This window comes from Salvelinus namaycush, chromosome 13, assembly GCF_016432855.1.
Source record: "Salvelinus namaycush isolate Seneca chromosome 13, SaNama_1.0, whole genome shotgun sequence".
NCBI lineage: Eukaryota > Metazoa > Chordata > Actinopteri > Salmoniformes > Salmonidae > Salvelinus > Salvelinus namaycush.
Window position 1 is genome coordinate 17817545 of NC_052319.1, and position 144179 is coordinate 17961723.

The window sequence follows — 144179 nt, forward strand, 5'->3', positions numbered from 1 at the left end:
CAAATTTTGAAGTTGCTCCAAACGTCAAATTTCAAAGTGTTTTTCTTGCTCCTGCTGATCTATATTGTTCCAATTCTCCAAACGTCAAATTTTTAAGTCAAGGGTTAAGTTGAGGCACTCATTATGCATGGTTAAGGTTTGGGATAGGACTAAAGCTTCTTCAGGATTGGTGGGTCCCCTGCGGGACGGTTGAGCTAATGTAGGCTAATGCGATTAGCATGAGGTTGTAAGTAACAAGAACATTTCCCAGGACATAGACATATCTGATATTGGCAGAAAGCTTAAATTCTTGTTAATCTAATGCTGCTCATGCAATTGAATCTGCTCCTCAAGGACATCATGGCACTGAAAACAATGGATACACTCTACAAGAAAGCCATGGAAATGGTTAGGTATGTGAAGGGTCATCAAGCTATTGCAGCAATCTACCTCACCAAGGAAAGTGAGAAGAATAAGAGCACCACATTGAAGCTGCGCAGCAATACCCGTTGGGGTGGGGAAGGAGTCTCTCCAGGAAATGGCCATATCACAGTCTGCCGATATGGACAGCCCTATCAAGAGGATCCTCCAGGATTATGTATTTTCCAGCAGCCTGAAACCTATAGCAGTAGCCGTTGCACGGATTGAGGGAGACAATGCCATGCTGTCTGATGTTCAAACTCTGCTTGCAGATGTAAGAAAATAAATCCATACTGCCCTCCCAACTTCACTGTTGCTCCAAGCAGAGGAAACTAAAGTTCTGAAATACATCAAAAAGCGTGAAGACTTCTGCCTGAAGCCCATACACACCGCAGCGTACATGTTGGTCCCCAAGTATGCTGGCAAGAGCATGCTGTCTGGTGCAGAGATCAACAAGGTCTATGGTGTCATCACTACCGTGTCTTGCCACCTTGACCTGGATGAGGGCAAGGCTCTTGGCAGTCTGGCGAAGTACAAGGGCTTTGGGACGGAGATGCAATATGGCAGTCGTGCCAACATATCTCATCAGCCACATGGAAGGGACTTTGTGGATCTGAGGCTCTTTCCCCTGTTGCCTCCATCATCCTCCAAATCCCACCAACATCAGCCGCCTCAGAACGCAACTGGTCCTTGTTTGGGAACAAACACACCAAAGCATGCAACAGGCTGACCAATACAAGGATTGAAAAATTGGTGGCCATCTTGGAAAATTTGAGGCTTTTTGAGCCTGACAACGAGCCATCCTCAACAAGGTTGGAAAGTGACAGTGAAGATGAGGCCTCAGAGTCTGATGTTCAAGAAATGGACATTGAGGAGGTCCAGGGAGAAGACATGGAAGCCTGAGAGGAAGACAGTCTAGAAACTAAAGCTTTGGTTATCATTTTACAGATGTATGTTGAAAATGTTTTTGGGAGATGCGATGGATCATTGGGGATCATTCCATATTCCCTTTCTTTTGTTGTTCAGTGAAATCCTCCCATATGAAGAGTCAGCTCATTTAATTAAAGTTAAATTCGTAACTAAATTGTTTAAAAAATATATATATATTGGAAGGATTTAATCATTTGCAATTATGTCTACTTATGAAAAGGTAAAACGTTTATGTTTCTGTCTCCATATGATATGGTAAATATATCCAATGCAAAAAACATCTACATTTAAATGGTATGATATGAATTTACATATATTTCCGTTAATTACCCCGGGATGTTTCCACCTCTGAATATACCCCAAAATGTTCAACCCTATAGGAGAAAATTGTGGTGGTTAATTTCTTTACATACAATAGAGAGAGAGACAAACTTATCACACAAGTCAGAGTTATACTTAAACTAAATATTTAATAATAAGAGCTTTGCAATAGCAATGACTTTCAATAATTCTCAATTTCTAATGAACCGTTGAGAGTGACAACACAATGGCTACTGAGATCTTTTATAGCAAAGATCCACCCCCTAGTCGACATAACAAACCACAGATATTAGGGACAGTTCACAAAGGAAGACTTTATAAATGAGAAAGGAGTATCCCGTAGCCAGATAGCATTCGCTATAAATTACCGTTCAGTTTGGTCCCTAAAACGAGGTTCTAATCCCGTTCCTGGTACTTCATAGCACAAAAACACCAACTCATCCAATGGCATAACTCAATTGTCAACTCTAGATACCCCCATCTCAAGTATACCCCTTCTTGACCCCACTCCTGGACAAGCTCACTGAGGGGAGTGAGCATCTAGGTCATACACTATCCCAGGATAAGTGCAACAGAGAGGACATACAATGGTTCCAGACACTGCCATACACCTCCCCCCACATACCAAAGGAGGGAGTGACTTACGCACAGACATTGTGGAGACAAGTAATTGGTTCTCCATTAATCACGCCATCCCTTCACATGGTTTAAGAATAGGTAAAAGACACATTCACATATGAATATAATGTTCCATCCTGTCCTCTTCCCTTTCTGATATTCTGCATATCACCAGGGGCATGTGAAAGACAAGCCTGACCTCTCCCCTCTCTGGGCCCCAAGTAACTGAGCCCCAGCTGAGGAAATAAGTGCAACTGCCAACACTAGAGTCCAAAGAGATACATTCTAATAACAAGTATATCACATAAGCATATTATGCAGATAAGACATCTTAATTATCTATGTTACCCAACTAATTCTGATTCATCCGCCAAAAAATAAAAACAACTGAGCCAATAGGTACAATAATACACACACTCATGTAAACTCAAACTTTCAAGACTTAAAATAATTACAGTTGAAATCAGAAGTTTACATACACTTATGTTAGAGTCATTAAAACTCGTTTTTCAACCACTCCACAAATGTCTTGTTAACAAACTATAGTTTTGGCATGTCGGTTAGGACATCTACTTTGTGCATGACAAGTAATTTTTCCAACAATTGTTTACAGACAGATTATTTCACTGTATCACAATTCCAGTGGGACAGATTATTTCACTGTATCACAATTCCAGTGGGTCAGAAGTTTACATACACTAAGTTGACTGTGCCTTTAAACAACTTGGAAAATTCCAGAAAATGATGTCATGGCTTTAGAAGCTTCTGATAGGCTAATTGACATCATTTGAGTCAATTGGAGGTGTACCTGTGGATGTATTTCAAGGCCTACCTTCAAACTCAGTGTGTCTTTGCTTGACATCATGAGAAAATCAAAAGAAATCAGCCAAGACCTCAGAAAAAAAATTGTAGACCTCCACAAGTCTGGTTCATCCTTGGGAGCAATGTCCAAACGCCTGAAGGTACCATGGTCATCTTTACAAACAATAGTACGCGGGTATAAAAATCATGGGACCACGTAGCCGTCATACCGCTCAGGAAGGAGACGTGTTCTGTCTCCTAGAGATGAACGCACTTTGGTGCGAAAAGTGCAAATCAATCCCAGAACAACAACAAAGGACCTTGTGAAGATGCTAGAGGAAACGGGTACAAAAGTATCTATATCCACAGTAAAACGAGTCCTATATCGACATAACCTGAAAGGCCAGTCAACAAGGAAGAAGCCACTGCTCCATAACCGCCATAAAAAAAGCAAGACTACGGTATGCAACTGCACATGGGGACAAAGATTGTACTTTTTGGAGAAATGTCCTCTGGTCTTATGAAACAAAAATAGAACTGTTCGGCCATAATGACCATCGTTACGTTTGGAGGAAAAAGGGGGAGGCTTGCAAGTCGAAGAACACCATCCCAACCGTGAAGCACAGGGCTAGCAGCATCATGTTGTGGGGGTGCTTTGCTGCAGGAGGAACTGGTGCATCTCACAAAATAGATGGCATCATGAGGAATTAAAATTATGTGGATATATTGAAGCAACATCTCACGACATCAGTCAGGAAGTTAAAGCTTGGTCGCAAATGGGTCTTCCAAATGGACAATGACCCCAAGCATACTTTCTAAGTTGTGACAAAATGGCTTAAGAACAACATATCAAGGTATTGGAGTGGCCATCACATAGCCCTGACCTCAATCCTATTGAACATTTGTGGGCAGAACTGAAAAAGCGTGGCGAGCAAGGAAGCCTACAAACCTGACTAAGTTACACCAGCTGGAGGAATGGACCAAAATTCACCCAACTTATTGTGGGAAACTTGTGGAAGGCTACCCGAAACATTTGACCCAAGTGAAACAATTTAAAGGCAATGCTACCAAATACTAATTTAGTGTATGTAAACTTCTGACCCATTGGGAATGTGATGAAAGAAATAAAAGCTGAAATAAATCACTCTCTACTATTATTCTGACATTTCACATTCTTAAAATATAGTCGTGATCCCAACTGACCTAAAACAGGGAATTTTTACTAGGATTAAATGTCAGGAATTGTGAAAACTGAGATTAAATGTACTTGACTAAGGTGTATGCAAACTTCCGACTTCAACTGTATTTGCATGTAGGCCTACTGCAGCTCTGATTGGTTATGTCGCACAGGTCTGTGTAGAGTATGGGCTGAGTCATGCGCAATATAATCCTACCACTCAGTGCTGTCCAGACACACAAACCTGAAACCCTCCTCCCTGAGTTGGACCTCCAGCAGCGTGAGGAAGCGTGTGAACAGAGACAACCAGACTGTGAGCAGGCTAGACATTAGAGCCTCCAACTTGGAGCTGCTCATCCAGTTTTCTGAGAGGTTGATCTCCTCTTCTTCCTGAGGAAACTCCACCAGCTCCCTGGCCTTGATCTGGCCTCTGCACAGAGAGCACCGCACCTGCTCGGTACATATGACCTCTGCGATGCAGAGTCTGCAGTAGACGTGTGCACAGTGTGTGATGACGAGCAGACGTACAGTCCAGACATATAGCACACTCACATCAGAGCCACTGCACCAGCACCAGCCTCTATCAGACGTTCTCTCAACTCTCCTGGAGTCACAGCAACCCCACCTGTGTGTGTAGTGGTCTTGCACAGTAGGTCAAGGTGGCAGCAGAACTGTCTCAGCCTGAAAATGATAGCCAGAACATCCACGTAGTTCCTGAGGACGGTCCCCTCTGCAGCATACCTGCTGATGGTAGTGCGCCCCTCTGAGCGTGCCAGCTCGTATTCCTCCCTTTCTGTGTCAGCGCCACTTCTTCTATATGGACGCTCCTCTCCGGCAGAGACCAGAGGCCGCCCACACACATGGCTGGTCTTCGTACAAAACACAGCGTGATACACTTCACCTGCAGGTTCTGAAGGCCAGTCCTGTCCCCTAATCTGAATCCTAAAGAAACCCACCCCTCTTTACAGACCTCTTTTTCTACACTTGACATTTCTGACAATACAATGTACACATTTTGCTTGGCATGGCAACATCGGCACTAGGATAAAACCATACGGCCATCAGCAGCTTTAAAAACTGTGATATGCTGTCAAACACAAACATAAATGACAAGTAGTTTAGTAAGCTAGCTAGCTAACATTAGTTAGATGAGTTGATAACGTTAGCTAACAGTTACTCACAGTAAACAGGACTCTCAGTGTTGATAGCCAGCTAACTGTTTTGTTAGACTTCAGTGCGGCTTTTGACATTATCGATCATAGTCTGTTGCTGGAAAAACTTGCGTTATGGCTTTACAACCCCTGCTATATTGTGGATAAAGAGTTAGCTGTCTAACAGAACACAGAGGGTGTTCTTTAATGGAAGCCTCTCCCAACAAAATCCAGGTAGAATCAGAAATTCCCCATGGCAGCTGTCTAGGCCCCTTACGTTTTTCAATCTTTACTAACGACATGCCACTGGCTTTGAGTAAAGTCAGTGTGTCTATGTTTGCGGATGACTCAACACTATACAATGTCAGCTATCACAGCACCTGAAATGACTGCAACACTCAACAAAGAGCTGCAGTTAGTTGCAGAATGGCTGGCAAGGAATAAGTTAGTCCTAAATATTAAAAAAAAACTAAAAGCATTGTATTTGGGACAAATCATTCACTAAAGCCTGAACCTCAACTAAATCTTGTAATGAATAATGTGGTAATTGAGCAAGTTGAGGAGACTAAACTGCTTTGATTAACCCTGGATTGTAAACTGTCATGGTCAAAACATATTGACTGAACAGTAGCTAGGATGGGGAGAAGTCTGTCCATAATAAAGCGCTGCTCTGCATTCTTAACAGCGCTATCAACAAGGCAGGTCCTACAGGCACTCGTTTTGCCGCACCTGGACTACTGTTCAGTCGTGTGGTCAGGTGCCACAAAGAGGGACTTAGGAAAATTGCAATTGGCTCAGAACAGTGCAGCACGTCTGACCCTTGGATGTACACAGAAAGCAAACATTAATAATTTACATGTCAATCTTTCCTGGCTCAAAGTGGAGGAGAGATTGACTTCATCACTACTTGTATTTGTGAGAGGTATTGATGTTGAATGCACCGAGCTGTCTGTTTGAATTACTGCCACACAGCTCAGACACCCATGCATACCCCACAAGACATAAAACCGGCCCTTGAACTAAACGATCATCACCCAGTAGCACTCACTTCTGTCATCATGAAGTGCTTTGAGAGACTTGTCAAGGATCATATCACCTCCACATTATCTGTCACCCTAGACCCACCTCAATTTGCTTACCGCCCCAATAGGTCCACAACGATGCAGTCGCCATCACACTGCCCTAGCCCATCTGGACAAGAGGAATACCTATGTAAGAATGCTGTTCATTGACTATAGCTCAGCATTCAAAACAATAGTACCCTCCAAGCTCATCATTAAGCTTGATGCCCTGGGTCTGAACCCCGCCCTGTGCAACTGGGTCCTGGACTTCCTGACGTTGCCACCCCCAGGTGCTGAAGGTAGGAAACAACATCTCCACATCGCTGATCCTCAACACTGGGCCCCACAAGGGTGCGTGATCAGCCGCCTCCTGTACTCCCTGTTCACCCATGACTGCGTGGCCATGCACGCCTCCAACTCAATCATCAAATCAAATGTATTTATAAAGCCCTTCTTACATCAGCTGCTATCTCAAAGTGCTGTACAGAAACCCAGCCTAAAACCCCAAACAGCAAGCAATACAGGTGTAGAAGCACAGTGGCTAGGAAAAACTTCCTAGAAAGGCCAGAACCTAGGAAGAAACCTAGAGAGGAACCAGGCTATGAGGGGTGGCCAGTCCTCTTCTGGCTGTGCCGGGTGGAGATTATAACAGAACCTGGCCAAGATGTTCAAATGTTCATAGATGACCAGCAGGGTCAAATAATAATAATCACAGTGGTTGTCGAGGGTGCAACAGGTCAGCACCTCAGGAGTTAATGTCAGTTGGCCTTTTATAGCCGATCATTCAGAGTATCTCTACCGCTCCTGCTGTCTCTAGAGAGTTGAAAACAGCAGGTCTGGGACAGGTAGAACGTCCGGTGAACAGGTCAGGGTTCCATAGCCACAGGCAGAACAGTTGAAACTGGAGCAGCAGCACGGCCAGGTGGACTGGGGACAGCAAGGAGTCATCAGGCCAGGTAGTCCTGAGGCATGGTCCTAGGGCTGAGGTCCTCCGAGAGAAAGAAAGAGAGAATTAGAGAGAGCATACTTAATAAATCCTCTTGCCGCTCAGATCCCTTTAGCGGGATCCTTTTCGTCTACATCCGGTGAATTGCAGAGCGCCAAATTCAAATTAAATTACTAAAAATATTAAATTTTTATGAAATCACAAGTGCAATACACCAAAACACAGCTTAACTTGTTGTTAATCCAGCCGGCGTGTCAGATTTCATAAAGGCTTTACAGTGAAAGCAAACCATGTGATTATGTGAGGACAGCTCTCAGCAGACAAAACATTACAAACAGCTAGCAGCAAAGTAGATTGGTCACGAAAGTCAGAAAAGCAATAAAATGAATCACTTACCTTTGATGATCTTCGTATGTTTGCACTCACGAGACTCCCAGTTACACAATAAATGTTTGTTTTGTTCGATAAAGATTCTCTTTATATCCAAAAACCTCCATTTGGTTGGCGCGTTTTGTTCAGTAATCCACAGGCTCGTGCGGTCACGACGGGCAGACGAAAATTCCAAATAGTATCCGTAAAGTTCGTAGAAACATGTCAAATGTTTTTTATAATCAATCCTCAGGTTGTTTTTACAATAAATAATCGGTAATATTTCAACCAGACGGTAGCCTTTTCAATAGAAGAGAGAAAGAAAAGGTCTCGCTCCCGGTGCGCACGCATGCACAAATCTGAGGACATCTGGCTATCCACTGACGCGATGTGATCGTTCTCGCTCATTTTTCAGAATAAAAGCCTGAAACTATGTCTAAAGACTGTTCACATCTTGTGGAAGCCATAGGGAAAGGAATCTGGTTGATATCCCTGTAAATGGAGGATAGGCTTGCAATGGAAAAGAGTAGTTTCAGAAAAACAGCACTTCCTGGATAATCCATAATCAGTTCTGTTATACACACAGACAATATTTTGACAGTTTTGGAAACTTTAGAGTGTTTTCTATCCTAATCTGCCAATTATATGCATATTCTAGCCTCTGGGCCTGAGAAATAGGCAGTTTACTTTGGGCATGTTTTTCATCCAAACATCAAAATACTGCCCCCTAGCCTAAAGAGGTTCACACAGGACACCGGATAAGACAGGAGAAATACTCCAGATATAACAGACTGACCCTAGCCCCCCGACACAAACTACTGCAGCATAAATACTGGAGGCTGAGACAGGAGGGGTCGGAAGACACTGTGGCCCCATCCGACGATACCTCCAGACAGGGCCAAACAGGCAGGATATAACCCCACCCACTTTGCCAAAGCACAGCCCCCACACCACTAGAGGGATATCTTCAACCACCAACTTACCATCCTGAGACAAGGCCGAGTATAGCCCACAAAGATCTCCGCCACGGCACAACCCAAGGGGGGGCGCCAACCCAGACAGGAAGATCACGTCAGTGACTCAACCCACTCAAGTGACGCACCCCTCCTAGGGATGGCATGGAAGAGCACCAATAAGCCAGTGACTCAGCCCCTGTAATAGGGTTAGAGGCAGAGAATCCCAGTGGAGAGCGGGGAACCGGCCAGGCAGAGACAGCAAGGGCGGTTCGTTGCTCCAGTGCCTTTCCGTTCACCTTCACACTCCTGGGCCAGACTATACTCAATCATAGGACCTACTGAAGAGATGAGTCTTCAATAAAGACTTAAAGGTTGAGGTCTGCATCTCTCACATGGGTAGGCAGACCATTCCATAAAAATTGAGCTCTATAGGAGAAAGCCCAGCCTCCAGCTGTTTGCTTAGAAATTCTAGGGACAATTAGGAGGCCTGTGTCTTGTGACCGTAGCGTACGTGTAGGTATGTACGGCAGGACCAAATCGGAAAGATAGGTAGGAGCAAGCCCATGTAATGCTTTGTAGGTTAGCAGTAAAACCTTGAAATCAGCCCTTGCCTAAACAGGAAGCCAGTATAGAGGCTAGCACTGGAGTAATATGATCAAATTTTTTGGTTCTAGTCAAGATTCTAGCAGCCGTGTTTAGCACTAACTGAAATTTATTTAGTGCTTTATCCAGGTAGCCGGAAAGTAGAGCATTGCAGTAGTTTAACCTAGAAGTGACAAAAGCATGGATACATTTTTCTGCATCATTTTTGGACAGAAAGTTTCAGATTTTTGCAATGTTACGTAGATGGGAAAAAGTTGTCCTTGAAACAGTCTTGATATGCTCATCAAAAGAGAGATCAGGGTCCAGAGTAACGCCGAGGTCCTTCACAGTTTTATTTGAGAAAGACTGTACAACCATCCAAAGTAATCGTCAGATTCAACAGAAGATCTCTTTGTTTCTTGGGACCTCTCAACCCCGGATCCGGGATCACCCCCCACCCCCCCCACACTGATTAGCATCGCTAGCATAGCGTCACAATTAAATAGTAGCATCTAAATATCATTAAATCACAAGTCCAAGACACCAAATGAAAGATACAGATCTTGTGAATAAAGCCACCATTTCAGATTTTTTAAATGTTTTACAGGGAAGACAAAATATGTAAATCTATTAGCTAACCACGTTAGCAAAAGACACCACTTTTCTAACTCCATCAGTTTCTTACTCCATCAGGTGCTATCACCAATTCGGCCAAATAAAGATATTGATAGCCACTAACCAAGAAAAAACCTCATCAGATGACAGTCTGATAACATATTTATTGTATAGGATAGGTTTTGTTAGAAAAATGTGCATATTTCAGGTAGAAATCATAGTTTACAATTGCACCCACCATCACAACTCGACTAGAATAAATACAGAGAGCAACGTGTATTACCTAATTACTAATCATAAAACATTTCTTAAAAATACACAGCTCACAGCAATGGAAAGACACAGATCTTGTGAATTCAGACAATATTTCAGATGTTCTAAGTGTTTTACAGCGAAAACACAATAAATCGTTATATTAGCATACCACATGTGCAAACGTTACCCGAGCATTGATTCAAGCCAAAGAGAGCGATAACGTAATCATCGCCAAAATATATTAATTTTTTCACTAACCTTCTCAGAATTCTTCCGATGACACTCCTGTAACATCATATTACAACATACATATAGAGTTTGTTCGAAAATGTGCATATTTAGCCACAAAAAACCGTGGTTATACAATGACAATACTAGCAAAACTAGCCTGAAAATGTCGGGCGCCATTTTGGACAGTGATCTGGCGTAATGAATAACTAATCGTAAACTTTACTAAAAAATATAGGGTGGACAGCAATCGAAAGACAAATTAGTTCTTAATGCAATCGCTGAATTACATTTCTAAAATTATCCTTACTGTGCAATACAGGGTTCGCCAAGCGAAGCTATACCAAAAAAAATGGCGGAATATGCGTTTAAAATTTTTCGACAGAACAACGATTTATCATCTTAAATATTTCTTACTATGAGGTGATCTTCCATCAGAATCTTGGGCAATGTATCCTTTCTTGGGTCTAATCTTCTTTTGGTCGAAAGATGTCCTCTTGTCCGTCGAAATGCCCACTAACGTTCGACCGGTACTGGAAACGTGCCCGGCGCTTCAAAGTGCATCACAAAGAAATGCCTCAAAATCGCACTAAACGGATATAAATTGCTATAAAACGGTTTAAATTAACTACCTTATGATGTTTTTAACACCTATAACGAGTAAAAACATGACCGGCGATATATAAGTGGCTAAACCAAAGCTTGGAAAGAGAGCCAGTCCGACGTCCTTCGTGCGTCAGGCGCAGCAGGAAAAGAAAGCCACTTCCGCCTTGTGCTCTTTTATACAGGCCCTGATTGCGCAATCGACTCCATTCAAATTGTCACCTCTTACTGACATCTAGAGGAAGGCGTGGGCAGTGTTTGTATCCTCATAGGATTCACAGGGACTTTAAAACTGACCTGGGACCAGTGGCCAAGATTTCTGAAATCTCACTCCATATCAGGAAAAGTGCTGTAGAATGAGTTCTGTTCCACTCAGAGACATAATTCAAACGGCTATAGAAACTAGAGAGTGTTTTCTATCCAATAATAACAATAATATGCATATTGTACGAGCAAGAATTGAGTACTAGGCAGTTTAATCTGTAGAGCAAATTATGCTAATGCGAAACAGCACCCCCTATAGTGGCAAGAAGTTAAAAGTAGAACATTTGCAGCCATCCACTTCCTTCTATCTGGGGGAGGAGTTGCAATGTACTGCAGAGATAGCTTCCAAAGTTTTGTCATACTTTCCAGGTCTATGCCCAAACAGTTCGAGTTTCTAATTAAAAAAATGAATCTCTCCAGAAATAAGTCTCTCACTGTTGCCGCCTGTTATAGACCCCACTCTGCTCCCAGCTGTGCCCTGGACACCATATGTGAATTGATTGCCCCCCATCTATCTTTAGAGTTCATTCTGTTAGGTGACCTAAACTGCTTAACACCCCAGCAGTCCTACAATCTAAGCTAGATGCCCTCAATCTCACACAAATTATCAAGGAAACCACCAGGTACAACCCTAAATCCGTAAACATGGGCACCCTCATAGATATTATCCTGACCAACTTGCCCTCCAAATACACCTCTGCTGTTTTCAATCAGGATCTCAGCGATCACTGCCTCATTGCCTGCATCCGCTATGGGTCCGCGGTCAAACGACCACCCCTGCGAGCAGGCCTTTCTAATCGACCTGGCCCAGGTATCCTGGAAGGATATTGACCTCATCCCGTCAGTCGAGGATGCCTGGTCGTTCTTTTAAAGTAATTTCCTCACCATCTTAAATAAGCATGCCCCTTTCAAAAAATGTAGAACTAAGAACAGATATAGCCCTTGGTTCACTCCAGACCTGACTGCCCTTGACCAGCACAAAAACATCCTGTGGCGGAATGCAATAGCATCGAATAGTCCCTGTGATATGCAACTGTTCAGGGAAGTCAGGAACCAATACACAGTCAGTCAGGAAAGCAAAGGCTAGCTTTTTCAAACAGAAATTTGCATCCTGTAGCTCTAACTCCAAAAAGTTTTGGGACACTGTAAAGTCCATGGAGAACAAGAGCACCTCCTCCCAGCTGCCCACTGCACTGAGGCTAGGCGACACGGTCACCACCGATAAATCCATGATAATCGAAAATTTCAATAAGCATTTCTCTGGCTGGCCATGCTTTCCTCCTGGCTACCCCAACCCCGGCCAACAGCTCCACACCCCTCACAGCTACTTGCCCGAGCCTCCCCAGCTTCTCCTTCGCCCAAATCCAGATCACAGATGGTCTGAAAGAGCTGCAAAACCTGGACCCGTACAAATCAGCTGGGCTAGACAATCTGGACCCTCTCTTTCTAAAATTATCCGCCGCCATTGTTGCAACCCCTATTACCAGTCTGTTCAACCTCTCATTTCGTCCGAGATCCCTAAAGATTGGAAAGCTGCCGCGGTCATCCCCCTCTTCAAAGGGGGTGACACTCTAGACCCAAACTGTTACAGACTTATATCCATCCTGCCCAGCCTTTCTAAATTCTTTGAAAGCCAAGTTAATAAACAGATCACTGACCATTTCAAATCCCACCATACCTTCTCCGCTGTGCAATCCGGTTTCCGAGCTGGTCACGGGTGCACCTCAGCCACGCTCAAGGTACTAAACGATATCATAACCGCCATCGATAAAAGACAGTTCTTTGCAGCCGTCTTCATCGACCTGGCCAAGGCTTTCGACTCTGTCAATCACCGTATTCTTATTGGCAGACTCAACAGCCTTGGTTTCTCAAATAACTGCCTCGCCTGGTTCACCAACTACTTCGCAGATAGAGTTCAGTGTGTAAAATCGGAGGGCCTGTTGTCCGGACCTCTGGCAGTCTCTATGGGGGTATCACAGGGTTCAATTCTCGGGCAGTCCCCTTTTCTCTGTATATATCAACGATGTCGCTCTTGCTGCGGGTGATTCCCTGATCCACCTCTACGCAGACGACACCATTCTGTATAGATCTGGCCCTTCTTTGGACACTGTGTTAACTAACCTCCAAACGAGCTTCAATGCCATACAACACTCCTTCCGTGGCCTCCAACTGCTCTTGAACGCTAGCAAAACCAAATGCATGCTTTTCAACCGTTCGCTGCCCGCACCCGCCCGCCCGACTAGCATCACTACTCTGGACGGTTCTAACCTAGAATACGTGGACAACTATAAATACCTAGGGGTCTGGCTAGACTGTAAACTCTCCTTCCAGACTCATATCAAACATCTCCAATCCAATCCAAAATCAAATCTAGAATCGGCTTTCTATTTCGCAACAAAGCCTCCTTCACTCACGCCGCCAAACTTACCCTCGTAAAACTGACTATCCTACCGATCCTCGACTTCGGCGATGTCATCTACAAAATAGCTTCCAATACTCTACTCAGCAAATTGGATGCAGTCTATCACAGTGCCATCCGTTTTCTTACCAAAGCACCTTATACCACCCACCACTGCGACCCGTATGCTCTAGTCGGCTGGCCCTCGCTACATATTCATCGCCAGACCCACTGGCTCCAGGTCATCTACAAATCTAATCTAGGTAAAGCTCCGCCTTATCTCAGCTCACTGGTCACGATAACAACACCCACCCGTAGCACGCGCTCCAGCAGGTATATCTCACTGGTCATCCCCAAAGCCAACACCTCCTTTGGCCGCCTTTCCTTCCAGTTCTCTGCTGCCAGTGACTGGAACGAATTGCAAACATCGCTGAAGCTGGAGACTTACATTTCCCTCACTAACTTTAAACATCAGCTGTCTGAGCAGCTAACCGATCGCTGCAGCTGTACATAGTCCATCTGTAAATAGCCTACCCAATCTACCTACCTCATCCCCATATTGTTTTTATTTACTTTGCTGCTCTTTTGCACACCAGTATCACTACTTACACACCATCATCTGCTCATCTATCACTCCAGTGTTAATCTGCTAAATTGTAATTACTTTGCTACTATGGCCTATTTATTGCCATACCTCCTCATGTCATTTGCACACACTTTATATAGACTTTCTTTTTTTCTATTGTTGACTGTATGCGTGTTTATTCCATGTAACTCTGTGTTGTTTCTGTCGCACTGCTTTGCTTTATCTTGGCCAGGTCGCAGTTGTAAATGAGAACTTGTTCTCAACTAGCTTACCTGGTTAAATAAAGGTGAAATAAAAAATAAACAAATAAATGTCTGAAACACAGGCTTCCAGCAAGGGCAAGTTTGGGGCGTCACAATGTTTCATCGAAATGTACAGCTGTGTGTCATCTGCATAGCAGTGAAAGTTAACATTATGTTTCCGAATGACATCACCAAGAGATAAAATATATAGTGAAAACAATAAATGCTCCTAAAATGGAACCTTGAGGAACACCGAAATTGACAGTTGATTTGTCAGAGGACAAACCATCCACAGAGACAAACTGATATCTTTCTAACAGATAAGATCTAAACCAGGCCAGAACTTGTTCGTGTAGACCAATTTGGGTTTCCAATCTCTCCAAAAGAATGTGGTGATCGATGGTATCAAAAGCAGCACTAAGGTCTAGGAGCACGAGGACAGATGCAGAGCCTCGGTCTAACGCCATTAAAAGGTCATTTACCACCTTCACAAGTGCAGTGATGGGGTCTAAAACCAGACTGAAGCGTTTCGTATACATTGTTTGTCTTCAGGAAGGCAGTGAGTTGCTGCTTAACAGCAGGAATGGGAGATTCGATATAGGCCTATATATTTTTTTTTTTCTGGGTCAAGGTTTGGCTTTTTCAAGAGAGGGCCAAGTACAGGGAGCAGCTCTTTCAGTAGTTTAGTTGGAATAGGGTCCAGTATGCAGCTTGAAGGTTTAGAGGCCAGGATTAGTTTCATCAATGTGTCACGCTGCGTGGTGCAGCGTTGTAAGCGCTTAAAAATAAACAATCGTGAAGCTTAACAGGGCTATAGTGCCACTAACAAAGATAACTACCCACAAATGCGAAAGGAAAAAAGGCTGCCTAAGTATGATTCCCAATCAGAGACAATGATAGACAGCTGCCTCTGATTGAGAACCACACCCGGCCAAACACAAAGAAATAGAAAACATAGAAATAAAGAAACTAGAATGCCCACCTTAGTCACAGATATAGTTGCGCTTGGTGACCTCTGACTGTTTCATCCTAACATCGTTGGTGCCGACGTGGATAACAATATCCCTATACTCTCTACACTCGCCAGTTTTAGCTTTAGCCAGCACCATCTTCAGATTAGCCTTAACGTTGGTAGCCCTGCCCCCTGGTAAACAGTGTATGATCGCTGGATGATTAGTTTTAAGTCTAATACTGAGGGTAATGGAGTTGCCAATGACTAGGGTTTTCAATTTGTCAGAGCTAATGGTGGGAGGCTTCGGCGTCTCAGGCCCCGTAACGGGAGGAGTAGAGACCAGAGAAGGCTCGGCCTCTGACTCCCGACTCGCTGCTTAATGGGGAGAACCGGTTGAAAGTTTGTCGGCTGAATGAGCGACACCGGTTGAGCATTCCTACAGCATTTCCCTCCAGAAGCCATGAGAAAGTTGTCTGGCTGCGGGGACTGTGCGAGTTGATTTATACTATTATCTGTACTTACTGGTGGCACAGACGCTGTTTCATCCTTTCCTACACTGAAATTACCCTTGCCTAACAATTGCGTCTGAAGCTGGGCTTGCAACACAGCTATCCCCGCCGTAAGGCGATCGGTCTCCTGTATATTATGCGTACAGCGACTGCAATTAGAAGGCATCATGTTAAATGTTACTACTTAGCTTTGGCTGGTGGAGGTCCTGATGAACCACGTCCAGATAAAGCGTCCGGAGTGAAAAAGTTGAATGAAAAAAAAATTTGAGCGAGGGAAAAACGCACAGCAGCACGTAAACAAGTCTGCAAGTTGTGACCGGAATATGCTGTTTAACCCCAAATGGAAAAAACAGTGGTGATGCGATAGTAGCCAACTAGTATAGCACAACTGAATGAAAACATCAAGTTTGCAGACGACACAACAGTAGTAGGCTTGATTACCAACAACAACGAGACCGCCTACAGGGAGGAGGTGAGGGCTCTCGGAGTGTGGCGCCAGGAAAATAACCTCTCACTCAACGTCAACAAAACAAAGGAGATGATCGTGGACTTCAGGAAACAGCAGAGGAAGCACCCCCCCATCCACATCGACGGGACAGCAGTGGAGAAGGTGGAAAGTTAAGTTCGGCGTACATATCACTGACAAACTGAAATGGTCTACCCACAGAGACAGTGTGGTGAACAGCACCTCTTCAACCTCAGGAGGCTGAAGAAATTTGGCTTGTCACCTAAAACCATCAAACTTTTACAGATGCACAATTGAGAGCATCCTGTTGGGCTGTATCACCGCCTGGTACGGCAACTGCACCGCCCACAACCGCAGGGCTCTCCAGAGGGTGGTGCGGTCTTCTCAAGCATCACCGGGGGCAAACTACCTGCGCTCCAGGACACATACAGCACCCGATGTCACAGGAAGGCCAAAAAGAACATCAAGGACAACCACCACCCGAGCTACTGCCTGTTCACCCCGCTACCATCCAGAAGGCGAGGTCAGTACAGCTGCATCAAAGCTGGGACCGAGAGACTGAAAAACAGCTTATATCTCAAGGCCATCAGACTGTTCAACAGCCATCACTAGCACAGTGAGGCTGCTGCCTACATACAGACTTGTAAGCACGGGCCACTTTAATAAATGGAACACTAGTCACTTTAAAAATGTTTACATATCTTGCATTACTCATATCATATGTATATACTGTATTCTATACTATCTATTGCATCTTAGCCTATGCCGCTCTGATATTGCTCTGACATTGCTCATCCATATATTTATATATTCTTATTCCATTCCTTACTTAGATTTGTGTGTATTAGGTATTTGTTAGATATTACTTGTTAGATATTGCTCCACTGTCAGAACTAGAAGCACAAGCATTTCGCTACACTCACAATAACATCTGCTTACCATGTGTATGTGACCAATAACATTTTATTTGATGCCACCAGAGGTCTCTACACAGCCCCCAAGTCCAGAACAGACTATGGGAGGCGCACAGTACTACATAGACAAAGCCATGACTAAATGGAATCAAGTAACTCATCCAAGCAGTACAATTAGATTAAAAAAACAGAAAAAAAGACACCTTATGGAACAGCGGGGACTTTGAAGAAACATAGGCACAGACACATGCATACAAATGTAACAGATGTTTATCTACTCTACTTGCATTGTGTTTTGTCCAAATAAATCACCCATGTCTGTGGTCCCAGTTGAGCATTATTTATTATCTGCTGTTGTTAAATAGGAAACAGCACGTTAGTTGTGCATGGCTTGATGATGTTGATGGCTGTTGATGGTAAAATGCCTTGCATCACATTTTCATACTGGGGCTAAACAAAATACAATACAAAATATAACATGTGTAAATACCTGTTATTAAATAGGAAACAGCACGTTAGTTGTGCAGGGCTTGATGATGTTGATGGCTGTCGATGGTAAAATCTGTAGCATGAAAACAACTGTGTTAGCAGTGGGCTTATGTGACCAGCATACTAGCTAACACACTTATATACAGCAATCATATACCAAAGCACATCCCAGAAAGCCCCTAAATCCCTAACAGGTACCATATACCCACACATGTATAAAATCAGCAATGTACAGCAAACTTGTACACACTGTAAAATAGAAAACAGTATTCAGAACGTGACCTACCCCTTGCCTCACATTTTCATACTGGGGAGACCTGACGTTCGCGATCTCCCCCTATCTGCAAGCGGGGCCAATCACAACACGCCTTATTGTCATCAGAATTGAACAAACCAATAAGAATGCTTGAACATTAAATACACCTTTCTTTAGAGGCAAGTGGAAACATAACCAACCCTGTTACACAAACACACAATAACATACACTATACACACGTACACATAGATTTTGTGTTGTAGATATGTGGTAGTAGAGTAGGTTCCTGAGGGCTACACACTTAATATGTTGTGAAATCTGTTGTGAATGTATTGTCATGTTTTAAACAATTTTTATAACTGCCTTCATTTTGCTGGACCCCAGGAAGAGTAGCCAAGGCAGCAGCTAATGGGATCCATAATAAATACAAATACAAACGTTACTTTAACAGGCTAGGTTAGCTAACGTTAGCTTGGTAGATTATAGCCACGTTAATGTTAGACAACAATACAAACCTAGTACACATACACCAAAGACACAGCTCACAGTGAATGGCAAAATGTTTTGCCTAACTGAAATTCCTTATCATCTCTGCTAACCAAGACCATGAGGAAGACTCACTGAAAGTTTGAAACACAGCATAACAAATCTGCTCAATTAGCTTATTCGCTTGAAATATGCCCACTTCGGTTGATCAGCCCACTTCTGTTTACACATCCACACATGACTCTGAAAATGCGGCAAGTCAATAAAGTTATGCCACAGACTAAGTTACGTGCCAAATTTCGTGTTTACTGGATGTACACTACAATGTATACTACAATAAATTAATGTACACTACAATACCAAAAGTATGTGGACACCTGCTCATCGAACATTTCATTCCAAAATCATGGGAATTAATATGGAAATGGTCCGTTGTTGCTATAACTGCCTCCACTCTTCTGGGAAGGCTTTCCACTAGATGCTGGAACATTGCTGCAGGGACTTGCTTCCATTCAACCACAAGAGCATTAGTGAGGTTGGGCACTAATGTTGGGCGATTAGGCCTGGCTCGCAGTTGGCATTCCAATTAATCCCAAAGGTGTTTGTTGGGGTTGAGGTCAGGCCAGCCTGTGCAGGCCAGTCAAGTTCTTCCACAACGATCTCGACAAACCATTTCTGTATGGACCTCACTTTATGCACGGGGGGGGGGGGGGGGGGGCATTGTCATGCTGAAACAGGAAAGGGGCTTCCCCAAACTGTTGCCAGAATTGTATAAAATGTCATGCTGTAGCATTAAGATTTCACTTCACTGGAACTAAGGGAACTAAGGGGCCTAGCCCGAACCATGAAAAACAGCCCCAGACCATTATTCTTCCACCATTAAACTTTACAGTTGGCACTATGCATCTCCTGGCATCCGCCAAACCCAGATTTGTCCATCGGACTGCCAGATGGTGAAGCGTGATTCATCACTCCAGAGAATGCGTTTCCACTGCTCCAGAGTCCAATGGCGGCGAGCTTTACACCACTCCAGCCGACGCTTGGCATTGTGCATGGTGATTTTAGGCTTGTGTGCGGCTGCTCGGCTATGGAATCCCATTTCATGAAGCTCCCGATGAACAGTTATTGTGCTGAAGTTGCTGTCAGAGGCAGTTTGGGACTATGTTGTGAGTGTTGCAACTGAGGATAGACGATTTTTACGCGCTATGCACTTTAGCACTCTGCAGTCCAGTTCTGTGATCTTCATTGCTTAGCCATTGCTGCTCTTAGTTGTTTCCACTTCAAAATAACAGCACTTACAGTTGACCGGGGCAGCTCTAGCGGGGGAGTAATTTGACGAACTGACTGACTTGTTGGAAAGGTGGCATCATAAGACAATGCCACATTGAAAGTCACTGAGCTCTTCAGTAAGGCCATTCTACTGCCAATGTTTGTCTATGGAGATTGCCTAGTGTGGCTGAAATAGTTGAATCCACTCATTTGAAGGGGTGTCCACATACTACTGTATATATTGTGTACGTTGCAAAACTGAAAACTATGTTTTGGTTGGTAATGTGAACCATAGATTAAGCTATAATACACACATATTTTATGTTTATAACTGTTTATTATAATTCAACAACAGGTGCATCCGGCGTTCTGTTTTCTGCTATGTGCAGTTTGCGCCACCTTGTGGACTCATGCTTTCAAGTTGCTGAAAAACCCCACTATTGATTGAGTTGCATTCACTCATACCATTCAATCCATTACTGAAGTTTAATCTATTACTTGTAAAACCAGATCAACTGTAGGCAACATTGAAAAGTAACCTATTATAATAATTAATATCAAACTAGAAAATATATTTACAAACCAATAGCTTAAGTAATTATTGTCAATCAAGTCGGCCCAGGTAGCCTATCGATATCACACTAAAGGCTATTATTTTCCATCAAGAAATTAGAGAAATAGTGTATGGAATCCAAACCCAGTGATACTGTATATTGACAGTAGTTTTTTTGAGCGGGGTTCTTGCATTTTGCGCATGGTTGCGTGCAAGGATTTAGAGGGAGGGGTGAAAAAGTTGCTGTGTCTCAAATCGACAATTGAGCATCACATGGCAGTCTTATGTCTAGCAAATGCATGTGCTGACAATCAGATCTCTCCTACACAAGTGAAACAAAATAACCTTAATTTAGGATTCTGCACACGTCAGAGTTGAGAGGGAGGGGTTTGGGGTCTGTTGCTGCTGATGCTGTGGTGTGGATATTGCGTTTATCTTTCTTCTAGTCATCGCCGCCTTCACTTCGTACCTGTTAACACCGGCGGCATTCGCGCCCTAGATGGCTGCACTTGGCAGTCCTTTGTGAGATTATTTTCCCGAGGATTTTTGACCTATAAGTAAACCATGACTGACCCAACGACACAAGATTCCTTTCCCGTCCCGGATCCCACAATCGTGGATCCTTCAGCTGTAAGAAACGGCGGATGCGCTCCGGAGGCGAACCTATCCAAAAGACCGAGTCAGGGCGATCCTTTCAGTATGGACCGGGACCAAGAGATGAAAATCACGGACAGTGTTGAGGGACAAGGTAGTAAGTAATGCAGGGATTACAAACTTTATTGTTGTAAAAGTAAATCCCCACTTCGATGTGATTGATTGGCACTTCTGGACTTTACTTATAGGCCTACCATCTAGAAAGTGTTTTTTTAAATATATACATTTGCTCAATTGTTAATGTGTTCTTCTAATAATTTACAACGTGCATAATAGCCTATCAAATACATGGCAATATGTCACACATTTCTTTGAGAGACAAATAATAGTCAAGCATTTTTCTTGTCATTATATTTATCAAGGTGTTAATTGAGTGTGACATCTATTTTTTCTGGATGAATCACAAAAACCCTTATGTGAATGTGTATAGGTTATCAAACAATACAAAAATGAATGTACATTCTGAGCCCTAACTCAGTCTGTAACATATATATATTTTAAGAGAGATAATAAGATACAGTTTACAAAACAGTCCTGCAAGAGAGTAGAGAGTCTTTGGTGATGCAGTGGTTATGAAAATTCACTCAATATTCAGAAGTTTTGTCACTCTCTCTCTCTTTCACACTCCCTCGCTTACTCACTCACTCACTCACTCGCTCACACACACACACACACACACACACACACACACACACACACACACACACACACACACACACACACACACACACACACACACACACACACACACACACACACACACACACACACACACACACACACAGGTTAGCACATAATCTTGTTTTAAGTCCCTGTTTGAAAGAATTGTGTTCACAACCACAAAATGTGCTATTGTCCTCAGAAAGGTGGTGAGGACATCATTAATCTTTACTTTATGGTCATGCAACATAATCATACATGATTACTATAGCTTATTTGAACTCAATACCTGACATAAATTCTATACATAACCTATGTTATATACACTTATAAAACTGGTTGTTTGGATCCTGGATGCTGATTGGACAAGCAGCGTTCCAAGCCGTGCTGTATTGGCAGTCACAGACACACACATATGCCTGCTAAAAGTTCCATCTGAAAATGATCACTACGCCCCCCTAAGAATATCATGTTCATTGTTGCTGTCCGAATCATCCAGTGGTGTAGTGGTATACCCACTTATTTTCCCGTGGGCGTTCCGTATACTCACTTCTTAATCCCCACTGATACGTACCAAAGTAGTGTAGTGGAGGTAAACGCCGTTTTAATTAAGAAGGCTGATGGAACAGATCAGCATGTTTAGCTTAAAATGTTGATAAACTATTATTCCTTCACTTTTTAGTCGCGACAATGTACAGACAGACGGCTGTAGGCCTTCGCTTAAATGTTCCAAAATGCAATTTGCTGGAAAACAACGTTCTATAACGTGCACCGCACATGCGAGCGGTTTCATGGACAGAGATAGACATATCTATTAGAAATTTAGAGAGAGGGGGGATTTAAACATGCAACAACTATCGTGGGTTGCTAATATGACTAGGATAATGCCTTTGGCTGCTAGACAATGAAAGACAGTTGTAAGAAAATCAATAGAACATTAGAAAGCATATGAGTAAGTCATACAAATAATTGCCTCCACGTTTCTATCGTGGGATTTTGGCTATGGGCTAAGTAAGGTAGGCCTAAAACATGCCTCATAATATGAAGTAAAACGTCCAAGTTTCAAACAAATAAGGAATAGCGTATATGTTTTCTAGCGATGCTAATGGTAGGCCTAACCATCTTCTGGTAGATGGAAAAGCTTTCCCAAAACCTTGTCTATTAAATGTTAACTACAGTAGCTACAAAGTAGCTTTGTCTGTCAGAATGATATCATGATTATTTGCATCAATCCAATAGCCATTTATTTTGCAAACTCCAACTCATGTGGTACAGAAACACCGCTAATCAAACAACAGTGCTAGGTGCTTCTACACTTTAATTAAGGGTAACTACACTTAAAAATATAAATTTCTTACATTTTCCCAAGACCTCAAAAGTGGTCTCCTGATGTAGTTTGAGCATGGTTATGGACTTAGAACTGTGTTTCCCAACCCTGGCCCTCGTGTACCCCCAGCAGCACACATTATTGTTGTAGCCCTGGACAACCACACCTCATACAGCTCATTGAGGGCTTGATGATTAGTTGACAAGTTGAATCAGGTGTGCTTGTCCAGGGTCACAATACAAAAAAGTGTACTGTTGGAGGTACCCCAGGACCAGATTTGGGAAACACTGACTTAGAACATTCAATTTTTTGTTTGTTTCTGTTTAAAAAAAAGTGTGACTTTGAGAGTGAATACCTGAAAAAAATTGGAAAAATCTGAAACCTGTGATTTTGATTTTTTACAAGTATCTGTTTCAATGGTAGGATTACTAGTAGCCTACTTGCACAGTACAGCTTGGGTTGGCCTGACTGTGAAAGACCAATATGGGATTGATCATTTTAGGGAATTCAGAGTGCATGTCACTGTTTCTCATAGAATTTTTCACACAGGGCGCCTTTCCTTCACGGTGTTTGAATTTAAAAAATATATAATAATTCAGTATACCCACTTCTCCAGACACCACTATACCACTGGAATCATCTCTTGTAATTATCTTGTATTTATCCTAACTCACACATTATTTCCCCATGCTTCCAGCCTAGTATTTAGTTTGGTACAGCGGTGGTTAATATAACCCTGTCCAACCTCGGAAACAATGTTTCACTTTTGAATTTCTATTTCTGTAGTACCATACATAGAGTGAACGAGACAACCACGTTGCGTCGTGCATAAGAACAACCATTAGCTGTGTTATATTGGCCATATACCACACCACCTCGGGCCTTATTGTTTAATTCTTACATGTTCTATATTTGAGCCTCGTTCATTATTTTCCATAGAACGCATAGCCCCTCGTTGATTATCCTTTACATGATCTCGTTCACAAGTTTGATCATAATCCCTTTGTTATCCACATGGAGGCTTGAAAATTATAAAAAATATTACTGGATTGTCACGGATGCCTCTGGAACTTTCATTGCGCACACCTGGCCCCTATTCCCACTGATTGTATTTGTATATATGTGTCCTTTGTTCACCATGGTGGGGTTGATTATTGTTACTAGGTCCGTTGGTGCGTGTGAGTACCTGTGCTGTGTGTTTGGGGCTTTCGTGCCCTTGTGGATTGCACAGATGATTACGGGTCTCGTCCCAAGTGTTAATCATTGTGTTCGTGTGTGATTTATTCGAGGTACTCCTCGCTCTTTTGTTTGGGTTTCAACTCTGTGTTTTTGTATAGTGTTTGTTTGGTCTTCGTCCCCGTGCCTTTACACGGCACGCCGTAATTTGGGTGCAATAAATACCCCTATTACGCATTCTTGCGTCTGTCTCCCGAATCTCTTTATACCAACGTGACATGGATATGACCAAGGATATGACCAAGGCCCCAATTGTGCTTATCATAACTCCGACCCCCACTTGGCATTCATCTTTGTAATAGTGTGAGATTACACATGGTGGCCCCTTCCATGCCAAATTATTAACACATTTTCTTTTTTGCTTTATGCTGTAATATTTATATTTACGCTTAATGGAAATCCATTACCAATTGGGTCATATGATGACCAGAGCCGTTGTAATGAGATGGTAATAAGGTAATATAACATATAATTGCCCTAAAAATTATAGTATTTATAATCTCAATCTCAATCAATCTCGGTAGAAATTTTACAAATAGAGAGGTTCAAGACCCTCAAAAGACATCACAGTAAAATAGAAGGATGTATTGCAAAAATAAACAATACAATGGTAGTGAACTGGGAAAGATGGGTTAGTCTGTGGACATCTGAGGGTTGGAATTAAGATTGGAGTGATTGGTTGATTGGCAGATGTGCTTGGATTCCAGTGCAATTAGGAAATAAACTTATATATAATTTTTATGTTTTCCATTAAGTCCTCCAACCAGGGGAGAAGGGGGTATCGGCATAATAAATAAAACAATACAGTATATATAAAAAAAGGGGATTAGAAATTATGCAAGTAATGTTACTTGATAGACTTCAATTCTATCTGCTTATTTCATAGCTGATTTATCCCCCCGCCAAGGACCGCCTACTCTAGTTCTGTAAGTACCTATCAAAAGCGTCTGTTGAAGACAGACAGGTAAAGTGGTGAATGAGGTGAAATCCTAACTTCCTTAAAAGGAGCCACTCACCTGCCCTCTGGTTATTCTCAAGCATGCTTCTCTTCCTCACACTCTTGCAAGCAGGGGAATGCGATGATTGATGTCACTCATATTATTAGTTCTCTTTCAAATACTTGACAATTTTAAAAATATTTTTTATATATATAGTCACATAAACCAGATAGGTGTAGTAAAATGTGTTAATTTACAGGGTCAGCCATAGTAGTACGCCACCCCTGGAGAAAATTAATGTTAAATTCCTTGCTCAAGTGCACATCGATAGATTTTTCACCTTGTTTGCGCATGTATTCAAACCAACGATCTTTGTGTTTCTTGCCCAATGCTCTAACCGCTAGGCTACCTGCCACCCTAATTTCACTGCATCACTATGGGGATATGGCCAACATCTGTATCGCAAAACATACTCTCCGAAGCCAGGGAAGTCCCAAAATCAGCAACCCTCAGAGGTCCCGAAACTAAGGGAGTACTGCCCCAAAAAGATGCAGAGACAACCCATTAAGGGAAAAACCTCATAACAAAGTGAGGGGAAGCCCAATACAAGGCGCATACAGTGCCAATAAGAAAATAGCTTCAAGTGTTTTGTCCAAATACTCATGGATTCTAGTAATAAAAGAATGGACGACCTGACCAGAGAGGTCCAGGACCTGAAGAACAGTTTGCAGTTTTCTCAGGGTCAGCTCGATGAGTTGAAACAGGAGAACGGCAAGAAGACAGCAATCTGTAAGTCATTGATAGAGGACATCAGTTCTGTGTATGAATCCATGATAGAAATGATTGTCTCGAGGGACAATCAAGGCAGAACAACATGGTTGTGGATGGAATTGCAGAATCTCCACATGAGACCTGGATGGAATCTGAGGACAAAGTGAGGGAAATGATCTCTGAGAAATTGAAGATGGACCACAGGAAGATTGAGGTGGAAAACCCACCCCCGGCCCAGGTGATAGGCCCAGGCCAATAGTGGTCAAGTTCCTGAGGTTCAAGGACAAGGTAGCTGTTCTGGAAAGAGCAAAGAACTTGAGAGGAACGTATATCTTCCGAGGACTATCCTGAAGCTGTGCGCCAGAAGAGGAAAGAACTGATCCCAGCCATGAAAGCTGCCAGAGTGCATGGGGACATTGCTTGCATCTGTTATGACAGGCTCATTGTCCACCCTCCCTCCCAGAAGCCTGGAAGGGATGAGAGAGCCAAGCCTATGGTTTCGTAGCTTCAACCCCGCAGCACACACACACACACACACACACACACACACACACACACACACACACACACACACACACACACACACACACACACACACACACACACACACACACACACACACACACACACACACACACACACACACACACACACACACACCAATTGATTAATGGACTGCTGAAGGTATATGTTTTTCTCTTGCTTTGTTTGCTCTTTTCAGTTTTATGTCTATCTCTGATAAGGTTCATGAAATCAATAACTTGCTAACATCAGATAACATTCATATATTAGCCATTTATGAGACTCACTTAGATAATTAATTTGATGATACATCAGTAGCAATACAAGGATATAACATCTATAGAAGAGACATAAATTATTTTGGGGGAGGTGTTGCTGTATATATTCAGAGCCATATCCCTGTAATGCTTAGAGAAGATCTTATGTCAAGTGTTATTGAAGTGTTGTGGTTGCAGGTTCACTTGGCACATCTAAAGCCTTTTCTTTTGGGGTATTGCTATGGGCCACCAAGTGCTAACAGTCAGTATCTAAATAATATGTGTGAAATGCTTGATAGTGTATGTGATGTAAACAGAGAGTTCTACTTTCTTGGGGACCTGAATATTGACTGGTTTTCATCAAGCTGTCTGCCCAAGAGGAAGCTTCTTACTGTAACCAGTGCCTGTAATCTGGTTCAGGTTATTAATCAACCTACCAGGGTGTTTACAAACACTACAGGAACAAGATCATCTACATGTATCGATCACATTTTTACTAATGCTGTAGAACTTTGTTCTAAAGCTGTATCCGTACCCATTGGATGCAATGATCACAATATAGTGGCTATATCCAGGAAAGCCAAAGTTCCAACAGCTGGGCCTAAAATAGTGTATAAGAGATCATACAAAAGATTTTGCTGTGACTCTTAGGTGGATGATGTTAAAAATATGTGTTGCTCTGATGTGATTAATGAGGAGCATCCAGATGCTGCACTTTACACAATTTATGCAATTGCTTCTTCCAATTATTGATAAACATGCACCTGTCAAGAAACTGACTGTTAGAACTGTTAAGGCACCATGGATTGATGAATAATTGAAAAACTGTATGGTTGGAAGAGATGGGGCAAAAGGAGCAGCTAATAAGCCTGGCTGCACATCTGACTGGCTTACTTCTTGCAAATTGAGAAATTATGTGACTAAACTCAACAAAAAGAAGAATAAACTTTATTATGAAGCCAAGATCAATGATATAAAGAATGATTTTTTTTGAGTACTTTAAATGAAATTATGGGCAGAAAGACAAATTCAACTCCATCTTTCATCGAATCAGATGGCTTATTCATCACAAAACCATTTGATGTTGCCAATTATTTTAATTATTATTTCATTGGCAAAGTGGGCAAATTTAGGCAGGAAATGCCAACAATGAACAGCAATTGTATTCATGCATAAAAAAAAAACAAATAATGAAAGAAAAGCATTGCAAGTTTGAATTTTGTAAAGTTAGTGTGGGAGAGGTGTAAAAATGATTGTTATCGATCAATAATGACAAACCTGGCATTGACAACTTAGATGGAAAGCTACTGAGGATGGTAGCTGACTATATAGCCACTCCTATCTGTCATATCTTTAATCTGTAAACTGTCTAGGTCAAAACATATAGATTCAATGGTTGTAAATATGGGGAGAGGTCTAGCCGTAATAAAGAGATACTCTACTTTTTTGACACCACACTTCAAAAAGTATGTTCTGCAGGCTCTAGTTTTGTCTAATCTTGATTATTGTCCAGTCGTGTGGTCCAGTGCTGCAAGGAAAGACCTAGTTAAGCTGGCCGAGAACAGAGCGGTACGTTTAGCTCTTAATTGTAATCAGAGAGCTGATATAAATACTATGGATGTCTATGGAGTCTTTCTTGGCTAAGAGTTGAGGAGAGACTGACTGAATCACTTCTTCTTTTTATAAGAAACATTAATGTGTTGAAAATCCCAAATTGTTTGCATTGTCAACTTACACACAGCTCTGACACACACACTTACCCCACCAGACATGCCACCAGGGGTCTTTTCACAGTCCCCACATCCAGAACAAATTCAATAAAGCGTACAGTATTATATAGAGCCCTTATTGCATGGAACTTCTCGTATTGCTCAAATAAACAGCAAACCTGGTTTGAAAGAAACAGATAAAGCAAAACCTCGCGACACAACGCCTCTCCCCTATTTGACCTAGATAGTGTGTGTGTATGTACTGATATGTAGGCTACGTGTGCCTTTAAAAAAAAATGTATGTCGTTCTGTCCTTGTCTATTGATATTCTGTATTATGTCATTCTGTATTATGTTTCATGTTTTGTGTGGACCCCAGGAAGAGTAGCTGCTGCTTTTGCAACAGCTAATGGGGTTCCTAATAAAATACCAAATACCAACTGAGATATGTTCCAAAAACAGTTCCCAATAGGTAAACTCATCAGAATATTGTCCCAATGAGAGAAGAGCATGACACCCTTGCCCAAGCTCTCTTACAATCCAAGTTGATGCGAACCGCACGAACTGGACAACGACAGGGACACCTTTCTAGGGAAGGCGACAGGTGAAAAGCCATAGTCTCCTAAGGTGCAACAATGCGAAAAGAAAAAAAATTGACCCGAGCCAAAGATGGGGTTCGGTACATTAACCTGAAAAACCTCTGGGCAGACTACAGGCGCGAACAGTGGCTGGTAGAGCACAGTCCAGACATACGCTTAGGGCAGTAGTAAAGCATAAGTTGGAGAAATATTATATCTCCAAGCTTTAAGCACAATAGACATGTCCCAGGACGAGCTAAAAGCTTAGCGACTGGGCATAAGCAACATGCCCCCCTTAGAGACGACACAACAGTTATGGATAAACTGTATAACTGTCGGGGCCTTGGCAGGCAGAGAAAGATGAACCTTCTCTCCATCCAAAAGATCCCGCAGGGAGTATAGGACCATGGAAAACAGAGTGTAGGAAGGAACAATCTGTATAGTCACACCACTTCTCCACAAAAAATGTAACAACTGTAAAACAGAGAGCGTGCATAAGAGGCTGGCACTCTTTTCCTACTCTCTTCCCCCCCCCCCCCTTTTTCTCTCATCGGCTATCCCCGAAGGCTAAAGTGTCCTAGCCTGACGACTTATACTAAATTCTTCCACTGCTCTATTGCTTGCTAAATACTTTAGTCTGAGACTGCCACTATTGAAGTCGTTTGTGGTGACGAGGGGCATGGGTGGTGTTGTACAAAACAAAGTCATCAGCGATTGGATTGTCTCTAACAAATCAGAATATCAAAGCCAATGACACATTTTCTAACTGCCTACCACCGCTCAGTCAGACTGCTCTATCAAATCATAGACTTAATTATAATATAATAACACACAGAAATACGAGCCTTAGGTCATTAATATGGTCAAATCCGGAAACTATCATTTCGAAAACAAAACGTTTATTCTTTCAGTGAAATACAGAACCGTTCTGTATTTTATCTAAGGGGTGGCATCCCTAAGTCTAAATATTGCTGTTACATTGCACAACCTTCAATGTTATGTCATAATTATGTACAATTCTGGCAAATTAATTACTGTCTTTGTTAGGAAGAAATGGTCTTCACACAGTTCGCAACAAGCCAGGCGGCCCAAACTGCTGCATATACCCTGACTCTGACTGCACAGAACACAAGAGAAGTGACACCATTTCCCTAGTTAAAATGAAATTCATGTTAGCAGGCAATATTAACTAAATATGCAGGTTTAAAAATATATACTTGGGTATTGACTTTAAGAAAGGATTTGATGTTTATGGTTAGGTACACATTGGTGCAACGACAGTGCTTTTTTCGTGAATGCGCTTGTTAAATCACCCGTTTGGCAAAGTAGGCTGTGATTCAATGATAAATTAACAGGCACCGCATCGATTATATGCAACGCAGGACAAGCTAGATAAACTAGTAATATCATCAACCATGTGTAGTTAACTAGTGATTATGTTAAGATTGATTGTTTTTCATAAGGTAAGTTTAATGCTAGCTAGCACCTTACCTTGGCTCCTTGCTGCACTTGCATAACAGGTAGTCAGCCTGTCACGCAGTCTCTTCGTGGAGTGCAATGTAATCGGCCATAATCGGTGTCCAAAAATGCTGATTACCGATTGTTATGAAAACTTGAAATCGGCCCTCCCGATTAATCGGTCGACCTCTAGCATAAAGCAATCACAGGTGTTGATCAGGAGAGCTAAGACAACACCGGGTAAATGGCGATGAATGGGCAGAGCGGGTCAGTTAGGTACATATAGGACCTGAGTTGAAGGTTTGGGCCGACTGGTAAACAAAATGAAGTACCGTGTTATTGAAACAGTCCAGGGGGCATCAGCTGTGTAGCCGAGTGATCATAGGGTCAAAAGAGCAGCAATAGGCGAGTCAGGGTGCCGTTCGGTAGTCACTACTACGCTAGGCGAGCAGGGGACACAGCGTTCAGAAAAGCTAGCAGGCTTGGGCTAGTAAATGGTTCTTCGGCGACATCGTAACAGAATAGCCTGTTGAGACCACATCGGGCGATCACGTCGGCAGTCCAGTCGTGATGGATCGGCGGGGCTCCGTGTCGACAATAAAGGGTCCAGGCCAATTGGCAAAGGAGGTATTGTAGCCCTAGAATTAGCTGGTATATGGGCCTAGCTCGAGGCTAGCTCAAGGCTAGCTGGTGCTTACTTCAGGACAGAGGCGTTAGCTAACAGTAGCCACTCGTTTGCAGCTAGCTAGCTGCGATGATCCGGTGTAATGATCCAGAGCGGCAGGAATCCGGTGATATGGTAGAGAGAAGCAGTCTGATATGCTCTCAGATCCGTACCACATTGGGTGAGGCGGGTTGTGTAACGGATTTCCTCCTCCTCTTCATCCGAAGAGGAGGAGCAAGGATTCGACCAAAATGCAGCGTTGGAATAGGACATAATGATTTATTTACAGACGAAAACGAAAACACGAAAAACACTTGAATAAACTACAAAACAAATAACGACGTAGACTGACCTAAAACATGAGAACTTACATATAACATGAAGAACGCACGAACAGGTACAGACTACAACTAACGAACGAACAAACCGAAACAGTCCCGTGTGGTGCGCAGACACAGACACGGAAGACAACCACCCACAACAATCAATGTGAAAACACCTACCTTAATATGGCTCTCAATCAGAGGAAATGAAAACCACCTGCCTCTAATTGAGAACCATATCAGGTCACCCTTTAACAAACATAGAAACACATAACATAGACTACCCACCCAAACTCACGCCCTGACCGTCAAACACATACAAAATAACAGAAAACCGGTCAGGAACGTGACAGGTTGCAGGAAAGTATATTTAGTTTGTAGATAGAAAGTGAGATTAAGATATATACGAAAAAGACTGGCTATTTACACGGGATAAGACACGGGATAAGACAACAACAAATACACATGTTCTACTGCTACGCCATCTTGGGCATTTGTATCTTAGCTCTTCCATCCCAAACGGCATGGTCACCATGTTTTGGGATGGGGTCTCCCTGGGCCCTCATAGGGTTGTCTTGTCTACCAGGCTGCAGCAAGTCAGTCTGGATAGATGCAGCAAGCGGGCTCTTTCGGGACAGAGCAGCCAGCGCCATGACATAAGACGTCAAGCAATAAAGCCTAAGGAAGAAGCAAACAACTGTGGCGCAGTATTCGTAATCCTGGGCAGCAGAACAGCTTCGTAACTCTTGGCCCTGCTCCATGAAGAAGGGTTTTCAAGAGCAAAGGCAGAGCAGGCAGTGACCCGGCTGCGTGAACCAATCGCAGTAAAAAGCGGTAAGATGAAAAGCTGAAGCTTTGTGGACTCCCAAGACCGCAGAGCCATGAGGCTAGCCAGTCGGTCTAGTTAACACAAGCAAATAAACATGGGTTAAACTTGATGAGAGAATGGAGAATGGCCCCGGTGATGTACTGGGCTGTACGCACTACCCTCTGTAGTGCCTTGCAGTTGCCATACCAGGCAGTGATGAAACATGTTGGTATTACAGACTCAGACAGGGAGAGGTTGAAAATGTCAGTTGGTCAGCGCATGCTCGGAGTACACGTCCTGGTAATCCGTCTGGCCCTGCGGCTTTGTGAATGTTGACCTGTTTAAAGGTCTTACTCACATCGGCTGCTTAGAGCATGATCACACAGTCGTCTGGAACAGCTGATGCTCTCATGCATTTTTCAGTGTTACTTGCCTCGAAGCGAGCATAGAAGTTATTCAGCTTGTCTGGTAGGCTCGTGTCACTGGGCAGCTCTCGTCTGTGCTTCCCTTTGTAGTCTGTAATGGTTTGCAAGCCCTGCCACATCCGACGAGCATCGGAGCCAGTGTAGTACGATACGATCTTAGTCCTGTATTGACGCTTAGACTGTTTGATGGTTCGTCGGAGGTCATAGCGGGATTTCTTATAAGCTTCCGGGTTAGAGTCCTGCTCCTTGAAAGCGGCAGTGCGAATGTTGCCTGTAATCCATGGCTTCTGGTTGGGGTATGTACGTACAGTCACTGTGGGGACGAGGTCCTCAATGCACTTATTGATAAAGCAAGTGACTGATGTGGTGTACTCTTCAATGCCATCGGAGGAATCCCGGAACATATTCCAGTCTGTATTCCAATCTACTATCCCCCAAAGTTGATGTATTCTATTGGTGAACTTGTCCTTCTGTGAAATAAATATATATTTAACACTCTTTGTTTCTGTCCATTTTGAGCCTGTAATCGAACCCACAAATGTTGATGCTACAGATACTCAACTAGTCTAAAGAAGGCCAGTTGTATTCCTTCTTTAATCAGTACAACAGTTTTCAGCTGTACTAACATAATTGCAAAAGGGTTTTCTAATGATCAGTTAGCCTTTTAAAATTATTAACTTGGATTAGCTAACAACATGCCATTGGAACAAAGGAGTGATGGTTGCTGATAATGGGCCTCTGTATGCCTATGTAGATATTCCATAAAAAATTTGCTGTTTCCAGCTACAATAGTCATTTACAACATTAACAGTGTTTACACTGTATTTCTGATCAATTTGATGTTAAGTGACCCAAACTTTTGAATGGTAGTGTACATGTTAGATATAACATATCTGTGTCTGTGTGTCTACAACTGTGCCTTTCTGCTCCTCATAGATTTAAGCTGAGGTTTCAGAGTCTTCAGACCCCCATCATGTGTTACTTGGAATCACCCCAACCAATCAATTCAGTGTGTTGACTCATTTAGGAGTGTTTTTAATTGACAGCTGGCAATATGGGAGACTGTGGGGAGGAGTGGAATGTCAGAGTGAATTGACATTCTGTTGGATCTACCTTTTGAAAGGGAGGGTGCCATGGGTTTTATTCATATAATTTATTAACATTCTAAGAGAGATTATACTCATAGCCTAGAGTGTCATGGGAATCTAATTACCTATCCAGTAGAGGGAGAAAATTGGAATTACTGCCAATATGAGTATGTTGAACATTCTGAATCTATTCAATTCACAAAATCAACATGGATGGAAAATCTATGTATTTCTCTGGGATGAATTAAACACTAGCCACTACGTATACAGTGATCTTTACCCTCCGTAGTTCTGGGAAAGGGAAAGTGTGAATCATCCAATGTATGCTGTTTATCATCATGACGGCAAATGTAGTGTGTGTGTGTGTGTGTGCATGTGTCTACAGAGGGGTTTGTTGGGCACATGCTTCCACTGCTGATCCTAGATGTGGATCATGTGAGTTGAACGAGGCTGCATCCTTCCCTGCTGCTCTCTCACTCACTAAGCACACACACACACACACACACACACACACACACACACACACACACACACACACACACACACACACACACACACACACACACACACACACACACACACACACACACACACACAGCTGATTGCAGGTCAGTGCTCAACAAGTGATAAGATCTGTTGGGTCCTGATGACATTCAAATCAAGTCAAATCAAATTGTATTTTTCACATGCGCCGAATACAACAGGTGTAGACCTTACAGTGAAATGCTTACTTACAAGCCCTTAACTAAAAATGCAGTTTGAAGAAAAATGAGTGTTAACTAAAAAATTGATACAAATTAAATAAATAAAAGTAATAAATATTTAAAGAGTAGCAGTAAAATAACAATAGCGAGGCTATATACAGGGGGTACCGGTACAGACTCAATGCAAATAGTCTGGATAGCCATTTGATTAGCTGTTCAGGAGTCTTATGGCTTGAGGGTAGAAGCTTGTTAAGAAGCCTTTTGGACCTAGACTTGGCGCTCCAGTACCGCTTGCCGTGCGGTAGCAGCGAGAACAGTCTATGACTAGGGTGGCTGGAGTCTTTGACAATTTTTAGGGCCTTTCTCTGACACCGCCTGGTATAGAGGTCCTGGATGGCAGGAAGCTTGGCCCCAGTGATGTACTGGGCCGTACGCACTACCCTCTGTAGTGCCTTGCGGTTGGAGGCCGAGCAGGCAGTGATGCAACCAGTCAGGATGCTCTTGATGGTGCAGCAGTATAACTTTTTGAGGATCTGAGGACCCATGCCAAATCTTTTCAGTCTGAGGCTTTGTCGTGCCCTCTTCACAACTGTCTTTGTGTGTTTGGACCATGATAGTTTGTTGGTGATGTAGACACCAAGGAACTTGAAGCACTCAACCTGCTCCACCACAGCCCTGTCGATGAGAATGGGGGCGTGCTCGGTCCTCCTTTTCCTGTAGTACACAATCATCTCCTTTGTCTTGATCACATTGAGGGAGAGAAGTTGTCCTGGCACCACACTGCCAGGTCACTGACCTCTTCCATATAGGCTGTCTCATTGTTGTCAGGGATCAGGCCTACCACTGTTGTGTCATCGGCAAACTTAATGATGGCGTTGGGAGTCGTGCCTGGCCATGTAGTCATGAGTGAACATGGGGTACAGGAGGGGACTGATCACACACCCATGAGGGGCCCCCGTGTTGAGGATCAGCATGGCGGATGTGTTGTTACCTACCCTTACCATCTGTTGGGGCAGTATGCAAATTGGAGTGGGACTAGGGTTTCTGGGATGGTGTTGCTGTGAGCCATGACCAGCCTTTCAAAGCACTTTATGGCTACAGACGTGAGTGCTACGGGTCGGTAGTCATTTAGGCAGGTTACCTTAGTGTTCTTGGGCACAGGGACTATGGTGGTCTGCTTGAAACATGTTGGTATTACAGACTCGGTCAGGGACAGGTTGAAAATGTCAGTGAAGACACTTGCCAGTTGGTCAGCGCAAGTACATCCTGGTAATCTGGCCTTGTGAATGTTGACCTGTTTAAAGGTCTTACTCACATCGGCTACGGAGAGTGTGATCACACAGTCATCCGGAACAGCTGAGGCTCTCATGTATGTTTCAGTGTTACTTGCCTCGAGGCGAGCATAGAAGTAATTTAGCTCGTCTGGTAGACTTGTGTCACTGGGCAGCTAGCGGCTGTGTTTACCTTTGTAGTCTGTAATAGTGTGCAAGCCCTGTCACATCCGACAAGCATCGGAGCCGGTGTAGTACGATTCAATATTAGTCCTGTATTGACGCTTTGCCTGTTTGTGTCACGCCCTGACCAGAGAAAGCCCTCGGGGTTCTCTATGGTGTTTTAGGTCAGGGCGTGACTAGGGGGTGTTCTAGTCTTTAATTTCTATGTTGGTGTGAGTATGGTTCCCAATTGGAGGCAGCTAATGATTGTTGCCTCTAATTGGGGATCATACTTAGTGTGGTCCTTTTCCCACCTGCGTTGTGGGATATTGTTTTTGTTTAGTGCATTGTGCGCCACGAACTGCACGTTCGTTTATTTATATGTTGTTTGAGATTTCACTAAATAAATATGTGGAACCCTACTCACGCTGCGCTTTGGTCCACTCATTATAACGAACGTGACAGTTTGATGGTTCGTCAGAGGGCATAGCGGGATTTCTTATAAGCTTCCGGTTTAGATTCCCGCTCTGTCACGAACGTCGTCAGGGAAATGACTGGACCAAGGTGCCAACAAAACAAGAAACAACAAAAACGAACGTGAAGCTGTCTAGGGCTATACAGGCCACTAACACAGTCAAATACCCACAACTAAGGTGGAAAAACAGGCTGCCTAAGTATGATTCCCAATCAGAGACAACGATAGACAGCTGTCCCTGATTGAGAACCATACCCGGCCAAAACATAGAAACAGAAAACATAGAAATAAAGAAACTAGAATGCCCACCCTAGTGACACGCTCCTTGAAAGTGTCAGCTCTACCCTTTAGCACAGTGCGGATGTTGCCTGTAATCCATGGCTTCTGGTTGGGGTATGTACGTACAGTCACTGTGGGGACGACGTCATTGATGCACTTGTTGAAAAAGCCAGTGACTGATGTGGTGTACTCCTCAATGCCATCGGAAGAATCCCAGAACTTATTCCAGGCTGTGCTAGAAAAATTGTCCTATAGCTTAGCATCTAACCACTTTTTTATTGACCGAGTCACTGGTGCTTCCTGTTTTCGTTTTTGCTTGTAAGCAGGCATCAGGAGGATAGAATTATGGTCAGATTTGCCAAATGGAGGGCGAGGGAGAGCTTTGTACGCGTCTCTGTGTGTGGAGTAAAGGTGGTCTTGAGTTTTTTTCCCTCTGGTTGCACATTTAACATGCTGGTAGAAATGAGGTAGAACTGATTTAAGTTTCCCTGCATTAATGTCCCTGGCCACTAGGAGTGCCACCTCTGGATGAGCGTTTTCCTGTTTTCTTATGGCAGTATACAGCTCATTTAGTGTGGTCCTAGTGCCAGCATCAGTTTGTGGTGGTAAATAGACAGCTAGGAAGAATATAGATTGGTAAATAGTGTGGTCTACAGCTTATCATGAGATGCTCTACCTCAGGCGAGCAAAACCTCGAGACTCCCTTGGATTTCGTGCACCAGCTGTTTACAAATATATACAGACCGCCACCCCTTGTCTTACCAGAGGCAGCTGTTCTATCCTGCCGAAAAAGTGTAAAACCCGCCAGCTGTATGTTATTCATGTCGTCGTTCAGCCATGACTCGGTGAAACATAAGATATTACAGTTTTGAAATATCCCGTTGGTAGGATATACGTGCTCGTAGTTCATCTGTTTTATTATCCAATCATTGTACGTTGGCTAATAGGACCGATGGTAAAGGCAGATTACCCACTCGCCGTCGGTTCCTTACAAGGCACCCAGACCTACGTCCCCGATATCTCTGTCGCTTTCTCCTGCGAATGACGGGGATGAGGGCCTTGTCGGGTGTCTGAAGTAAATCCTTTACGTCCAACTGGTTAAAGAAAAATATCTTATTCCAGTACGGGGTGAGTAATCTCTGTCCTGATATCTAGAAGCGCTTTTCGGTCATAAGAGATGGTGGCAGAAACATTATGTACAACATAAGTTACAAATAACGCGAAAAAACACACACAATAAATCTGTAAAATGGCAGCCATCTCCTCCGGCACCATTATTCCTGCCTCCCACTGAATACAAATCAATGAATGAAGGGACTGGGAGAAGAGCTGTGAATATTCTGTGAAAATTCTATCACTATTGTCCTCCCAGGCAATTTCTCAGAGAGAGTGCCCTTGTCCCCTAGCATGGGACTGTTAGGATCAGAATAAAATGAGAGGAGGAGTTCCCATGTTGTTTTCCACCCTTATGATATCACTACAAGACTTTGCAATCTCCTGTCAGTCAGTGTGTATAAAATGTTAAGTCTTACTGCTCATTCACACGAAGCCACATGACAATGGAGAAGGAAGCCACGCCAGATTCACAATCCCAATATCTAGTAATTCTCTCTCTGTGCCTTTTCTTCTCAGGAGTCTGTCTTCATGGGTCCATGATCACACCGCCACTTGTCAGCACACTGTATTTAACTTCGCAACAGCAAACTTAATTCATCCTTTATCAAAAAGAGCAGCAAATTAGTGAGCCCTGCCGTGTCCTGAGAAACAATTTAGTCAAGCTAATTAAATGTAGCTGTGTTGTACCTTGCTCTCAGTGAGTCATGCACCCTTTACCTCCCTACAACACCTAGCAAATTACATATTCACTGACCCAGTGCTTTCTTTGCTAGCTGGGACAGGAGGAGAGGGAGAACTACTCCATTGTGGTTTGAAGCAGTGTTAATTAGCTCTTGTTGTGGTGTATTCTTCTCCTGCCTTTGGTTTGACGTGCATGGGGGCTGCCATTAACCACCAGTTTCTCACCTCTCTACAGGCCTGCTGGAAAGCAGCATGCGACTAAAGCCCCACGAGGCTCAAAACTACAGGAAGAAGGCATTGTGGGTGTCTTGGATCTCCATCGTGGTGACACTCATCCTGGCAGTGGCAGCGTTCAGTGAGTACATACCATTAAATGGTGTCCTTCAATGGTTTATATTGTTAAGTGAATGTCCCTGAGTGACTGTGGTTCCAGATGTTTCTTGATGAGCATTGCTATTAGGTTTTTAACTTGGTGCTCATGGTGAAGTGTGACAGAATATTTTTATTGCAAAAAAGGCTATACTGTAATATTTTGTTGTCAGTATGTTTGTTACACTCAATTATAACTCAGTCCAACAATAAAAAGACCAGAAGAAAGAATGAGAGGGGGAAAAAACGTGGATAGTCTTTTGAAGCATTTGTAAGCTAAACCAACCTGCCACTAAATCTCTGGCCCATTGGCACTACTGTACAAAACAACAGAAAGATAACTTTGCAATCAGACAGAACAGAAGACCAAATCTAACTCTTGTTCATAAATATTGTAGAATATAATTATTTTGAAGCCTTCACAATGCACTGTGAAAAAAGAAAGCAGGCCTATGAACTACAATTCGGGAAAATACTCTTGCAGTGCTGCCATTCATTGCTAGTCGCGTCATGTCAAAAAGTTCACTTCATGAGGACTCATTCTGTTTGGTGTATTTTGGTGTTTAGATTCAAGAGATAAAGAAGAGAGAGATTGTCTCTTCAGGTTCAAAGCACACTAGGGCATTCCATTCCAACTTCCTGTTACAAGTCACTCTAGGGCCCTTGAACTTTCCTGTGACCTTCGACACCATGAAAAGGGGCCAGGGTTGTCTTTATGGTGTGGTGCATTCACTTGGCAGGTTTGACTTTTAAATATCTCTGTGAAAGGCTGCGGTGTCATCATGTAACCTTTTCAAGCTTTCATCCGAGGAGGATGTCTTTTGTACTCTTTCAGGTGTAACTGTCTCTCACCTCAGTGTTTTATATTACAGTTGTATTGCCATAAACGGCCTTGCGTGACTCAAAGTACAGCTTACTGTTGCTAGCTGCGAACAGCTGTGGCTCAGGATCAACATTTTGTTTCCTTTCATAAACCAGCTTTTGATTGTACGAAGTAGTTGCACAAAGTGGAGCATCTTTAAACTGGCTCAGTCATAAGTGTCTGCAAACTCAACAGAAAAATAGAATATAAAACGTTGGAGGTTTGGAGTAGACAAAATCAAATCAAATCAAATTGTATTGGTCACATACACATATTTAGCAGATGTTGCAGGTGCTGTGAAATGCTTGTGTACCTAGCTTCAACAGTGCAGTAGTATCTAAAAATTCCCAACAATACACGCAAATCTAAAAGTAAAAGTTTGGTATTAAGTAATATATAAATATTAGGACGATCAATGTCGGAGTGGCATGGACTAAAATACTTCAGAATAGAATACAGTATATACATATGAAATGAGTAAAGCAGTATGTAAACATTATTAAAGCGACCAGTGTGCCATTATTAAAGTGACCAGGGATTCCATGTCTATGTATATAGGTCAGCAGCCTCTAAGGTGCAGGGTTGAGTAACCGGGTGGTAGCCGGCTAGTGATGGCTATTTAACAGGCTGATGGCCTTGAAATAGAAGCTGTTTTTCAGTCTCTCTGTGGATCTATTGGGGCGGTAAGCAAATTGAAGTGGGTCTAGGATGTCAGGTAAGGTAGAGGTGATAGGATCCTTAACTAGCCTCTCAAAGCACTTAATGATGACAGAAGTGAGTGCTACAGAGCGATATTCATTTAGTTCAGTTACCTTTGCTTTCTTGTGTACAGGAACAATGGTGGACGTCTTGAAGTAAGTGGGGACAGCAGACGATGTGCCCTTGAGCAAGGCCTTTCACTCTAATAGGAAATTCAGATCTATCCAAATAGCTTGATTGTCCACATGGTAATGAGTATCTACAGTGGAATAAACCTAATGTATATTCTAATGTTGCACCTTCCAGAATAGTGGTGTTTGTTTATTTTTTATTAAATTTTTATTTCACCTTTATTTCATTTAACCAGGTAGGCCAGTTGAGAAAAAGTTCTCATTTACAACTGTGACCTGGCCAAGATAAAGCAAATCAGTGCGACAAAAACAACAACACAGAGTTACACATGGGATAAACAAACGTACAGACAATAACACAATAGAAAAATCTGTATACAGTGTGTGCAAATGAAGTAAGGAGGTAAGGCAATAAATAGGCCATAGTGGCGAAGTAATTACAATTTAGCAATTAACACTGGAATGATAGATGTGCAGATGAGGATGTGCAAGTAGAAATACTGGTGTGCAAAAGAGCAGAAAAACAAAAACAAATATGGGATGAGGTAGGTAGTTGGGTGGGCTATTTACAGATGAGCTGTGTACAGCTGCAGCGATCGGTAAGCTGCTCTGACAGCTGATGCCTAAAGTTAGTGAGGGAGATATGTCTCCAACTTCAGTGATTTTTGCAATTCGTTCCAGTCATTGGCAGCAGAGAACTGGAAGGAAAGGCGGCCAAAGGGGGTGTTGGCTTTGGGGATGACCAGTGAAATATACCTGCTGGAGCGCGTGCTATGGGTGGGTGTTGCTATGGTGACCAGTGAGCTGAGATAAGGCGGAGCTTTACCTAGCAAAGACTTATAGATGACCTGGAGCCAGTGGGTTTGGCGACGAATATGTAGCGAGGACCAGCCAACGAGAGCATACAGGGCGCAGTGGTGGGTTGTAAATGGGGCTTTGGTGACAAAACTGATGGCACTGTGATAGACTGCATCCAATTTGCTGAGTAGAGTGTTGGAGGCTATTTTGTAAATGATATCGCCGAAGTCAAGGATCGGTAGGACAGTCAGTTTTACGAGGGTATGTTTGACAGCAAACGTGAAGCAGACTTTGTTGCGAAATAGGAAGACGATTCTAGATTTGATTTTGGATTGAAGATGCTTAATATGAGTCTGGAAGGAGAGTTTACAGTCTACCCAGACACCTAGGTATTTATAGTTGTCCACATATTCTAAGTCAGAACCGTCCAGAGTAGTGATGCTAGTCGGGCGGGCGGGTGCGGGCAGTGAAGAGCATGCATTTAGTTTTAGTAGAATTTAAGAGCAGTTGGAGGCCATGGAAGGAGTGTTATATGGCATTGAAGCTCGTTTGGTGGTTTGTTAACACAGTGACACTTGACAATTACATGTAAATGAGGCAATGTCTCATCTGTTAGACAAACGGTAGGCAATTTGTGGTTGTTAGTAGTAGTGGTCCTCTGTAGCTCAGTTGGTAGAGCACGGCACTTGCAACGCCAGGATAGTGGCTTTCAGTTCCAGGGACCACCTGTATATGAACTGTATGCACGCATAACTGTAAGTTGCTTTGGATAAAAGTGTCTGCTAAATGGCTTGTGTTATACTGAACAAAAATATAAATGCAACAATTTCAAAGATTTTACTCTGTTACAGTTCATATAAGGAAATCAGTAAAAAAAAATTTTTTTGGCCCTAATCTATGGATTTCACATGACTGGGAATACAGATATGCATCTGTTAGTCACAGATATCTTTAAAAAAAAGATAGGGGTGTGGATCACAAAACCAGTCAGTATCTGGTGTGACCATTTGCCTCATGCAGCACGACACATCTTCTTCACATAAAGATTATGGGAATGTTGTTCCACTCCTCTTCAATGGCTTTGCCAGGTTGTTGGATATTAGCAGGAACTGGAACACGCTGTCGTACACATCGATCCAGAGCATCCCAAACATGCTCAATGGCTAACATGTCTGCTGAGTATGCATGCCATGGAAGAACTGGGACATTTTCAGCTTCCAGGAATTGTATACAGATCCTTGTGACATGGGGCTGTGCATTATCATGCTGAAACATGAGGTGATGGCGGCGGATGAATGGCACGACAAAGGGCCCCAGGATCTCGTCAGGGTATCTCTGTGCATTCAAATTGCCATTGAAAAAATGCAATTGTGTTCTTTGTCCGTAGCTTATTCCTGCCCATACCATAACCCCACCGCCACCATGGGGCACTCTGTTCACAACATTGACATCAGCAAACCGCTTTCCCAGAACAAGGTGCATCTGTTTAATGCTCATGCTGTTTAATCAGCTTCTTGATATGCCACACTTAGATGGATTATCTTGGCAAAGGAGAAATGCTCACTAACTGGGATGTAAACAAATTTGTGCACAACATTTTGGAGAACTAAGGAATCTTTTATTTCAGCTCATGAAACATGGGACCAACACTTTACATGTTGCATTTATATTTTTGTTCAGTGTATATAATCATATCTCTGTGGGATTGTGTGATGCCTGATGATGATTGAAAGTGTTTTAATTATTGTGCCTGCTCTATCTACAGTAGTCTATGCCTTCGAAGGTTAAATACGGTGTATTACTGTTCTGTGTGCCTGCTGAGAGAGCACTGTATAATAGCAAAGCTGCTTCATATTCAAAGACGCGTTTCTTCACAACAAGCTGATTTAAGAAAGCCTACAGCCCTGTTAGGGATTGTCTGAGGATTCTGGATGGTGACAAATGGTGTGCTGCTCGATTAATCTGTCCCTCTGTCCGGTTCCATTTGATGCTATGTGAGGAGGGAGGGAGAGAGAGAGGGAGAGAGGGAGAGAGAGAGAGAGGTAGGGGCAGAGGGAGGGAAGGAGAGAGAGATGGGAGAAGCAGGAAGGAGTAGATGAGAAGGAGAGAGATTGGGATAGAGAGTGAGATAGAAAGAGGGATAGAGATAGGGATATAGAGAGGGAGAGACAGAGAGAGGGTGAGACAGATAGAGAGAGAAAGCGGGAGAGATGGGGAGAGAGGGAGCGAGAGAGAGGAGGATGAATAAAACACATCAGTGCAATCTCTGTTATGGGTGGTCCAAATTATTCCCATCTGAATGAGGAGAGAGCTAGTTTGGCTGAGAAAACAGTCGCTCCTTCCTCTTATCCATCTCTCACAGCAGTAATTGGCTTGGTTTTAACCCAGTTATAGTCTGAACACAAGTTAAAAATAAACACTCAATGATTCTGGCTATTGAATCGGGCCAGCAACATACCACCCTGCATCCCACTGCTGACTTTTCTCTGAAGCTAAGCAAGGATGGTCCTGGTTGGCGCCTGGATGGGATACCAGATGCCAGATTGGGAATCACACACGAAGTGGTGTTGGAGAGTGTTGGAGAGCCAGTAGGAAGCACACTTACCTCTGGTCTAAAAAAATATCCCAATGCCCCTGGGCAGTGATTGGGGACAGTGCCCTGTGTAGGGTGTCCCACGTTAGACGGTTGTTCTGACTCTCTGTGGTCACTAAAGATCCCATGACAATTGTCATAAGAGTAGGGGTGTTAACTCCGGTGTCCTGGCTAAATTCCCAATCTGGCCCTCATATCATCATGGCCACCTAATCATCCCCAGCATCCAATTGGCTCATTCATCCCCCCTCCTCTCCCCTGGAACTATTCCCCAGGTCGTTGCTGTAAATATGAATGTTTTCTCAGTCAACTTACCTGGTAAAATAAGGGTTCAATTAAATTGGCTATCCAGTTCACATTAAACGGATTCTCTGGTACTTTTGTATACTTTTTAGCCAGTAGTTCTGAAAGTAGCGCCCACAAGCCAAAAGTGGTCTCCTAAAATTGCGTACTACATCACATATGTGCAGATAATGTGCACCAAGTCATTGCTCTCTCTCTCTCCCTCTGTCGTGTGTGATTCTTGGCTGGAACTTGAATTGCTAGGGGGCTGGCCCATGTAGGGGGAAATGTAGGGAAAATGGTGCAGCACCGCTTCCAGAAAACAGTTGCTTTCAAACTAGGGATGTCTTGGCTAATTGAGGTAAGACAGTGATTATGCATGTATGAACTACACATTGATACATCCACCCAAAAGTGGTTTAAAAAAGACTTAGTAGTCCCCAAATACCGGAGTCTTTAAGATAACTTTGTGCACATAAGGGACATTCTCTTGCAGGTACTAAAACAGTTAAATGTGGTAGCTAGTGCAGGCAAATGTTCACAGGAATCTATATATTGTGTATTGGACATCAGATCTGAAGAATTAATTATCTTATTTGAGACCACTTATGTCGCCCTTTAACTAGAATCATTGGCCTTCAACTTGGTGCTGTGTTTTCCTATGTTGCTCCTAGACCTCCAGCTTTCCCCTTGGTTTTAAATAAAACATTAGCTGGCTTTCACAAACCGCTGTGCCGCCAGGCTTAGTGCACTTCGCCTCCTCCTTCTCCTTTCCCTCTGTTTTCTAATCAACTTCAAATCTAATAATTTCAGCCAAAGTGCAGCATCAAAATTGCTTTTAGAGCACAGGAGTATAAGGGAATGAATACCTTCACATCTTTAGAAGATACTGTTCATATTCCATTCGTATAAAAGGATATTGTCATATAATATTCTGTTCTTTGAAGTGGATGAGGCATACAGTGCCTTCAGAAAGTATTCACACCCCTCGACTTTTTCCACATTTTGTTGTGTTACAAAGTCGAATTAAAATGGATTTAATTGTCATTTTTTTGTGAACAATCTACACAAAATACTCTGTAATGTCAAAGTGGAAGAAAACATCTAACATTTGTATTCAACCCCCTGAGTCAATAAATGTTAGAATCACTTTGAGTCTTTCTGGGTAAGTCTTTAAGAGCTTTCCGCACCTTGATTATTCAACATTTGCCCATTATTCTTTTCAAAATTCTTCAAGCTCTGTCAAATTGGTTGTTGATCATTGCGAGACAACCATTTTCAAGTCTTGCCAAGGACTTTCAAGCAGAAGTTTAGGTCAAAACTGTAACTCGGCCACTCAGGAACATTCAATGTCTTCTTGGTAAGCAACTCCAGTGTAGATTTGGCCTTGTGTTTTAGGTTATTGTCGTGCGGAAAGGGGAATTCATCTCCCAGTGTCTGGTGGAAAGCAGACTGAACCAGGTTTTCCTCTAGGGTTTTTGCATGTGCTTAGCTTCATTCTGTTTCTTTTTTATCCTTGCTGATTACAATAACATGATGCAGCAACCACTATGCTTGAAAATATGGAGAGTGGTACTCAGTAATGTGTTGTATTGGTTTTGCCCCAAACATAACACTTTGTATTCAGGAGAAAAGGTTAATTACTTTGCCATATTTTTTGCAGTATTACTTTAGTGCCTTGTTGCAAACAGGATACATGTTTTGGAATATTTTTATTCTGTACAGGTGTCCTTCTTTTCACTCTGTTATTTAGGTTAGTATTGTGGAGTAACTACAATGTTGTTGATCCATCATCAGGTTTCTCCTATCACAGCCATTAAACTCTGTAACTGTTTTAAGGTCACCGTTGGCCTCATGGTGAAATCCCTGAGTGGTGTCCTTCCTCTCTGGAAACTGAGTTAGGGAGGACGCCTGTATTTTTGTAGTGACTGGGTGTATTGATACACCACCCAAAGTGTAATTAATAACTTTACCATGCTCAAATGGATATTTAATGTCTGCATTAATTGTTTTACCCATCTACCAATAGGTTCCCTTCTTTGCGAGGCATTGGAAAACCTCCCTGGTCTTTGTGATTGAATCTGTGTTTGAAATTCACTGTTTGACTGAGGGACCTTACATATAATTCTATGTGTGGAGTACAGAGATGAGGTAGTCGTTCAAAAATCATGTTAAATTATTATTGCACACAGAGCGAGTCCATGTAACTTATTATGTGACTTGTTCTCAACATTTACTCCTGAACTTGTTTGCTGAAGGGGTTGAATACTTATTGACTCAAGACACTTCAGCTTTTCATTTTTTATTAATATGTAAAAATTTGACATTATGGGGTATTGTGTGTAGGCCAGTGACACAAAAGTTAAATTTAATCCATTTGAAATTCAGGCTGTGACTCAACAAAATGTGAAAAAAGTCAAGGGGTGTGAATGCTTTCTGAAGGTACTGTATATTTTAATCTAATGCTATTTAGGTTTGTTTCCAACAAATAAAGCTTTACATTCCATGGTGAAATTACAATGTGGTGTTGTGAAAAGATTAAACCTTGTTCGAACATAAATGTACCTGAGGTCATTACTCACACAGTATTCAGGGATTTGACTATGACTGGTCCCAGATTCCATGCCAAATACCATAGAGTTGGTAAAACAGCACAACGAGATCTGGGACAAGGCTTTGGAATGTGAGTGACACTTGGAAGGAAAGCTTCACTATAGTTGCTGGGCAGCTGAACATGACAGATGGGTGGAAAAGCCACATTACAACGGAGGGCAGTCCACCCCCATTCCGTCTGAAAGCTCTGCTAAACTGTTGGTGATTATCTGTGTCCTAAATGGTACCCTTTTCCTATATGGCTCTGGTCAAAAATAGTGCACTATATATGTACATGTAGGGAATAGGGTCCCTATTGGGACTCCCTCAAAATATTTTTTTTAGAGAGACAGACAGATGTACAGGAGTCTGGAGGGAATACAATACATCATTTGTAGCTTTGAAAACACCCAGCAAAGGAAAACATTCTCACCGGCGCAGCCATTCATCTTGTCGCCTTTTGCTTGGTGGAAAACATGATTATTTATTCATTTGTTTTTCTTTCCTGTAACCTATTTGTGTTGGTAAATGTCAAAACAACAGGGAGAGATGGACAACAAGGCATGGTGAATAAAAATGGAATCCATTTGTGTCTATAATTAGAGGGGCCAATGTGTGACATCAGGGTTAAAATTTCTAAATGGTTTGATATACATTTAAATATAATTTTCTTGCAGCTTCACATGTGCAGTTACATTAATACAATTCTAGGTAGGTACAATGAGACCATAAATCCACCTAGCAACAACAAAACATCTACATGTCATTCAAAATGTCACAAGAAACATGTTTCTTTGTCATGCCTAGTTGCCAGGTCTTTTTGTGCTTTAGTAAACTTCTCTATAATTTATAGCCATGCTGAATAATGAAAAAGATAAATAACACCATTTCTATATGTTTTAATAGTTGATATAATAATGGAATATAATAAAATTATATAATACAATGGGTTCTGTCAACAAAATCATTAACACTTATAACCAATAATGAAATCATTATAATAAGTTAACTCTTCAAGCATTGTGTGTGTGTGAGTCTGTCTGAAAACTAGCCATCAAATTCTTGCTTCCTCTGTCCTTCCTCCACTCCTTGTCTCTCCTTGAAAATGCATTGTAGCCTGAGGAGAAGGACCTTCACCCCTCACCCCCAAAGTGCTTTGAGAGGGATGAGAGGAATGGTGAAAAAAAGGGGAGAATCTCAATTGCTTTTCCTTGCTGCCTCACATCCTCTCTCCTCGCCTCCTTCTTAAAATCCATTGGATAAGAAGGTGAGAGGGGAAGGACCGCTGACATTCTCATCCAATCGGTTTTGAGAAGGAGATGAGGAGAGAGGATGTGTCGAATCAGGGAAATACAATAAAAATTATACCAAGCACAGAGGAAGTAAGTATTTGACAGCTATTAAAGCCCCCATGCAGTCTTTCTAATTGTATTTTTAAATCATCACTGTATGTCTAATAAATCCCTCCAAAATATTTGGCTCTTGAAATGCTCAGTCTGATCGTGTGGGTGTTATGAAACAAATTTGAAGATATTTACATACACAGCCCTGATCTGCTGATAGGATTGTCTAGAGAGCCTACCCCCTTACCAAGATGAACAGTCATTGGTGTATTATAATCAGATCACATTGTGACGTCATGATGTTCCAGAAGGACAACCATCTCTGCAGCACTCCACCAATCAGTCCTTTATGGTAGAGTGGCCAGACGGAAGCATCTCCTCAGTAAAAGGCACATGACAGCCCGGTTGGAGTTTGCAAAAAGGCACTTAAAGGACTCTCAGACCATGAAAAACAAGATTCTCTGGTCTGATGAAACCACGATTGATCTATTTGGCCTGAATGACAAGTGTCACGTCTGGAGGAAACCATGCACCATCCCTACGGTGGAACATTGTGGTGGCAGTATCATGCTGTGGGGATGTTTTTCAGCGGCAGGGACTGGGAGACTAGTCAGGATTGAGGGAAAGATGAACAGAGAAAAGTACAGAGAGATCCTTGATGATAACCTGCTCTAGAGCGATCAGGACCTCAGACTGGGGGCGAAGATTCACCTTCCAACAGGACAACGACCCTACGCAGGGTGGCTTCGGGACAAGTCTCTGAATGTCCTTGAGTGGCCCAGCCAGAGCCCGGACTTGAACCCAATGGAACATCTCTGAAGAGACCTGAAAATAGCTGTGCAGAGACGCTCCCCTTCCAACCTGACAGAGCTTGAGAAGATATGTAGAGAAGAATGGGAGAAACTCCCCAAACGCAGGTGTGCCAAGCTTATAGCGTCATACCCAAGAAGACTCAAGGCTGTAATCGCTGCTAAAGGCACTTCAACAAAGTACTGAGTAAAGGGTCTGAAAACTTATGTAAATGTGATATTTCAGAAGTTTTTTTTAATAAATTAGCTAAAATTTCTAGCAACCTGTTTTTGCTTTGTCATTATGTGATATTGTATGTAGTGTAGATTGATGAGGGGAAAAAACATTTTTAATCCATTTTAGAATAAGGCTTTAAACGTTTTCTTTGGGGGGAAAAGTCAAGGGGTCTGAATACTTTCCGTATTTACAAACGATCAAAACGTACACGGACCACAATCTTACCTCAGGAATCTTGACATAATGTTGTTCATGGCTAATTATCTTGACCACCATAACAAAATGGACACAAATGTTCTGTCAATTCTCCAGATCAACATTAATTCCCGCACTTTGGCTGTTGTTCAATCGCGTGCAGTATTACACCCACTCTTTATCACTTGACTGTCATTCAGAAAATCCTTTCCTGAATTAGCTGATGTTGCGCGATAATTTCCCCACGTAACTAAATAGCTAGACATCAAATGCGCATCAAACAACTATTACGCATAATTATTGAAGAACCCCATTAATGACCCTATCGATTTTGTTTAATTCATCTTGTTAAAGTTACTCTTTCTGTTAGAAGCAATCAATTTTGCAAACCATACATTATTTTGGATATGTGTGCCCGTGAAAACTATTGTCACACTAACATAGAGAGATACAAAATGTTACAGGTAGGTTACAGTGCTCTTCTGAGATCTCCATAGATAAAAAGTCTGACAGCAACATTGGCATTCATTCATGGATGCCAAGGGAAGCCAGGCTTCCCCCAAAAATGTTTTAAAAATGTTTTATCTTTCGTCTCTCTGTGTTTATTTTTCTTCAATTCGCAAGAGGTTGAATGCATCTCACCTGAGATGGCATCCGAGTGCCCCTCTGTCTCTGTATGTGTAGCCCATCTATCTGATACTGTCTGGTCAAAAAGAATATGATATTGTTGCCGCCCATAGCATTGAATGCAAGGGAAGCCAGCGAGCATTTGGCCTCCCGTGATAAAAAATGTATAAAATAATAGCCATTCAGCGTTGAGCTAAACTGAACGAGCTCAACTGTGAATGGTCCTGGCGCACCAAAAAAAAAGCGTCAAGGGAAGCCAATTTGACTTCACACCAATCACATCACATCGAAAGCCAAATGTCATTGACAGAAAAACTTGAATTGCTGCATCTTGTAGTGTTGTTGTACTCCAGTGTCCCTTTCCTAAATTAGCAAATTTTTTGTAAATGTTTTTTTGGGGGTTGGGGGGTAGATCAGCTTTAATATTGCAGATAGATTGTGGCTTCTGTCAATGTAATTGTCTGCATCATTTCCAATCCCCCATATATTATTTATATATAGTTTCACTTAATTCCCCGAACTGGCCAATGATGGCGTTTCTGATCCAACCATAAATTCGTACATTGTGCCCCTTGCCTGAAAGGATGAAATTTCAATATGTAGCTAGCTGTATTAGGCTAATATTAACTAGCTGACCCATTGTTGCACATGAAAGGAAGGTAGGCTAGCAAGCAAGCTAAAAAGTGTGTACTAGGGTTGCCAACTGTCCCGTATATTGGGCTAAATTGGTTTGTCCCATACAGGACCTGCCTTGTCCTGTATATTCATCCAATCACAGTATAGCGTAAACCCGCCAATTCCTGCAAAGTAATTTCTGTTATTGTTCGGTCGGTTTGGCATATCAAGGAAATATGGATAAACATGCAAAAATGAAAAGACTGTGCAGCTACAACAGACAATGTGAAGCAAAAAAGACGTGGGTTAAGCCCGTCAGTGGTGACTCGACGAAAGCTTTCTGTACTTTATGCATCGGGAATTCTCAATTGGCCATGAATGGGAGAATGACCTAATTCAGCATGCATCCACAGAAATGCACAAGGCCACGCTAGCTAAAGGTGCTAGCAATATCGGTGCATTCTTCGTGACGTGTCCTGCAGAAACTGACAAAATTGGGAAACACCTCTCCGTTTACCAGTTATTGAGCAGTGCCAACAATCACATTCTGAAAGCTAATTGCCCAGCTCACATAGCTCATAATGCCTGCAAGCACACCTGTGATCAGCTGTCAGTGGATATTGAGACAATTGTTTTACAAATCTACAGCCACTTATCAGTATCTGCTTCCCGAAGGGACGAACTGCGAGCATTTTTTTTGCCTTTGTTGACATTGATTGGCGTGAAATCCTGCGACATGTTTGCACACAATGGCTCTCTCTTCATCCAGCTGTCGATCGTCTCCAGCAAAGCTGGCCAGCTCTTACATCATACTTCAGGTCCCTTGGAGAGACCTGTCCTGTGGCACTGAAGAGTATTTTTGAGTATGAAGAAAAAACGGAAGCTGTTGAGATTTATGTGATTTTTTCCACAACGTGGGGTGTGTTTTTGACCAACTCGTAAAAAAGCTGGAGGAAACAACGCTCTGCATCACAGATGTTTACGAGGAAGTCCAAAAGTTCAAAATGAAGATGCTTCAGCTGAAACAGGACAGTTTTTGTGTGAAAGTTAGTGTATGAGCTAATGATCCATCATGTATGACATTCTATGAAGAGTTTTGTGCTAGCCGGGAGGAAATACAGAAAGCCAGACAGGATATCACAAAATCCACCAATGAGCAGTAGGTGGCATTTTTCCAAAACCTAGGGAAAGCCAACTTGGTCAACATGCTCAGGATTGTCTCATTTGTCCTCAGTATGCCAGGCTCAAATGCATTTGTAGAGAGAATTTTCTGTCTGATGACCATTAAATGGACACACTCAAGAAAAAGATGTAGCACAGAGCTGATCAAAAATGAACTTCAAATATCTGTGAACTGTGACTTGTCATGTAATGACTTCTCTCTGGCTATGCAAAAGGAGAAAGGACTGCTTGAATCAGTGAAGGGCAGCAAAAAAAATGGGAACTTGGTGAGTGACTCATGCTCCTCTTTTCCTCTTTTGCATTTGAAAAGTTGTTTTTTTGCTGTAAAGGTCCAAATTGTGATTTCTTTGATAATTTATTTTGAGGTTTATTCACATAAGTTTACATAATGATACAGTTTTAGTAAAGCTATAGGCTAAATGGAATATACAAATGTTTTTCCTTTCCAATTGAATAATATGAATATACACTGTATATTCATTCACACAACACCATACCCACACCGCCGTGGCACCGTGCACTGGCACGCAACCTTTTGTCCCTTATTTGGTAGTGAGAACGTTGGCAACCCTAGCATGTACTGTATGACAGTGTCATAGACCATGTCAGCAAAATGAAAGAGAGGAAGATGGCATTGGCATTTCTTTACAAGTAGGGTGAGTCAACATGTTTGTTCTACTTACAAGCACGTACACGCACACGCACAGAAATCAGTTCCATGGACAGCCACATCATATTTAGCTGACATTGATTGGACTAAATTGTTTTTGGTATCTTTTATTTGTCACTGTGTTAGACTAAGCATAGGTGATTTGATGATGTTGAAATGTTAAAGTTGAAATGGTGCTAGAATAGTGGAGGCAGCTTCGGTTTTCTTTGTGACTTGCGGTAGGTAGCCTAACTCTCCATGGTTTTAAATCAATAACATTAGTTGTTTAGTAGTCCGGATATGTTGGAAACATTGACTTGCTTGACCGTGCTGTAGGTTTTGTAACTGTTTGTTACGTGCACTATGCTTTGTGGACTTCACTAGATAGATGTTGCTCTCTGATTTTGTGATGAAACACAGATGTGGTTGAATTTATTCTGCCACTGTCTTCTTATTGTCTCGGCCTTAGGCCTATATATCGTGGTGGCAAGGCATATGAACTAACAGGTTATAGCGCAAACAATACAATTATCACAACACATACAGTAGGTTGTAATATGGCTATTTTTCCTGGCTTGGCTTCCCCATATAAGGGCACAAGGCGAGACCCAGATGCAGACACAGGAGGCAGATGGTTTGAGTCTTTGATATTTATTAATCAATCCAAAAGGGGCAGACACGAGAATGGTTGTGGACAGGCAAAAGGTCAAAACCAGTTCAGAGTCCAGGAGGTACAGAGTGGCAGGCAGGCTCGAGGTCAGGGCAGGCAGAATGCTCAGGCAGGCGTGTACCTTAGTCCAGAAAACAGACAAGGGTCAAAATCGGGAGGACTAGCAACAAGAGAATAGAAGCAGGAGTACGGGAAAAAACGCTGGTTGACTTGAAAGGCATACAAGACGAACTGGCACAGAGAGACAGGAAACACAGGGATGAATACACCAGGGAAAATAAGCGACACCTGGAGGGGGTGGAGACAATCACAAGACAGGTGAAACAGATCAGGGCGTGACACCCCAGTGTCACACCCTGGCCTTAGTTATCTTTGTGTTCATTATTATTTTAGTTAGGTCAGGGTGTGACATGGTGAAGTATGTGTTTTTGTATTGTCTAGGGGGTTGTATGGTTTAGAGGGTTAAGGAGAATAGATGGTTTAGTGTTGTGTGTAGGTGTCTAGGAAAGTCTATGGTTGCCTGAATGGGTTCTCAATTAGAGACAGCTGGTTACTGTTGTCTCTGATTGGGAGCCATATTTAAGGCAGCCATAGGCTTTAGCTGTTGTGGGTCATTTTCTATGTCTAGTCTATGTTGAACGTAAGTAGTTTGTGTGTGCACTTGCGTTTGTAGCTTCACGGTCGTTTGTTGTTTTTGTTAGTTTGTATAAGTGTTTCGTGTTACGTCTTCGTATATAATAAAAAAGAAGATGTATTCATATCATGCTGCGCCTTGGTCCAATCTCTCATATCAAGACGATCGTGACAGAATGACCCACCAAACCCGGATCAAGCAGCATGACAAGCGGCAACAGGATCAAGGCATCAAGGATTCATGGACATGGGAGGAGATATTAGATGGAAAGGGACCTTGGGCACAACCGGGAGAATATCGCCTCCCTCGTGAAGAGCTGGAGGCAGCGAAAGCCGAGAGGAGGCGATATGAGGAGGCAGCACGGAGGCAAGGCTGGAAGCCCGCGAGTACTACCCAAAAATTTCTTGGGGGGGGGGCTAAGAGGTAGTGGGCCGAGGGCAGGTAGGAGACCTGCGCCCACTTCCCAGGCTAACCGTGGAGAGCGGGAGTACGGGCGGACACCGTGTTACGCAATAGAGCGCACGGTGTCTCCTGTACGTGTTCATAGCCCGGTGCGGGTTATTCCACCTCCCCGCACTGGTAGGGCTAGATTGGGCATTGAGCCGGATGTCATGAAGCCGGCCCTACATATCTGGCCACCAGTACGTCTCCTCGGGCCGGCTTACATGGCACCAGCCTTACGCATGGTGTCCCCGGTTCGCCTACATAGCCCGGTGCGGGTTATTCCACCTCCCCGCACTGGTCGGGCGACGGGGAGCATTCAACCAGGTAAGGTTGGGCAGGCTCGGTGTTCAAGGGAACCAGTACGCCTGCACGGTCCGGTATTTCCGGCGCCACCTCCCCGCCCCAGTCCAGTACCACCAGTGCCTCCTCCACGCACTAGCCCTATGGTGCGTGTCTCCAGCCCTTTACCACCAGTGCCTAAACCACGCACCAAGCCTCCTGTGTGTCCCCAGAGTCCTGTGCGTCCTGTTGCTGCTCCCCGCACTAGCCCTGAGATGCGTGTCCCCAGTCCGGTACCACCAGTTCCGGCACCACGCACTAGGCCTAATGTGCGCTCCCAGGGTCCAGTATGCCCTGTTCCTTCTCCCCGCACTAGCCTGAAGGTGCGTGTCCTTAGCCCGGTGACTCCAGTTCCGGCACCACGCACCAGGCCTACAGTGCGCCTCATCCGGCCAGAGCCATCCGTCTGCCCAGTGCCATCTGAGCCATCCGTCTGCCCAGTGCCATCTGAGCCATCCATCTCCCCAGCGCCATTAGAGCCATCCGTCTGTCCCGAGCCATTAGAGCCGCCCGTCTGTCCCGAGCCGTCAGAGCCGTTAGTCAGTCAGGAGCCGCTAGAGCCATTCGTCAGTCAGGATCTGCCAGAGCCGCCAACCAGACAGGATCTGCCAGAGCCGCCAACCAGACAGGATCTACCAGAGCCGCCAACCAGACAGGATCTGCCAGAGCCGCCAACCAGACAGGATCTGCCAGAGCCGCCAACCAGACAGGATCTGCCAGAGCCGTCAGCCAGCCATGAGCAGCCAGATCCGTCAGCCAGCCATGAGCAGCCAGATCCGTCAGCCAGCCATGAGCAGCCAGATCCGTCAGCCAGCCATGAGCAGCCAGATCCGTCAGCCAGCCATGAGCAGCCAGATCCGTCAGCCAGCCATGAGCAGCCAGATCCGTCAGCCAGCCATGAGCCGTCCAGCCAGGATCCGCCAGAGCCGTCCAGCCAGGATCCGCCAGAGCCGTCCAGCCAGGATCCGCCAGAGCCAGCCAGCCAGGATCCGCCAGCCAGCCAGGATCCGCCAGAGCCAGCCAGCCAGGATCCGCCATTCAGTATGGTGCTGCCCTTCAGTCCGGTGCTGTCCCTCAGTCCGGAGCTGCCGTACCTCAGTCCGGAGCTGCCCCTTATCCTGGTGCTGCCCCTTATCCTGGTGCTGCCCCTTATCCTGGTGCTGCCCCTTATCCTGGTGCTGCCCCTTATCCTGGTGCTGCCCCTTAGTCCGGTACTGCCCCTTAGTACGGTGCTGCCCCTTAGTCCGGTGCTGCCACTTAGTCCGGTGCTGCCCCTTATTCCAGTGGGGTTAAGTAAGCGGGTAGTGACTATGGTGGGGTGGGGACCACGACCAGTGCCAGAGCCGCCACCGTGGACAGACGCCCACCCAGACCCTCCCCTAGACTTTATGCTGGTGCGCCCGGAGTTCGCACCTTAAGGGGGGGGTTATGTCACACCCTGGCCTTAGTTATCTTTGTGTTCATTATTATTTTAGTTAGGTCAGGGTGTGACATGGTGAAGTATGTGTTTTTGTATTGTCTAGGGGGTTGTATGGTTTAGAGGGTTAAGGAGAATAGATGGTTTAGTGTTGTGTGTAGGTGTCTAGGAAAGTCTATGGTTGCCTGAATGGGTTCTCAATTAGAGACAGCTGGTTACTGTTGTCTCTGATTGGGAGCCATATTTAAGGCAGCCATAGGCTTTAGCTGTTGTGGGTCATTTTCTATGTCTAGTCTATGTTGAACGTAAGTAGTTTGTGTGTGCACTTGCGTTTGTAGCTTCACGGTCGTTTGTTGTTTTTGTTAGTTTGTATAAGTGTTTCGTGTTACGTCTTCGTATATAATAAAAAAGAAGATGTATTCATATCATGCTGCGCCTTGGTCCAATCTCTCATATCAAGACGATCGTGACACCCAATGATTTTACCAAGGCACCGCTACTTGACAGCAATATCCACACATTTTACAGGATCAAGCTCATTGTGTAATTAAATTGTGAAATGCTTAGTATGATATAAGAACAAACAGCAGCATCATAAATGTAAGAAAAGAAAGGTAGTGTTTTATGTCACATGATTTTTGCCAAATATGTGAAGACTCCAAGCATGAGAAAAGTTTTAAACATTAGGTTTTGATTCAACTCATGGATTATATTGAGTGTATTTATGTTCCTTCCCCCTTTATATCTTAATGTATTAACGTAAATTTTTTTGAATTATTATGAATGACTTTGTAACAGCTCCAAACAGTTGTCCTCTACAAGAAATAGAATATAGAATGACCCATTTACTGTGGGACATTTACAGATTTTTCTTCAATGTAATTGTGTTTTCCTCCTTCACATAAAGGCAATATTCTGTCAGGTACAGTACATTGATTAAAACACTTAGTAAAGCAGTGATCTATGGAATGCGTTGTTTGTATGAACTGCTATAGGAAAATAATGTGTTACTGGAAAAGCAAGGACCAGTGAGTTCAAGCCTGCACAGCTTTTATATCCTCTAGTCTACGGGATCGGTGTCCCTATACCGGGGCGGTTGATGCTAACTTGCGCTAACGTGACTAGAATGACGTTGTAAGTAACAGCAAACTTTCCAGGACGTAGACATATCTTATATGGGCAGAACACTTAAATTATTGTTAATCTAACTGCACTGTCCAATTCACAGTAGCTATCACAGTGAAAAAATACCATGCTATTGTTTGAGGAAAGTGCACAACAACAAACTTGATACATTCACCTCTGAAGGGAAATAATGTACTTACATTCAGTAATCTTGCTCTGATTTGTCATTCTGAGGGCCCCAGAGATCAAATGTAGCATAGTTTTGTTTGATAAAATCAAGGAACTGGGTTTTACAGTTTGAACCCCTGCTGTTTCTGGCTCAACACCCACCCCGCCCATTCATCTAGATGTGTGAAAGTTAGTGTATGAGCTAATGATCCATCATGTATGACATTCCTGGGATGGGTAAACTTAAATGTTGTATTACCATATAATTTTTGTATTTTCTCTATAGTTATGTACTTGAAAATGTATCAATTGACCAATTCCGCACATTTGGGCAGACTTGATACAAAATACTGTTCAGTATTGCAATGCTTCTATCACGCTTTAAGGTATGACCCAGGTGCAGACAGTGTTGAAGAAACAAAAGTTTATTCTTTAAACAGGGGCAGGCAAACGACAGGTCAAGGCAGGCAGGGGTCAATAATCCAGAGAGGGTGTAAGGCACCAGAACAGCAGGCGGGCTCAGGGTCAGGTCAGGCAGAGGTCAGTAATCCAGAGTAGTGGGGCAAAGGTACAGGACGACAGGCAGGCTCAGGGCAGGCAGAACGGTCAGAACCTGGAAACTAGAAAACAGGAGCAAGGAGTAGGCGGGCGCAGGGAAACAAAACGCTAGTAGGTTCTACGAAACAAAACGAACTGGCCCCAGACAAACAAAGAACACAGGTATAAATACACAGGGGATAATGGGGAAGATGGGCGACACCTGGAGGGGGGTGGAGACAAGCACAAAGACAGGTGAAACAGATCAGGGTGTGACAGCTTCACTGGATCAATCTGAAACGTTGCACACACACTGCTGCCATCTAGTGGCCAAAATCAAATTGCGCCTAAACTGCAATATTATATTATGGCCTTTCTCTTACATTTAAAAACATTTGAAAACGCATTTTTTTTTTGTATTATCTTTTACCAGAACTAATGTGTTATATTCTCCTACATTAATTGATCCTACATTAATCTAGTGACTTGTGTTATAACATTGTATTTTTCCACCGAGGCTGCCCACACGCCTACATGGTCACAACCACTTTACTTTGTTGACCCTGGATGTGAGACATAAACGCTGCCTGATTTCGACCCATCTCTTGCATCTCTTGCGTCTCTCTTTACTGCGGCAGGTAGTCAGGTAGAGAGATAGAGACACTGGGGTGGTGGACTAAAAGATCTCACAGGGAAGTGTTTGTGTGTGATGATAGATACTTTATTATCTGTTAGGACAATGCCTTTGTATCACAGGCACCATGGTGGCAGCAATAGTGTGTGTGTGTGTTTTGTGTGAGACGTGTGTATATCGGGATGTATCACTGACTATTTGTCTTGTTTATTATCAGGGCCGTCACTTGCCACAGGGTAGAGAATAATTTTGTAATAAAAGTAGCAATGTGCCTCTCCGCTGTCTCCCGAGGTCTGGTGGTATGAATACATCTTTGTTACGTGTGTCTAGATGACCGGGCTATGGGCAGATCGACTGGAGCTGTTTTTCACCACTGATGTAATGGTTATGGTGTGTTGAATGTCTTGGATTCTGGCTTCTGCATGACTTAGTACACAAGCACAGTATCTCATGTGAGGGGTGGTATGTACATTGCTGAGATTTACATTGAATTGGGAATCTATGGTGTGACGTGAGGTTCATCCAACTATGCTGAATACAGCTTTTTCAATCATCAGGGAATTAATGACACAACATGCCCTGTCTCCTGATACATTCCTTGGCATGTATATTTGCTCCCATTAGGCCTGCATTGTAAACGTTTACAATGCCTGTTGTCAGTAAACTGATAGGGAGTCGATCTGTTAATCAAACAAGGTATGGTAACCCAATTATGTTGAATTAGTTGAAGTAAGTAACACGAAGCACCCATTGATACCACAACATTTTTTAGTAACTATCAATGGAAAAGGTACCGTAAAATAAAGTGATAAAGTGCAACCTAATAGGTAAAATAGCTCAACAATGGTTTGTAAGTAAGTAGTAAGTAAGTTTGTATTAATTAAACCTATAGCTAAACTCTGTTAATCAAACGAGGTATGGTATAATAATCTTGTTAGAAGCTCAACAATCCAGGACTGATTCTTGGGGTATGCATGTCATGAATGAGCAGTCTGGTTTAACCAGGCTATAGGAGAATGCTGTATCATTATTAGACAGACAGACTCCCTCTCAACTGGTCATCATTGCACAGCAGTGACTGAGCCCTCCAACAGGAAGTTCTTAGGTCACATGCCAGATGTAACATTTCACAGTTCCCCCTTTCCTCTCTTCACGCCTAATGACACATGTTGTGGTGGACTTGTGACTTTCTCCTTCTGATTCTAGATAACACAAACACAGAGGCATTCTCCTCTTTTACATTTTTTTCTTTGATAAATATTGCCTTACCCTGAAAATACGTGTTTGTACCTATCATATGATGTGTTTATGAAATGTGTTCTTTATGGATATTACGAGAGGTTATGATCATTTTGCTTCAGCTGTGGTTATTAAATATTTTATAAGGCCATAGAAATGTCACTGTCACGACTTCCGCCGAAGTCGGTCCCTCTCCTTGTTCGGGCGGCGTTCGGCGGTCGGCGTCGCCGGCCTTCTAGCCATCGCCGATCCACATTTCATTTTCCATTTGTTTTGTCTTGTCTTCCCACACACCTGGTTCCAATTCCATAAATACATATTGTGTATTTAACCCTCTGTTTCCCCCATGTCCTTGTCCGGAATTGTTTATTATAAGTGTTTGTGCTAGTTATGTCTGGCGTGCGAAGGGTTTTTGTCCCGTTGTATGTATTTATTGATTTTGTTCATGGTGATTTTTATTATTAAACTGCGCCATTGTAACACAGTCTTTGCTCTCCTGCGCCTGACTTCTCTGCCGCCAGTACGCACTCAATACAGTCACAATGAATAATCGCTGATTATTCATTATTTGTTTAAAATTCAGTAATTATTATTTATTATAAAACATCCACATACAAACAACAACATACAAATGCACACCAACATCCTCAACATCACCCCTGCCCAGACCCACCTGCTCACACCCCCGTCTCCAGCGCCCGCATCACTCTCCGCTACATGGCCTCAAACTGCACCATTTTTGTTTCTCTTCGTCGGCCTTGGCACTTTCAACATATAGTTAATGAAGCATTTGACCTTTATAATTCACAGTCATTCTGCTGCAATAGTTCACAGTTAAACTTTGTTCAATGAGCTTCGATTTATGCCAAACCCAGACTAAAATATATCGTTTTCAGCAGAAATTAGATTTTTGTTGATACCTTATGCAGTTTTATTGAATAGAAAGCAGTGTTAGAAAATATTCCTTGCAAATGATTAGAGCCAAATTCAGAGGATATTACAGTAAATAAATACAAAACAACACTTCCAGTTATTGGTCCTTTCCCTAGGGCACAACCACAGTTTCCTCCATAGGATCACATCAGGACATAGACATTACTGGTGTCATATACACAACACAGAGCATCTGCTCACTGTAGTGCTACATGGAATTATTAGGTACCAGCTCATAGAGACAGTGGCAGAGGATCTGTTTCTGCTTACCTTTTGACAATTCCGTCAGTAAATGTCTAATTACTATTAATTGAAATGTGGAGTAAATGTTTGATTTCATTCTGATAGGACCAGCCAGCTCATAGAGACAGTGGGCTAACTAATGGGAGTGTAAAGTTCAGGTCTGGTGAATCTTTATAAATCCTATAGTTTCTGTAAGTCATATAACTCATAGTTTGACCCTATCTGCCTACTGAAGCATGTATGTCGCCCTGCAGTCCAAGGTCACTCATGGCAACTGAGTGGACTGAGTGTGCTGGTTAGATACAGCAGTTTGTTTATGGGCTTGAGGGCATCAGCTGTTTATGGGATGCAGAGGGGATGTAAAGGGGATGTGTGCTTCAACATGTGCTTCACTGATCCCAGTCCAAAGGGATGTAAGAATGAAAGTGGGATTTTCTGTTTACCAGTCTGACCACTGTGTCTAAAAGACCCTATTCACACTGTGCATTAATATGCAACATACTGTAGATAAAATAACCAGTATACTATATGTCACATTCTTATTGTACTGCGGTTAGATACAAACGCTGATGTGTTGCACCATAGTGTGTATAGCTTGCGCAAATGTTTCCAGGTGCAAGGTAAACATCCCTCAAAGAGAGAGATTAGGGTCACATAATGCTCACTGCCGCACCCTGATCACAGACACTTCTCATGGGATTATGTGTAAAATTCCACCACAAATCCGACTAATCCAGCCAGACTGTTGTGCCAAGGGAAAACATCCATACAGGCCAAGTGACCGACCCAGCCAGCTAAAAGGCCTAAAAAGGTGCCTCTTTATGACCTCCTAGACTGCCAACTAAAGCTAATCTCCCCATGGCACTAAAAATAACTCCTTGATATATGTTTTATTTTGAGTTTAAACAGATACAAATAGATGTATTCTCTCTCGGCTTGTCAAAACGACAAAGTCATTGTCAGTGTACAAATGTTCACTTGTATTTCCCTCAGATAGGCCTACAACATGTAACTGTCTGTCCGTGCCATGTAGTCAGTAGTTCATACACAAGGTATATTCACTGGTGTGCTAATGCCAGTTAATCTGTGTATGACCACTTGTAGCGTGTGTTCTGTACATTTAGTCAAAGGCACAGGTGTACATGTTGTTGACCAACCCCTCTTACATCACAGGTACAGGCAGCTGCTGTGAGGTGAGTTGGTCCAGGATTCTGGCCATCCTGATATACTGTCTCTCTCTCTCTCTCTTTCTCTCTCTCTTTCTCTCTCTCTTTCTCTCGCTCTCGATTAGTACTCTGGTCATCCTGTTCTGATAGCAGCTGCAGGGGCAGTCGGGGCTTAAAGGGAGTTGTCAAGGAGATGATAAGTTGTCTATCCCTCAGCGTCAGGAATTGGCCTTGTCTCTCTCCTGTCTGAGTGGATGGAAGCTGTTTGAGCATTACACCAGATTTACCTCTGATCTGGCATGTTGTTTGTTCCGCCCAATTAGGTTTTATGAGTGGCGCGCTCTGCAACCCCACTAGGCCCTGGTAATGCTCCATCAACAGAAAAAGCAGTACTCTTACAACAGCAGCATCAGTCACTGTCACTTATAGAGTTCCCTGTTTAGTGGAGTTCCTTCTTCTGTAGCGGGTTTGGTAAACTAGGTTTGGCCTCAGGCGAATTTTTTATGCGCTAATAATCGGCGGGCCAGAAAATAATTTGCATAATAGCACAATGAATAGGCCTACACTACAAATTGAACAACATTTTTAACACATCTGATTAGTGCATAATAAATTCAATGACAATAAATAATCATTTCGATCTGATTACACTCATAAAATCACCAAAGTCTCTATTCAATGATTATATTTGTCTATTTCTCTGTGTGTTGATTGGTGGGGAAAAAGGTCTACCTACGTAGCCTACTATAGGCTACTCTACTTTTTTTAACGTCAACATTCGTTCAGAACAATTAGTTTGCTAGCAAGAGAAACTGCTGCTCTCAAAAAGTAGCAAAAGAAAGGTGGATAATGAAAAGGTTCAGGGAAGAGATATGCATTCATCTTACCATCTTTCTCCAATGCCATGCCAGTGTGTCTTATTTGCAATGAAAATGTTGCTTTTTTCAAAGAATTCAATCTCAGACGTCATTATAATTCTAAGCGTGGTACTTTCAAAGTGGCTTTCCTGCCCCAGACAGAGGCCCGACGCAGAATAATTTAAACGTTAACTGCAAGCTGCACATGGCAGCCGAATCATCCTTCATGGCCTGACCCAACAACAGAAGGTCACCAGTGATCGTCGTGTGTTCTGACTAAACACAACATGCCCTTCACAGACGCGGAGGTATTTAAAGTGCATGGGGACAGTTTTGGAGGAATTGGCTACCGGCAAGTCTATGGATAGTATAATTGGATGGGCTCAATCAGGCTGAGAATTTTTCCCTGGCTATTGATGAGAGTACTGACAACACCGATGTAGCACAGTTGTGTGTCCGTTATTTTGATAGAATTGAATTTAAAGAACAGCTAGGTACTGGCACTGATTCTCATCGAATGACACCACCGTGGGACATCATATTCACAAAGCTGGAAGAATTGTTTACGCAGCATGGCCTGTCATTCCAAAAAGTGAACTTCGTGGTCACCGACGGGGCACCTGCTATGGTGGGCCGAAACAGGGACCTGGTCATCAGGTTAAAGGAAATCGCCCCCCAAATGAATGGCTTGCGTTGTCTCATCCACCAGAGTGTTATGTGTGCCAGACTAAACGCTGAGCTAAAAGATGTGATGGATAATCAACTTTGTCAGGGGGACATCAAGCATCCAACACCGTCTTTTTCACAAGTTTGTGACATAATCAGAGGAGGCCACCCAAGATGATCTCCTGCTTCACATCGACGTGTGTTGGCTGACTAAAGGAAAAGCGCTGGAGCGGTTCTGTGAGCTGCATGACCAGGTTGTGGATTTTCCCAGAAAAAGCTAAATGAGGACAGCAATTGACCATCTTCGTATTCTGGGAAATTGTCACAGAGGTGATGGAAGATCTCATCAAGCAGCTGAGGGACATCTTCTCCACCAGATTTGAAGACTACAGCATGCCCAATGATATCATTACGTTTGTACATGATCCTATCATAATCTGCACAAGTGGAGAATTCTCCTCCCTTGCTAAGAAAACGATACCCTCGCTGGATGAGGCCGCAATTCAAACTGAGCTGATTGAATTCCAGATATCGAGCCAAATCAGCAATGTGCTCAGGACTTCCGAGTCCCTGTGTGCGTTTTGTGTGGCATGCACAGAGGAATACAGCGAGTGCTTGACTTGGACTGAAATCGGTGCCGATACTCATGTTGGGTGCCAGTACTGTTTATATTTAGGTGCAGGAGCTCCACAATACTTTTGAGCTAATATTCTATAAGAGGAACAGGAGCTCAAGTAGTAGAAATGTGAGGCGCCTGTACTCAGCTCCTATGAGCTCCTGCCCAAATCATACAGTGAATACAACACAATCAAGAAACATCGAAATAAAGACTTACACCTGCAGGTTCTCCTTTTCCTCTTTGAACGCAATCAAGACTCACGACAGGAACCGATACAACATTTTTGGCCAGTTGCCACTGTAAGTAGGCCTAATTAAAAAATACCACTTCTATTAGGACACATATTTTCTCAGCCAGTTAAGTAATTTTTTAAAGGCTTGAAAGAAATAGACTCCAATTAAGCCCTCTTGTTGTTTGTAAAGTCAAATTAAAATGAAGATTATTGTTGAAATGAATTACTCGACTGGTGTAGTTTTTCTCCATCTGTTGCTGTGCGCCAATTGCATAAAAAGTTAGCTATATTTTCAGCACCAGGCGCTGTTCACCTCCTATTGATTGCGCTGCAGTTGCACCACAAAATGGCCCGCTGCCTGCTTTATTAGTTGACTCTCTCCTGCATTCTCTCTCCTCATGAATGAAAGTTAAAATGTAACTTTTGCATTATTTAGGTGGGGTAACTTCCTTCTTGGGACTAGTAGTTGGGACTTTTTGCATCTCGGGGCCGAGATTTTAAAACAAATAAAAAAATATTGATATTTCATTTTGGGGGCTTTGGGGGGCCAAATAATATTGCCAGATTTGGCCCGCTGCCATTGGTTGGGGAACCCTGTTCTATAGAGACCACCATAAGACCAATACCTTCTGAGACCAATTTAATGGTTGATGGAAAGTCTAGTTTTGCCATGTTTTTGGCAGTGCTTCTAATGGAGGTAATAATAAATAGTGTTATAATGTGTCTAACACATTATAGGATCAACATAGCATCGTTTCCTCCTATCTTCCACAGTCTATATATACGGTATACCACTCCTCTGCTGTCTGAAAGGAGAAAGTGAGACTTCATGGTGTGAGGAAAGAGATCTGGCATAGGGAATGGTAGGGCGTGATGAGGATGGGGATGGTAAGGGGGGCTAGTGAGACCTTTAAGCGTGGTTGTGATGGCCCACGAACCCGAAGAGGAGGTGCAGAATTTCACACCCACTTTAGAAGTCCCGATTACTAGGGCTAGAGCTGTGACCCTCTCACCTCTCCCACTCCAAACCTGTCAAGTTCATCCGTGCTGCTGTCATTCAGTGAGCAGATGCTACGTATGTTCTGTTTGACAGGGCTCACCTTTCAACTCCGCAGCCACCTCATGCATCATGCTATCAGCACGAGACAAGCCCGTGCTACTAAATCAAACCCAGAGGACAAATATAGCTCACTGAAACACCTTTACACAGACACACTTTGTGACACTTTTCAATAATAAATGTCCTCGTTTTCTTTACACACATATGAAATGTCCCTCATCCCCTGCTCTTTAAGCATCTCATCATGTGGTATATATGAAGCATATTTGAGCTCCCTATGGGAAGAAGCTGAGAGTGCATAGAGCTATCTTTCTTTGCATCAGCATAAAACCTCCTGGAGAAATCAGCACTACATATTGATCAAAGGGAAGTGAGCACTATATGTTATCCATTACCAAAGGCCTGCTTCAGGCTTTGTATTAGAGGGTTATTTGTTACCTGCAAACACATTTAGCTGTGCTCCAATTTGGCCTCCGGAGTAAACTGTTCCCCAGCTGTGTTTAATGTATGTATGTTATATATCCTCCTATAAAATTGCTTTCCACAGTTCCTATAGCGGAGGTAATGGAAAACAGAAACCAGGCAGCCAGGGGTAAGGTATCTCTTGACTTCATAATGATTCCAAGACTCTGCCACCTATTTTAGAACAAAAATATATTCTCACATGAGATGGCCTTAAGCATAGATGCATCTATTTTTCACCACGTTCTCAGTTCTGTTTGGTGCCAGCCTGCGAGAAAGCTTGTGAGAAAGGGTGTCTTGACAGGAGTCTTTCTTCAAAAGCTGAACAGTGCCTTAGTTTCAAGCCTGCCTCTAGAGCCATGGAGTTGCTGGTCTATTTCTCAAGCTCCGATGTGTGATATTGAGATGAAAAGACAACGGCTGATTTGAGACAAGTTTCTTGACAGGATGGATTAATTCCTGTACAAATGGAAGGTGGTTTCGGGGGTATCGTTGGTCATCCAAGCAGAGTTACTGTCCTTTACTCAGTGTCCCCTAGCACAGTGTTTCCCAACCTAGGTCCTCGTGTACCCCCTACAGTACACATTTTCATTGTAGCCCTGGACAACCACACCTCATTCAACTCATTGAGGGCCTGATGATTAGTTGACAAGTTGAATCAGGGTGCTTGTCCAGGGTTACAATAGAAATGTGTACTGTTGGAGGTACTCGAGGACCAGGGTTGGGAAACATTGCGCCCAGCATATCAATTAAGCTGCTATATTCTTATAGTTGGTTATTTTGTGGCTTGGAAATGTCATTTTCAGAAAAGTGTCCTGCTATGGGTTGGGATAATTAAGAAGAGTTCAGTGCTGTGTAGCAATTAGAACCAAGGTGAGAGAATGGAATCAAATGTTTTTCAGAACTAATATAAAATATGCCATTTAGCAAACACTTTTATCCAAAGCAACTTACAGTCATGCTTAAATAAATGTCATATATAGGTGGTCCTGGGAATCAAACTCACCACCCTGGTGTTAAAAGCGCCATGCTCTAACAACTGAGCTACAAAGGATCACTGTCTGAATCCTTGAGACGGTGGCCTTCTCAGACACACAGACAGACTGCTCTTGAGACAGCAGAATAATTTACACTCAATTTGAAGGCAATCACTGGGCACCTCTCTCCCAGATAGAGTTAAGGGTCCTTCAGTCCTTCAACCAGGACTGTGACACATACCTCACTGTCTTGCTTTTTACACAAAGGAAGTGGATATATTCTGTGCATGTACACAAACAATAAGCATAGATACAATGCCTTATTCACACCCCTTGACTTTTTCCACATTTTGTTGTGTGACAGCCTGAATTTAAAATGGATGATATTGAGATTTTGTGTCACTGGCCTACACACAATACTCCATAATGTCAAAGTGGAATTATGATTTTAGACATTTTAACCAATGAATAAAAAATGAACAGCTGAAATGTCTCAAGTATTTAACCCCTTTGTTATGACAAGCCTAAATATGTTCAGGAGTAAAAATGTGCTAAACAAGTCACATAATAAGTTGCATGGACACATTCTGTGTGCAGTAATAGTGTTTAACATGATTTTTGTTGTTATGACTACCTCATCTATGTACCTCACATACAATTATGTGAATTTCAATAACAGATTCAGCCACAAAGACCAGGGAGGTTTTCCAATCCCTCGCAAAGAAGGGTACCTATTGAAATAGCAGACATTGAATATCCCTTTGAGCATGGTGAAGTTATTAATTGAACTTATCAATACACCCAGTCAATACAAGGATACAGGCGTCCTTCCTAATTCAGTTGCCGGAGAGGAAGGACACCACTCAGAGATTTCACCATGAGGTCAATGGTGATTTTAAAATAGTTACAGAGTTTAATGGCTGTGATAGGAGAAAACTTAGGATGGGTCATCAACATTGTAGTTACTCCACAATACTAACCTAAATGACAGAGTGAAAAGAAGGAAGCCTGTACAGAATAAAAATATTCCAAAACATGCATCCTGTTTGCAATAAGGCATTAAAGTAAAAAGAAACATAATAGAGCTAAGCACAGGCAAAATCCTAGAGGAAAACCCAGTTTATTCTGCTTTCCAACAGACACTGGGAGATACATTCACCTTTCAGCAGGACAATAACCAAAAACACAAGGCTAAATATACACTGGAGTTGCTTACCAAGATTACATTGAATCTTAAAATCGGCTTGAAAATCTATGGCAAGACTTGAAAATGGCTGTCTAGCAATGGCGAACAACCAATTTGACAGAGGTTGACGGATTTTTTAAATAGTAATGTGCAAATATTGTACAATTCAGGTGTGCAAAGCTCTAAAGAAGTCAGCTTGCTTCAGTTCTGCTGCCACCGAGCCGAACTCGGCTAGCCGAACCGAATGAGTGTGCTCACATACTCCATTAAAAGACCTTTGCTTGAAAAATGAGAAAAAAGCGGCAATTTGTCTATTTTGGTCCATTTTGAGCCAGTATACATAGCCAGTATACACTTCCTCAAAATAGTCAGAATTAATCTTACATATCTCAAGAAATCTGTCATTAATATTGACGTTTTGACTTGAGTCAAGTCAAGCATATTGACTTGAGTCAAGTAATTTTACATCTAACTAAGATATTTGGTGCAGTATTTCTCCCCAAAAATGTTTTAATGAAAACTAGTTGTCTCTTGTTGAATGATAACAAAGACTTTATTAAATAACCCCTATTGTTGATCAATCACCGACGAGGGGGTGTAGACTTTAGAACTTCGACTTTCCTCCATAAGAAATGTTGTGTTCCCAAAACAGCCGAAATAAAAACCCCTCACCAAAGTCCAAAATGAAAAAAATACTTCACAAAATGTCATCAAAATAATATGTACGAACTCTTCCGAACTGTTTCGGCTGGGAAGCATGCGGACACCTTTAGAGACTTACCCAGAAAGACACAGCTGTAATCGCTGCCAAAGGTGTTTCTAACCTATACTGACACAGGGGTGTGAATACTCATGCAAATTAGATATTTCTGTATTTCATTTTTAATACATTTGCAACAATTTCAGAAAACATGTTTTCACTTTATCATTATGGGGTATTGTGTGTAGATGGGTGAAAAAAAATCTATGTAATCCATTTTGAATTCAGGCTGTAACACAACAAAATGTTGAATAAGTCAAGGGGTGTGAATAGTTTCTGAAGGCACTGTATATGCTTTCTTGACTCTCATCGTGGGCATATGGGGTCAACCACTGAGTTTGCATGTTACATAGAGAGCCTTTCCAGAAAATGGCATTAGTTGAGCTCTATCTTTTTAGTGGCGCATGTGGATCATGACAAGCCCATGATCAGATGGATTTCAGATCAACATTAGACCATGACTAGGCATACGATCATGTGGCTGGCTGTTGTTATGAGGACATTGTTGTGGTGTGATTTATCTGCCCTGTGGTACAGTTCATTTTAAATGACCATACTTACTGATTACTCCATGGCTCACCACATGCTGTTGACTGAGATTCTTTGAAATGCAGGGCTTGTGTTGATATTTGACAATATTGATTTGTTATTTATTTTACTTCTCTGACCCTTTCTTCTCTTTCTATCTGACTCTCGCTCATCCCTTCCTCGTTGTTCAGATCTGAGATCAGACAGAGACTGCCAGTCAGCAGAGACAAGAAATGGCAAAGGCTACTTTCATTCACTCTGTCTCCCAGTTTTCAACCCACCCAAAATGAAGGGTAGAGTATTGAAAAGTGACAATAGAATAAAAATAGATGTTGGTATGATGAGTTAGACATCATGCATTTTTCAGTGATGAATGTGCAACTTAATGTTTTTTCGTGAGACGTTTGTATTAAAGCCTTATGTGTGTATGGAACACAAGGCTTTGTGATAAATGTTTTTTTCTTAAACTTGCCAAAGTAACTGAATGGCTGCTCTACACCTGTGATTTAGTTGAACAGCCAATCAGTGTGGAGTGGGGGCCACTGCTTTTGGCTGTTGCTTAGGGAGATAATGAAATTGCCCTGGGCTGACAGGATAGGTGTGGCTCTGGTATCAAAATGGAAGTCCTATCCTCCATCCTCCACTGCAATAATCTTTCACTTTCACCACTTCAGCCCAGTTTTTTTGGCGGCAGAAAAATGAACAGTTCAGACTCAGCCATTTAGGATATCAGACTCTTTTATGCTCTCTAACATGACTGGATCACATATGGTATATTGCAGATCTGATATTTAGACCACCTAATTACAGCTAGAACTATATGAGGAAGACATTTGGACTCAATGTAACTCTCTTGACAGGCTATATGATATGTGCAATGCCAGAGAAACAACCAAACATCGCTTATCGCTTTGCATTTGCATATTAGCATTTTCATAGCCTGTCCTCAATATTCGTCATTGGATTTAAAGATACTGAAAAGTATTTCATAACAGTATATTAATTGATCTACTCCCTGTGTGTGTTCTTTACTAAGTGATAAATAGGTGTGTTATAGAATTACTGGTACTATCATCCAAAGGGATATTAAATTGTAATTTCCAACAGTAGGAGGACATTTAGACAGCGCTGTTGTGATGTGTGTGCGTGTGATGTACTGTTACTGTATGAGTCACAGTTGCATTGACGTCACAACATTACCTCTGATTAATCACATCTCCTGCCTTATTTGTGCTGTGCTTCATAACATTGAGATATACTTGATCACTTACTGTTGTACAATACAAGTCATTAATAATATCACTGTAGAAATATGGTCTGCGTCCCGAATATTAGGAAGGTGTTCTTTATGTTTTGTACACTCAGTGTATAGGGAATAGGGTGTCATTTGGGACACAGCCATGTTGTCTGTGTCTGCTCAACCAATGAGCCTCTGTCTGCCTGGTACACTCTAAAGCAATAAATAGTGGTTTAGCCTTGAATTTAGCCCTGATTTGAGGTTGTTTTGTCATTATTTCATCTTGCGTTAATAACCTCTACTGGATCAGTGTCCCGAAATCGGGAAACTTGTTGCTCAATATGCAATATTTGACTAGAATGTCTTTGTAAACAACAGCCAACTTTCCGAGGCATAGACATGTCTTATATTGCCAGAAAGGTAAAATGATTGTTAATATAACTGCAGTGTCCAATTTACAGTTGCTATTACAGCGAAAAAATACCATGCTATTGTTTGAGGAAAGTGCACAACAGCAAAACACTTTTATCAAGACAACTGGCTTGATACATTCACCTCTGACGGTAAATAATGAACTTACATTCAGTAATCTTGTTCTGATTTGTCATTCTGAGGGTCCCGGAGATAAAATGTTTTGTTTGTTAAAATCAATTTTTATATCCTAACACGTGTTGTTTACAGCGATTTGCATGAATTCTGACTCTTTCAACTGACAATTTATGAAATCTAATTAGCAAAACTTTGTTTAACCCGGTCAAGTTCGGTTTCTGTGCAATCCTCAGATGCTCTAGAAGGCAACCAAACTTGTTTCGTCATTCTACATTACGTATTGGCTACACAACACGTCAATTAGCCCATGAAGGTCAGCCATCATTACGCACAAATGAGACGAGCGGTGTTCACTTGATTGACAGTGTCTTGGTCCAATGACAACCTATCATTTTGAAACATAGCTAGCTAGAAAGCCAATGAGCTGGGCTTTACAGTAGTATGTAAAAGCCCTTTGTACGACAAACAGCCATCATGCTAGAGCTGTGCGCAACCGTATTCATTCTCAAGGGGAAAGCAAACAGGACGCACAGTGGTTTACATTACGCAGCGTTTCGTTCTCTTTTACAAACTTTTCTCAAAACTGAAAAGGTAAAACATGGCTACTAAGAGTGTAAAAACTAAATATAAATCCAATTATACAAATTTGGATGAGATTATTGCAGAAATTGACCGGGACAGTGACATTGAACGAATGGATGAGGACTCTGAGTGAGCGCAGTTTTGATTCCAGCACGGAATAAATGTTTTTGGAAGGAAAATATCCTAGATCCCTTTCCTTTCCCTTAAAATACGTTTTTGCTTCTCATGCTAATGTAGTTGTTTAAATGGTTGCATACTCATTTGAGATATTTTTATTTGATTTCTATATGTATATACATAGACCTTAGGCATACAATGTATTAGCAAAGCCTATGTGTATGTTATATTGGCCATGACATGCTGTGGCTGTGGTTTTTGAGTGTCTTATTTTTAATTTTTACCCCCTTAGACCGCTGCGCCACTCGAGAGGCCCAAGGTTTTTGATTGTCTTATTGCCTATTGGTCCACATATTTCATTATAGTGATTGTGTTCCCCATACTCTATATAATATATTTGTTTATAGATATGTGTTGTGTATTTGATGTATTTATGCAGGGCTCATCTGTAAAAGTATTGATGCAGGGCTCACCCCCTGCTAAAATAAAGGTTAAATAAAATAAGTAAAAGTAAACGTGAGATCTAACTGAATTAAAAAAAAATCCTCAATAGTGGTATAGACTCAGATTACCTCTGGGAGCCAACCCCAAAGAGACCACATTCAAGTCCTCCATCCCCCACTCCTTCAAACGTAGGAACTGGTTCCTCCAGTCTGACCTCTGCTGCTGTCTCTGGCTCCGCACCCACCCCCGCCTGGCCAAAATACGTAACTGCAGACCTGAATGTGCCTCAGGGCAAAAAGAGCACAGCAGGGAGGCGTCGTTGTACAGTACTCTGTGCCACAAGAAATCTCCCATCACCTGCACTATCTGTGCTGTTTCCCTCTGCTTCACAGCAGAAATGGACTGCTATGGGACTTGGTATCAGCAGCACAATCTTGTGTTGAGGACTGTGGGTGTTCTAAATACTCTAATTGTAATAGTGTGTAAATGTGTGGTTTCGTCACGTCTCCTTATAGGACCTTTTATGTAGGGAAGCTAATGATCCATCATGTATAACATTCCTGGAAGTATGTAAACTTACATTTGTCATTACCATAGCATTTTTGTATGTTCTCTGTAGTTATGTACTTGAAAATTTATCAATTGACCAATTCGGCCATTTGGGTACAATTGGGCAAACTCGTGAGGGACACCTGGGAGACTTCATACTAAATATTATGTATCTCTCTCATTCTCGAATGTACCAGTCTGAAACTGTGCACACACACTGTAGCCCTATTGTGGACAACATCTAAATTGTCCCCAGATACCTATCTCAATGTATAGCCTTTATTTTGCATTTCAAAGATGATGCAACAAAAATAAAAATAGAAAACGCATGTTTTTGTTTGTTTTCTCTTTTACCAGATCTATTGTGTTATATTCTCCTACATTTTTGTCACATCTCCACAAACTTCAAAGTGTTTCTTTTAAACTAGTATAAAGAATATGCATATCCTTGCTTCAGGTCCTGAGCTACAGGCAGTTAGATTTGGGTATGTCATTTTAGACGGAAATTGAGATGAAGGGTCCTATCCAGAAGAGGTTTTAAGATGGGTGTATCAGCTCTGTGTCTGTCATTTTTTTAGGTTAGAGGCTGTGGACTTGCTAAGAGGAGTGTTGCAAAACCGATTAACTAGCCGGCTAATATTGCTGCACTCGCTAAGTCAAATCAAATCGTCATGTACACATATTTTGCAAATGTTATTGCAGGTGCAGTGAAATGCTCATGTTTTGTGGCTCCAACATTGCAGTAATACCTAACAAAACAATACACACAAATCCCCAAAATAAAAAGAAAGAAATTAAGAAATATCAGAACGAGCTATGTCAGAGTCCGGAACATATAGTGCATTCGGAAAGTATTCAGACCCCTTGATTTTTTCCACATTTTGTTACGTTACAGCCTTATTCTAAAATTGATTAAATATTTTTTTCCCCTCTTCAATCCACACACAAAACTCCATAATGACAAAGCAAAAACAGATTTTTTGAGAAATGTTTGCTAATTTATAAAAAAAGAAACCCGCTAATATCACATTGACATAAGTATTCAGACCCTTTACTCAGTACTTTGTAGAAGCACCTATGGCAGCGATTACAGCTTTGAGTCTTCTTCGGTTTTAGTCTTCTCGGGTTTGATGCTACACGCTTGGCACACCTGTATTTGGGGAGTTTCTCCCATTCTTCTCTGCATATCCTCTCAAGCTCTGTCAGGTTGGATGGGGAGCGTCGCTGCACATCCATTTCCATATCTCCAGAGATGTTTGATCGGGTTCAAGTCCAGGCTATGGCTTAGCCACTCAAGGACATTCAGAGACTTATCCCGAAACCACTCCTGCGTAGTTTCTTGGCTATGCGCTTAGGGTCGTTGTCCTGATGGAAGGTGAACCTTCCTGAGCGCTCTGAAGCAGGTTTTCATCAAGGATCTCTCTGTACCTTGCTCCGTTCATCTTTCACTCGATCCTGACTAGTCTCCTAGTCCCTGCCGCTGAAAAACATGATTGGTGGAGTGCTGCAGAGCGTGCTGCAGAGATGGTTGTTCTCCTATCTCCACAGAGGAACTCTAGAGCTTTGACAGAGTGACCATCAGGTTCTTGGTCACCTCCCTGACCCTCCCAGGCCCTTCTCCCCTGATTGTCAGTTTCCTCTGACATGCACTGTCAACTGTGGGACCTTATATAGACAGGTGTGTGCCTTTCCAAATCATGTCCAATCAATTGAATTAACTACAGGGGGACTCCAATCAAGTTGTAAAAGGCGGTATTACAGCCATACAGGATGCTCTCAATGGTGCATCTGTAGAAGTTTGTGAGGGTCTTAGGGGCCAAGCCAAATTGCTTCAGCCTCCTGAGGTTTAAGAGGCGCTGTTGTGCCTTCTTCACCACACTGTCTGTGTGAGTGGACCATTTCAAGTTGCCAGTGATGACCACGCTGAAGAACTTGAAGCTTTTTGCCCTCTCCAATGTGGATAGGGTCTTGCTCTCTCTGCTGTCTCCTGAAGTCCACGACCAGCTCCTTCATTTTGTTGACGTTGAGTGAAAGGTTATTTTCCTGGCACCACTCTGCCAGGACCCTCACCTCCTACCTAGAAGCTGTCTCGTTGTTGTTAGTAATCAGGCCTACCACTGTTGTGACGTCAGCAAACTTGATGATTGAGTTGGAGACGTGCATGGCCACGCAGTCATGGGTGAACAGGGAGTACAGGAGGGGGCTGAGCACACCCCTTTTGTGTGGCTCCCTGCATTGAGGATCAGCGTGCCGGAGGTATTGTTGCCTACATTCTCCACCTGGGGTCGGCCTGTCAGGAAGTTCAGCACCCAGTTGCACAGGGGTGGGTTCAGACCCAGGGCCCTGAGCTTAGTGCCCTATAAGCTCATCATTATGGTGTTGAAGGCTGAGCTGTAGTCATCTTGTCCAGATGGGATAGGGCAGTGTGCAGTGCAATGGTGATTGCGCGTCCGTGAATCTGTTGGGACGGTATGCAAATTGTAGTGGGCCTAGTGTGTCGGGTAAGGTGGAGATTATATGATCCTTAACTAGCCTCAAAGCACTTCATGATGACAGAAGTGAGTGCTATGGGGCGACAGTCATTTAGTTCAGTTACCTTTGCTTTCTTGGGTACAGGAACAGTGGTGGGAATCTTGAAGCAAGAGGAGACAACAGACTGGGATAGGGAGAGATTCAATATGTCCGTAAACACTCCAGCGAGCTGGTCTGCACATGCTCTGAGGACACGGCTTGGGATGCCATCTGGACTTGCAGCCTTGCGAGGGTTACCAGGGTTTGATTTGCCGAAGGGAGGGCGGGGTAGGGCCTTGTAGCCATCCCGGGAATGGGGAATAGCAATGTTCAATAGTGCTCAATGCCCGAGTAGCACAGGAGATGTGTTGATAGAACTTCGGGTAGCGTTTACCTCAGATTTCCTTTATTAAAGTCCCCAGATAATATAAATGCAGCCTCACGAAATGTGGTTTCCAGTTTTCACAAAATCCAATGTAGTTCCTTGGGAGCTGTTGCGGTGTCGGCTTGGAGGGAATATACACGGATGTGACGATGACCGAAGAAAATTATCTCGGGAGGTAATGCGGTCGACATTTTATAGTGAGGTCTTCCAGATCGGGAGAACAAAAGGACTTGAGTTCCTGTACGTTTCCACAATCACACCATGGGTACTTAATCATAAAACATAAACCTCAACCTTTCCTTTTCTCTGAGAATTCTTTCTTCCTCTCTGCGCGATGGACGGAGAACCCTGCTGGCTGAATGGACAGGGACAGTATATCCAGAGAGAGCCATGATTCAGTAAAACAGAGTATTTTATAGATGTCTCTCTGGAAGGAAATCCCTGCCCTGTGCTCGTCTAGGGGTCTTAGGCCTAGCTAACTGATCTTTAACCTGATTTGATGTGTGCATTAATATGAGAAGTACAGTGGGGCAAAAAAGTATTTAGTCAGCCACAAATTGTGCAAGTTCTCCCACTTAAAAAGATGAGAGAGGCCTGTAATTCATCATAGGTACACTTCAACTATGACAGACAAAATGAGAAAAAAAAATCATGAAAATCACATTGTAGGATTTTTAATGAATTTATTTGCAAATTATGGTGGAAAATAAGTATTTGGTCAATAACAAAAGTTTATCTCAATACTTTGTTATATACCCTTTGTTGGCAATGACAGAGGTCAAACGTTTTCTGTAAGTCTTCACAAGGTTTTCACACACTGTTGCTGGTATTTTGGCCCATTCCTCCATGCAGATCTCCTCTAGAGCAGTGATGTTTTGGGGCTGTTGCTGGGCAACACGGACTTTCAACTCCCTCCAAAGATTTTCTATGGGGTTGAGATCTGGAGACTGGCTAGGCCACTCCAGGACCTTGAAATGCTTCTTACGAAGCCACTCCTTCGTTGCCCGGGCGGTGTGTTTGGGATCATTGTCATGCTGAAAGACCCAGCCACGTTTCATCTTCAATGCCCTTGCTGATAGAAGGAGGTTTTCACTCAAAATCTCACGATACATGGCCCCATTCATTCTTTCCTTTACACGGATAAGTCGTCCTGGTCCCTTTGCAGAAAAACAGCCCCAAAGCATGATGTTTCCACCCCCATGCTTCACAGTAGGTATGGTGTTCTTTGGATGCAACTCAGCATTCTTTGTCCTCCAAACACGACGAGTTGAGTTTTTACCAAAAAGTTCTATTTTGGTTTCATCTGACCATATGACATTCTCCCAATCTTATTCTGGATCATCCAAATGCTCTCTAGCAAACTTCAGACGGGCCTGGACATGTACTGGCTTAAGCAGGGGGACACGTCTGGCACTGCAGGATTTGAGTCCCTGGCGGCGTAGTGTGTTACTGATGGTAGGCTTTGTTACTTTGGTCCCAGCTCTCTGCAGGTCATTCACTAGGTCCCCCCGTGTGGTTCTGGGATTTTTGCTCACCGTTCTTGTGATCATTTTGACCCCACGGGGTGAGATCTTGCGTGGAGCCCCAGATCGAGGGAGATTATCAGTGGTCTTGTATGTCTTCCATTTCCTAATAATTGCTCCCACAGTTGATTTCTTCAAACCAAGCTGCTTACCTATTGCAGATTCAGTCTTCCCAGCCTGGTGCAGGTCTACAATTTTGTTTCTGGTGTCCTTTGACAGCTCTTTGGTCTTGGCCATAGTGGAGTTTGGAGTATGACTTTTTGAGGTTGTGGACAGGTGTCTTTTATACTGATAACAAGTTCAAACAGGTGCCATTAATACAGGTAACGAGTGGAGGACAGAGGAGCCTCTTAAAGAAGAAGTTACAGGTCTGTGAGAGCCAGAAATCTTGCTTGTTTGTAGGTGACCACCATAATCTGCAAATAAATTCATTAAAAATCCTACAATGTGATTTTCTGGATTTTTTTTCCTCATTTTGTCTGTCATAGTTGAAGTGTACCTATGATGAAAATTACAGGCCTCTCTCATCTTTTTAAGTGGGAGAACTTGCACAATTGGTGGCTGACTAAATACTTTTTTGCCCCACTGTACCTTCAGCAGTCCATTAATCAATTGGTGTGTGTGTGTGTGTGTGTGTGTGTGTGTGTGTGTGTGTGTGTGTGTGTGTGTGTGTGTGTGTGTGTGTGTGTGTGTGTGTGTGTGTGTGTGTGTGTGTGTGTGTGTGTGTGTGTGTGCTGCGGGGTTGAAGCTACGAAACCGTAGGCTTGGCTCTCTCATCCCTTCCAGGCTTCTGGGAGGGAGGGTGGACAATGAGCCTGTCATAACAGATGCAAGCAATGTCCCCATGCACTCTGGCAGCTTTCATGGCTGGGATCAGTTCTTTCCTCTTCTGGCGCACAGCTTCAGGATAGTCCTCGTTGAGGAAGATATACGTTCCTCTCAAGTTCTTTGCTCTTTCCAGAACAGCTACCTTGTCCTTGAACCTCAGGATCTTGACCACTATTGGCCTGGGCCTATCACCTGGGCCGGGGGTGGGTTTTCCAGTCCTGTGGGCGTGCTCCACCTCAATCTTCCTGTGGTCCATCTTCAATTTTTCAGATATTATTTCCCTCACTTTGTCCTCAGATTCCATCCAGGTCTCATGTGGAGATTCTGCAATTCCATCCACAACCATGTTGTTCTGCCTTGATTGTCCCTCGAGACAATCATTTCTATCATGGATTCATACACAGAACTGATGTCCTCTATCAATGACTTACAGATTGCTGTCTTCTTGCCGTTCTCCTGTTTCAACTCATCGAGCTGACCCTGAGAAAACTGCAAACTGTTCTTCAGGTCCTGGACCTCTCTGGTCAGGTCGTCCATTCTTTTATTACTAGAATCCATGAGTATTTGGACAAAACACTTGAAGCTATTTTCTTATTGGCACTGTATGCGCCTTGTATTGGGCTTCCCCTCACTTTGTTATGAGGTTTTTCCCTTAATGGGTTGTCTCTGCATCTTTTTGGGGCAGTACTCCCTTAGTTTCGGGACCTCTGAGGGTTGCTGATTTTGGGACTTCCCTGGCTTCGGAGAGTATGTTTTGCGATACAGATGTTGGCCATATCCCCATAGTGATGCAGTGAAATTAGGGTGGCAGGTAGCCTAGCGGTTAGAGCATTGGGAAAGAAACACAAAGATCGTTGGTTTGAATACATGCGCAAACAAGGTGAAAAATCTATCGATGTGCACTTGAGCAAGGAATTTAACATTAATTTGCTCCAGGGGTGGCGTACTACTATGGCTGACCCTGTAAATTAACACATTTTACTACACCTATCTGGTTTATGTGACTATATATATAAAAAATATTTTTTAAATTGTCAAGTATTTGAAAGAGAACTAATAATATGAGTGACATCAATCATCGCATTCCCCTGCTTGCAAGAGTGTGAGGAAGAGAAGCATGCTTGAGAATAACCAGAGGGCAGGTGAGTGGCTCCTTTTAAGGAAGTTAGGATTTCACCTCATTCACCACTTTACCTGTCTGTCTTCAACAGATGCTTTTGATAGGTACTTACAGAACTAGAGTAGGCGGTCCTTGGCGGGGGGATAAATCAGCTATGAAATAAGCAGATAGAATTGAAGTCTATCAAGTAACATTACTTGCATAATTTCTAATCCCCTTTTTTTATATATACTGTATTGTTTTATTTATTATGCCGATACCCCCTTCTCCCCTGGTTGGAGGACTTAATGGAAAACATAAAAATTATATATAAGTTTATTTCCTAATTGCACTGGAATCCAAGCACATCTGCCAATCAACCAATCACTCCAATCTTAATTCCAACCCTCAGATGTCCACAGACTAACCCATCTTTCCCAGTTCACTACCATTGTATTGTTTATTTTTGCAATACATCCTTCTATTTTACTGTGATGTCTTTTGAGGGTCTTGAACCTCTCTATTTGTAAAATTTCTACCGAGATTGATTGAGATTGAGATTATAAATACTATAATTTTTAGGGCAATTATATGTTATATTACCTTATTACCATCTCATTACAACGGCTCTGGTCATCATATGACCCAATTGGTAATGGATTTCCATTAAGTGTAAATATAAATATTACAGCATAAAGCAAAAAAGAAAATGTGTTAATAATTTGGCATGGAAGGGGCCACCATGTGTAATCTCACACTATTACAAAGATGAATGCCAAGTGGGGGTGGGAGTTATGATAAGCACAATTGGGGCCTTGGTCATATCCTTGGTCATATCCATGTCACGTTGGTATAAAGAGATTCGGGAGACAGACGCAGGAATGCGTAATAGGGGTATTTATTACACCCAAATTACAGCGTGCCGTGTAAAGGCACGGGGACGAAGACCAAACAAACACTATACAAAAACACAGAGTTGAAACCCAAACAAAAGAGCGAGGAGTACCTCGAATAAATCACACACGAGCACAATGATTAACACTTGGGACGAGACCCGTAATCATCTGTGCAATCCACAAGGGCACGAAAGCCCCAAACACACAGCACAGGTACTCACACGCACCAACGGACCTAGTAACAATAATCAACCCCACCATGGTGAACAAAGGACACATATATACAAATACAATCAGTGGGAATAGGGGCCAGGTGTGCGCAATGAAAGTTCCAGAGGCATCCGTGACAATCCAGTAATATTTTTTATAATTTTCAAGCCTCCATGTGGATAACAAAGGGATTATGATCAAACTTGTGAACGAGATCATGTAAAGGATAATCAACGAGGGGCTATGCGTTCTATGGAAAATAATGAACGAGGCTCAAATATAGAACATGTAAGAATTAAGCAATAAGGCCCGAGGTGGTGTGGTATATGGCCAATATAACTGTCACGTTCCTGACCTGTTTTCTGTTGTTTTGTATGTGTTTAGTTGGTCAGGACGTGAGCTGGGTGGGAATTCTATGTTGTGTGTCTAGTTTGTCTGTTTCTATGTCCAGCCTAATATGGTTCTCAATCAGAGGCAGATGGTAATCGTTGTCCCTGATTGAGAATCATATATAGGAGGCTTGTTTTGTGTTGGGATTTTGTGGGTGTTTGTTTCCTGTCTCTGTGATTATCTGCACCAGATAGGTCTGTGTCGGTTTTTGCACATTTGTTATTTTGTATTGTTGTTTGTAGTGTTTTACTTGTTCTTTATTAAACATGTATAACACTAGCCGCGCTGCACTTTGGTCCTCTCCTTCACCCCTGGAAGAAAACCGTTACAGAAACACCCACCAAACCCGGACCAAGCAGCGTGGCAACGGGCAGCAGCAACAGCAGCAGCGGTACAAGGAGGAATGGACATGGGAGGAGATTCTGGACGGAGAAGGACCCTGGGCAGAGCCAGAGGAGTGTCGCCGTCCCAAAGCGGAGCTGGAGGCATCAAAAGCGGAGAGGCGGCATTATGAGGCGCTTGCAAGGCAGAGTGGCTGGAAACCCGAGAGGCTCACCCAAAAATGTCTTGGGGGGGGGGGGCTAAAGGGGAGTGTGGCGAAGCCGGGTTGGATACCTGAGCCAACTCCCCGGGCTTACCGTGGAGTGAGAGGGCGTCGTACTGGTCAGACACCGTGTTATGCGGTAAAGCGCACGGTGTCCCCAGTACGCGTGCTTAGCCCAGTGCGGGCTATTCCACCTTGCCGCACTGGGAGGGCTAGGTTGGGCATCGAGCCGGATGTCATGAAGCCGGCCCAACGTATCTGGCCTCCAGTACGTCTCCTCGGGCCGGCGTACATGGCACCAGCCTTACAGGTGGTGTCCCCGGTTCGCCTGCATAGCCCAGTGCGGGTTATTCCACCTCGCCGCACTGGCAGGGCTACGGGGACCATTCAACCTGGTAAGGTTGGAGAGGCTCGGTGCTCAAGAGCGCGTGTCCTCCTTCACGGTCCGGTATATCCGGCGCCACCTTCCCGCCCCAGACCAGTACCACCAGTGCCTACACCACGCACCAGGCTTCCAGTGCATCTCTAGAGCCCTGTTCCTCCTCCCCGCACTCGCCCTGAGGTGCGTGCCCTCAGCCCGGTACCTCCAGTTCCGGCACCACGCATCAGGCCTATTGTGCGTCTCAGCCGGCCAGAGTCATCCGTCTGCCCAGCGCCGTCTGAGCCATCCGTCTGCCCAGCGCCATCTGAGCCATCCGTCTGAGCCATCTGTCTGCCTAGCGCCATCTGTCTGCCTAGCGCCATCTGAGCCATCTGTCTGCCCAGCGCCATCTGAGTCATCCGTCTGCCACGAGCCATTAGAGCCGCCCGTCTGTCCCGAGCCATTAGAGCCGTCCGTCAGTCAGGAGCCGCTAGAGCCGTCCGTCAGTCAGGAGCTGCCAGAGACGCCAGCCAGTCAGGAGCTGCCAGAGACGCCAGCCAGTCAGGAGCTGCCAGAGACGCCAGCCAGTCAGGAGCTGCCAGAGACGCCAGCCAGTCAGGAGCTGCCAGAGCTGCCCTACAGTCATGAGCTGCCCTACAGTCATGAGCTGCCCTACAGTCATGAGCTGCCCTCCAGTCATGAGCTGCCCTCCAGTCATGAGCTGCCCTCCAGTCATGAGCTGCCCTCCAGTCATGAGCTGCCCTCCAGTCATGAGCTGCCCTCCAGTCATGAGCTGCCACTCAGTCCGGAGCTGCCACTCAGTCCGGAGCTGCCACTCAGTCCGGAGCTGCCACTCAGTCCGGAGCTGCCACTCAGTCCGGAGCTACCTCTCTGTCCTGAGCTACCTCTCTGTCCTGAGCTACCTCTCTGTCCTGAGCTACCTCCTAAATCATGTGGGGGCCTTGGGGAGGATTCTTAGGCCAAGGTCGTGGGCGAGGGTCGCCACTCAAAGGACGCTAAGGAGGGGGACAAAGACAGTGGTGGAGTGGTGTCCTCGTCCTGCGCCGGAGCCGCCACCGCGGACAGATGCCCACCCAGACCCTCCCCTTGAGTTTTAGGGGTGCGCCCGGAGTTCGCACCTTGAGGGGGGGGGGGGTTCTGTCACGTTCCTGACCTGTTTTCTGTTGTTTTGTATGTGTTTAGTTGGTCAGGACGTGAGCTGGGTGGGAATTCTATGTTGTGTGTCTAGTTTGTCTGTTTCTATGTCCAGCCTAATATGGTTCTCAATCAGAGGCAGATGGTAATCGTTGTCCCTGATTGAGAATCATATATAGGAGGCTTGTTTTGTGTTGGGATTTTGTGGGTGTTTGTTTCCTGTCTCTGTGATTGTCTGCACCAGATAGGTCTGTGTCGGTTTTTGCACATTTGTTATTTTGTATTGTTGTTTGTAGTGTTTTACTTGTTCTTTATTAAACATGTTTAACACTAGCCGCGCTGCACTTTGGTCCTCTCCTTCACCCCTGGAAGAAAACCGTTACAATAACACAGCTAATGGTTGTTCTTATGCACGACGCAACGTGGTTGTCTCGTTCACTCTATGTATGGTACTACAGAAATAGAAATTCAAAAGTGAAACATTGTTTCCGAGGTTGGACAGGGTTATATTAACCAGTAAGGTATGGGCTTCCATATAAAACAGCTCGTCACTTGTTGCAACTTGTCAGTGAATTCACTTATATATTATTCAGTCACAATTTGCTTTTACCACATGTAGGCCAAATGATTTGCATGATTTGCATATTGATAAAAATGAAGCTTGACTTGTTATGTTGTGAGGTAGGCCTACTCAATTGGCAGCACCTGATATGCTCATCAAGGCTTCCTGATATGCTCACCCCCCTGTGTTTGGTTGATATGAACTGGTTCAAAAGAGCAGATTCAGCCAACATCATACATGTAAAGCCATGGGGAAGGCCACTGTTGATGATGTAAATGGCAATGCTGAATATTAGTACCCCCTTTACAACTAGAGAATAGGGAGTGTGTTGTAAAAACTCTTCAGAGGAATTTTATTATTGCAAGAGTTGATGAAACATTGATGTGCAGTTTGACATATTTGCATGACTTATTTAGAGAAATGCAACGTTCGCTGTCTGTCTTTGTATATAATAGGAATACTATACACCTGGTGTACAAAACATTAAGGACACCTGCTCTTTCCATGACATAGACTGACCAGGTGAATCCAGCTGAAAGCTATGATCCCTTATTGATGTCACCTGATAAATCCTCTTCAATCAGTGTAGATGAAGGGGAGAAGACAGGTTAAAGAAGGATTTTTAAGCCTTGAGACAACTGAGTCATAGATTGTGTATGTGTGCCATTCAGAGGGTGAACGGGCAAGACAAAATATTTAAATGCCTTTGAACGGGGTATGGTAGTAGGTGCCAGGCACACCGGTTTGTGTCAAGAACTGCAACGCTGCTGGGTTTTTCACGCTCAACAGTTTCCCGTGTGTATCAAGGAAAGCGTTACACATTTTGGGGAATATATATTTTGAGGTGGAAACGTTCCGTGGGAATTAACGGGAATATATGGGAATTAACGGAAATATATGCAAATTAATATTAATGCCATTTAAATGTAGATGTTTTCTGCATTGGATATATTAACCATATCATATGTAGACAGAGACATAAATATTTTACCTTATCATAAGTAGACATAATCGCAAATTATTAAATCCTTCCAATAGAAATAAAAAAAACAATTTCGTTACGAATTGAACTTAATTAAATGAGTTGACTCTTCACATCGGATGATTTCACTGAACAACAAAAGAAAGGGAATATTTATCCCCAATGATCCATCGCATCTCCCAGAAACGTTTTCAACATACATCTGTAAAATGATAATCTAGAAACTAAAGCTTTGGTTGTCTTCCTCTCAGGCTTCCATGTCTTCTCCCTGGACCTCCTCAATGTCCACCTCTTGAACATCAAGAGTCCTCATCTTCACTGTCACTTTCCAACCTTGTTGAGGATGGCTTGTTGTCAGGCTCAAAAAGCCTCAAATTTGTCCGGTAACGCCACCAACCCTAAATCCGTAACCATGGGCACCCTTGTAGATATCATCCTGACCAACTTGCCCTCTAAATACACCTCTGATGTCTTCAACCAGGATCTCAGTGATCACTGCCTCATTGCCTGCGTCCGTAATGGGTCCGCGGTCAAACGAACAACCCCTCATCTCTGTCAAACACCCCCTAAAACACTTCAGCGAGCAGGGCTTTCTAATCGACCTGGCCCGGGTATCCTGGAAGGGTATTGACCTCATCCCGTCAGTAGAGGATGCCTGGTTGCTCTTTAAAAGTGCTTTCCTCACCATCTTAAATAAGCATGCCCCATTCAAAAAATGTAGAACTAAAAACAGATATAGCCCTTGGTTCACCCCAGACTTGACTGCCCTTGACCAGCACAAAAACATCCTAATGCGTACTGCATTAGCATTGAATAGCCCCCGCGATATGCAACTTTTCAAGGAAGTCAGGAACCAATATACACAGTCAGTTAGGAAAGCTAAGGCTAGCTTTTTCAAACAGAAATTTGCATCCTGTAGCACTAATTGCAAAAGGTTTTGGGACACTGTAAAGTCCATGGAGAATAAGAGCACCTCCTCCCAGCTGCCCACTGCACTGAGGCTAGGAAACACTGTCACCACCGATAAATCTACGATAATTGATCATTTCAGTAAGCCTTTATCTACAGCTGGCCATGCTTTCCACCTGGCTACCCCTAACCCCTGTTTATCCTTCACCCAAATCCAGACAGCTGATGTTCTTAAAGAGCTGCAAAATCTGGATCCCTACAAATCAGCTGGGCTTAACAATCTGGACCCTCTCTTTCTAAAATTATCCACCGAAATTGTTGCAACCCCTGTTACTAGCATGTTCAACCTATCTTTCGTATCGTCTGAGATCCCCAAAGATCCTAAACGATATCATAACCGCCATCAATAAAAGACAGTACTGTGCAGCCGTCTTCATCGACCTGGCCAAGGCTTTCGACTCTGTCAATCACTGCATTCTTACCGGCAGACTCAATAGCCTTGGTTTCTCAAATGACTGCCTCGCCTGGTTCACCAACTACTTCTCAGATAGAGTTCAGTGTGTCAAATCAGAGGGCCTGTTGTCCGGACCTCTGGCAGTCTCTATGGGGGTGCCACAGGGTTCAATTCTCGGGCAGACTATTTTCTCTGTATATATCAATGATGTCGCTCTTGCTGCTGGTGATTCTCTGATCCACCTCTACGCAGAGGACACCATTCTGTATAGATCTGGCCCTTCTTTGGACACTGTGTTAACAAACCTCCAAACGAGCTTCAATGCCACATAACACTCCTTCCATGGCCTCCAACTGCTTTTAAATGCTAGTAAAACTAAATGCATGCTTTTCAACCGATTGCTGCCCGCACCCGCCCGCCCGACTACATCACTACTCTGGACGGTTCTGACTTAGAATATGTGGACAACAACAAATACCTAGGTGTCTGGTTAGACTGTAAACTCTCCTTCCAGACTCACATTAAGCATCTCCAATCCAACATTAAATCTAGAATTGGCTTCCTATTTCGCAACAAAGCCTCCTTCACACATGCTGCCAAACATACCCTTGTAAAACTGACTATCCTACCGATCCTTGACTTCGGCGATGTCATTTACAAAATAGCCTCCAACACTCTACTCAGCAAATTAGATGTAGTCTATCACAGTGCCATACGTTTTGTCACCAAAGCCCCATATACTACCCACCACTGCGACCTGTATGCTCTCATTGGCTGGCCATCGCTTTATATTCGTTGCCAAAACCATCTATAAGGTCATCTATAAGTCTTTGCTAGGTAAAGCCCCACCTTATCTCAGCTCACTGGTCACCATAGCAACACCAACCCGTAGCACGCGCTCCAGCAGGTATATTTCACTGTTCATCCCCAAAGCCAACACCTCTTTCCAGTTCTCTGCTGCCAACGACTGGAACAAATTGTAAAAATCACTGAAGCTGGGGACTTATATCTCCCTCTCTAACTTTAAGCATCAGTTGTCAGAGCTGTGCCTGTACACAGCCCATCTGTAAATAGCACACCCAACTACGTCATCCCCATGTCATCCCCAAATAGTTTTGCTCTTTTGCACCCCAGTATCTTTACTTGCACGTTCATCATCTGCACATCTATCAATCCAGTGTTAATGCTAAATTGTAATTATTTTGCCTCTATGGCCTATTTATTTCCTTACCTCCCTAATCTTACTACATTTGCACACACTGTACATAGATTTTTCTATTGTGTTATTGACTGTATGTTTGTTTATCCCATGTGTAACTCTGTATTGTTGTTTTTGTCGCTCTGCTTTGCTTTATCTTGGCCAGGTCGCAGTTGTAAATGAGAACTTGTTCTCAACTGGCCTACCTGTTTAAATAAAGGTGAAATATATATATTTTTTAAATACACATTTATAAATAAAATACACAAATCAACCCTTGTATTGGTCAGCCTGTTGCGTACTTTGGTGTGTGTGTTCCCAAACACGGACCAGTTGCGCTCTGAGGCGGCTAATGGTGGCATTTGGCATTTTGGAGGATAGTGGAGGCAACACGGGAAAGAGCCTCAGATCCACAAAGTCCCTTCCACCAGGTGGCTGATGAGATATGTTGGCATGACTTCCATATTGCATCTCCATCCCAAAGCCCTTGCTTGGAAGTGTACTTCGCCAGACTGCCAAGAACCTTGCCCTCATCCAGGCCAACGTGGCGAGACACGGTAGTGATGACACCATAGGCCTTGTTGATCTCTGCACCAGACAGGATGCTCTTGCCAGCATACTTGGGGTCCAACATGTACGTTGAGGCTTGTATGGGCTTCAGGCAGAGGTCTTCACGCTTTTTGATGTATTTCAGAACTGCAGTTTCCTCTGCTTGGATTAACAGTGAAGTGGGCAGGGCAGTACAGATTTCTTACATCTGCAAGCAGAGTCTGACTCTGAACATCAGACAGGATGGCATTGTCTCCCTCAATCCGTGCAATGGCTACTGCTATAGGTTTCAGGCTACTTACCAGTCTCTCCCAAAATACATCATCCAGGATGACCCTCTTGATGGGGCTGTCCATATCGACAGACTAAGATATGGCTAGTTCTTGGGGAGACTCCTTCCCCTCCAGGAGACTGTCAAACATGATGACAACACCACCCCAACGGGTGTTGCTGGGCAGCTTCAATGTGGTGCGCTTATTCTTCTCACTTTGCTTGGTGAGCTAGATTGCTGCTATAGCTTGATGATCCTTCACATACCTAAACATTTTCTTGGCTCTCTTGTAGAGTGTATCCATTGTTTTCAGTGCCATGATGTCCTTGAGGAGCAGATTCAATGCATGAGCAGCACAGCCAATGGGTGTGATGTGAGGGCAGGACTCCTCCACTTTAGACCAAGCAGCCTTCATGTTCACAGCATTGTCTGTCACCAGTGCAAATACCTTCTGTGGTCCAAGGTCATTGATGACTGCCTTCAGCTCATCTGCAATGTACAGACCAGCGTATCTGTTGTCCCTTGTGTCTGTGCTCTTGTCGAATACTGGTTGAGGGGTGGAGATTATGTAGTTAATAATTCCTTGCCCACGAACATTTGACCATCCATCAGAGATGATTGCAATACAGTCTGCTTTCTCACTTGAACTCTGTGTAACTCTGCATCCAGCAAATTAGTAGATAAAGCATGTCTGGTTGGAGGGGTGTATGCTGGGCGAAGAACATTCAGAAATCTCTTCCAATACACATTGCTTGTGAGCATCAGAGGTGAACCAGTTGCATACACAGCTCGAGCAAGACATTCTTCAGCATTTCTCTGACTATGTTCCTCCATGGAGTCAAAAAAGCTTCTGTCATCATTGATTCATCATGATTCATCATTTTCACCTCGAATAGAAGTAGAGGGACTTTTGTCAAGGTTGCTTGTTGTGAGCACTGAGGGAACCTAATGCACTTGGCCAGATGATTCTGCATCTTCGTTGCATTCTTCACATATGATTTGGCACAGTATTTGCAAAAGTACACAGCTAATTCCTTGAGTAAAAAAAACGAGTAAAAAACGAATACAATTCCATGTACAGATAAATAGTTAAGCAGTTAGATTAAACAACTCCTTTGTAAGATAAATGTTTTGAAATGATACATGTATGGAAACAGGTGAATTAATACTCCTCAGTTAGCAGGCTCAAGCAATCTAAAACCCACATGGTAACAAAAACTAACTAGCAGAAATTGTTAACACGTTAGAAATTATTTAAACACACTTTGCTGTAGGTTACTATTTACTAGTTAACAAAAAATCATGTATGTCATATAAAATATATTCACCCCACCCAATCAAATCTTACCAGAAAGCATGTAGTCCTTGGCTCAGACGGTGAGGTAGTGTGGGCTCAATAGCATCTCATTAGTGTGCAAGATCTTGAGAATCAGCTGTACTTGTGATGGAAAAGTGCACTGCACATGTGATGGAAGAATGCATTGTGCATGCAGAGGGTTGCAATTCCATTGAATTGGGGATGGTTTAACCTTATGCCTTATGTGTATCCCACAAAAAAGTTCACTGTTATAAGCTACATTTTTTGATGAATTTAAGCAAAATTCAACTTAACTTCCCATGGAAAATTCCAGAAATTTACCGGAAAGTTTCTGATCAAGTATTGTTCACCAGCATTGGAGTCGACAGGGGCTAGCATCCCTGTGGAACGATTTCAACAGATTGTGGAGTCAATTTCCTGACAAATTGAGGCTGTTCTGAGAGAAAAAAAAGGGGGGGTGCAACTCAATTTTAATGTTTGGTAACCTCAGTGTATATTTACCTCAGTAAATGGAAATAAAAGCATAGGTTTATGTCCTTGAAAAAGTTGCTTGAAATATATTCTACCATTGCTTACAAGCTGATCAATTCCGCCTCTTTGAGGTGTGTGTGTGTTATGTGTGTGTGTGAATTGATTTAAAGTGAAACCCAAAACAAAATGCAGATCTCCATCTTCAATTTACACAGGAAATTAATCCCATATATTACCCAGTGTAATTCTGAATCAGCATCTCTACAAGGTTGGCCGGACTCGATCAGAATGCAAGACAACAACAACAAGGCCCCCACTTTGTATGATTCCAATCATTCTATGAGAGACTCACAAAGTCTAACTGGGCACAGACGTCAATTCAACATCTATTCCACGTTGGTTCCACATCATTTTCTCATTGAAATGACGTGGAAACAACATTGATTCAACCAGTGTGTGTCCAGTGGGTTGTAAGTACCTCACCATTTAATAAGAAGTCTCCTTTTGTCTGGTTACGTTAAGACATGTCCACCAAGGATATACATTTACCATACTTCGCTACATGTGATATTAATGAGGTTTGATGATGGCTGTAGAAAGATAATGTGTGCTATGGATTCTGCCTCTGTGTAGAATTGTGACAACCAGTCACAGTATTTTCACAAATGTGTGAGGCTTATAGGTCTGGTAGATGACTGTTTATGGCCCCAGCAGATTGGCCCTTGGCTTTTTTCATTACCTATTTCTCCCATCATCAGACTAGCCTGCCCAGAGAGTAACCTGAGCAGGGCTGTCCTTTTGAATAAATTACACACCTCAATATATCAAATACTGTTGATTTAGCTATGTATGTTACGTCAATATTCCCTCAAAACGCTGGTTGTGGGGTAACAGAGACATGTCGGCGGCCATTTTAGGCTACACCTTAGAACGAGGCCCTGATGCACGTCAGTAGAGAAACACTGCTGGGTTAGCTGCTATGGAAACACAATGACTGACCACATTAATGTATTCCCAACGCTGCTTCTTGCCACTAAAAGCCAGAGCAGCAGCCCCTCAGTCTAAAAATAAAAGGATGATGTAGACCAGCGAGTTTGGACCAGTCCAGCTTTCCTCTGCTTCTCAACCAACCCAGACACAGCCCTTCTCAGGAGAGGCTCAGCACCGTCTGCTCCCAGGGCTGGCACGACACTGGCATGCTGACAAAGGTCTATTGACCTGAAACATTGTTTCTACTGGGAGATCCATTATGTTGTCTGGGGACTATTCAGGATTACCAATAGTTATCTTCTTTTTAAAATCGAAAATGTCTGCCAATATCTGCCAATCCTTGATCTCACTTTAGAACCTTGGTTTGATCAGTACACAGTCACTTTGGGCATCTGCTTCTGGGCTCCTGAGTGGCGCAGCGGTCTAAGGCACTGCATCCCTGTGTTAGCGATGTCACTACAGACCCTGGTTCAATACCAGGCTGTATCACAACTGGCTGTGATTGGGAGTCCCATAGGGTGGTGCTCAATTGGCCCAGTGTCATTAGGGTTTGGCCAGTGTAGGCCATCATTGTAAATAAGAATTTGTTCTTAACTGACTTGCCTAGAAGGTTAAATAAAACATTTTAAAACCATGGACCAGTCAGTCTGACTGTGTCCTGTCAAAAAGATTCTGTTCTTCAGCAAATCAATGACACTCCTCTTCCCCCACCCCTCCTATCCCCAACGGGTTGGACTGACTGCTCATATCTCCCTAATCGCCCTAAGGAAAGAAATTGTAAGCAGCTTTCTGCTATTCAGTTGTCCAGGGTGATGGATTGCAAAGCACCATTGGCGCGCAGGACATTCTAGGGACTTGGACAGAGTCCAGACAGAGAATTTGCTGTGTCAATAAACACTGTGCGGAATGTAGCGAGCTGGATGAGGCTATAGAAATCTTGTTCATAGCCTGTCTGGCAGGCAGGATCCATCTCTATCAATTCAGGACTGACCAAGTACTGCTGCTTGGTGCTGATTTAGATAGTCTTCTTATTATTCTAATACTTTCCGAAGGCACTGTATGTATCTGACACAGCCTTTGATTCCTACTCACAGACAGACCCGGTCAAATCAACCAGGATCAGATGAAAAGACAGGTGTGCACAGCCCTGGTCATCAGGCCATTGGAGTCACTCATACAGCTGTACTCAGCTGATATGTTCCTGGTCAACATGTAGGCTACTGCAGCCACTGGGAATAAACATGTATCACAATGAACCTTCCAGGAATGCATTAAACTACTATAATCCTCTGTACGACCATGTAAAAAGCTCACATGGTTTCTGCATGTTACGCCCTATTACTCCATGGGTCATGCTGGCTACTACTGTACAGGGTTCCGCTACCCCTATTGTTTATCAGTACAATCATTGCTCAGTTTAACTCACTTTTGTTAATCCAAATGAGCTGGAACAGACAGGCAGTCAATGTGTCTGTGGGTGCAGTAGATAGATAGAGATGGCACAGACAGAGACAAAGACAAAGAGAGGGAGAGAAAGAGAAACAGAGGGAAAGTGAGAGAAGGGAGCGAGAGACAGAGAGAGAGAGAGAGAGAGGGAGATTGCACAGCACACACTGGGCTCTCTCTGTGAGATGTTCCACAACCTACATGTGTTGTTATATAAATAATAAACTCACTAGAAAGTCTCTGTGTCTGTGTGAAGGGGAGCCCTACTGCAGAGAGCTGGCAGACAGTAACTGTCTAAACTTCTTCAAGGGCTGCTGCCCTCCATGTAACTGCCAGCGGCAGCCAGCCAGCCGGTAACGGACGCTGCTATTGACCCTCCAGTGGGTGAGGGAAAGAGAGGCGTCAAACCCAGCAGAAGGTGAAAGATCACTGAGACCAGAACCGTGGCACATTTGTGCCTGCTGACAGTCATCCATTTGAGACTGAAAAACCCTGTGGAGAAAGAGGCTTAGAGTGATACTGGCTACAAACAGATCCTTCTCCATCAGACTCATTACCTAACTAAATATACAGCCTATTGCCAGTTAGCTAGTAGCCCTAATGCATCTGAAGCTGAGCTGAGAGGGAGATTGGTGTTAGTTTGTGTTTGCATTTGTGTACGTGTGTGTGCGTTTGTGTGTGTCCGTTTGTGTGTGTGTGTGACTGTGTGTGTGTGTGACCGTGTGTGTGTGTGTTTGTTTGTGTGGCTGTAAAGGGAGGGTTAGGATGGAGCAGGTGCAGTGTGGAGGACTACTGCTGGCCCTGGTGTGTAATCAGAGCCTAGATGAATCATGTTGTTCATGAAAAAGGAGTTCAGGTGAATCCACAGCCAGTCCCAGTTAGTTAGCCTGGTCTCAAGAGGCACTGTGGAACCATGGAACCTTCATGGAGCTGGGAGTAGACAACATTAGGCTGCTGTAGTGACCTCAATAGATCAACCCAGATTAGACATGCCAAGGTAGCACTGGATACAAAGTGTACCTTTTCATATCAGCCACAACAAGGCAGGCACCAGGCAGCTGTCAGACTCTGCACTCAATGGCCTCAACATAGGAACCAAACAGATATAGCCTGTTCTCACACTGTCTAGTCTTCAGAGGTGTACATCACTCATGCTTTTCTCTATCTATCTCCATAGTGTTTAATTACTCTTCAGTTATCCAGGATAATGAATCATAAGCTGTTTAAGATCAGGCTGTGGCAGTGTCAATTCTTGCTACTGGCGAATAAGAGTCCTTAAGGATTAAGGATTTGAAAGCTGATAATGAATTGATTTAGTAAACACTGTTGTAATGTTGTTTGGCCTCTAATGTGTTGGTGGGTAAGTTGAGTTTGCCCCAAGAGAAATGTGGTTTCTTTGTGTGTGTGTGTGTGTGTCCACGTGAAATTACTCAAAATTACATCATAGACTTTCTATGGCTCTGTAAGCCTCTACAAAACACTTTAACAAACTGTCCAGTTTTTCAAGATTTGTATAAAATAGGACCTATAATTATTTACAGTGTGAGTAAAATAGTTTTCCTTGATGATATGGGCGTACCTCAACAACAGAATGTTGTGGGCATATACGGGCCATTAAAAATATTCAGGAGAGTAGACTGCTGATTGGCCAGCTCCTCCTCTATGAGGAAACAAGAATGTTCTGTTTGAGATCAAAGTTCGAGGTGGGGTGTTGGAAGTGTTTTTTTCTCTCCAATTAATGCTTTGGGCACAAATACACTAGACGACCAAAAGTATGTGGACACCTGCTCGTCAAACCTCATTCCAAAATCATGGGCATTAATAGAGTTGGTCCTCCATTTGCTGCTATAACAGCCTCCACTCTTCTGGGAAGCCTTTCCATAAGACTTTGGAACATTATTGCGGAGACTTGCTTCCATTCAACCACAAGAGCATTAGTGAGGTTGGGCACTGATGTTAGGCGACTAGGCCTGGCTCACAGTTGGTGTTCCAATTCATCCTAAAGGTGTACGATGGGGTTGAGGTCAGGGCTCTGTGCAAGCCAGTCAAGTTCTTCCACACTGATCTCGACAGACCATTTCTGTATGGACCTCACTTTGTGCACGGGGTTTTGTCATGCTGAAAAAGAAAAGGGCCTTCCCCATACTTTTGCCACAAAATTGGAAACACAGAATTGTCTAGAATGTCATTGTATGCTGTAGCGTTAATATTTCCCTTCCCTAGAACTAAGGGGCCTAGCCCAAACCATTAAAAACAGCCCCAGTGTAACGTTTGTCGTCGGAATGAGATCAAGGTGCAGCATGGTAGAAGTACATTCTTCTTTAATTTAAATGTACACCAAAAAAACAATAAACAATACAACGACCGAACAGCTTCGTCGTGCAAACTACATGCACTCAAAACAAAGACAAGATCCCACACTGAAGGAGGGAAAAAGGGCTGCCTAAGTATGATTCCCAATCAGAGACAACAATAGACAGCTGCCTCTGATTGGGAACCACACTCGGCCAAAAACAAAGAAATAGAAAACATAGAAATAAAGAAACTAGAATGCCCACCCTAGTCACATCCTGGCCTAAACAAAATAGAGAATAAAAACCTCTCTATGGCCAGGGCGTGACAGTACCCCCCCCCCCCCCCCTCCCCAAAGGTGCGGACTCCGGCCGCAAAAACTGACCCTTACGGGGAGGGTCTGGGTGGGCATCCCTTACGTATTTTTTATTTTTTATTTATTTAACCAAGTCAGTTAAGAACAAATTCTTATTTACAATGACGGCCTACACCGGCAAACCCTAACCCGGATGACACTGGGCCAATTGTGCGCCGCCGTATGGGACTCCCAATCACGGCCTGTTGTGATACAGCCTGGAATCGAACCGAGGGTCTGTAGTGACGCCTCTAGCACTGAGATGTGCCTGAGACCCTGTGGTTGGAGCCCAACCAGCTCCTAATAGGAGGAGCATGGTTGTCTTTCCTCCAAGAAAGAAAGAGGATAGCTACACACTATATTGCTCAGATACAATACATTTGACAGCAAGCTGCCTTTATGAGGGCATCTTTCTACCAAGCTACTTCCTTTCAGCTCTACATCTCCTCTCTCTGCTTTAATGTCTTGAAGTAAGACGTGGGGACTGATGTGAGATCAGTTGCTGTAGTGTAGTGTAGCATCTTGCGACCCTGGGCTCAGCAGTGCCACTCCTGCCAACTAAACGACCCTGCTTTGGTTTGGCGTTCACCCAGTCCTTACATAACAGGCTCAGCATTAGGACATTACTGCTGTAGTTAAAACCCTGCAAAGTTCATTAGTATCTCTACCTCAGATAATTTAGGATCTTTGCAGGTGTTTAGGGTCCCAAATCAATTTCTTAGTGAAGGTAGTCATTTCAGTACTAAACTGAGACTCGATATACAGTAATATATCTGAAAAAGCTGACTGATTCTTGAGTATACGCTGTGTGGGTGTGTGTGCAGTAGATCACCAGATTTCTAGTTATGGCACATTACTGTATGTGTGTCTGACATGTTGAGAAATGAGATGTGTTTAGTTGACACTGAGAGCTCCGCTGCTATTTGTCTTACTTATGGAAATACCCAGTCTCACTTTTATGATCAGTGTTGAAGATAGAGGAGAATACGAGATAAGGCTGTCTGTGAGTTAGAGAGGGGACAGTTGATGCTGAGGAGACGGAGAAGAAAGGTGAGGAGTCACAGTCCAATTAAACTTAGCCCTGTGAAAATACTGTTGTTACAAGATTCATAGAACAGAACAAAAGAGCAAATGAGATGCAAAACCCTGTATACAGTACATCATATTCTGTTTTCCACAGAAGATTATATACTGTATTGTGTGTAAGAGTAGTCAATTCTCAAGCCAACAACGGAAGCATCCTATGTCTTCAATATGTAACGGGCTTCCTCCTTCTCTTCATCCGAAGAGGAGTAGCAAGGATTAGACCAAAATGCAGCGTTGGAGTTATACATAATATTTATTACAAGGAACAGACGAAGACGGAAAAAACTCTTGAACAACAATACAAAACAACAAACGAAGTAGACAGACCTGGACTACGACTTACACGTAACGAAGAACGAACGAACCAGTACTGACTACAAACAAAACGAACGAACGATACAGTCCCGTATGGTGCAACAAACACAGATACAGGAAACAACCACCCACAACAAACAATGTGAAAACACCTACCTTAATATGGCTCTCAATCAGAGGAAATGAAAACCACCTGCCTCTAATTGAGAACCATATCAGGTCACCCATTAACCAACACGAAACACATAACATAGACTGCCCACCCAAACTCACGCCCTGACCGACTAACACATACAAAATAACAGAAAACAGGTCAGGAACGTGACATAACCCCCCCCCTCAAGGTGCGTACTCCGGACGCACCACCAAAAGTCTAGGGGAGGGTCTGGGTGGGCATCTGACCACGGTGGTGGCTCAGGCTCTGGGCGAGGTCTCCACCCCACCATAGTCAATCCCAGCTTCCGTATTCCCCTCTGAATGACCACCCTCCTATTCCACCCACTTAATTTAAAGGGTACCGTCGAGATAAGGGGCAGCACCGGGATAAGGTAGCTCAGGACAGAGAGGTAGGTTAGGATAGAGAGGTAGGTCAGGATAGAGAGGTAGCTCAGGATAGAGGGGCAACTCCGGACTGAAGGGCAGCTCCGGACAGAGAGACAGCTCTGGACTGAGGGGCAGTTCTGGATGGCTGGCTCTGGCGGATCCTGGTTGGCTGGCTCTGGCGGATCCTGGCTGGCTGGCTCTGGCGGATCCTGGCTGGCTGGCTCTGGCGGTTCCTGGCTGGCTGACGGCTCTGGCTGGTCATGGCTGGCTGACGGCTCTGGCTGGTCATGGCTGGCTGACGGCTCTGGCTGGTCATGGCTGGCTGACGGCTCTGGCTGGTCATGGCTGGCTGACGGCTCTGGCTGGTCATGGCTGGCTGACGGCTCTGGCTGGTCATGGCTGGCTGACGGCTCTGGCAGATCCTGTCTGGTTGGCGGCTCTGGCAGATCCTGTCTGGTTGGCGGCTCTGGCAGATCCTGTCTGGTTGGCGGCTCTGGCAGATCCTGTCTGGTTGGCGGCTCTGGCAGATCCTGTCTGGTTGGCGGCTCTGGCAGATCCTGTCTGGTTGGCGGCTCTGGCAGATCCTGACTGACGAATGGCTCTAGCGGCTCCTGACTGACTAACGGCTCTGATGGCTCGGGACAGACGGGCGGCTCTAACGGCACTGGGCAGACGGATGGCTCAGATGGCGCTGGGGAGACGGATGGCTCAGATGGCGCTGGGGAGACGGATGGCTCAGATGGCGCTGGGGAGACGGATGGCTCAGATGGCGCTGGGGAGACGGATGGCTCAGATAGCACTGGGCAGACGGATGGCTCTGGCCGGATGAGGCGCACTGTAGGCCTGGTGCGTGGTGCCGGAACTGGAGGTACTGGGCTAAGGACACGCACCTTCAGGCTAGTGCGGGGAGCAGGGACAGGGCACACTGGACTCTCAAAACGCACTATGGACCTGGTGCGTGGTACCGGCACTGGTGGCACCGGGCTGAGGGCACGCATCGGGACGAGTACGGGGAGAAGGAACAGTGTGTACAGGGCTCTGGAGACACACAGGTGGCTTAGTGCGTGGTGCCGGAACTGGAGGCACTGGGCTGGAGACACGCACCATAGGGAGAGTGCGTGGAGGAGGAACAGGGCTCTGGAGACGCACTGGAAGCCTGGTGCGTGGTGTAGGCACTGGTGGTACTGGGCTGGGGCGGGGAGGTGGCGCCGGATATACCGGACCGTGCAGGCGTACTGGCTCCCTTGAGCACCGAGCCTGCCCAACCTTACCTGGTTGAATGCTCCCCGTCGCCCGCCCAGTGCGGGGAGGTGGAATAACCCGCACCGGGCTATGTAGGCGAACCGGGGACACCATGCGTAAGGCTGGTGCCATGTAAGCCGGCCCAAGGAGACGTACTGGAGGCCATATATGAAGAGCCGGCTTCATGGCACTTGGCTCAATGCCCAATCTAGCCCTACCAGTGCGGGGAGGTGGAATAACCCGCACCGGGCTATGAACAGTACAGGAGACACCGTGCGCTCTACTGCGTAACACGGTGTCTGCCCGTACTCCCGCTCTCCACGGTTAGCCTGGGAAGTGGGCGCAGGTCTCCTACCTGCCCTCGGCCCGCTACCTCTTAGCCCCCCCCCAATAAAGTTTTGGGGTTTCTTCCCGGGCTTCCGTGCTAGCCGCGTACCTTCATATCTCCGCTCCTGGGCTGTGGCTGCCTCCTTCTCCTCCCCAGAGCGGCGATTCACTCCCACCTTAGCCCATGGACCTTTTCCTTCTATGATTTCCTCCCAACTCCAGAAATCCTGCAATCCTTGTTTCGTGGACCACTGTTCGTGGTCCCGCTGCTTGATCCGGGTTTGGTGGGTGGTTCTGTCCTTTTCCTTTTCCAACAAACACAGATACAGGAAACAACCACCCACAACAAACAATGTGAAAACACCTACCTTAATATGGCTCTCAATCAGAGGAAATGAAAACCACCTGCCTCTAATTGAGAACCATATCAGGTCACCCATTAACCAACACGAAACACATAACATAGACTGCCCACCCAAACTCACGCCCTGACCGACTAACACATACAAAATAACAGAAAACAGGTCAGGAACGTGACACAATAACAACATCTTCATCTGTATCTGTATACTATCTATGTTCTCTCCAGCTAAAGTGCTGCTTGTCAGGCATGGTTGGCTCCCTGATAAATGTGTGGTATCAGCCGAGTGCTGAGTGCTCCTCCATGCGCCTCCTTTCATAAATCACAAAGAGATCTTCTACACCAAAGCTTTGTAGCACTGCCATCTCTCTTTGTTTTGACACGGAACGGGTACATTTTCTGACACGCCAATCGCCTCTGAAAGCAAAGCTGGGTAAACGAATCACTAGTATTAATACCAACAACAGGGAAACATAAGAAAAGCTTATGTTTTCATGAGTCTGTCAAGCGAGACTTTTTTTTGCCTTTTATCCAGCTCAAGTTTTTGCTTATCTTTGACTCCTTGGCTGGATAAAAGGCTACACTTATTAGCGTGATTCAATACCTTTTCGCCCCATCGCCCAACACACTAGCCCCATCCCTCCCTCCCTCTCCTCCCCTAACCCATGGTCATTGCTCAGGAATGTAGACAGTCACATTTCCAAGCTTACCCTGGTCCCTGACCCATTTCACCAGCATGGAAGCCTCTCTTGTCTCTGTATTCCTGTTGCCCCTCCTCATTACCCCACACAGTGTGTTCTCTGTGGAAATGATTGCACAGATTAATGATCCCACTTTGTGCTGAAACAAATATACAATTGCTGTTGTTATAAGCTAACTGCTGTGCTGGTCAGTGTCAAGGCTAATGATAAGCATCACTGTAGTGACCTGCTGTATTGCTTGTCTTGTTCTGGGTTCTGTATCTGCACTCACTCTGAGTGAGTGCATTTATGTATGTGGCTGCATGGTTCAGTGCCAATAGTAGTGAGTCTGTCTGTTAGTGTGGGTGCTGTGCTTGCAGGGCAGACTAACATTCTGGGCACTATGTAGGGAATAGGGTGCCATTTGGGATGCTTCCCTGGTCTGGGAGAAGAGAGTGCGGAGCTTTAGCAGCCCTTGGCAGGCTGTGTTGGCTGGCGTCCTGGTGCCTTGATCCAGACGGCTTGGGAAGAGAACAACCTAAGGGCTCCCTGTACAGGACTGGATGTTGACAATACGGCCAGCAGATCCACTCATCCTGTTTCACGCTGTACTGCTGCCGCAGCTAGCAGACCAGCTGTCACCAGGAGTGAGCCTGTTTGTTCCTCTCTCTCACTTGACTGTTGGACTGTCAGACTGTCCCGCAGATCCCTTTTTTGTTTGTGTTATTTGCATCGATCCGGCCTACGGTGTTGACTGAGAGGATAAGAGGAAGTTGGTAGTTCTAATGTGGTGCCAGTCTGCCAGAGCGTCTTAGCATCATGCGTCATGGGTCTGTCTGTCACCATGGTCCCCTACGCCACAGACCCTTTTTAAGCCTTTTAAGACCTAGACCAGAGAGGTCACATCATAGCCTCCATGGCAGCCATTGATTGGTGGATCAAAGATAGAGAGACTGAGATAAAAGCCCTGTTGAAACTCTCCTTCAGCTCAGCTCGCACTCAGATTGCCAGTCTCCATGGTGATCTGCCTAGCGACAGGGTGCCCCGTGGGACTGTTACTGCCCTGAAAACGAATGCATCACAGAGGAAACTTAAAAGCCCCCAGCTTCACAAGGACAGAATGAACAGAAACGGATGGAGAGAATAGAATCAGAATCAGATGAATCAAGCTTGTTATTATAACCATTAAGTGCCTGATGAGTCAAATGCTACGAATGTATAAGATGCTTTAATGGATAATCTTCTGTTACATTCTCAACTCTAACAATCCAGTATTGAGGAGAAATCAAATGGAACGTGTTAACAGATCTTTATCCTCTATGCCTTTCAAACCTTCCCTGTGTAGGATTATAGCTGTTTAAATCCATACCATTTTTGCTCAGAGATTATTACAGTATAGTGCTAATCTCTGAATAATTCTCCTCCAATTCAAGCTACACTTTAAGGTGTGCTGATAAAATGAATTATGTACAAACAGAATAGGTTATCAGTGTTTTGATCTTTGAACCTGAAAAATCATAAACTATTACATAACAAAAATGATTTATGCGTGTCTGTGTGTGTCCGTGTGTTTGAAATAGCAATATTTACACGGATGTTGCTGTTATCATTACTTTTGCTGTTAGAATCCTTTGTATTTTGTTCCTCAGGCATTCATTTATTCTCTCTCCCTCTCTCTTCTCTCTAGCTGTTTCATTCATGAGACACAGCGCATCAGCATTTGGATTTGCAGTGAGTTCCATTTATACTTATTAATTAGTCATAAAGTCATGGTGTTAATTTATTAACTCTGGTTGGGATCAAATGCAAGTTGTCTGCCATTGTTTCCTTGGTAACAGCACATCAGAGCTGAGATAACAGAAATATCCCCACAGATACTGTGGGAAGCTCTAGAATGCTATAAAAGAAGCTATCATGTCATGTCAGGTAAACGAGGACAGTTTACTAGAGAGAGTCAGCATATTAGACATGGATGATAATGAACCAATGAGGAGCTGTTAAGGCCATGTCTATAGAGGGGTCATAATAGTTTTGTAGGCCAAACCGTTCAGACACTCCGGACAATTTTGTGAGAAGACCAATTTTCTGCTTGTCTCATGGTCTGACATACACCGCTCTAGCTCTGTCACTTTTCACCACAGGTGTGGAAGTGCGACATCGGCGGATGGGGTTATTTGAGGCAGATATCGCTATTTTAAATTTACAGATTTTAATGGGGATTTTTATCCTACTGTTCAATAACCAGCCTAGTCTGTTAGTAGAGCATATGGAGTTTAAGTAGGGGGGAATGGGAGGTGGGACTAGAGTTGAGTGTTTTCCTGAATGTACTATATACTTTGTTATTTGATTTATCCTCACTGGAGGCCTAATAGCAGATTGTCTGTCTTTGCAGTTTGACGCCACGTTGGACGTGCTATCTTCAATTATCGTGCTGTGGCGCTATAGCAATGCCGCAGCTGTCCACTCCGCCCATAGGGAGTACATGTGAGTAAAACGGGCACAACATTCATATTCATCTCATTGAACATACAGGTTGCATGGTGTCCCCTATTAGAACATTCCATGTACACCACCATAACAACAGTTCTCTCTCCCCTAGTAGCCTACTGGGTTATTATCTTCAGAAACCTGCCTTGTACATTCCCTTTGGCTTGAATCTTTATCAGTGTGTCTCATACGTTACATTATTGAGCTGTTGAGACATTACATTTATTTTTAGTCCAGGCAGCCACATCCAGGTACAGTATATCTCTCCCAGTGTACAATGATACAGTACATTGTCCACAGTAATACAGGGGTTCGTCCCAGTTTACATCTTGTTCCTAGTTGACGGCCTTGTTCTGGCATGTCACAGCTACTTCCTCAGCACTGCAGGCGCTACAATGATAAAGGACAATGCCGCCCATCTACCATCCATCTTATGCCCGCCTGCTGTAGGATGGAGGTTGGAGGGAGGGAGGGATGGATGGATGGAGACATTCTCATTCCTCCTTTGTGGAAGTGTCAAAATGAGAGATAAATGGGGAAGAAATGGCAGAGGAAGCAAACATCTTTCTCTGGCGCCAAAGTACTGAGCTGTGAAGCTGCTGCTGTAACCGTAGCCAGGAACCCAGATAACAGACGCTTTTCACTTTTATTTAATTGGAACAGATCTCTCCTGCCTCTCTATGCCTGATTACACCTGTGTTAAAGTAGCATTCACAAACAGTTATGGCTCCCTGGAGAACCAATACATCTATTTAAGTGTACCACGGTGAGGTGCAGCAAAGAAAACTTACAAATTAACTTTAAAATATGTTTTTGTGAATATTTTTGATTCCAATTTTACTGGAGGATGACAATGGAAGAAGCCCTAAGACTTGATTTCTGTCTGTCCACAGAGCGTGCGTGGTCCTTGGGGTGGTCTTCATCTTGTCCTCCCTGTGTATTCTAGGAAAAGCAATCCATGACCTGGCCACCAAGCTGCTTCCAGAAGTGGTGAGAGACCCCCCCCTCACACACACAGATGTGCACGCAAGCACACACACACACACACACACACACACACACACACACACACACACACACACACACACACACACACACACACACACACACACACACACACACACACACACACACACACACACACACACACACACACACACACACAGAATCCTAGGGCGATATATAACTGGTATTTTCAGAAGCTTTTCTCAAAGTCTTCACCGTGTTTTATACTGTATGTACTGGCAGGTGGCTTTTTATAGCCCCAGTTTGTGCCTGTGACGTCAAAGAACTCTGCCTGTTCCTCTGTCTCTCTCTGTTTCACCTGCCCATGTGATGGAGTGCAAGAGCTGCTGAAGTTAAGGCGAGGACAAGGAAGCAGAGAAAATAGTGACTAGTTTATGACACTAATCCCGGAATAGTCTAATTTCGCTGTTGCCAGGCAATGCAACCTTTCCTACACTTCTGTAGATTGATGCTGCAGTAAACATCAAAAACATCAACAGGACGAAAGTTACCGAATCAAAACAACTGTTCAGAGATTTCCATTCTAGGTAGACAACTAGATGCACTAGCAGCTATGAATTATCACTTTTTCAGACTTAGCCCTTACCATTTCTTACAATTTCTTTCTTTATATATTAGGTCCACAATTTGCACATATCCTATCTGTTCTTACAATGTTTGAATGAATGCAAATATCCTTCCACCCTCACATTTTTTCTTTTTCTCTCTCTCTCTCGCTCTCTCTCTCTCTCTCTCTCTCTCTCTCCTTTCCTTATTTGCTGTATTGGTTTGTAAATTAGTGGTTTCTCTCTCTGATTTGGAGCCGACACCTGTAATCAGTGGCGCAGAAGGACTGATAAGTCTTTTAAGTCTGCTCCATGGCAACGAAGCGCCAACAGCTGCTGTGCGATGTACCCACTGGTCTGAAAACGACCAATTAGCTGCACATTACCACGTCAGGAAGTACAGACCTACAGCCCAGCCTAGCCCAGCCTTGATCTGTGTTGTAAGGACAGAGATGGAGAGAGGGAAATGGGGAATAGAGGAAATTGTGTGCGAAGGGGGGTAGGGAAGCAGTGAGAAGGAGAGAGAAAATGATAGGTAGAGAGAGACAGAATCAGAGCGAGGGGAGGAGTGATAGATTGAGATGAGTGCCGGTGAGGGGATATCTGTTTGAACCAGAAGCTCTGCTATGTTAATCAAGCCAGTGAGTCTTGTGCTCAGGAGGATATGTCTGTCCGGGGAGGGCCCATTATCACTGGCTCTTCTTCTGGCGCATGCAAGCACAATCTAAAAATATCTGCAGTATTTCAGCTCTCTCTCTCTCTCTCTCTCTCTCTCTCTCTCTCTCTCTCTCTCTCTCTCTCTCTCTCTCTCTCTCTCTCTCTCTCTCTCTCTCTCTCTCTCTCTCTCTCTCTCTCTCTCTCTCTCTCTCTCTCTCTCTCTCTCTCTCTCCAATTCAATTCAATTCAATTGGCTTTATTGGCATGGGAAACACGCATGCGTGTTATATTAACGGTACACATATCCTGTTCATTCTGGCCCTTCTTTGGACACTGTGTTAACAAACCTCCAAACAAGCTTCAACGCCATACAACACTTCTTCCGTGGCCTCCAACTGCTCTTAAATAATAGTAAAACAAAATGCATGCTCTTCAACCGATGTGTCAAGTAATTATTTATGTGTTTTCTCATGATTTGGTTGGGTCTAATTGTGTTGCTGTCCTGGGGCTCTGCGTGGTCTGTTTGTGTTTGTGAACAGAGCCCCAGGACTAGCTTGCTTAGGGGACTCTTCTCCAGGTTTATCTCTCTCTAGGTGATTGCTTTGTTTTGGAAGGTTTGGGAATCACTTCTTTTTAGGTGGTTGAAGAATTTAACATCTCTTTTCTGGATTTGGATAATTAGCGGGTATCAGCCTAACTCTGCTCTGCATGCATTATTTTGTGTTTTACATTATAAACTGAGGATATTTTTGCTGAATTCTGCGTGCAGTCTCAATTGGGTGTTTTTCCCGTTTTGTGAAGTCTTGGTTTGGGAGTGGACCCCAGACCTCACAACCATAAAGGTCTCTATCTCTCTCTCTGTTCAGCCTCTTGTTAATAAGCCCCCAGAATACTATTGGTTCCTGTTTAGGTAGCTGCTGGTAGGCCAGTTGTTTCAGTAGAAGAGGGCCTGTGTGGTCTAAGCTTTGTAAGCCTCAGCTGTCTGGTTAGATGTTTCTCAGTGCATAGCTTCCGGCAGAGTGTAAGAGAAGTAGAAGAAATAATGTGAGTTCATTTGGTGCTGTATAATACAATTTAGTGACTGAACTGATCCAAAAGATCTGTCTTTACACAGACATCCACCCTCACACCAACTCTTTTTGGCATCCTGCTCTCTCTCTCTCTCTCTCTCTCTCTGTCTATGTCTATGTGTTGATATCCCACTCCATCCTCCTTCCATTGACTCTAAACAAGGATGAGTGTGATGGGAGCGAGTTTAACAAGCTTCGATTCATTCAATGTCTTGGCCTTATTGGGCCAAAGACTCATTTAGCTGTCTCTCCTCAGTAGGCTCATCTATACTATACTATACCAGGGCCTGTTGCCAAATCAAACCTGCCCCTGGAGACCCCTGGGGTCTCCATCAAGCCACACACACACATCTGCCTTGGGCCTCATTTATCAAAGGGGCATGTGCACAAAAAAGACTCTAAACCTAAACTCTAAAGGTTGGTATTTAAACATCTTGAACTTGAAGAGAAAGTGTGTGCATCTCCACGCAAATCTCAGACCATGTGTACACACAACTTCCAGTGGTTGATCAAGCAAACGTTGTTCTTTTGGGGGAAATGGAGATGTTTGATGCACAGGAATTATAATGATGGTAGGCTAATAAAAACATTCAAAACGTATGCCTAATGATAAAACAGATACATTTGCCATTGGTAAGAAGATCACATAGCAGCATGTTGCCTAATATATTTATTTTACTTATTTTACTTTTATTATATGGGCCTAAATCATGATCATATTGCAGGGCATGTCTCTCCTCTGCTACACAATAAATATTAGGCCACCATTTATCCATTGCTCATTCAATAGCCAACCATGCCTGAAAGTAAATAGACCGGTAGCCTATGACAGTATGGGTAGTCTACAGTATTGCTGCGTGATAGGAGCGTGACATTATAGCCTATTTAATCCCAGAGCCTATACCAAGGCAGGAGATGGAAACAAAATCATGTATTGATAAACAAAATATTGAGGAACAACACACTTTTGCATAGAGGTGTAGGCTGTAGGCAGCATGTACTTGTCTTGCAGTGTTTGGCACTCACTATAGACAGCATGCATTTTTTGTTTGAAAAGTCACTGCTACAGATTTAAACATTCTGCCCACACCTCTACAGAAATGTGATCAAATGTGATATTCTGCTTCTTTAAGAAACTGTCATGGCCCAGTTCCAACATTTCCAAATCATACAGCAAATGGAGGCGTTTTTGTTTCCATAAAAGGTTAACGGATGATATTTTCCAGGCGGGGTTGTAACATGGCTCTTGTTTATCAATGAAAACACGTGTATATGTTGCGGTTGACAGTTTGATAAATCCTAATCATTTGGCACATGCAAATCCTACAATCTCCACGTACGCCTGCATTTTGTAAGAAATGTACATGAGAGGTTATCCATCAACCGGACACGATTAACTGGCCTGGGTCCTAGTTAGACACCAAGTATGGTGGATAGGGGTCATTGCTCCCAATTCAGACTGGGGAGGACTGGGTGGTAGAGAGTGATCAGGCAGATGGCCTCATTTGGTGTGTGTGTGTGTAGCAGTGTATGGATGTGATTCCTATCATGCTCCCTCAGTGCCCAGTGAGTTTGAAGCCTCATTAAAAATGGAGGAGGGATATTGGTTTCCCAGCTGCTGTGTGGGAGAGGACCTTTAATTTGAACCAGGGGAAAACAACAGAAAGAAACAAAGAGAATGAAAGACACCTTCTGTATTTCCTCTCTCTCTCTCTATCCCTCTCTCTCTCTCTTTCTCCCTTTCTCTCTCCCTTTCTCTCTCAATCTCTCCCTCTCAATCTCTCCCTCTCTATCCCTCCCTCTCTATCCCTCCCTCTCTATCCCTCCCTCTCTCTCTCTCTCTCTCTCTCTCTCTCTCTCTCTCTCTCTCTCTCTCTCTCTCTCTCTCTCTCTCTCTCTCTCTCTCTCTCTCTCTCTCTCTCTCTCTCTCTCTCTCTCACTCTCACTCTCACTCTCACTCTCACTCTCAATCTCTCACACACACACATACCCAACAGTCTCACAGCCAGAAGGTGTTTAAGTCTGAACACGTCAAGGGAAGACAAGATATCTACACATTAGAGGGAGGAACAAAAATACGTGTTGTTCAGTTTTGATACACGACTGCAGTTTGACCTTATACTGTAAAGGCTTGTGATGTAAAGAATGACGCTTTAACAAAACAAGGATCTAAAAAACAAGATTGAGACTATTGAGGTTTACAGAGAATAAACATTTATATCTAATAAAAAATAAATCCTACTCCATGTACAAGGCTCTGAAATTGACCATCCTATTAACAGTAACAAGATATGTGGCATATTGCATCAAGACAACATGTCTACACTAAGCTGATTGTCATCTCTTTGTTTTACTAATACTCTAATACTGTATCATGTGTTTGTAAAGCAGTGTGTTATTACCAGGCTCCTCACAAATGTAATGACCTTGTGGAGAGGAGAGGCACCTGATCAGGCCTCTGATCCTGGCTGTGCAATATTAATGATACTGCTGAGGACAAGAGAACTCTGTAACCCTTTGACTCATCACTCTATATTTACTACTTTTTCCCCTTTTTATTCTCTCCCCTCTCTCCCCTCTCTCACTCTCTCTCTTTTTCTCTCTCAGGATGACTTCCTCTTCAGTGTGTCTATTGTCAGTGGGATTGTATGTATCATCCTGGCTGTGTTCAAGTTCCTGCTGGGGAGAGTGCTGACCAGTAGAGCCCTCATCACTGACGGTAGGCTGGGAAAGACTGACTCACATGTCCAAATTCCAAACATATACACACACACATATACACACACACACACATATACACACACACACACACACACACACACACACACACACACACACACACACACACACACACACACACACACACACACACACACACACACACACACACACACACACACACTGTGCACACACTGTACTGTACTGTACACACAACCCCCCCCCCCCCCCCCCCCCCACACACACACACACTTGCACTCACAAATACCAAGGGCTTGCACAGCATGCCTTGTTGAACTGAAGCCAATTAAAGTAGAGATATAAGGCCTGGTGCCAGAGAGGTGAGAGAAATGGATGAGAGGCGGAAAAACAAATGATGGTAATAAATAAGAGCTGGGGGGCGACTAGTGTACGTGGTTCAGCTGTAGACGCTCCGCCCCTTCCCTCCATCCCCCTCCCCTTCTAGACTCCTTCCTCTCTTTATCTCTGTCTTTATTGTTCTTTGTCTCTGTCCCTGTCTCCTGCTCTCCATCCTGTCTCTCCCGCAGGCTTCACAACACACACAGCAACAATCCAATAAACCTGATGTTGCTGTTCTGCTTTCAGACCGTCCACTTATCTCCCACTAGACACATATGGAGGCAGGTGCTAGATCGAAGCACATGACTGACTGGTTAGGAAAGGGTCTCTGTCTATCACTCTGTTTCGGGGGTGCAGTTGAGCTCACCTGCACTGTTACCACAGGCATTGGAATAATCAAAGAGGTTTGACTCTGACTGACTGGCTTTGGATGCCAGATATTCAGAATAGAGTAGCTTCGTATATTATAGTTCTAAAAGAGTGAAAGAAAAGGGAACGTCATTGTATAAATTTGTATGATAGCCAGGTAAATGCACATAAACTCAGACTGCTGAATGAGAACACACCTGGTTTGTTTTATCAGATGTGAAAAGGTAGATGTTGTTATTTATTATAGCCCATCTCGTTTACTTTGCCTAATCAACATGTTCCATTTTCCCTCTTGTGGTTATTGATGTGGTTCTTCTCTGTGGCTGTAGCTTTTAACTCCATGGTGGGGGGCATCATGGGTTTCTCCATCCTCATCAGTGCTGAGGTGTTCAGACACCACCCTGACGTCTGGTACCTGGACGGATCCATCGGCGTCATCATCGGACTCATCATCCTCGCTTACGGTGTCAAGTAAGAGACATGTAGCCTACAAACACACACACATACAAATGCAAACAGACGCACAGACACGCTCACAAATGTAAACAGACAATCACATGTCAGACAGTCACATGACACACCTGTACGCACACTCATATTATGCACAGACATACACATACCCATTATATACTGTATTCTATTATATACCCATTATATACTGTATTCTATTATATTATATACCCATTATATACTGTATTATATTCTATTCTATTATATACCCATTATATACTGTATTCTATTATATTATATACCCATTATAAACTGTATTCTATTATATACCCATTGTATACTGTATTATATTATATTATATACCCATTATAAACTGTATTCTATTATATTCTATTATATACCCATTATATACTGCATTCTATTATATTCTATTATATACCCATTATATACTGTATTCTAATATATTCTATTATATACCCATTATAAACTATATTCTATTATATTCTATTATATACCCATTATATACTGTATTCTATTCTGTTCTATTATATACCCATTATATACTGTATTCTATTATATACCCATTATAAACTGTATTCTATTATATTATATACCCATTATATACTGTATTATATTCTATTCTATTATATACCCATTGTAAACTGTATTCTATTCTGTTATATTATATACCCATTATATACTGTATTCTTTTCTATTCTGCTATATTATATTATATACTCATTATATACTGTATTCTATTCTGTTATATACCTGTTATAAACTGTATTCTATTATATACCCGTTATATACTGTATTCAATTCTATTCTATACATTTTAAACTGTATTCTATTCTATTCTACTGTATCTTAGTCTATTCCGCACTGACATTGCTCATCCATATTTTTATATATTCTTAAATCCATTCCTTTACTTAAATGTGTGTGTGTATTGTGTGTATTGTTGTGAAATTGTTAGATATTACTTGTTAGATATTACTGCACTGTTGGAGCTAGAAACACAAGCATTTTGCAACACCCGCAATAACATCTGCTAAACACGTGTACGTGACCAATAAAATTTGATTTGATTAGCCATAAATAGGAACACATATTGACACGAGCACATATGCACACACATTCCCCCATGGGGAAAATAAAGTATTTATCTTACATTATACACAGTCAATCATCTAATGTCTTATGACACATCTTGTCTGCTCTTGTATCCCACAATGTCTCTGTCTTCTCTCCCTCCAGACTGCTGCTGGACATGGTACCCCGTGTGAGACAGACCAGGAACTACGAACGCTTTGAGTGAACGCTCCTAGGACCAGGGTTACACCTGATGCACCCCCTTCCCCTCCCCCTCCCCGCCCCTCCTCTCTTTCTCTCTCTCACACACACACACACACACACACACACACACACACACACACACACACACACACACACACACACACACACACACACACACACACACACACACACACACACACACACACACACACACAGACCCTGGCCTTGAGAGACTCTGAGGGCAAAATAGTAAAAGACATTATGATGTTGTTGGCGTGTTGGCCAACCTCTCATTCAAGGTTTTCCCACCGAGCCACCCCCTTCTAACTATTTGTCTTTACCTCCTGTCCATCATTATTACTATCCAGAAGGAGGGAATGAAGAGGTGAGAAAAAGGATTAAGAAGAGGTTGGCATTAACGGCTGGTCCAGAGAGATCAGCATTTGTTTGCCATGTGTATCTGAACCCACTGCTGTTGCTAAGCGACTTAGAACCCCTGGCATTTTGAAAGGCACAAGATCCTTTTCATATTGCCCAAACCTTTTTTATGTTCCAACCCTGATTAGTACGGGGGGGGGGGGGGGGGGGGAACCTGAGAAAACCTGTTGTAGACCATCCACATAAACTTCTGTGACTTTAAAAATCCCTATGCATTGTTAGAATCGGAATAACTTATAACTTGGAATCATGCCACTACTTTCTGCCCTTGTCTGTTTTCACAGATCTCTATGGTTCTGTGTGTGAGTCTCCATTGCTCTTTGAGATTAGAAGCTACAGTTGAAGTCCTAAGTTTACATACACTTCGGTTGGAGTCATTAAAACTCGTTTTTCAACCACTCCACAAATTTCTTGTTAACAAACTGTAGTTTTGACAAGTCGGTTAGGACATCTACTTTGTGCATGACACAAGTAATTTTTCCTACAATTGTTTACAGACAGATTATTTCACTTATAATTCCTTGTATCACAATTCCAGTGGGTCAGAAGTGTACATACACTAAGTTGACTGTGCCTTTAAACAGCTTTGAAAATTCCAGAAAATGATGTCATGGCTTTAGATGCTTCTGATAGGCTAATTGACATCATTTGAGTCAATTGGAGGTGTACCTGTGGATATATTTCAAGGCCTACCTTCAAACTCAGTGCCTCTTTGCTTGACATCATGGGAAAATCAAAAGAAATCAGCCAAGACCTCAGAAAAAAAACTGTAGACCTCCACAAGTCTGGTTCATCCTTGGGAGCAATTTCCAAACCCCTGAAGGTACCACGTTCATCTGTACAAACAATAGTACGCAAGTATAAACACCATGGGACCACGCAGCCGTCATACCGCTCAGGAAGGAGACATGTTCTGTCTTCTAGAGATGAACGTACTTTGGTGCGAAAAATGCAAATCAATCCCAGAACTACATTTAACATTTACATTTAAGTCATTTAGCAGACGCTCTTATCCAGAGCGACTTACAAATTGGTGCATTCACCTTATGATATCCAGTGGAACAACCACTTTACAATAGTGCATCTAACTCTTTTAAGGGGGGGGGGGGGTTAGAAGGATTACTTTATCCTATCCTAGGTATTCCTTAAAGAGGTGGGGTTTCAGGTGTCTCCGGAAGGTGGTGATTGACTCCGCTGACCTGGCGTCGTGAGGGAGTTTGTTCCACCATTGGGGTGCCAGAGCAGCGAACAGTTTTGACTGGGCTGAGCGGGAACTGTACTTCCTCAGAGGTAGGGAGGCGAGCAGGCCAGAGGTGGATGAACGCAGTGCCCTTGTTTGGGTGTAGGGCCTGATCAGAGCCTGAAGGTACGGAGGTGCCGTTCCCCTCACAGCTCCGTAGGCAAGCACCATGGTCTTGTAGCGGATGCGAGCTTCAACTGGAAGCCAGTGGAGAGAGCGGAGGAGCGGGGTGACGTGAGAGAACTTGGGAAGGTTGAACACCAGACGGGCTGCGGCGTTCTGGATGAGTTGTAGGGGTTTAATGGCACAGGCAGGGAGCCCAGCCAACAGCGAGTTGCAGTAATCCAGACGGGAGATGACAAGTGCCTGGATTAGGACCTGCGCCGCTTCCTGTGTGAGGCAGGGTCGTACTCTGCGAATGTTGTAGAGCATGAACCTACAGGAACGGGTCACCGCCTTGATGTTAGTTGAGAACGACAGGGTGTTGTCCAGGATCACGCCAAGGTTCTTAGCACTCTGGGAGGAGGACACAATGGAGTTGTCAACCGTGATGGCGAGATCATGGAACGGGCAGTCCTTCCCCGGGAGGAAGAGCAGCTCCGTCTTGCCGAGGTTCAGCTTGAGGTGGTGATCCGTCATCCACACTGATATGTCTGCCAGACATGCAGAGATGCGATTCGCCACCTGGTTATCAGAGGGGGGAAAGGAGAAGATTAATTGTGTGTCGTCTGCATAGCAATGATAGGAGAGACCATGTGAGGATATGACAGAGCCAAGTGACTTGGTGTATAGCGAGAATAGGAGAGGGCCTAGAACAGAGCCCTGGGGGACACCAGTGGTGAGAGCACGTGGTGCGGAGACAGATTCTCGCCACGCCACCTGGTAGGAGCGACCTGTCAGGTAGGACGCAATCCAAGCGTGGGCCGCGCCGGAGATGCCCAGCTCGGAGAGGGTGGAGAGGAGGATCTGATGGTTCACAGTATCAAAGGCAGCCGATAGGTCTAGAAGGATGAGAGCAGAGGAGAGAGAGTTAGCTTTAGCAGTGCGGAGCGCCTCCGTGACACAGAGAAGAGCAGTCTCAGTTGAATGACTAGTCTTGAAACCTGACTGATTTGGATCAAGAAGGTCATTCTGAGAGAGATAGCAGGAGAGCTGGCCAAGAACGGCACGTTCAAGAGTTTTGGAGAGAAAAGAAAGAAGGGATACTGGTCTGTAGTTGTTGACATCGGAGGGATCGAGTGTAGGTTTTTTCAGAAGGGGTGCAACTCTCGCTCTCTTGAAGACGGAAGGGACGTAGCCAGCGGTCAAGGATGAGTTGATGAGCGAGGTGAGGTAAGGGAGAAGGTCTCCGGAAATGGTCTGGAGAAGAGAGGAGGGGATAGGGTCAAGCGGGCAGGTTGTTGGGCGGCCGGCCGTCACAAGACGCGAGATTTCATCTGGAGAGAGAGGGGAGAAAGAGGTCAAAGCACAGGGTAGGGCAGTGTGAGCAGAACCAGCGGTGTCGTTTGACTTAGCAAACGAGGATCGGATGTCATCGACCTTCTTTTCAAAATGGTTGACGAAGTCATCCGCAGAGAGGGAGGAGGGGGGAGGAGGGGGAGGAGGATTCAGGAGGGAGGAGAAGGTGGCAAAGAGCTTCCTAGGGTTAGAGGCAGATGCTTGGAATTTAGAGTGGTAGAAAGTGGCTTTAGCAGCAGAGACAGAAGAGGAGAATGTAGAGAGGAGGGAGTGAAAGGATGCCAGGTCCGCAGGGAGGCGAGTTTTCCTCCATTTCCGCTCGGCTGCCCGGAGCCCTGTTCTGTGAGCTCGCAATGAGTCGTCGAGCCACGGAGCAGGAGGGGAGGACCGAGCCGGCCTGGAGGATAGGGGACATAGAGAGTCAAAGGATGCAGAAAGGGAGGAGAGGAGGGTTGAGGAGGCAGAATCAGGAGATAGGTTGGAGAAGGTTTGAGCAGAGGGAAGAGATGATAGGATGGAAGAGGAGAGAGTAGCGGGGGAGAGAGAGCGAAGGTTGGGACGGCGCGATACCATCCGAGTAGGGGCAGTGTGGGAAGTGTTGGATGAGAGCGAGAGGGAAAAGGATACAAGGTAGTGGTCGGAGACTTGGAGGGGAGTTGCAATGAGATTAGTGGAAGAACAGCATCTAGTAAAGATGAGGTCAAGCGTATTGCCTGCCTTGTGAGTAGGGGGGGAAGGTGAGAGGGTGAGGTCAAAAGAGGAGAGGAGTGGAAAGAAGGAGGCAGAGAGGAATGAGTCAAAGGTAGACGTGGGGAGGTTAAAGTCACCCAGAACTGTGAGAGGTGAGCCATCCTCAGGAAAGGAACTTATCAGGGCGTCAAGCTCATTGATGAAGTCTCCAAGGGAACCTGGAGGGCGATAAATGATAAGGATGTTAAGCTTGAAAGGGCTGGTAACTGTGACAGCATGGAATTCAAAGGAGGCGATAGACAGATGGGTCAGGGGAGAAAGAGAGAATGTCCACTTGGGAGAGATGAGGATCCCAGTGCCACCACCCCGCTGACCAGAAGCGGGGTGTGCGAGAACACGTGGGCAGACGAGGAGAGAGCAGTAGGAGTAGCAGTGTTATCAGTGGTAATCCATGTTTCCGTCAGTGCCAAGAAGTCGAGGGACTGGAGGGAAGCATAGGCTGAGATGAACTCTGCCTTGTTGGCCGCAGATCGGCAGTTCCAGAGGCTGCCGGAGACCTGGAACTCCACGTGGGTCGTGCGCGCTGGGACCACCAGGTTAGAGTAGCAGCGGCCACGCGGTGTGAAGCGTTTGTATGGTCTGTGCAGAGAGGAGAGAAGAGGGATAGACAGACACATAGTTGACAGGCTACAGAAGAGGCTACGCTAATGCAAAGGAGATTGGAATGACAAGTGGACTACACGTCTCGAATGTTCAGAAAGTTAAGCTTACGTTGCAAAAAATCTTATTGACTAAAATGATATAGTACTGCTGGCTGGTGAAATAGGCTAGCTAGCAGTGGCTGCGTTGTTGACTTTGTTTGAAAGTGTAGCTGGCTAGGTAACCTCGACAATTACTCTAGACTACACAATTATCTTGGATACAAAGACAGCAAAGACAACTATGTAGCTAGCTAACACTACGCTAATCAAGTCGTTCCGTTGTAATGTAATAGTTTCTACAGTGCTGCTATTCGGTAGGAGTTGGCTAGCTGGCTAGCTAGCAGTGTTGACTACGTTACGTTAGAAGGAAGAAAATAGCTGGCTAGCGAACCTCAATAATTACTCTAAACTACACAATTATCTTTGATACAAAGACGGCTATGTAGCTAGCTAAGATCAAACAAATCAAACCGTTGTACTGTAATGAAATGAAATGAAATGTAATACTACCTGTGGAGCGAAATGTAATACTACCTGTGGAGCGAAGCGGAATGCGACTACTCGCTCCAACCCGGAAGTGCTTACCTTAACTACAGCAAAGGACCTTGTGAAGATGCTGGAGGAAACAGGTACAAAAGTATCTATATCCACAGTAAAACGAGTCCTATATCAACATAACCCGAAAGGCCGCTCTGCAAGGAAGAAGCCACTGCTCCAAAACCGCCATAAAGAAGCCAGACTAAGGTTTGAAACTGCACACGAGGACAAAGATTGTACTTTTTGGAGAAGTGTCCTCTGGTCTGATGAAACAAAAATAGAACTGTTTGGCCATAATGATCATCGTTATGTTTGGAGAAAAAAGGGGTAGGCTTGCAAGCCGAAGAACACCCTCCCGACCGTGAAGCACGAGGGTGGCAGCATCATGTTGTGGGGGTGCTTTGCTGCAGGAGGGACTGGTGCACTTCACAAAATAGATGGCATCATGAGGAAGGACAATTATGTGGATATATTGAAGCAACATCAAGACATCAGTCAGGAAGTTCATGCTTGGTCGCAAATGGGTCTTCCAAATGGACAATGACCCCAAGCATACTTTCTAAGTTGTGACAAAATGGCTTAAGGACAACAAAGTCAAGGTATTGGAGTGGCCATCACAAAGCCCTGACCTCAATCCCATAGAAAATTTGTGGGTAGAACTGAAAAAGCGGGTGCAAGCAAGGAGGCTTACAAACCTGACTCAGTTACACCAGCTCTGTCAGGACGAATGGGACAAAATTCACACAACTTATTGTGGGAAGCTTGTGGAAGGCTACCCGAAACGTTTGACCCAAGTTAAAAATTTGATGGCAATACTACCAAATACTAATTGAGTGTATGTAAACTTCTGACCCACTGGGAATATGATGAAAGAAATAAAAGCTGAAATAAATAATTCTCTCTACTATTATTCTGACATTTCACATTCTTAAAATAAAGTTGTGATCCTAACTGAGATAAAACAGGGAATTTTTACTGGAATGAAATGTCAGGAATTGTGAAAAACTGAGTTTAAATGTATTTGGCTAAGGTGTATGTGAACTTCCGACTTCAACTGTATGTAGCTATAGTACATAAAGCAAGATATATAGAGTGGAAGTCTAGGTAGGTCTATGAGCAGGTCACACAGCTGGAGTCATATATTGTAAATGAATGTGCCCTCTGCAGTGCTTCTCCTTGCTGCTCCACTGATATGACCCAAGTGGGAGTAGAGGGCACAGAGATAAATCACACATGTATCTATCCCTATGGTAGAGGACTATGTCTAGTCAGTTCGCTGCAGTCCTCCACTCTCTGGCTTGACAGAGAAACAAAAGAGAGAGAGGCCCAAACAGCAGGGCCAGGCCAGTATCTGGAGAAGTGTGGCTGCCCATAGAGCAGTGGTAAGATAGAGAGTACTGTACTGTACATGCACAAAGCAAAGCACACCAGAGCAGACCAGACCTTGGCTGTCAAGCAAGGGAGTGACTAGTTCACAATCAAGACTGACTTCAGGGTTGAGGGCAAAAAGCAAACTGTTGGTACAGTGTCAGTAAAAAATATATGACATTACAGTGTCACACCGAAAAGCTGAAAACAAAGCGCACACGTTTTTCAATCACTATCCAGATGGGAGCACTAATTATTGTTCCACTGTGATCTAAACTAGAGAATGGTTAGGTAGCTACAGTGATAACGCTTGTCCCAGATAGGCTTACCACACTGTTTTGTTCTAACAGTGTTCAATCTTGTCATAATAATGACTATATCCCTCTACCACCTTGTCTGGGATGACCATGACTATATAATTGATAGTCATATGTTTCAGTGCCATACATGCTCAGATTCCTAAACTAAGACAACATTATTTGCCAGCTTATTTGCTTGGCATGCCATATTTATGTTTACAATTATAGATATTTATCTGTCGGTAGAAGTTGAGAAAGACTGAGGGCAAGGTGTTTTCTCTTATTTGTGAGACATAAGTAACTGGTTCAGGTAGTGTAGTGAATACTGTATGTAATGAATACTGTATTGCAAAATTGTACTTATAATTTTTTAAGCAAAATTAGAATTACTAACATGTCATGCAGTAGCCAATAGATGTGAATATGTGCCATGTTTTACAATTACACTTATTTCTATGGGGATACATTCGAGTTCTATTGCAAAAATGTACACATCCCCACTTCATCTGCCTGTCCTGACAGTATGGACAATAACCAACATAGAGATTCAATATTATGTGAAGCCATAGATCTCTACACATATCAGTGATCTGCTTCACAGCATATTGGATCATCATTAAAGGCAATGTCCTTTCTCTTACTGTTTACCTTCGCTTAAACCTCATAGCAGTAATGCCAGCACGTTTCGTGTATACTGTACGTAAATTATTGTAAATACAAAACATGAAATGTGTACAAATGTTTAATACACTGTTTAGATAGAGGCTTCTAGCTGTAGCAAACCAATAGGAATAGCCAGACTTGACAGATGAATTGTTCTAGTGCTATTTGTTCTTTTCTAAATGATATATTATTATTAGATTATATTTACACTGTAAGTTCCGCTCCGCTTTGAGTTGATACACTGTAAACTTGTAAAGTGATAGTTTTCTTTATATCTTTCAGTACCATTCAAACATTTGGACACACCTACTTATTCAAGTTTTTTAAATTTTTAAAAACTATTTTCTACATTGTGGAAGAATAGTGAAGACATCAAAACTATGAAATAACACATGGAATCATGTAGTAACCAAAAAAGTGTTAAACAAATCAAAATATATTTTATATTTGAGATTCTTCAAAGTAGCCTCCCTTGATGACAGCTTGGCACACTCTTGGCATTATCTCAACTGACTTCACCTGGAATGCTTTTTCAACAGTCTTGAAGGAGTCCCCACATATGCTGAGCACTTGTTGGCTGCTTTTCCTTCACTCTGTGGTCCAACACATCCCAAACCATTTCAATTGGTTTGAGGTCAGGTGATTGTGGAGGCCAGGTCATCTGGCCTCCACAATCATCACTCTCCTTCTTGGTCAAATAGCTCTTACACAGCCTGGAGGTGTGTTGGGTCATTGTCCTGTTGAAAAACAAATGGTAGTCCGTCATTGTAAATAAGAATTTGTTCTTAACTGACTTGCCTAATTAAATACAAAATTTAGCTCTGGGTCTTCCTTTCCTGTGGCGGTCCTCTTTAGAGCCAGTTTCATCATAGCGCCTGATGGTTTTTGAGACTGCACTTGAAGAAATGTTCAAAGTTCTTGAAATTTTGCGGCTTGACTGACCTTCATGTCTTAAAGTAATGATGGACTGTCATTTCTCTTTGCTTATTTGAGCTGTTCTTGCCATAATATGGACTTAGTCTCTTACCAAATAGGGCTATCTTCTGTATACCACCCCTACACAACATAACTGATTGGGTCAAACCCATTACGATGTAAAGAAATTCCACAAATTAACTTTGAACAAGGCACACTTGTTAATTGAAATGACTACCTCATGAAGCTGTTTGAGAGAATGCCAAAGCTGTCATCAACGCAAAGGGTGGCTAGTTTGAAGAATCTCAAATATAAAATATATTTTGATTTGTTTAACACTTTTTTGGTTACTACATGATTCCATATGTGTTATTTCATAGTTTTGATGTCTTCACAATTATTCTACAAGGTAGAAAATAGTAAAAATAAAGAAAAACCCTTGAATGAGTAGGTGTGTCCAAACTTTTGACTGGTACTGTATATCAAGGATTGAGAGTGTGATCTGTTCACAGCTCATCTTTTCAACTCATCAACAGCACAGGCATTTGTATGGTCCCTTCCCCCACAAGATGACAGTCTCATAAGTCTTTAATGACTCAAAATGACAAAAGCACCGAGTTTAGACCGTTAAATTCCATCCAAATAAGCACATAAATAGGTGTTTCATATTATTTATAATAGATAAAGAAATTGTATACTTGCTAGATTGTGCTCTGATAATGTCTAATAATACTACTAGTATCATTCCTGGTCTTACATTGTTACATTTTGTCTGTGTTTACTGCTTAGAAGTATAACACTCACAATAACACTGACAAACTGTCTCAGCAGCTGAATTTATAGATGTTGAAAAGGATTGGAAAATCAAAACGGTACGTATACTCTCATGCCAGTCAGTGTATTAATTCCAGTGTATGATGTCATACAACTGAGTTGTGCTGTGTGTATTGTAAGGTGAATATACTATAGATGTGATAGATTGACTGATGCTATAGGAGCAATATTGATTTTGTATTTACTTCACTGTATGGATGTGTTTTCTCCTAAATGTTGCCAGATGATGTCTCGTAAAGCTGAATTCTTGCTAATCATCTCTGTTACAGTAATTCCCGATTCCTAAGCTGTGAAATCATTTCTAGATATGCGTTTAAGGATGTAAATGGCAGCAATTCTCTTTGAATGAATTGGCCCATGCGTTTGACTTCATAATAAGACAGACACAGGTATACATAGAAACACACAGGTAAGGTAGGGAAGCAGACACTAACACAAAAGCACAGTCTCACAGACAGTGTGCAATCATAGTGATGCCTTCTACTAATCATTTAATTAAGTTATATTATACAATAGCAATACAAGCCCTTTCCACTGCTTAGCTTGGACTGACACAAACTTAATCTTTAAAAGTAACATGCTTTTCAGCTTTTCTAAGACACACACACACACACACACACACACACACACACACACACACACACACACACACACACACACACACACACACACACACACACACACACACACACACACACACACACACACACACACACACACACACACACACACACACACACACACACACACACACTCTCTCTCTCTCTTCTTGACACATCTTAATGCAAAATACGCCTGTGAATAGTTTGAGAGTAGAATTATGTGTCTGATTGTAAATATTTCAATGGTATTACATATGATGTAAACACTATGTATATTTATGTAGGACACATACAGTATGTATATGACTATGTGGACCTCTGTCACAGAGGAAACGTTTTATTGAAAAATAAAGTTTTATCCTGCTCATTCATTAAGAATGTTGAGTCACTCCTTTCTTCCTACCTTTGCATAATTTACATTTGAATTAAATAATACAATAATACAAATGAAATAATAAATACATATACAAATAATTAAATAATACAAAACAAATATGGAAATTCTCGCCGGCGTTAGAAAAAGCTAAAGCATTACCTGGGGTATAATAATAATAATAATAATAATACAAATTCTTCTCCTCATGGACAGTGCAGATGAGTTTGTGCTGCCTGTACTTCCATTGTAAACCACACAGGGGGCAGCAGAGACAAGCTGATACAATTATTGGGCTGCAAGTCTTTTAAAAGCAGCTTTTGTAGATTTGCTTTTTTCTTGAAGTTAGGGTTAGGGTTATGGATAAAAGTAGAGTTATGGCTAGAGTTAGGGTTGAGCCTGGGTGTGGACATGAAGCTAGGGTTAGGGTTTAGGCTCAGGTTACGGCTGAACCAGGGTGTGGACGGGAAGCTAGGATTATGGTCAGAGTTGTGGTTGAGTATAGAGTTAGGGTTGAACCAGGGTGTGGACATAAAGTTAGGTCTAGGGCTGTGGTAGAGGGTTAGGGTTGAACCGGGTTGTGGACATGTAGCAGAGGAGGCTGGTGGGAGGAGGTATATGAGGAAAGGCTTATTGTAATGGCTGGAATGGAATAAATGGAACAGAGTCGAACGTGGTTTCCATATGTCTGATGTGTTTGATACTGTTCTATTTATTCCATTCCAGTCTTTACAATGAGCCCCTCCTACAGCTCCTCCCACCAGCTTCCTCTGACATGAAGCTAGGTTCGTGTTAGGGTTACGGCTAGGCTTAGGGTAGATTATATACAAAATAGATAAAGTGAACATAGAGCAGCAAGAGAATGAGAAAATTTACAGTGGATATACAAATTTACAGTATAAATATAGCAATATCTACACTCACTGGCCAGTTTTTTAGGTACACCCACCTAGTACCGGGTCGGACCCCCTTTGCTTCCAGAACAGCCTGAATTTCCGGGGCATTCTACAAGGTGTTGGACAATGCTGATGCGATGACATCACACATGTTGCTGCAGACAGGACGATGGTACATTCATTTTGTGAACAGCCCGTTCCATCTCATCCCAAAGATGCTCTTTTGGGTTGAGGTCTGGGCCCTGCTCAGGCCACTCAAGTATACTGAGCTCTCTGTGCCATGTTCCAGGCAATGTTTTTCCACTCCTCAATTGTCCATTGTTGGTGACTGCGTGCCCACTAATCGCATCTTCTTGTCTGATCTATTGCAATAGCCCATCCGTGACAAGGATCGAACAGTTGTCCGTTCCGAGATGCCGTTCTGCCCACTACTGTTGTACTGTGGTGTTATTTGTCTGTTTGTGGCCCGCCTGTTCACAGTTGTGCTAAGTTGGCTGGCTGTCCTTTGGGTGGTGGACCATTCTTGATACACACAGGAAAATGATTGAGCATGAAAAACCCAGTAGCGTTGCAGTTCTTGACACAAACCGGTGCGACTGGCCCCTACTAGCATACCCCGTTCAAAGGCATTTAAATATTTTGTCTTGCCCATTCACCCTCTGAAAGGCACACAATTTATGTCTCAATTGTCTCAAGGCTTAAAAATCCTTCTTTAACCTCTCCTCCCCTTTATCTACTCTATTTGAAGTGGATTTAACAAGTGACATCAATAAGGGATCATAGTTTTGACCTGGATCCACCTGGTCAGTCTATATCATGGAAAGAACAGGTGCTCTTAATGTTTTGCATATCAGTGTATGTACAGTTCAAAGATGGCTTCAATTGGTGTGCAGCATAGACTGCATAGTCTCTTAATGTCTCTGGTCCAGATGGCCGGTTGGTGATGCTCACAGCACGGGGAAAGAAACTGTTCAGGTGGCAGGTGGTTTTGGTCTTCATTGACCTGAACCGTTTGCCAGAGGAGAGTTTTAGGGAGAGGGGGTATTTTTCCTGCACACTTCCTTGCCCCGGAATCATACAGGTCCTTGATGGAGGGCAGGTGACAGCCGATGACCCTCTCCGCACACCAGACAATGCGTTGCAAATTTCCCTTGGAGCCGGCAGACGCATTACGAACCAGACGGTAATGGAAGAGGTGAGGATGGACTCTATGATTGAGAATGGACTCTATGATTGATGCGTAACTGGATCATGATTGACTGGGGGAAGGTTGTGTAGTGCTAGGGCAAAAACTAAAATGTGCACCCATTGGGTCCTGAGGACCGAGTTAGGGTGGTTAATACAAATATGTTTTGTGTGTCCAACTTCTAACCACTAGGTGGGAGCATAGGCCAGCACACAGTTAGCTTGAAGCAGGTTGGCCACTGCATAAGACACACAGCTCATTGAAAAGGGAAAGGGGAAGGGGGATATCTAATCAGCTGTCCAACTGAATGTATTCAACTGAAATGTGTCTTCCGCATTTAACCCAACCCCTCTGAATCAGAGATTGTACTTATGTAATCGAGTTGTATGCAACAACAAAGCTGGACAGTCAGAAGTCACAGAATGATGCTTTGGTACCTTGATACCTCATTTCTTTGGAATATCAGAAAGGATAGTATAACTACTACTGCAAGGTTTTAGCTGTTAGTTTTGGATATACTGATGAGAACTGCACCCGTGAAGGCACAAAATCTTCACCAAATTTTGCTCTGCATATAGTTCCCATATCGGCCTTCTTTATTTGATTATAAAACCATGAATATGATGTGACGTGTAATAAAGTGATAATATTGAAATGTTATAATATTGTGGTATTAAATTACTTAGCATTACAAAGATAGTTGTCTCATTACCAAAATGTTTGCTGTTAGGACAACCTTTATTGCACACTGAGTTAGTCCATGCAACTTATTATGTGATTTGTTAAGTAAACGTTTACTCCTGAACTTGCCATAACAAAGGGGTCAATACTTATGCAACCAATATGGGGCCCCGTGTGGCTCAGTTGGTAGAGCATGGCGCTTGCAACGCCAGGGTTGTGGGTTTGATTCCCACGGGGGGCCAGTACAAAAAAAAAAAAGTATGAATGTATGTACTTGTAAGTCGCTCTGGATAAGAGCGTCTGCTAAATGACTTAAATGTAAAAAATATATTTTAGTTACTTATTTGTTATTAATTTGTAAAAAGAATGTTTACATTATTTTTTACGTTGACATTATGGAGTATTTAGTGTAGATCAGTGACAAAAAAAAATCACAATTAAATCCATTTCAATCCCACTTTGTAACACAACAAAATGTGAAAGAATCCAATGGGGGGTGAATACTTATATGATAGGCAGTGTATCTCCCCAGACCCAATTATTCACACAAAGCCAGAATACATTCATATTGTGAACAGCATCATTGCTCTAGCTTAATTGCTGTTCTGCATTACATTAAAACCCAAACCGCAGATACGATGGTGTGACTCGGCTTCACAACAATGTTGATACAGTGTTCTCATGGAAACCAATGATTCTTGCCATACAGTTAAAAACCATTAAAGCAAACACCCATTAAAACTTTGTTCAAAGTTTAGCATATACCACTTAATGATTAAAGTTGGATACAGTGCACAGTACTTTAAGAGTGAGTGTGTCACTTTTGACGACGCAAATCTGGCCATTCCATATCCTTTTTTTTTATTTCAAAGTCTGTGGTCTTACTTACCTTCCTAAACGCTTGAATAAATCACCTGGAACCTCTGACTCATTCAAGTTATTACCCAAAGGAAAACATTTTGATATCGAACAACAATCATTAAAAACATACTGCATGCAAATCACTTAATTACCGAAACTGGTTGTCTGCCGTACCTACTGTATACTTGACAAAGCCACAAAATGTCAATTGGTTAAAAATGATCCTCAAAGGTCGATGATTCACATTCAGATTCACTTAAATTAAACATTTACTGCCGGATATGTACAGTGGCTCCTTTGTTTTCTCACACAATCACCTTGTTATCCCTGTGATTTTTATATCTGCTCGCCCTTTTATCCCCATCGCCATCCTTTCAGCCCTAATTGCTGGTAGAGTATGTTAGTGTAATCACTGGTATGCTATGTCTAGCTTAACATCTGGCTAGAAATTAATAAGGAAATTATCTCAACAGAGAACAATGTCCTCATGTGTGCTACCTATATCCTCCCAATAGAATCCCCATACTTTAATGATGACAGCTTCTCCATCCTAGAGGGGGAGATCAACAATTTCCAGGCTCAGGGACATGTACTAGTCTGTGGCGACCTAAATGCCAGAACTGGACAAGAACCCGACACCCTCAGCACACAGGGGGACAAACACCTGCCTGGAGGTGACAGCATTCCCTCCCACATACAACCCAGACACAACTACGTCAACATAACCAACAAAAACGGGTCACAACTCCTGCAGCTCTGTCGGACACTGGGTATGTACATAATCAATGGTAGGCTTCAAGGGGACTCCTATGGTAGGCACACCTATAGCTTACTGACCTCAACCCAGAGTCTCTTAAAGCATTCACAGTCAGCCCACTGACACCCCTATCAGATCAAAGCAAAATCACACTCTACTTGAACAGAGCTATGCTCAATCATGAGTCATCAAAGCTAAAGGAACTGAATAATATTAACAAATGCTATAGCTCATAGAAAAGTAGGGTGGAAATCTACCAAAAAACAATTAGGCAACAACAAATTCAGTTCCTTCTAGACAATTTCCTGTACAAAAGGTTTCACTGTAATAGTGAAGGCGTAAACGTGGCAGTAGAAAACCTAAACAGTATATTTGACCTCTCAGCTTCCCTATCAAATCTAAAAATGTCAAGCAGACAACCTAAGAAAATGAACAATAATGGCAAATGGTTTGATGAAGAATGCAAAAACCTAAGAAAGAAATTGAGAAACCTGTCCAACCAAAACATATAGAACCAGAAAACCTGAGCCTACTCCTTCACTATAGTGAATCACTAAAACGATACAGAAATACACTCCGGAAAAAGAAGGAACAGAACGTTAAAAATCAGCTCAATGTAATTGAAGAATCCATAGAATCTAACCACTTCCTGGAAAATTGGAAAACAAACAACAACACAAGGAGTTATCTATATTAAAAAACGAAGATGTATGGATGAACAACTTCTCCAATATTTTTGGCTCTATAACAAAGAACAAACAGCAAAAACATATACATGATCAAATACAAATCTTAGAATAAACTGTTAAAGACTACCAGAACTCACTGGATTCTCCAATTACATTGAATAAACTACAGGACAAAATACAAACCCTCCAACCCAAAAAGGCCTGTGGGGTTGATGGTATCCTAAATGAAATGATAAAATATACAGACCACAAATTCCAATTGGCTATACTTAAACTCTTTAACATCATCTTCAGTTCTGGCATCTTCCCCAATATTTGGAACCAAGGACTGAAAAGTGGAGACAAATTTGACCCCAATAACTACCGGGGGATATAGCAACCTTGGGAAAGTCTTCTGCATTATCATTAACAGCAGACTTAACAGCCAAAACAATGTACTGACAAAATATCAAATTGGATTTTTACCAAATTACCGTACGACAGACCAAGTATTCACCCTGCACACCCTAATTTACAAACAAACAAACTAAAACAAAGGCAAAGATTACCACAGGTAGCCTAGTGGTTAGAGTGTTGGACTAGTAACCAAATGGTTGCAAGATTGAATCCCCGAGCTGACAAGGTAAAAATAAATCTGTCGTTCTGCCCCTGAACAAGGCAGTTAATCCACTGTTCCTAGGCCGTCATTGAAAATAAGAACTTAACTCTTAACTGTCTTGCCTAGTTAAATAAAGGTAAAATAAGATTTTAAAAAAATAAATAAATACATATACCAATAGGTGCCCTTCTTTTCGAGGCACTGGAAAACCTCCCTGGTCTTTGTGGTTGAATCTGTGTATGAAATTCACTGCTGGACTGAGGGACCTTACAAATAATTATGTGGTGTACAGGGATGGGGTAGTCATTCAAAAATCATGTTTAAAACAATTATTGCACACAGAGTGAGTCCATGCAACTTATATGACTTGTTAGGAGTTTTTTTTTTACTCCTGATCATATTTAGGCTTGCCATAACAAAGGGGTTGAATGCTTATTGACTCAAGACATTTCAGCTTCTCATTTTTTATAAATTTTCAAAACAACTTTCAATAAACATAATTCCCTTTTGACATCATGGAGTATTATGTGTAAGCCAATGACAAAAAAAATCACAATTTAATCCATTTTAATTTCAAGCTGTAGCACAACAAAATGTGGATAAAGTCAAAGGGTGTGAATAATTTTTGAAGGCACTGTAAGAGAGAGAGAGAGAGAGAGAGAGCGAGAGAGAGAGAGAGCACATACTATAAAATAATAGAATATAATAAAACACCTGATAGAATGTGCAAGCAAATACTCACAATGATTACAGTTGTTCCGTGCACAGGATGTACCAGACTATTAAATCTGGTCTCAGAGTATTTCGTATTATTTGGTAAGTAAATCTAAGACACGTTAGATTTACTAATGTTTCCTATGGTACAGCATGTATTAATTTGTGGATGTCCAACAACCATTCTGTATAATATTTTACTAATAAAAATTAGTATGATATGTTACAAATTTGCTAAATGCATGATATGTTAAGAATTCCAATGCTCATGTTAGCTAGGTGGCGAATGCTAGGAGTTTTGGTTGGGGGTTAAGGTTAGGTTTAAGGTTAGGAGTTAGGTTAAAGGGTTAGGGTTAGGGGAAGGGTTCGCTTCCATGCTTAGTAGTTGCAGCAAAGTAACTAAAAAGTAGTAAGTAGTTGCAAAGTTGCAAATGAGATAAAATGCTGAAGTTGTCCGTGATGAGATTCGAACACACAACCTTTGGGTTGCTAGACGTTCACGTAATACGCCTACCTATCCACCCCGACCAACCACCCATATTTTGTTTTAGCCTTAATTAAGTAACCTTCTGTCTCATGTAAGCATACCAAACATAACACAAAAGAGCTGATTTGTGAGTCCTGGATTTAAATGTCTAGTCTATGAGACCAGGCTGGACTATTGTAAACTGTAGGCTGTTTCACATGAAAACAAACAAATGAAAGTGTGATATAATATCTTATTACATTGGGTAAAATGGATGCCCGATACTTCATTCAGATGCAAAACCACAAAAAAACATGACTCTACTGCTGTGTTCAATATAGTACATTTACAGGCTACACATCTACAGTAATCATTATACAGAATTCTATAGAGCACGCGTATGCAGTGTCATACCAAGGATCACTTTGCTATTTCATTTTGAATTTGAAGACCCCTTGAAGTATCAAAAACAAACATAACATTTTTTTATTAATTAAACATTTTATTTGACCTTACTGCTATTAGCCTATACAAACGTAGAATAACAGATTTACTACATGAAACAACAGAGTCCCCAAATTTTTTTTATAGAAGTTTGTTCTGAAGTGTCTGCGATATATCTGCGAGATATAAGATAGATCAGGAAACATTGGTTATTTTTCTACATGTATTTAACCCCTTATTTTTGGTACTAAACAGTCTAAGCCCTGTCTAAGCCTGGATAGGAAATTGTTTTACTAAGGATAATTTAGCTATTTCATTTTGAATTTTAAGACACCTTGAAGTGTAAAATACAAATATAAAAATGATTTAATGAAACATTTAATTTGGCCTTACTGCTATCAGCTCATACAAACACATTGAATAACAGAATCACTACATGGAACAAAGACCAGCCACCAATAATACATCAGTGGTATTCTGAGATCTTTAAAATGTTATCACTTGAGAAAATGAGTGCTATATTTAGGAACAAGGAAGGAGATGTCCATACATTATGTGACCCCTTTTTGCTATCTCTTCCCCCAAATCTTGCACATACCCTAAGAAGTGTCAATATATAAATGAAATTAATTTATGGGTCAACTTGAACCCGGTCGCTTGCTTGTTGAAAATACATATCTTGTTGTGTAGGCCTCGATTGTCACGCCCTGACCATAGTTTGCTGTGTATGTTTCTATGTTTTGTTTGGTCAGGGTGTGATCTGAGTGGGCATTCTATGTTGTTTGTCTAGTTTGTCTATTTCTATGTGTTTGGCCTGATATGGTTCTCAATCAGAGGCAGGTGTTTGTCGTTGTCTCTGATTGGGAGTCATATTTAGGTAACCTGTTTTGTATTGTGGTTTGTGGGTGATTGTTCCTGTTCGTGTGTTCCTGTTTCTGTGTTTGTTCACCATACAGGACTGTTTCGTGTTTGTTAGTACATTCGTTATTTTGTTTGTTTGTTTCAAGTATTCTAAATACATATGAATACTCACCACGCTGCGTATTGGTCCGATATCTCCTACTCCTTCTCAGACGAGGAGGACGAAGAACACCGTTACATCGATACTTTGTTACGGGTATTTAACACACTACAGCCATGCATTTTATGACAGTCAAATGATTAAAGGTATGTAAGGAAAATAAATAATAATAATGTTAGTGAAATTCATGAGAAAAAAAACATTTAAGTAATGAAAAATGAAGAGCAGAACACTGAAAGGGAATGTATAACTTCTACAGTGCCTTGCAAAAGTATTCATCCCCCTTGGCATTTTTCCTATTTTGTTGCATTACAACCTGTAATTTAAATAGATTTTTATTTGGATTTCATGTAATGGACATACACAAAATAGTCCAAATTTGTGAAGTGAAATGGAAAAAATTACTTGTTTTAAGAAATTCTAAAAAATAAAAACGGAAAAGTGGTGCGTGCATATGTATTCACCTCCTTTGCTATGAATCCGCTAAATTAGATCCGGTGCAATCAATTACCTTCAGAAGTCACATAATTAGTTAAATAAAGTCCACCTGTGTGCAATCTAAGTGTCTAATGGTCTCAGTATATATACACCTGTTCTGAAAGAGTCCCGGAGTCTGCAACACCACTAAGCAAGGGGCATCACCAAGCAAGTGGCACCATGAAGACCAAGGCGCTCTCTAAACAGGTCAGGGACAAAGTTGTGGAGAAGTACAAATCAGGGTTGGGTTATAAAAAAATATCCAAAACTTTGAACATCCCACGGAGCACCATTAAATCCATTATTAAAAAATTGAAAGAATATGACACCACAGCAAACCTGCCAAGAGAGGGCCGCCCACCAAAACTCACGGACCAGGCAAGGAGGGCATTAATTAGAGAGGCAACAAAGAGACCAAAGATAACCTTGAAGGAGCTGCAAAGCTCCACAGCGGAGATTGGAGTATCTGTCCATAGGATCACTTTAAGCTGTACACTCCACAGAGCTGGGCTTTATGGAAGAGTGGCCAGAAAAAAGCCATTGCTTAAAGAAAAAAATAAGCAAACGCGTTTGGTATTCGCCAAAAGCATGTGGGAGACTCCCCAAACATATGGAAGAATGTACAGTAGTTCCTCCTTTAAAAGTTGCGTCATACTGCGGCACACCCTGCGTGCTGCTGCAGCATTCTGTGGCAAGTCATTAAACCTCTTGACGCTAGGGGTCAGATTATTATAATTTTTTAAAAATAACTTTCCCAAGGTAAACAGACTATTTCTCAGGTCCAGATCGTAGAATATGCATATAATTTACAGATGAGGATAGAAAACACTCCAAAGTTTCCAAAACTGTCAAAATATTGTCTGTGAGTATAACAAAACTGATTCTGCAGGCGAAAACCTGAGAAAATCTAACCCGGAAGTGATTTAAAAAAAACAATAATCTGTGTTTCCTGGCCCGTCTTTCTTCCATTTAAAGGGGTATCAACCAGATTCCTTTTCCAATGGCTTCCTCAGGCTGTGACCAGGCTTTAGACATAGTTTCAGGCTTTTATTTTGAAAAATTTGCGAGATTTTTCAAAACTAGTCAGGTGTCCTCTGATTAGTTCCTGCGCGCGAGAGGGGTAGCTCTCCATTTTCTTTCTCTCTTTTATTTAATAGGTTACGGTCCGGTTGAAATATTATCGATTATGTATGTTAAAAACAACCTGAGGATTGATTATAAAAAACATTTGACATGTTTCTACGAACATTACGGATACTTTTTGGAATTTTCGACAAACGGAACGAGGCTTTGGTTTTCTGAACATAACACGCAACCCAAATTGTGTTTTTTTGTTATAAAAGTAATATTTATCGAACAAAAATAACATTTGTTGTGTAACTGGGAGTCTCGTGAGTGCAAACATCCGAAGATTATCAAAGGTAAGTGATTCATTTTATTGCTTTTCTGACTTTCGTGACCAAGCTAACCAAGCTAATATAAGGCTAACTGTTCTAGCATTGATTGATACACTCACAAAAGCTTGGATTGCTTTCGCTGCAAAGCATATTTTCAAAATCTGACACGATAGGTGGATTAACAACAAGCTAAGCTGTGTTTTGGTATATTTCACTTGTGATTGCATGATTATAAATATTTTTAGTAATATTTTTGAATCTGATACGTTTGGGAATTTTCTTCTGCCTTTCAGGACCGGAACGAGGCTGTAGTTTTCTGAACATAACGCGCAACCCAAATGGTGTTTTTTTGTTATAAAAGTAATATTTATCGAACAAAAATAACATTTATTGTGTAACTGGGAGTCTCGTGAGTGCAAATATCTGAAGATTATCAAAGGTAAGTGATTAATTTTATTGCTTTTCTGACTTTCGTGACCATGCTAATTTGGGGCTAGCTGTTGTAGCATTGATTGATACACTCACAAAAGCTTGGATTGCTTTCGCTGCAAAGCATATTTTCAAAATCTGACACGATAGGTGGATTAACAACAAGCTAAGCTGTGTTTTGGTATATTTCACTTGTGATTGCATGATTATAAATATTGTTAGTAATATTTTGCGCCCTGCAATTCAGCGGTTGTTTAGGAAAATGATCCCGCTAAAGGAATCCGTAGCGCAGAGAGTCTCCCTCCTGTCCGGAGCTGCCAGAGTCTCCCTCCTGTCCGGAGCTGCCAGAGTCTCCCTCCTGTCCGGAGCTGCCAGAGTCTCCCTCCTGTCCGGAGCTGCCAGAGTTGCCCTCCTGTCCGGAGCTGCCAGAGTCGCCCTCCTGTCCGGGGCCCACTGCGAGGGTCCCCAGTCCGGGGTCGGCGGCCCGGACTGGGGCCAAGCCTAAGGTGGCCAAGCCTAAGGTGGAGGGGGGTCCACGTCCCGCACCAGAGCCGCCACCATGGATAGATGCCCACCCAGACCCTCCCCTATAGGTTTAGGGGGGGGGGGGGGGGGGGGGGGGGGTACTGTCACGCCCTGACCTTAGACATCCTTTTCATGTCTCTATTTTGGTTTGGTCAGGGCGTGAGTTGGGGTGGGCATTCTATGTTTTGTGTTCTATGTTTTCTATTTCTGTGTGTTTGGCCGGGTGTGGTTTTCAATCAGAGGCAGCTGTCTATCGTTGTCTCTGATTGAGAACCATACTTAGGTAGCCTTTTCCCACCTGTGTTTTGTGGGTAGTTGTTTTCTGTTTTTGTGTCTGCACCAGACAGAACTGTTTCGCTTTCGTTCTCCTGTTTGTTGTTTTTGTTCGATTTGGTTTTTTGGATTAAATCATGAACACTTTTAAAGCTGCACCTTGGTCCACTCTTCCTTCAGCCCAAGAGAAGCGTTACAAGCACTGTAATTCATAAATCATTTGTAAATCATATGCTCTCTGTTCTTACCTCTTTCCCTCTCTGTCTTCTACACCTCTCTCCCCACCTCGTCTTTCTTCCTCATTTTATAATTCACACCATAAGGGGCTGAAGCATTGAAGTACAGATTCAACTTGTATTTATAATATTACAATTATCATAATTATAATGCATTTATGTATTTATAACACCTGGATAATGAACTTCTTTCAAAGCGTTTCACATTCTCCACTGGTTGAAATTAAATATCTAATTGAAATACTATCCTGTGTCCTCAGATGAATGCAGATGAAGGGAGTTAGATTTGCATAGTTTTTTTTTCTGTATAAAGAATTACAAATCAATCATGTTTCTAGTCTATTGCATAGTTACAATGTGTAATCATTAATGTCCCAGGAGCAGTAATGGTAAACACTGTTACATTTACATTTACATTTAAGTCATTTAGCAGACGCTCTTATCCAGAGCGACTCTGTTGATGTGTATAATTGTAATACATACATGCAGACACAGCATCATTCAAATAATGGAGTTTGATATGACTGAAAAATAATGTCTCAGAGATTCATACCTGAACCGCACCTTTATTTGCCAAGGAAGAGTACATGATCAGTGAATATTCAATGAACAGGCTACAATGTGGCAATCTCATGCGTGAGCATAACTACAGTACTTGCATCCTTGGCACAAAGTTATTATATTCTACTCTATCCATAGGCTTCATAAATGCCATTCAGACTTGAGGTTGATACAACTATGATAGCTGAGGTTCATAGGTTCTGAACTAATATTCATACCAATCTAACGTTTTAGGGTCCATACACAGATCGGCTACATACTGTAGCTAGCTACACATCCATAGGCATACAGTTATTTTTATCCTCCATTACACAATAAGCAAGTAAATAGTTAGCTAGCTATGCTACTTCAGCTGCATTGCAAGGCAAGCTTACACAATCGTACATTCAATTTGCAGTAAATGCTTTAGCTAGCTAGATTCTTTACATCCACTGTTTCACAAGACGACAGCCTGGTTTGCTGGTTTTCTCAAGAGTCCCTAAAACATTGAACAACACAAATTACAAATTCATTCTCCTAACACTAGCTAGCTGGCTAATGTTAGCTAGTCAACTTGCTAAACAGCGATTTTCGTAAATTAACTTCATGACAAAAATATATTGTTTAGTCCCAGAGTCCTTAGGTTAGTGATGAGCTTCGTGGGCACTATGGTGTTGAACGCTGAGCTGTGGTCAATGAACAGCATTCTCACATAGGTGTTCCCTTTGTCCAGGTGGGAAAGGGAAGTGTGGAGTGCGACTGAGATAGCGTCATCTGTGGATCTGTTGGGGCGGTATATGAAACATGTAGGTATTACAGACTCGGTCAGGGAGAGGTTGAAAATGTCAGTGAAGTCACTTGACAGTTGGTCCGTGCATGCTTTGAGTACACGTCCTGGTAATCCGTCTGTCCCAACGGCTTTGTGAATGTTGACCTGTTTAAAGGTTTTGTTCACACCGGCTACCGAGAGCCTTATCACACAGTCATCCAGAACAGCTGTTGCTCTCGTGCATGCTTCAGTGTTGATTGCCTCGAAGCGAGCATAAAAGGCCTTTAGCTCGTCTGGTAGGCTCACGTCAGTGGGCAGTTCGCGTCTGGGTTTCCCTTTGTAGTCCGTAATAGTTTTCAAGCCCTGCCACATCCGACGAGCGTCAGAGCCGGTGTAGTAGGATTCAATCTTAATCCTGCATTGACACTTTGCTTGTTTGATGGTTCGTCTGAGGGCATAGCGGGAGTTCCTATAAGCGTCCGGATTAGTCTCCCGCTCCTTGAAAGCAGCAGCTCTAGCCTTTAGCTCGATGCGGATGTTGCCTGTAATCCATGGCTTCTGGTTGGGATGTGTACGTACGGTCACTGTGGGGATGACGTCGTCGATGCACTTATTGATGAAGCCAATGATCAAGGTGGTGTACTCCTCAATGCCATTGGATGAATCCCGGACCATATCCCAGTCTGTGCCAGCAAAACAGTCCTGTAGTGTAGCATCCGCGTCGTCTGACCACTTCCATATTGATCCGTATTGGTACTTCCTGCTTTAGTTTTTGCTTGTAAGCAGGAATCAGGAGGATAGAATTATGGTCAGATTTGCCAAATGGAGTGCGGGGGAGAGCTTTGTCTGCATCTCTGTGTGTGGAGTAAAGGTGGTCTATGATTTTTTTCCCTCTGGTTGCACATGTGACATGCTGGTAAAATTTTTGTAAAACTGATTTAAGTGTTTCTGCATTAGTCCCCAGCCACAAGGAGTGCCGCTTCTGGGTGAGCATTTTCTTCTTTGCTTTTGGCTTATAGAGTTGGTTTAGAGCGGTCTTAGTGCCAGATTCGTTCTGTGGTGGTAATTAAATGGCTATCAATAATATAGATGATAACTCTCTTGGTAGATATTGTGGTTTACAGCTTATCATAAGGTTCTCTACCTCAGGCGAGCAATACCTTGAGACTTCTTTAATATTAGATATCACGCACCAGCTATTATTGACAAATAGACACACACCCCCACCCCTTGTCTTACCAGACGTAGCTTCTCTGTTCTGCCGGTGCATGGAAAATCCCGCCAGCTCTATATTATCTGTATCGTCGTTCAGCCACATCTCAGTGAAACATAAGATATTACAGTTTCTAATGTCCCGTTAGTAGGATAATCTTAATCGTAGTTCAACAATTTTATTTTCCAATGTTTGCACATTTGCAAGAAGAACGGATGGCAGTGGGAGTTTACTCGCTCTCCTATGGATTCTCAGAAGGCAGCCCGATCAGCGGCCCCTTTTCCTGTGTATTTTCTTCAAGCAAATGACGGGGATCTGGGCCTGTTCCAGTGAAAGAAGTACATCCTCCTCGTCGGACTCGTTAAAGGAATGTCACGTTGTTCGTAATAATGATGGTCGGACTAAGGCGCAGCGACTGGGCACTGTTGCCGGAAGCTCTGGACTGGGAACTGTCGCCGGAAGCTCTGGACTGGGAACTGTCGCCGGTAGCTCTGGACTGGGAACTGTCGCCGGAAGCTCTGGACTGGGAACTGTCGCCGGAAGCTCTCGACTGGAAACTGTCGCCGGAAGCTCTGGACTGGGAACTGTCGCCGGAAGCTCTGGCCTGGGAACTGTCGCCGGAAGCTCTGGACTGGGGCTCGTCGCAGGCAGCCTGGAGCGTGGGGCCGGCACAGGTGGCACTGGGCTGGTGACACGCACTTCAGGGCGAGTGCGGGGAGGAGGCACAGGACATACTGGGCTGTGGAGGCGCACTGGAGGTCTGATGCGTGGGGCCGGTACAGGTGGCACCGGGCTGGTGACACGCACTTCAGGGCGAGTGCGGGGAGGAGGCACAGGGCGTACTGGACTGGGGACACGCACTTGAGGGAGAGTGCGAGGAGCAGGCACAGGACGTACTGGGCTGTGAAGGCGCACTGGAGACCTGGTGCGTATAGCCGGCATCAATTGTACCGGAACTTTAACTTCTTATGGCTGCAGGGGCAGTATTGAGTAGCTTGGATGAAAGGTGCACAGAGGTGCCCATAGTAAACTGCCTGCTCCTCAGTCCCAGTTGCTAATATATGCATATTATTATTCGTATTGGATAGAAAACACTCTGAAGTTTCTAAAACGGTTTGAATTATGTCTGTGAGTATAACAGAACTCATAGGGCAGGCAAAAACCTGAGAAGTTCCACTTCCTGTTTGGATTTTTTCTGAGGTGGCAGATTTTCAACCAAGCTCCCATTGAAATTACAGCGAGATATTGATGAGTTTTCACTTCCTACGGCTTCCACTAGATGTTAACAGTCAATAGAACTTTGTCTGATGACTCTAATGTGAAGGGGGGACGAAGGAGACAGGAATTAGTCACCACTGCCACGAGCTGACCATGCTTTCACCATGCGCGTTCACATGAGGAGGACCTCCGTTCCACCGCTCATCTGAAGTCAATCTAATTATCCGGTTGGAACGTTATTCAAGATGTATGTTAACAACATTCTAAAGATTGATTCAGTACAGCGTTTGACATGTTTCTACTGACTGTTACGGAACTTTTGGACATTTCGTCACGTTATAGTGGACGCGCTTTGTGACTTTGGAATTGTTTACCAAACGCGCTAACCAAAGTAGCTAATTGGACATAAATAACGGACATTATCAAACAAATCAAGCATTTATTGTGGACCTGGGATTCCTAGGACTGCATTCTGATGAAGTTCATCAAAGGTAAGGAAACATTTATCATGTATTTTCTGGTTTCTGTTGACTCCAAAATGGCGGCTAATTTTATTATATTTCTGAGCGCTGTCTCAGATTATTGCATGGGTTGCTTTTTCCGTAAAGTTTTTGGGAAATCTGACACAGCGGTTGCATTAAGGAGAGGTATATCTATAATTCCATGTGTATAACTTGTATTATCATCTACATTTATGATGAGTATTTCTGTTGAAACGATGTGGCTATGCAAAATCACTTGATGTTTTTGGAACTAGTGAATGTAAAGCGCCAATGTAAACTTAGATTTTTTGATATAAATATGAACTTTATCAAACAAAACATGCATGTATTGTGTAACATGAAGTCCTATGAGTGTCATCTGATGAAGATAATCAACGGTTAGTGATTCATTTTATCTCTATTTCTGCTTTTTGTGACTGCTATATTTCGCTGGAAAAATGGCTGTGCTGAAAAGCATATTTGAAATCGGACACTTTGGTGGAATTAACAACAAGATGACCTTTAAAATGATATAAGACACATGTATGTTTGAGGAATTTTAATTATGAGATTTCTGTTGTTTGAATTTGGCACCCTGCACTTTCACTGGTTGTTGTCATATCGATCCCAGTAGCGGGATGCAGCCATAAGAAGTTAACACACTTCTCAGGATGAGTACGGGGAGTTGGCACAGGACGTACTGGGCTGGGAAGGCGTACTGGAGACCTGGTGCGTATAGCCGGCATCACTTGTACCGGAACTTTAACACACTTCTCAGGATGAGTACGGGGAGCTGACTCAGTTGACTTAACACGCTCCTTAGGGAAAATGTCGTGCATCCTTCACCAATTCAATAACTCCCTCATTTCTCTCTCCTCCACATTCTCCCTCAACTCACTGACAGTGTCTGGTTCACTCCCCTCAACTTTCGCCGCCCACTCCTCGCTCAATCTGTCCCAATATTCCTCCTCGGTCTCTGACTCACACCTCAGCGTCGCCGACCACTCCCCCCCCCCCAAAATCCTGGCGCCGTCGCTGTCCTTCCCTCACCGCTTGCGTCTGCTTCCGCGGAAGGCGATCCTGTCCTGCCAGGATTTCTTCCCAAGTCCAGGATCCCTTCCCATCCAGAATCTCTTCCCATCCAGATACTTCCTCCTCCTGGGCATGCTGCTTGGTCCTTTGTTGATGGGATATTCTGTCAGGTTGTTCGTAATAATGATGGTCGGACCAAGGCGCAGCGTACTTCGAGTTCTACATACTTTTAATGAATAAAGTGAAACTTAAACAAATACAAAACAAATAAAGAATAAACGAACCGTGACGACAATGCAGTGCGAACAGGCAATTAAACATAAACAATATCCCATAACCCACAGGTGGAAAAAATGCTACTTAAGTATGATCCCCAATTAGAGACAACGATAACCAGCTGCCTCTAATTGGGAATCATACAAATCACCAACATAGAAAATGAACCTAGAACCCCACATATAAACTAGAACAATCCCCCAGTCACGCCCTGACCTACTCTACCATAGAAAATAAAAGCTCTCCATGGTCAGGACGTGAAATGAAAGGTTTCTTTCAGAGTATTCGCTGTTCTGATGTCCATAAGTTCTTTTTGGCCACAACAGACGGTAGTAGCAACATTATGAACAACATATGTACAAAAATAAGTTGCACAAACCGCAAAAAAACTAACAGAATAGCACAATTGGTTGGGAGAATGTAACATGTCAGCCATGTTCTTCGGCGCCATCTTTTGTACTTGAATAACTTTCGTGGATGCATACTGTAGATGTAATTTCCCCTTTTTCCTACTTAGATTCCCCTATTCCAAGAGTACCTATGGATGTTCAGATTCTCTGAAACATTCCATGTATACTTTTTTCCCTTCACATACCCTTCAATTGATTGGGTGAAACTTGGAATTCTTAAAGCGTGTCACTTTGTAGAATCAGAGGCTACATGTCTTGGGTTGCTGAAATCTCTGTGTTGAAGTAAGACAACTGTAATTTTCCTCTTTAAGTGATTAGAGATTACATTTGCTGGACTGTGGGGGCCAATGGATGGTGTTTATTCAAATTATAATTGTTTGAATCAATGCCACTCAGTGGTGAATCAACTCCAATCACAGTAATTGATATCTTATTAGAACAAAAAAACAGCCAGATGGAACAGAGTAAATAGGCATTTTAACGTCATAGATTTAGCTGGTGGTAATTTGTGGAATAGACACCGGCTGGAATGCGGTTTTAACCAATCAGCATTCAGGATTAGACCCATCCGTTGTATAAACAAATCATAATTGTTTGAATCGATGCCACTCAGTGGTGATTCAACTCTAATCACAGTTATTGAGCTCTTATTAGAACAAAAAAAGAAAATTTACTGGACTTGAGTGACAAAGTTAGAGTAACCAGACTCTTCATATTGCAATAAGGATATAGTACCATCCTTGCATTAAAAGGTTGTTCTCTCCCTCCATGTAATTGGGAAAATCAGGAGTGAGGAAATTAATCAACTCTTGGAGGACAGTGCTTCTTTATTGTTAAAAGTAAAACCAACACGTTTTGGCCCTTAACCTTCATCAGATTTTTGTTCCTCTTCACTTCAGATTACTCCTTAATTCATGCTTCTTTGCTGGAAAGCGTGGTAGTGACAGTGTTCCCTTCCCATTGGGAAAATCAGGATCAGAAAGTCAATGTTCAACGACTCGTATGTTTGAACCAGCTCATATACATAATGTAGGGAAGGCAAAGTCTGTAGCAGGGTGCAGGAAACGCAAATTGCTAGTCTAGGGGTTTTAAAATAGCATGATTGGGAAATTAGCTCCTACCAAACAACCTTTGACATTATAACTGTCAATCACAAATAATAGAATTCAAAGCCATTCAATGAAGCCCCTATGGTTCTTTTCCTTTAATATCATTTGTTGCTCTTTCTTAATCTTCATTGATCTCTGGTGCACAAAGCCACATGATAAAACAGCACACACGTGTCCCTCAAGGTTTCAAAATGTTGCTTATTTTTAAGACACCTGTTGAAAAAAACATTTCTTTCTTCCCCCGAGAGGTTGGTGAAATCCTATTGCATTATAAGAACATTATTGGACAAAGATGAAAACATTCCACTAAGACAGAGATATTATAATTCTCTTTGGATGAAGATATGATCATCCTGCAACGGCTTTCTAGACATAGGATCTTAATTGTAAAACTTGCAGTGTATTTGAGGTTTAAAAAGGCTTCTGAAGTTTGTAATTTCCACTTTGTGTATCATTTCCATTTTCCCTTTTCGAAAAATGAATCAAACCTTACAAAAATGTCCATGAATTATAATCCACATAATAATTCAAATTTTCTGTTGCTGCAGGATTATTATTTTCCGACTGTAGCAAACGGTCTCAAATTAAGATCCGACATCAGTAGAATGTCAGCAGTTGTATTTGTTTTGTAGTGGCCATATCTATGATCCGTCACTGTCTTTAATGTCGTGGTATCATGGTGGGATCATGGCTCCTGACCCACTAGCTACAGGTGAAAGAAATCAACCATGTTTTCATGACCCCTTCAAAGATAGGCCACATGGAGTTTACATTTGAGCACCATAGCATAATCTTTCTGTCACGATCGTCGTAATGTGGAAGAGAGGAGGACCAAGGCGCAGCGTGAAGTGAATACATTCTACTATTTATTAGAAGAAACGAAGAAACCTTGACAAACTTACAAAACAACTAACGAACGTGACGCTATATATAAACAGTGCAGACACAAGCAACTAACATATAGACAATAACCCACAACCCACAATACAAATCAGGCTACCTAAATATGGTTCCCAATCAGAGACAACGCAAAACACCTCTGATTGGCAGCTCCGGACTGAGGGGCAGCTCCGGACTGAGGGGCAGCTCAGGACTGAGGGGTAGCTCCGGACTGAAAGGCGGCTCTGGCAGCTCCTGACTGGCGGGCGGCTCTGGCGGCTCCTGACTGGCGGGCGGCTCTGGCAGCTCCTGACTGGCGGGCGGCTCTGGCGGCTCCTGACTGGCGGGCGGCTCTTGCGGCTCCTGACTGGCGGGCGACTCTTGCGGCTCCTGACTGGCGGGCGACTCTGGCGGCTCCTGACTGGCGGGCGGCTCTGGCGGCTCCTGACTGGCGGGCGGATCTGGCGGCTCCTGACTGGCGGGCGGCTCTGACGGCTCAGGACAGACGGGCAGCTCAGGCGGCGCTGGACAGACGGGCAGCTCAGGCGGCGCTGGACAGACAGCCAGCTCAGGCGGCGCTGGACAGACGGGCAGCTCAGGCGGCGCTGGACAGACGGGCAGCTCATGCGGCGCTGGACAGACGGGCAGCTCAGGCGTGCCGAGGCGCACTGTAGGCCTGGTGCGTGGTGCCGGAACTGGTGGTACCGGGCTGGGGACACGCACCTCAAGGCGAGTGCGGGGAGAAGGAACAGGGCATACTGGACTGCCGAGGCGCACTATAAGCCTGGTGTGTGGTGCCGGCACTGGTGGTACTGGGCTGGGGACACGCACCTCCGGGCGAGTGCGGGGAGGAGAAACAGGGCGTACAGGGCTCTGGAGACGCACAGGAAGCCTGGTGCGTGGTGTAGGCACTGGTGGTACTGGGCTGGTGCGAGGGGCTGTCAGAGGCGGACTGGTGCATGGAGAAGGCACCGGATAAACCGGACCGTGGAGGCGCACTACAGGTCTTGAGCACCGAGCCTGCCCAACCCTACCTGGCTGAATGCTCCCCGTAGCCCTGCCAGTGCGGCGAGGTGGAATAGCCCGCACTGGGCTATGCTGGCGAACCGGGGACACCATTCGTAAGGCTGGTGCCATGTATGCCGGCCCGAGGAGACGCACTGGAGGCCAGATGCGTTGGGCCGGCTTCATGACATCCGGCTCGATGCCCAACCTAGCCCCACCAGTGCGGCGAGGTGGAATAGCCCGCACTGGACTAAGCACGCGTACTGGGGACACCGTGCGCTTCACCGCATAACACGGTGTCTGACCAGTACGACGCCCTCTCACTCCACGGTAAGCACGGGGAGTTGGCTCAGGTATCCTACCCGGCTTTGCCACACTCCTCGTGTGCCGCCCCCCAAGACATTTTTGGGTCTGACTCTCAGGCTCCCAACCGCGTCGCCGCGCTGCCTCCTCATACCAGTGCCTCTCTGCCTTCGCTGCCTCCAGCTCCACCTTGGGACAGCGATATTCCCCTGGCTGAGCCCAGGGTCCTTTGCCGTCCAGGATCTCCTCCCAAGTCCAGGAGTCCTGGGTTTTTTCCCACTGCTGTTGCCTCCCTTCTCCACTCCGCTTGGTCCTAGATAGGTGGGTGGTTCTGTAACGATCGTCGTAATCCTCCTCCTCGGACGAGGAGGAGAGGCGAGAAGGATCAGACCAATATGCAGAGTGGTTAGTGTTCATATTTAATGAAAATAGACTGAACACTTAACATACAAAACAACAAACGTGACAAACCGCAAACAGTCCCGTGTGGTACTAACACAGACACGCGATACAACCACCCACAAAAACCACGTGAATCACCGGCTGCCTAAGTATGATTCTCAATCAGGGACAACGATTGACAGCTGTCTCTGATTGAGAATCATACCCGGCCGAACACAAACATCCCAACATAGAACAAACACATCGACAACCCACCCCAACTCACGCCCTGACCAACTAAAATAATACAAGAGAAAGGAAAAACAGGTCAGGAACGTGACAGCGTTAGACAGTCTAGAGGTCAGGGCAGGAAGAATGGTCAGGCAGGCGGGTTCGGTGTCAGGACAGGCAAGGGTCAATACCAGGAGGACTAGGAAAAACAGAGACTGGGAAAAATAGGAGCTAGGAGATAAACGCTGGTTGACTTGGCAAACAGGATGAACTGGCACAGAAAGACAGAAAACACAGGGATAAATACACCGGGGCTGATGAGCGACACCTGGAGGGGGTGGAGACAAGCACATGGACAGGTGAAACAGATCTGGGTGTGACAAGATCTCTCTTGAGGTATGCAAATGTTCAGTGGTGCTACTTTTTTGAATATCATTGATAGCCATTTTGAGACTGGTTTTAGCTGTTTGTTTTATTGCGTCTTTGAGGACTAAAATACCATGAGCAGTTTTAGGCAAGAAAGAGTCAAAGCTGTTTAAATATGTTATTTGAGCACTGGTATTGTTGGAACACAATGAGTAGTAAACCAAGCAGAAGAGATTCTTAGGATTATAGGGCTCTCTGTTATGAAACAATGAATTCTAATTACCATACTAGTAATGACCAATGTTGAAGGCTGTTGTCAGTCATTCACCTACATTTCAAGGATACTACTATGCTTACTCATACAAAGCCACAGTATGTGGACTTGAGTGCACAACTATTTACCCAAGAATGCAAACAGAAGTGAGGAAATTGTGCCCAGCTGGCAAAACAGGTTGCCATTACGTCATCACCCGTTTGTGTACTGGTTGTTTGAGGAAGATGATAATGCTTCATGTTGTTACATGGTACCAACTAAGAAACTATGTGGTAACAATGGATATTTTCCAGTACTTGGTAGTATTTGGTGGTACCAAGGGACACTTGTGCTTCATAATCCAGTTAATAATGTAGTCTAACAAAGCGACATGGGAAAATGTGACGTAACTTTTTTGAGAACATCATTCATATTATCAGAACACCAATTATCAGTCTGTCTGGCAATAGGCACCTGTCGACAATTTCCGGTGAAATTGGAGGGCGCGCAATTCAAATAAATAATCATAAAAATTATGGATATTAAACATTTTGGTACATACAAGTATCTTATATCGGTTAAAAGCTTAAGTTCTTGTTAATCTAACTGCATTGTCCAATTTACAATAGGCTTTACAGCGAAAGCATACCATGCGATTGTTTGAGGACGGAGCCCCACATCAACATATTTTTCAACCAGCACAGGCTTCATAAAATCACAAATAGCGATTAAATAATCACTTACTTTTTGAAAATCTTTCTCTGTTTGCAATCCAAAGGGTCCCAGCTAAAACATGCATGGTCGTTTGTTAGATAAAATCCTTCTTTATATCCGAAGAAGTCTGTTTAGTTGGTGCCATCGATTTGAGTAATCCACTCGTTCAACGTGCAGACAAAGGAATCCAAAAAGCTACTGCTAAACTTTGTTAAAACAAGTCAAACTACGTTTCTATTTAATCCTCAAGTACACTAAAATGTAGTTAAACTATAATATTTCATACGGAAAGAAGTATGTTCAAAAGAAAAGTAAAATTAGCAAGTGCGCGTCCTCTTCATCTCGCGCCCACAGACTGATTTCCAACTGTGACTCTCGGTGCCAAAACTCAAAATTCTTCCTCGTTTGGGAAGAAACAAGCCTGAAACCTTGAACAAAGACTGTTGACATCTATTGGAAGCCATAGGAATTGCAATCTGGGAGCCGGATTTAACATTGTCCCTATACGTTGTAATGTAAGAGCATGGGATCTCCCCCCAAAAATAAAAATCTGGTTGGTTTTTCTTTGGATTTTCTTTGGATATCAATTGTGTTATAGGCTCATGCATTATTTTAACATTTCTACAAACTTCAAAGTGTTTTCTATCCAATGCTACCAATTATATGCGCATCCTGGCTTCTGGGCCTGAGTAACAGGCAGTTTACTTTGGGCACATCAGTCAGACAGGAAGTGGAGAAAATAGACCCTAGCCTGAAGAAGATGTTCCGGTGACTCTACTGGGTACAATGAAGTTATGTACGTAACTCAGCTGATGTGTCTTACACAGTGTACAATATGGATGTGACAATGACAGATAATATTCTTCTAGTACCCATTAGCTTCCCTTTTTAGACTTTGATCTAACCCAGGAACATTGGACAGGAATGTTGGACGTAATGCATATACTGTAGCCTTACAGTAAAAATCTGGTATTAGAACTAAAGTATTCAGACCCCTTCCCTTTTTCCACATTTTGTTACGTTACAGACTTATTCTCAAACGGATGCAATTATTTTTTTCTTCATCAATCTACACACAATACCATATAATGACAAAGCGAAACAGGATTTTTGAAATTTTGGCACTTTTATTGAAAATAAAAAACAGAAATACCTTATTTA

At 43.2% G+C, this 144179-nt stretch overlaps 1 protein-coding gene across 1 annotated transcript; it reads left to right on the forward strand.

The window, feature by feature from the left end:
- Positions 1–20960: 20960 nt before the first annotated feature.
- Positions 20961–110091, forward strand: LOC120057799 (transmembrane protein 163-like). Its single transcript, XM_039006265.1, has 8 exons — positions 20961–21144; positions 38737–38856; positions 100779–100822; positions 101484–101575; positions 102472–102568; positions 107484–107595; positions 108653–108794; positions 110031–110091. Exons 1-8 carry the CDS (start codon positions 20961–20963, stop codon positions 110089–110091), a joined length of 852 nt encoding a protein of 283 aa, XP_038862193.1.
- The last annotated feature ends 34088 nt before the right edge of the window (positions 110092–144179 follow it).

What these genes read in the sequence shown, in the direction of transcription:
- LOC120057799 (XM_039006265.1), top strand. Translation starts at nt 20,961, where the DNA reads ATGACTGACCCAACGACACAAGATTCCTTTCCCGTCCCGGATCCCACA. An exon ending in CATCAGCATTTGGATTTGCA is followed by an intron (nt 100,823 to 101,483) that starts GTGAGTTCCATT and finishes CTGTCTTTGCAG; the next exon opens with TTTGACGCCACGTTGGACGT. An exon ending in TCCGCCCATAGGGAGTACAT is followed by an intron (nt 101,576 to 102,471) that starts GTGAGTAAAACG and finishes GTCTGTCCACAG; the next exon opens with AGCGTGCGTGGTCCTTGGGG.